The 114,845-nt window shown below is 53.1% G+C and overlaps 7 protein-coding genes across 18 annotated transcripts; 5 read left to right on the top strand and 2 right to left on the bottom strand.

Annotated features, from left to right (window-relative positions):
• Positions 1-11,155: 11,155 nt before the first annotated feature.
• On the bottom strand, positions 11,156-38,648 carry SLC44A2 (solute carrier family 44 member 2). Of its 3 annotated transcripts, none has more exons than XM_032884003.1 (22): positions 24,538-24,655; positions 23,977-24,025; positions 21,789-21,862; positions 21,587-21,671; positions 20,991-21,075; positions 20,686-20,796; positions 20,549-20,609; positions 20,318-20,441; positions 20,112-20,195; positions 19,894-20,006; positions 17,001-17,132; positions 16,807-16,906; positions 16,628-16,720; positions 16,355-16,439; positions 15,504-15,766; positions 15,325-15,419; positions 14,558-14,661; positions 14,377-14,450; positions 14,218-14,288; positions 13,947-14,035; positions 12,633-12,717; positions 11,156-11,789 (listed from the first exon to the last, which is right to left on the bottom strand). In XM_032884003.1, exons 1-22 carry the CDS (start codon positions 24,572-24,574, stop codon positions 11,683-11,685), a joined length of 2,121 nt encoding a protein of 706 aa, XP_032739894.1. In that variant the 5' UTR covers positions 24,575-24,655; the 3' UTR covers positions 11,156-11,682. The 3 variants fall into 3 exon arrangements, with proteins under 3 accessions (XP_032739894.1, XP_032739893.1, XP_032739892.1); XM_032884002.1 differs by lacking the exon at positions 24,538-24,655 and adding an exon at positions 38,519-38,648 and having other exon boundaries at positions 11,677-12,182; XM_032884001.1 differs by having other exon boundaries at positions 11,677-12,182; positions 24,538-24,656.
• A 7,844-nt stretch (positions 38,649-46,492) lies between these two features.
• On the top strand, positions 46,493-54,921 carry AP1M2 (adaptor related protein complex 1 subunit mu 2). 2 transcript variants are annotated; one of them, XM_032883999.1, is made up of 12 exons: positions 46,493-46,731; positions 47,870-48,026; positions 48,223-48,290; positions 49,385-49,515; positions 49,618-49,765; positions 49,844-49,970; positions 50,464-50,612; positions 50,693-50,764; positions 53,131-53,289; positions 53,845-53,970; positions 54,307-54,382; positions 54,767-54,921. In XM_032883999.1, exons 1-12 carry the CDS (start codon positions 46,690-46,692, stop codon positions 54,787-54,789), a joined length of 1,278 nt encoding a protein of 425 aa, XP_032739890.1. In that variant the 5' UTR covers positions 46,493-46,689; the 3' UTR covers positions 54,790-54,921. The 2 variants fall into 2 exon arrangements, with proteins under 2 accessions (XP_032739890.1, XP_032739891.1); XM_032884000.1 differs by having other exon boundaries at positions 46,494-46,731; positions 50,470-50,612.
• A 1,603-nt stretch (positions 54,922-56,524) lies between these two features.
• CDKN2D (cyclin dependent kinase inhibitor 2D) lies at positions 56,525-59,090 on the top strand. Of its 2 annotated transcripts, XM_032883997.1 has the most exons (3): positions 56,525-56,646; positions 56,928-57,083; positions 58,126-59,090. In XM_032883997.1, exons 2-3 carry the CDS (start codon positions 56,943-56,945, stop codon positions 58,483-58,485), a joined length of 501 nt encoding a protein of 166 aa, XP_032739888.1. In that variant the 5' UTR covers positions 56,525-56,646; positions 56,928-56,942; the 3' UTR covers positions 58,486-59,090. The 2 variants fall into 2 exon arrangements, with proteins under 2 accessions (XP_032739888.1, XP_032739887.1); XM_032883996.1 differs by lacking the exon at positions 56,525-56,646 and having other exon boundaries at positions 56,730-57,083.
• Positions 59,091-59,551: 461 nt separating this feature from the next.
• On the top strand, positions 59,552-67,766 carry KRI1 (KRI1 homolog). Of its 4 annotated transcripts, none has more exons than XM_032883994.1 (19): positions 59,552-59,681; positions 59,791-59,864; positions 60,638-60,743; positions 61,089-61,185; positions 61,432-61,486; positions 61,565-61,614; positions 61,908-62,004; positions 62,082-62,159; positions 62,424-62,551; positions 62,835-62,961; positions 63,069-63,164; positions 63,254-63,424; positions 64,385-64,460; positions 64,555-64,640; positions 64,726-64,852; positions 64,941-65,071; positions 65,940-66,004; positions 66,102-66,200; positions 66,818-67,766. In XM_032883994.1, the coding sequence occupies exons 1-19, from the start codon at positions 59,588-59,590 to the stop codon at positions 67,155-67,157; spliced, it is 2,097 nt and encodes a 698-aa protein (XP_032739885.1). In that variant the 5' UTR covers positions 59,552-59,587; the 3' UTR covers positions 67,158-67,766. The 4 variants fall into 4 exon arrangements, with proteins under 4 accessions (XP_032739885.1, XP_032739883.1, XP_032739884.1 ...); XM_032883992.1 differs by having other exon boundaries at positions 61,077-61,185; XM_032883993.1 differs by having other exon boundaries at positions 61,074-61,185; positions 61,568-61,614.
• On the bottom strand, positions 67,383-73,933 carry ATG4D (autophagy related 4D cysteine peptidase). The gene is made up of 10 exons (XM_032883995.1): positions 73,471-73,933; positions 72,835-72,918; positions 72,584-72,757; positions 72,017-72,293; positions 71,878-71,942; positions 69,807-69,937; positions 68,826-68,904; positions 68,677-68,753; positions 68,473-68,592; positions 67,383-67,940 (listed from the first exon to the last, which is right to left on the bottom strand). The coding sequence occupies exons 1-10, from the start codon at positions 73,700-73,702 to the stop codon at positions 67,758-67,760; spliced, it is 1,422 nt and encodes a 473-aa protein (XP_032739886.1). The 5' UTR covers positions 73,703-73,933; the 3' UTR covers positions 67,383-67,757.
• A 20,818-nt stretch (positions 73,934-94,751) lies between these two features.
• Positions 94,752-98,458, top strand: S1PR5 (sphingosine-1-phosphate receptor 5). 2 transcript variants are annotated; one of them, XM_032883990.1, is made up of 2 exons: positions 94,752-94,787; positions 96,514-98,458. In XM_032883990.1, exon 2 carries the CDS (start codon positions 96,532-96,534, stop codon positions 97,726-97,728), a length of 1,197 nt encoding a protein of 398 aa, XP_032739881.1. In that variant the 5' UTR covers positions 94,752-94,787; positions 96,514-96,531; the 3' UTR covers positions 97,729-98,458. The 2 variants fall into 2 exon arrangements, with proteins under 2 accessions (XP_032739881.1, XP_032739880.1); XM_032883989.1 differs by lacking the exon at positions 94,752-94,787 and adding an exon at positions 95,098-95,218.
• A 4,996-nt stretch (positions 98,459-103,454) lies between these two features.
• On the top strand, positions 103,455-111,106 carry KEAP1 (kelch like ECH associated protein 1). Of its 4 annotated transcripts, none has more exons than XM_032883987.1 (6): positions 103,455-103,657; positions 105,372-106,057; positions 107,801-108,486; positions 109,548-109,753; positions 110,032-110,208; positions 110,368-111,106. In XM_032883987.1, the coding sequence occupies exons 2-6, from the start codon at positions 105,419-105,421 to the stop codon at positions 110,532-110,534; spliced, it is 1,875 nt and encodes a 624-aa protein (XP_032739878.1). In that variant the 5' UTR covers positions 103,455-103,657; positions 105,372-105,418; the 3' UTR covers positions 110,535-111,106. The 4 variants fall into 4 exon arrangements, with proteins under 4 accessions (XP_032739878.1, XP_032739875.1, XP_032739877.1 ...); XM_032883984.1 differs by lacking the exon at positions 103,455-103,657 and adding an exon at positions 103,880-104,035; XM_032883986.1 differs by lacking the exon at positions 103,455-103,657 and adding an exon at positions 103,880-104,035 and having other exon boundaries at positions 105,350-106,057.
• The last annotated feature ends 3,739 nt before the right edge of the window (positions 111,107-114,845 follow it).

Below are 114,845 nucleotides of genomic sequence, written 5' to 3'. Positions count from 1 at the left end.
CTCCCCTGCTGCGAGTTAATGCGCCTGCGCGGCTGCCATCTTACGCCAGTCGCTCAGTGTACGTTGGCGGAAACTGCTTGTGGAGCCCGGCACGTGAGTATCCTCAAAGTGGCCGGATTTCGGTCGCGGAGGTTCGGCCTCTATCCGAGGTTACCTGGCGCAGCTTCTTACCCTCTCCCTGCGTCTCTTGTAGAGGCGGAGAAGACCCGACATGCGGTGTCAGCAACAGCCGGACAGATCTCGTTGCTGCTCCGGGACCGGCGCCGGTGAGCGCTACAGTTCCTTGGTCCTGCAAACCCCGCAGTGTAGCGTCTGGCCGCCCTGCCGGGCCCGGCGTCCAAAGGGCAGAGCCGAGCTGCTAGGGATCTTCTAGTCCTTTCACAGGTAGGGAAATTGAGGCCCCGCTGGAGAATTCACATCCCGCTCGTGGGAGAACGGGGTTTGCGGTCACACGCTCGGCCAACCACAGCTCAGGGTTGTTAAGTAAAGGCACCGGGGACCGAGCGCCTTCTCTTTTCAAGCCCGTTGTTGTTGCATCCTCCCGGCGTTTCGTGAGATTCCCGATGTGCATACAATCTGCCTAAAGTCAGCCCCGCTCCCCTCCGGTGTCAGAATCAAGCTGGCGCTTGACAGGCATCGTTACTAGGCACGTTGTCATGTTCGAGGCTGTTGTTCAGAAACTGCCGGGACTTGGAACAAGGACTTACTGAAAAGGTTTCCTTCTTGAAAGTGAGAAGCCATTCAAGAGTTATCGGCATAGTAATGGATTTTCCTAGCAAAAATGTAGGATGTAAGCGCCTTTGTTAAGGATGCAGACCCACTGCTCTGGGTTTGAGTCCCTCGGTGTCACCAAAAACAGCCCACTTCTCTTGACCCTGCGTTTCCTTATCTACAAAATGGTAACGATTTTTCTTTAAAGCACTTGGCACAATTCTGTGTGCAGAATAAATGCGTCAAAATGATAACTATTATTAAAGAGGTAAAATGTAAAAATGTTACAGAAATGGGTGCATACTGTATCTACTGCTTTATTTTTCTGTTTACATTTTATTTAGGGTTTTGAGCAGATAATCCGTTCACCTGATACAAAGTGTCAAATGTTCAAGAGTGTGAGGGGACTATATCTGCCTCCGCTTCTTAGCAGCCGGTGTTAAGCTTTGCGTGTATCTCTACAGCTGTGTTCTATTCACGGAGAGGCTTAGATACTTATTTTTGATGTTTTTCACACAAGTGGTAGACATTTTGCGTCTTGCTTTCCCCCCCCCCCCCAGTATTTGGAGCTCTTTCCTAAATAGAGCTTGAGACTGAAGAAAGTTCTGGTAAGATTAAGGGGCAATGCATTCAGGTAGAATTGGTTAAAGTAAATTCAGATTGTTTACAGTCCTCATGATGAGCAAGGTGTTAACTGGCTTTAACCTGTTAAGAGAGCGGCCGTTCCCCACACTTCAAGGCACGGCTTGGCTGGGTGTAACTTGACTAAGCTAACAGCGCTACCAAGTGGCAGAACAAGGAAGGTTTTCTAGTTTTCTGACTTCCCAAGTCCATAGATGGTTCTTGGGAGGGGCCAGAGATTAGATTTCTCAAGAACTTGCTTTTGAGGCTCTCAAGGCAGGCCCTGTCAGGACGGCCCCAAACTCAGAAAGGGGTAGATAGGATCGTGGTTATAACCAAAGGCTTTAGATCAACCTGCAGTCTTCACAGAGGGCCGAGGACAGCTTTGAAGAATTTTTCAGTCTTAAGGCTTTGCTAAGGATGCACGAAATGAGTGCCGGGGAAGCTGGTGTGGTTCTCATTGTTAACCTGTTGGACTGGTGGCTTGTCCAGCCTCGATTTTGTAGTAAGAGCTGCTGGACAGCAGTTGAAGTGTCAAGGAAACCAGACTCCCTTAGATAGTGCGTTCTGGGGGCGCCTGGGTGGTGCCGTCGGGTTTCTGACTCTTGGTTTCCACTCAGGCCATGACCTCATGGGTTTTGAGATCAGGCCTGGACTCAGGCTCCACACTCCATGAGGAGTCTGCTTGAAAATTCCCTCCCTCTGTGCCTCTCCCAACTCTCACATGCATGTGCATGCTCGTGCTCGCTCGCTCGCCTGCTCTCTCTCAAATAAGTAAAGTTTAAAAAAAAAAAGAAGTATGTTCTGCTGGAGCCACCCCAACCCCATCCACCAGGAGTGGCAGGATAAGTTTTCAGCCCCATCTTCTGACAAGCCACATCCATCGTGCTCCTTGTCTATATTCTCTCCTTGGTCACCATGCAAGATTGAAGTCCCAAAGTGCCACCTGTCCCCTCTTGTTCCTTCATCTCCATCCTGACCCAGTCTTCCACTACTGACTGCCCTTGAGCCTTTCCACCACTACATATTAACAACCCCTGTATGCACAACCATTCTCTGACTTCCCTGCCATGCCCTGTCATCTAGCTGTGTATCCCCTGTCCCTGCTACAGCCTCTCCATCAACAGCTGGAGAGTAAGGTCTGTCCCCTCCTCTTGCAGTCCCTCTGCCTAGCCAGGTTCTGTCTTCATCAGGGACTTTTTTTCTCGTGAACATGCTGTCCATTGCTTGCCTTCCTCCTCTTTCTTGCATTTCAGCACCCCCACTCCCAGTCACACTGAGGAACTTTTTTTTTTTTTAAGATTTTTTTTTTTTTAATTAATTTGACAGAGATCACAAGTAGGCAGAGAGGCAGGCAGAAAGAGAGGGGAGGGGTAAGCAGGCTCCCTGCTGAGCAGAGAGCCTTATGCGGGACTCCATCCGAGGACTCTGGGATCATGACCTGAGCTGAAGGCAGAGGCTGTAACCCACTGAGCCACTCAGGCACCCGACACTGAGGAACTTTTCTCTCTGAATCCTTTTTGACCCATGCCTGTTGCCTTCTTCCCCTTTCAGTGAAGTGGACATGGATGGATCACAGGGCTTTGGGGATCTTCCCTTCTTCGTTGCTCAATCTGGAGTTCAATTGACGAGTCCCTGATATCATACTCTGAAACTAGGCCCATGGCTTGGCCACAATGATTGGCTTAGGGGTGAGGGACTCAAATCAGTCAGAGCCACTGAGCCCTGGGCAAGGAACTCGGGCAAGAGAAGCTCTTGTTCTAATCTTAAAGCTAGGGAAATACCGGGGAGGGAAAGGGAGGGGAGGCAGGGAGTAGACCTTGATGAAAGAACTTGACAGAATGAAACTAACCAGGAAGAAGGCTCAGCTAAAGGTTGGAGCAAGAAGACAACTTGGTGGGGCGCCTGGGTGGCTCAGCGGGTTAAGCCTCTGCCTTCAGCTCAGGTCATGATCTCGGTCCTGGGATTGAGCCCCGCATCGGGCTCTCTGCTCGGCAGGGAGCCTGCTTCCCCTCTCTGTCTGCCTACTTGTGATCTCTCTCTCTCTCTCTCTCTCTCTGTCAAATAAATAAATAAAATCTTTAAAAAAAAAAAACACCAAAGGGGCGCCTGGGTGGCTCAGTGGGTTAAAGCCCCTGCCGTCGGCTCAGGTCGTGATCCCAGGGTCCTGGGATCGAGCCCCGCATTGGGCTCTCTGCTCAGCCGGAGGCCCGCTTCCCTTCCTCCCTCTCTGCCTACTTGTGATCTGTGTCTGTCAAATAAATAAATAAATATTTTAAAAAGAAAAACAACATGGTGTTTTCTCCCAAAATTAAACAACATATCCAGCAATTCCGCTTCTGAGACTATGCGCACCAGAAATGAAAGCAGGGACTCGCGATGGTTACACACCCCTGCTCATAGCAGCATGACTCACAGTAACCAAAAGGTGGAAACAGAACCCAAGTATCTGTCAGTGGAGGAACACACAAACAAGTTGCGATGTATGCAGACCATGGGATGTTAAATATTCAGCCCTAAAAGAGAAGGAAATTCTGACCTATGCTATGATGCGAATGAACCTAGAGGATGTCACGTTAAATGAAATTAGCCAGACACAAAAGGCTCAATACCGTATGATTCCACTCCCACAAGGTCTCTGGAAGAGTTAGAGTCACAGAGGCAGGAAGTAGAAGGGGGGTGCTTGCGGGTAGGGGAGTTTGTGATTAATGGGAACGGTTTTCATTTGGGAACAAGAAAATTCCTGGATGTGGAGTGTGGTGATGCTTGTACAAGGGTGAAGGTAAATGTCACTGAGCTGCACACTTAACAGTGGTTGGGGTGGTAATTTTTATGTGTATTTTACAGCAGTATGTATATATTTTAAAGATTTTTATTTGTGGGGCGCCAGGGTGGCTCAGTCAGATAAGTGTCTTCAGCTCAGGTCTTGATCTCAGGGTCCTGGGATTCCCTGCTCAGCAGGGCGTCTGCTTCTCTCCCTTTTCCCCTGCACCCCCTCCCTGTCCATGCTAGCATGCTCATTCACTCTGTTTCTGTCAAAATAAATATTTTATTTTATTTATTTGACACAGATCACAAGTAGGCAGAGAGGGAGAGAGAGAGGAGGAAGCAGGCTCCCTGCTGAGCAGCGTGCCTGATGCGGGGCTTGATCCCAGGACCCTGAGATCATGACCCAAGCCGAAGGCAGAGGCTTTAACCCACTGAGCCACCCAGGCACCCTAAAATAAATATAATTTTATAAGTAAATGTATTGAGGCGCCTGAGTGGCTCAGTCGTTAAGTGTCTGCTTTCACCTTAGGTCATAATCCCAAGTCCTAGGATCAAGCCCCACATTGGGCTCCCTGCTCAGCGGGAAGCCTGCTTCTCCCTCTCCCACTCCCCATTTGTGTTGTGTCTCTCTCTGTCAAATAAATAAAATCTTTAAAAAAAAAAAAAAAGTAAGTATTTATTTTGAGAAAGCTCACATGCTTGTGCACTTGTGAGCAGGGGAACGGGCAGAGGGAGAGGGAAAGAATCCCAAGCAGACTTCTTGCAAAGCGCAGAGCCCAATGCAGGGCTTGATCTCATGACTCTGAGATCATGATCTGAGCCAAAACGCAAGAGTCCGGGGCGCCTGGGTGGCTCAGTGGGTTAAGCCTTTGCCTTCGGTTCAGGTCATGATCTCAGGGCCCTGGGTTTGGGCCCGCATCGGACTCTCTACTTCCCCCTCTCTCTCTCTCTGCTTGCTGCTCTGCCTACTTGTGATCTCTCTCTCTGTGTCAAATAAATAAAATCTTTAACAAACAAAACCGGAGAGTCCACCACCACCAACTGAGCCACCCAGGCACCCCAGCAATATTTTACATTAAAAGAAGTAGATGGAGAACGTGGAGCCATATCATGGCCACGTTAATTTGAGTCCCAGGACGTTAAGACTTGGAGAGAAAAATTGGTATGGCCTCATGGCAATGCTGTCATATGGACCAAGTGTATGTAGGAGCCCAGCCACCTGGAGTTGATCATCTTCACCTGCCGGGGCCCTCTTGGCCATCCTCAGGTCCCTGCTGTTCTAGTTCTTGCTCTTGCTCTCATCCCACAGAGCAGCTGGCTACCTGTGGCTTTGGCCTGCTGGGTACCCATTCCCCCTTTGTTCTGAGAACCAAGGTTTTCCCTTGGGGAACCACCTCTCACCCACTGTGTTCCCACCACCCAGGCTCTGCCTTGGATCTGGCTGATCAAAACCCCGCTTCTTTCCTGGTCCCGTGATTGGTGGAGAGATGGTGTTTCCCCCAAACTGGCCAAAAACTAGGCTGCTTTGGGACTTGCCTCCAGTCATCAGAGAAAGAGATCTTTCTGCTCTGGCAGCTGGACTGGGAGGGTGCGAGCCTGGGATCTACAGTTTGATTTGTCCTTTCTCAACTTCCTCCATTCTTTTAAGCATCCTGTCACCTCAGGGCCTTTGCACTGGCCATACCCACTGCCTGAAACACTCTCTTCCCCCAGGTGTTCAGAGCTCTCTCCCTCACTTCTCTGAGCTCTGTGCTCCAGCTGCCTTCACCACCATTTCTCCAACAGCACTGTCAGATTATCCTGCTTTATTTTTCTTCAGAGTGTCTATCACCACTCATTACATATTTAGTTATTACCTGTCTCCCTTGCCAGAGAGTTAACTCAGACCAGGGAACATGGTTCTGGTTCACCCTGACTTGGAGCACTCGATACACTTTTTTTTTCAACGAAGGTATAATACAATCATTTAAGCGTACATCTTTTTTTTTTTAAGATTTTATTTATTTATTCGACAGACAGATCACAAGTAAGGAGAGAGAGAGAAGTGGAGGCAGGCAGAGAGAGAGAAGGGGAGGCAGGCTCCCCGCTGAGCAGAGAGCCTGATGCGGGGCTCGATCCCAGGACCCTGGGATCATGACCTGAGCTGAAGGCAGTGGCTTTAACCCACTGAGCCACCCAGGTGCCCCTTAAGCGTACATCTTGGTAAATGTTTACGCATACATCTGTGTAACCACCACCCGAATCAAGATAAGGAACGTTGGCACTCCCCCCCACCCCAACACCCAGGAATCTTCCTTCTGCTGTCCCAAGCCAATCCCTGTTACATCCCCAGGATTAGCTTTACCTGTTCCAGAATGTAACAGAACTGGAAGACCTCTTTGTGTCTGTTAGTTGCCTGAACCACTTTGTTTCCTAACTAGCCCACATGCCAGTGCCTGCTCGCCTCCTCTCCGCTAGGGCCTCGGGCTCCCTCCTCTAGGCTGGCAACACCCCTTCAAGTATTCTGGATTGGTATCTCTCCTAGCTGCAAATGGCAGAAGCCAGCAGAAAAAGAGCTTGCGTGTAGCCCGCCGGTGACACAGACCATCTGGGAAGGTGGGAGGAGCTGGCCTTGAGCTGTGCAACCCGGAGCTGCTGCTGGAGACACAGTTAACGGACCATCCCAGGGCCCTGCTGTGCTCGTGGAGCTGACCTAGCTGGGGAGGCAGGTGATGATAAAGCAGAGGCGAGTGTGGTGGGTGAAGATAAAGCAGCACAGCGGTGATGTGGGGCTGGGGCAGGTGCAATTTTGAGTCAGGCAGCAAAGTCCCAGAGGTTGGCAGTGCTTGTGGAAGGAACAGCAAAGAGGTCCGAGGGGCTGGAAAGGGGGCCAGGATGGGAGGCGGGAGGAGGGCCATCCAAGAAAGGGTGGATAGGTCCTTCAGGACCCTGGGAGACCCACATGGAGACCTTGGCTTTCACCCCAAGTGCTTTGAAAGCTGTGGGCAGGTTTTTGGACAGCAGAAAGCTAGCATGCCTCCCGCATCTCCCCCTGCACATACCCTCAAGCCCTTGTGTCTTTTTGTCAAGCCCGAACTTAATCCACCCTCTGCCTGCATCTCCCACCTTGTGAGTTTGGGGGAGGAAGAAAAAAAAAACAACCCACAGTCCTAACATTGCTCATTCATGCAGTGTTCTCCCTATTTTCACACCTTATTACAGCTTCCAACATCACACCCTCTGCCCTCCGCTGACGTCCTTTCTTCCTGCACTAGAAAATAGTCGCTCCATTCAGTTGCTCCCACACTAAAGCCAGGAGCGCTTGTGCCCACACTTCCTGCCTTCAGCTCCAGAGGCCACCGCTCTCTGCCTCTCCCCTAAGTCCCCTAAATTCTTTTTTTTTCCTTCTCCTCGGAGCTCAGACCTCACCTCTCCGGACACTTAACTCCCCAGGTGATCTCAGCCAGCCCCACGACCTCAAAGACCATCAAAACACTAACATTCCCGATTAAATGCCTCCAGCCTGGGATTCTCCTGTGAAGTCCCGACACATCCAGCCACCTACGTCACCGCTTCCCTTGGAGACTTTGTATAAAGGAGTTCCAAAATACATCGACCTGCCCGGATCCCTTCAGCTCTGCTAGATTGTGCCTTTGCCCAGGCTTTGCGGGCTTTTCCACAACTGCCTGCCCACCAGCTTTTCTTCAGAGAACTACCCTGGGCTCGGGAACACGACGCCAACACTGTCAAGAAGATCAGACTGGGGCACACGGACACTTTGCCTCCGTACCCACGAGAGTCAGACGTACCTGGGATTGTAGGCTCCTGGGCCACCTTTAGTCCAGTTCAGGACTGCTCTGAGAAGTCACTTATCCTCTCCAGCTCCCTGCAGGCTCAGGTAACAGGTGCCCTCCGCAGGACTCTGAGCTTGACCCCCTCAGTCCTGCTTCCTCCTCCTTCCTCTCTTGCATGTGCAGTCAAGCAAGTCGAGCTCCGTCTTCAAATGACGTGCAAAATCTGCACACTTTTCATCATCTTCACCAAGACCACCTGAGTTGTCCACCAGCAGCACGTGCCCAGATCAGTGCAGTAACCTTTTTTTAAATTTAAAATTTTTAAAGATTCCCGCATGCATGAACACACGTAAGCATGGGGGAGGGGCAGAGGGAGAAGCAAACTCCCCACTGAGCAGGGAGGCTACATGGGGCTCCATCCCAGGGCCCCAAGATCATAACCTGAGCCCAGAAGACAGATGCCCAACCAACAACTTTTTTAAAAAAATCTTTTCGGGTGGTGGGGGGGCATCTGGGTGGCTCAGTGGGTTAAGCTTCCACCTTTGGCTCAGGTCATGATCTCAGGGTCCTGGGATTGAGCTCCGCATCAGGCTCTCTGCTCAGGAGGAAGCCTGCTTCCCTCTCTCACACTCCTCCTGCTTCTGTTCCTTCTCTTGCTGTCTCTCTCCATCAAATAAAATATTTTAAAAACAAAAACAAGGGGCGCCTGGGTGGCTCAGTGGGCTGCAGCCTCTGCCTTCGGCTCAGGTCATCTTCCAGGGTGCTGGGATCGAGCCCCGAGTCGGGCTCTCTGCTTAGCAGGGAGGCTGCTTCCTCCTGTCTCTCTCCCTCTGCCTGCCTCTCTGCCTACTTGTGATCTCTGTCAAATAAATAAATAAGCAAGCTTTAAAAAAAACAAAACAAAACAAAAAAACCACCCTTTTTTAAAAAAGTAGGCTCCACACCCAACCCAGGAGCTCGAACTCATGACCCTGAAACCAAGAGTCGCAAGTTCTACTGACTCAGCCAGCCAGGCGCCCCTGTGGTCACCTCCTCATTGGTCTTCCTGCTTCTATTTTGTATGGTACAGTCTCTGCATGCGGCAGCCGAAGAGTTTTGAGAGTGCATGGAGACTGGGAACTTAAACGCTGGCATAGGCTAATACACCAGTAACAGTGGTTCGCACTGCGCTTCGCCCAGGCCAGGCACTGTGCTAAGCACTCTGCAGTCCTTCAGCTGTTCTGTGCCCGTACACGGAGGGCCTGCTGTGTACCACGCACTCTGTCCTGCTCTGGGATAAGGTGGTTAAAAAAAAAAAAGAAAAAAAAAAAAAAGGCGGCCAGATCTGGATCCCCTCTGAGCTGACATGCTGGGTGGGGAGGCTGACAACTATGAAGTGAAAACACAAATAAATACTTGAAGGTTGTGACAAGTGCCCTGAGAAAAATAAAGAGTGTGATGTGTGGTCGTCACCAAGAGGAGCCAGTCTTCGATGAGCCCAGAAGGCTTCCTGGAGGAGGTGATCCCTGAGCTGAAAGCCAAAGGCCAAGGAGCTAGCCAAAGAGCCAGGTGGGGAGCATTTCAGGCACAAGGGGGAGCCGAAGGGGCAGAAGGGGCAGGACCTCAAGGGCTGCAGTGAAGACTTGGGCTACTACGCTGAATAAGGTGGGAGCCATGGAGGGTTCTTGAACAGAAAAGTAGTGTGAACTCACTGGAATGTTCACAAGCCCCCTTTCACACCTGTGTCAGGAACTGTGGAGGAGGGGAGGGGATGGCGGGAGCCAGGGACCTGGGCAAGGGACTGTGCTGGTTCAGATGGGTGATAATGGGGGCTGGGAGCTGAAGATAGGGGAAGAAGTGGGTAGGTTTGGGAGGTATTTTGGAGGCGGAGCTAAGAGGAACTGGGGATAAGGAAAGGAACAAACTCATAATCGGAGGCGACACTCTCTGGGGTTGGTACAGGGTAGCGGGGAGGGCTTGGAGTCCAGGAGACCTGGGTTCAAATGCTTTCTAAGCCACTCTCCCACTGAGCGACCTTCAGGAATGTAACCCAACCTCCCAGCCTCAATTATTGAGGGGAGTAATAAAAGTGGTATATGTGGTATGTGTAGGGAGTACTCAAGAAATGGTGGCCATTTAAGAAATTCCTAGGGTGGGGGTGCAGAGAAAGGCAGTGAAACCCATGGTCACCCAGCAGTGACAATGACAGATAGCGACAGCAGGGGGCAGCACTAAGCCTCCAGGCAACGGGGCAGGGCCCAGCTTTGCAGGTTCAAAGAGGCTGGACTGGACTGTGGACGCCTCAGGTGCCTGGGCCTGGGGACAAAACAGGCCTGGAAGCATGTGTGGGGTGGGAGGTGGACAGGCTGTCGCTGCCTTCCGGAGTCTAGGAATCAGACCCTAATAAAGGGCATTTTGTTCAGGAGAAACCTGAGCAGCCTACATGGAGAGACTCAGGCAGAGATGGGGCCCCGCAGGCTGAGGGCTTCCTGCCTTGCTTCCTTCCCCTCCCCCCAGGAGACTCGCCCCGGCTCAGACACCCAATCCCGGGGCAGTCAGAGCTGGGGTTCCCCCCACCAGCCTCCTACTCCCTCCACAAACACTCCAGGCCCAGGCTCTGTACAATAGGCACTTTATTAGTGGTTGGAATGCATTTAACACGCAAGAGTGTGCAGACAGAACGGGGTGGGGGGGTGTTTGCTGAGGGCTGGCGGCAGGCACAGGAGACTGGGACCCCAGGCTGGGTTTCCTCCCTCTCTGGGATGCTGCCGTGGTGCCGATGAGCAAGGACATGAAGTCAGGGGCCCGGGGATATGGCGAAGGGGGAACCGGGAGACCAGGTCCCCAGAGTTCAACAAATTTGGCAAAAGGACCCTCAAGGTGAGGTGACAGGGTGGGGCCCAGTGTGTCCACAGCATCTGCCCCCAACCCCTCCCCTGATAGTGTCCCTTGGGGGGATTCAGCGGCTCATTCTCTTACAAAGAGAGCTGTGTCAGTAACTGGCAGAAGGAGGGGGGAAACTGGGCCCGGCTCTGCCGGCCGGCCAGCAGGTTTCCATTAAGCAGCTATTACTGGACCCCTCCCTCAGGCTCTGGTCTGTCCACACCGGTCCGCTCCCCGCAGCCCTCCCCCGACAGACTTACTACTCCCTCTCCTTCCACGACACCCCTGCTGTGGCCTCACCTGTGGCCTCCGTGCCAGGAGCCAGTCCCACCCCAGCCAGGCTCCGCAGGGAGGGGACCCTAGGCAGGAACGACAGAAGGCACGCCTCAGCTGGCCCCATCTCAGCCGTGGAGACAGAAAAAAAACTAACAGACCCTTTAATGCATGTCCAGGTTAAAAAATAATAATAATAATCAACGCGTGTGGCAGCCCATGAGACAGCTGTTTAGCCATGAAGGGGCTCGGTCCTGGCCAGAGCAGCCACGAGTCAACGGGGGACTCACTTGAGCCGGAGCTTACGTTGGCCATCACTCTTGCAGACACAAATACCGCCCCGTCCTAAGAGGTGAACAGGCCCCCAGAGGCCAGGGCCCCCCTGCATGCCAGACTTCAAGAGGCCTCACCGCCTGCTCCCCATCCTAAGGCCTGGAGTAACCTGTGCAGTCTCGGGGAACCACTGTGAAAACTCTTGGCACAGGGAGGAGGGGCCCCAATTCCTCGAAGTGCCTGAAATCCAGCTGTAACTGGACGGTTAGGCGGGGGTAGGGGGAGGTGGCAGTGATCGGACTTCCGGTGAGCCCAGGGGGCCAGAGGTTCGGACCCAGCTGCCGAGCACCCAGTGTGAGACTTCTGGAGAGATGGGGGAGGTGGGGGAGAGCGGGGGTCTTTAGGACTCCGCCAGCTTCTTGTTGGTCTTGTTCAAGAGCCTCTTGAGGTTGGGAGACATGAAGTAAGGCCTCTCGGCTGAGCCATCATTCCTCTCCAGGTCCTCCACTGCGGAGAGAGGCCCCAGAGACGGTGGCATGAGGGGAGCCCATGGGCAGGGGGCTTTGGGGACAGGGCAGGAGAACGGGGGCCACAGAGAAGCCTCAGAGGGTTAGGAAGCAAGACACACTGGGACCGGAGAGGGGCAGACTGTGGTGGGCTCGGGACCAGGACACACAAACGCTCCCCACACTCCCCAGGCAGGGTAGCCCCGCATGCACCCCCGGTCTACGGGGAGGAAACGAGGAGGCCTGCCTGGCCCCCACGCCTCCCACCCTCTCTACTCCTCGACTTCTGCCCGCTTCCCCTCCTCCGCACTCCCCTTCAACAGGATGTCTCTCAGCTCGGGCGACATGAAGTAGGGTCGCTCCTGAGAGCCGTCATTCCTTTCCAGGTCCTCACCTGGGCTCCCCCCAGGAACCGGCAGGGGGAAAATGGGGTGGTCAGGAAGGGAGGGAAAGAGAGAGGCAGGGAAGAACAGGGAAGCCAGCAGGCATGGAGTAGAGGAAGAGAAAAGAAAAGAAAAAACAAAAAAAAGACAGATGGAGAGACCAGAGTTAGTAGCGGCCACAGACCCCCACCCCAACAACGCCAGAAACTCCAAGCCGAGGGCCCAGGGGCACAGCATTCTAGCTGCAGCCTGGACCAGGGGACAACAGGACGGAGGAGCTCCGAGCGGAGGGAGAAGGCCGAGAAGGCATGCCAGGGCCCTCTGATGCGGAACAGCCAGTCCCCTGGGGAAGCTGGGGGCGCGTGGCCCTTGAACACATAGCCATAGCCCCATCAGATGTTATGCCCAGAGGGGAGAAGGCAGTCAGGGCTTGGCAAGGGCTGGGCTGAGGGGTCACTCACAGAAGCAGAGGAACAACGTGTCCACACACATGCCGTAGACACTGAAGAATCCATGGGCAATCAGGTAGGAGCCGATGATCACCGTCTAGGCAAGGGGAGCCAAGCTGTTTCCACCCCAGCTCCCAGATCCACTCCTATACCACACCCTCCCAGGCTCGATCCTGTTATTTCCCTGCTGATATGGCCACAGAATAACATCCTAAGTTCAGCCATTCACTATTTTAATAATATTTTAATATTAATATTAATATTAATATTATTAATATTTTTTAATTTTTTAATTATTTTCTTTAACCCCAGGGCCTTTGCATATGCTGCTGTCCTGACTTAATCTACTTTTTGTCTTCTTATCCTTCTGTTTTCAGTTCAAACACCCAAGTCCTCAGATACCACCTCCTCCAAAAAGCTGCTTATGACATCTGGACCCTGTTTTATGCTCTCCTAGCACCGCATGCCTGTCCCCTGAAACTTTGTCTGGTTGCAATTTTATGCATGTTTAGGGCATGACAGGCATAATGCCCTCATCCCCACTAGACTGTATCTGTCCCACTTACGGCCACACCCCCAACAATCTGGAGACTCACAGGCCCTTGGCAGGTATCTAATAAACATTTACAGACTGAAATGAGTGGACCAAGGAGAGATTAAATAACTTGCCCAAACTGACTCATCTTAGAGTGAGCAAATAGAGACTCAGATAAAAATCTAGGTCCCGGGGCTCCAAGGCCTGCAATGCTCTCAAGGTGATGACAAATGACCCTTCAGGGCCCCACCACCTCCCTGTCCTTATCCCCACCTCTGCACCCCTACACCAGTCTCCTCACTGTTCCTGGCATAGGTCCACCTCAGGGCTTCCGTATTTGTTGATCCCTGTGCCCAGAGGCTCCCCACATCTCCTTCAGATCTTAGATCTGACATCCAGATCCATGTGAAGACACCTGGCCTTCCACAGCTGTCCACATCCTCCACCACAAGCTCTAACAGCTCCATGTACCTCTCCCCTGCGGCACAGGCACAGATTGGCACGGATCAGTTCGTAATCACACACCCACCCAGGTCACTGTTCACGGAGGTCTATTTGCCTCTGAAAGGTAAGGTCCTCTTGAAAGAAGCCCTTCCTCTCCCCGGGGGCCTGGTACACAGAAGGTGCTTACTACATGTCTGTGGACTAAATAAGTCATCAATCCCCCACCTCTGACCTCCATCCATATCTGTCTAGTGAAAAGAGACCAGGAGACCCCATAGTGAAAAGAGACCAGGAGACCCCAGCACCTCCTTCTCCCTGGACCCCCACCCATCCCCAAAGACCCATACCAGTATAGGGACCCAGTAATAATTGAGGGGCGGTGCTGTGTCTTGCACAATCCTGATCCGGTGGGTGAAGAAAAAGAAAGCCAGGATCCCTAAAGAAGAGAGGAAACCAAGGTGGATGAGAGTTCTGGCTAAAGGAAGTCCCCCTCCCCCCTGCCACGAGACCTCAGAGAACATAGCATTCGTCACAAATGAAGACGTGTGGACCCAACAACACTTGGCAAGTCACCCTGATAGGCTCCCACAGCCCCACAGTCTGGCCAGCGGCACTCACCCACGCTACCCACGATCAGAAGTTTGCCCAACAGGAAAAGGAAGTCGGTAACTTTGTCCAGGACGGCCACTCTGCAGGGGACAGTGAGAAGCAGATATGAAGGCAGCCTCAGGGCCTGGAGGAGGAGGGAGGCAGCCCGAGGGCCGTGCTTTCCCTGACCTGATGATGTTTCTCATGAGCAGGAAGAAGGCATTCCTGGCCGAGGTGCAGAAGTTGGTGCCGTAGATGGCAATCTGGAGGGAGGGGGAGAGGGGGATCAGGCCCACTGGCTGGAAAAAAGGGTTCCCCGTTCCCAGAGGGAGCTGGCGGTGGGCTGGTTCTGGGTCCCAGGCCTCCTCACCATGATGTAGGCGTTCCTGTTGAGGAATCGGATGAACTTCTCCAGGCACCAGAAGCAGCACTTGAGACAGGTCATGAGGAACTTGGCAAACTTGTTCTCGGCAGCTAAGAGAGAAGGGAGGGAAGCAGAAGTGAGGAGAGAGGAGAGACCCCCGGTAAGGACACACACACACACACACACACACCCCACCCCCGCCCCGGCCTACTCAAAAGACGGAGAGGACACTTGATCCAGAACCCCCGGGGTCCTGCCCCCCACTCAAGCAGGAACCAACCAGGCCCAGGACTCTCAGCCCAGACCCCTGGAAGGGGCCTATCATGAAGCCTTTCAACCCCGCCTCCAGGGACAAACCAATCACGACCCACACTACCGTCCTGGCCCCGCCTCCCAAGCAGCAGCCAATCCTCGCCTCCTCCTTGGCCCCGCCCCAAAGAATAACCAATCCCAACCCCACGGCTGCCAAAAAGAAACACGCCTCAGCCCCGCCCTTCTCTGCACAGACAAAGCTTTGCCTCTTCAGGAACCAATGGGGGCTCGGGCCTCTCGGCCCCGCCCCGCCCCGAAGTAAGAACTCCACCCAATGGGCTCCCTCAGCCGTTCCTCCACCTTAGAAACGAACTGCTCAAACTCCCCACTCCACCCTTCACACCCCAAGCAGAAACCCATCACAGTCCCACCGCCTTAACCCGCCCTCCCTGTAAACCAATACCCCACCCGCCCTCAGCCCTGCGCCCCAGCAGCCGAAGCAAGCCACCGGTGGGCCGCACCTTTCAGGCGCTGATCCAAGTACTCCAGCATCACTCGGATAATCTGCACGATGGCCAGAATGAGGGCACCAAAGGCCAGGGAGCCTGTGTGATACCTGAAGGCCAAGGGGGCAGTCAGTGGCCACGCCAAGGCTCCCCCACCCCACCTCGCCCCACCCCTAGCCCAGCCGGAATCCCACCTGAGCGCCCGGCCGAAGGCAGAGAAGAGTGGGAAAGCAGGCAGGTCGTCGGGCTTGTGCAGGGCCCAGTAGTAGGAGGCGAAGGCCCCAGCTAACGTGACCTGGCCCAGGGCCAGCACGAAGTTGGCCAGCCAGAAGAACATGAAGGCATTGAAGATCTGCAGGCCCAGCAGGGCCCGATGGTAGCCCGACTCACCCCCATAGAAGGCAAACTGGCAGTGGGCACCAGGGCACAGGCGGGACTCATTGGAGGCGGCGAAGGTCTGTGGGAAGGATGCAAGGCTGGGTCACAACACTGGGGTCAGGGGTTCAGAGTGGCTTCTGGGAATCAGGTCTGGGTCCGAGAGACCGTGGGATGGGACAGGAGTCGTGGGAGTCACAGGTTAAGTCAAGGAATGGGGGTTTAGTACAGGGGCTTCTAAAAGCAAGACAGGATCATTGATTCCACAGGGGTCAGTGAGGCACGATAAGCTATCCTGGAGATCAGGACGGGGTCACGTGAGGACAGTGCCCACGTGGACAGGACAAGAGTGGCAGAGATCAGTATGAAGACCACAGGGGTCAGCAGAGGGGCTCGTGAGAGGCAAGGAAGGGGTTCTAGAGGCAAGACCTAGCCATCACTGGGTTAAAGGAGAGGTACGGCGCAGGAAATGAAGTCAAAGGGAGAAAGGCAGGTGGTTCAGGATTCAGGGTGGGCTGGGGGCTGCCAAATTGGATCTCTTCCCCTCCCTGCTTCCCACATCTAGCACCAGGCATACAGCAGGCACCAAATGTTTGCTGAATGGTCCCCAAGCGGGGAATAAGAGGTTGCAGATGGTCTGTGGGCTGCTGGGGAAAGAGGCGATCCCCACCTCAGGGTTGCAGGTTTTCCCAGCAAACTGGCAGGTGCCGTCATCAAAGATCTTATAGACAGCTTCATTGGAAGTGGATAGGAAGCTGGAGGTTCATTAAGGAACCTGAGGTTTGAGATTAGGGACCCCGGCGGCTTGTGAGAAAGGATCCATTCCCCCCACCGGGTTCTGGCCCTGTCCCCCCCTCCCCCGCCCCGAGCTGCAGGTTTCTTCTAGGCCAGTTCGGCCCTTAGCCGCCCCCAGGGTCAGGGATCCGGGTCTCAGGGTGGATACACAGCAGTGCTAGCCCAGTAGGCGATGCAAAGGCACAGCAGGAGGAAGGTGACCAGTGGGTACAGCAAGGAGCACATCACGTAGCCCACAGCCCTGGGGAGGAGATGAGACACAGGCATCAGGGCCTGAGCAGCCCCAGGACCAGCCAGCCCAGCCCCCGGGGGCACCCTGCCACCCACCTGCTGGCTTCCTTGATGAGCGCGATGGCGATGAGGATTCTTTTCCGCAGAAAGATGAGCAGCAAGATGATAACGACCTCAAGGATGCTCAGAATGACCACTGCGGGAGGCAGAGGGGGGCCGAGTCTGCCAGCCGCCTGTCCCCGCTCCCTCCCAGGCCTCTCTGGGGCAGGGTTGGGGGGGCTGGGACTCACTGAAGGCCATCCATGTCTGCCGCAAGTGCAGATACACGCGGAGGTCTGTCTGGAAGCCAAGGTCCACCAGGGAGATGTCGGAGCCAGCCTCACCCCGCAGTCTCATGTACTCCATGTAGCAGTGAAATATACCTGCACAAGGGACCGATCTTAGCCCACCGGATGCTCACCCCACACTGCAAAGCAGGTGGGAGCACCCCCATTTAGCAGAAGCTAGAACCAAAGCTGCTCCTACTGCTGAACCTTTGCAAGGATTCATTATTTGTGAGAAGGAGAGAGCAAGCGAGCCAGGGGGAGGGGGAGAGCGAGGGAGAGAGAGAATCCCAAACAGACTCCCCGCTGAGCATGGAGCCCAATTCGGGGCTCGATCCCAGGACCCCAAGATCATGACCTGAGCCAAAATCAAGAGTCAGATGCTTAAGCAAATGAGCCACCCAGGCGCCCCGCCTCCGAGCCTTTGTACTTGCTGTTCCCGCTGCTTAGTTCGGGATTTCTCACACCCTCCTGTCTCTACTCAAATGTCACATTCTTTTTTCTTCTTTTTAAAGATTTCATTTATTTACTTGTCAGAGAGAGAGAGACAGCACAAGCAGTGGGAGCGGCAGGCAGAGGGGGAGAGAGAAGCAGGCTTCCCACTGAACAAGGAGCCGAACATGGGGCTCGATCCCAGGACCCCAGGATCATGACCAGAGCTGCAGGGACATGCTTAAAGGACTGAGCCACCCAGGCGCCCCTCAAAGGTCACCTTCTAATGAGACCTATTCAAACAGCTTCTCCCATTTCAAACCACACTCTTTCATACTCAGCCTCTTAGCCCCTTCTCTCTGCTTGGACCTTCTAGAGGGTTTTCTGGTTTATTAATTTATTTTAAGATTTTACTTTTAGGTAATCTGTGCACCCAACGTGGGGCTCCAACTCATGACCCTGAGATCAAGAGTTGCAGACTCCCCTGAGCTGGCCAGCCACCCCCTGGTTTATTACTTCTTTCTTCTTTTTTAAGATTTTATTTATTTGTCAGAGGGGAGGAGAAGAGCACACAAGCAGGCAGAGAGGCAGAGAGAGAAGCAGGCTCCCTGCAGAGCAATGAGCCCGAGGCAAGACTCGATCCCAGGACACTGGGATCATGACCCGAACGGAAGGCAGCAGCCCAACCCACTGAACCACCCAGGCAGCCATCTTTTTTTTTTTAAGATTTATTTTATTTATTTGACAGAGAAAGAGCATGAGAGGGGAGAGGTCAGAGGGAGAAGCAGACTCCCTGCTGAGCAGGAAGTCCTATGTGGGACTCGATCCTGGGACTTCAGGATTGTGACCTGAGCCGAAGGCAGTCACTTGACCAACTGAGCCACTCAGGAGCCCTGGTTTATTATTTCTTGTCCATCTTGCCCACACCCCCAGGACCCAGAAAACGGCCTGGGACACAGGCACTCAATCCAGGCTTGATGCACACAGGCATACATGAGTGCGTGGCTAGAGGCCAGGATGCCCTGGGGCCTGAGGTCTTCCTTGCCACTCAGTTACGATTCATGAGTGCGGACTGAGGATGTGGGTATTAACATTCAGTGCGGTGGCATTAAGGATTTTCAATATTCCCTTTAGCTCTTTGTAGAGTGAATCTGTAAAATGCAGATTAAGTAAAAAAAACAAAAACAAACAGGGACGCCTCGCTGGCTCAGTTAGTAGAGTATGTGACTCTTGATCTGAGGGTCGTGAGTTCAAGCCCCACGCTGGGTAGAGAGAGAACTTAAAATAAAATCTGGGGCACCTGGGTGGCTTAGTGGGTTAAAGCCTCTGCCTTCGGCTCCAGTCATGATCCCAAGGTCCTGGGATCAAGCCCTGCATTGGGCTCTCTGCTTGGCAGGGAGCCTACCTCCCCTCCCCCGCCTCTGCCTACTTGTGATCACTGTCAAATAAATAAATAAAATACTTAAAAATAAATAAAAATAAAAATAAAATCTTAGGGGCACCTGGGTGGTTCAGTCTGTTAAGCATCTGCCTTCGGCTCAGGTCCCTGGGGTCCTGGGATGGAGCCCTGCGTCGAGCTCCCTGCTCAGCAGGGAGCCTGCTTCTCCCTCTACCTCTCCCTTCCTCTGCACCTCCCACCCCAGTTCATGTTCTCTCTTTCTCTCTCACTCACTCTCTCTCTCAAATAAATAAAATCTTACAAAAGCAAAGAAAATCTTAAAAACAAACAAAAACCATTTGCCTAAAATGCTAGCACCCAGTGAGAATCCACCATTAGCATGAATATTTTAGTATCTCTGTCCTCACAATGGGCTGCCTAGGAGACATCCTTCCCCCGGAACGTTTATCCGAACAATCAGAACGTGAAGCCCTGGGTTTTGTGCATTCCCTCTGGGATCCACAGACCTGGGATCTACAGGGCCTTCCTCCACATCTCACTTGTATACTTTTTCTCATTAAGCCGCCTAACTAGTAAGTACTCATTATCCCCAGTTTATAGAGGAAGAAATTGAGGCACGGGGAGGTTGAGTCACTTGCCCAAGGTCACAGAGGAAGGATTGGGCAGAGTTAGCATTTAAACTACCCACCCGGCCCCACCCCCCCCCAGGACCCATCCCCCCAATCTGGTGCCAGGCACACATCTTTAACCACTGTGCTAAGTGATCTGCTTGTGGATGAGACAAAATACAGCTCAGGCGCCCACCTGGAAGGCTATGATCTAACTCAGACCCCGTCGATACCCACAGAGGTTATTTCCAAGTGCCTACTCCCATAAACAACGCTGAGATGAACATCGTCACAAATATGCCCAATGAAATACAGATGGCTTAGGACAAGCTTATCGAAGGCCAGGGTCAGGTCAGAGGGCAGAGGCATCTTGCAGAGCGCAGGGCTGGCAGGGGGAGGGTGCAGGCAGGGGGAGACGCACCGTAGCCCAGCACCAGAATCACCATGATGATCATCACCCAGACCATAATGCCGGCCAGGAAGCGCAGCAGGACGATGAAGAGAAGACTCATCAGCATGGCGATGACCAGGCCACTGGGGAGAAAACGGGGGGACGGGGGGGCATGAGCAGCCGGCATCCTCTCACGGGCCCCAGACACCACAGACCCGGCGCGGGGGGTGCTTTCCCTCCCCACTTACATGACTATCCAGTACCAGGAGACTGTGTAATCTTCAAATATCCGCATGGCCAGCTGCCGCGCCTCGAGGACCCCGTTGGCCTTCCTGGGGACAGGCAGACAAGGCTTGTGCCAGGGCCCCTCCCTGATTGGGCCAGCCCCAGGGGACGCCCCGGCCCACCCGGGAGAGCAGGACCCCGAGGTGGTGGGCTGCGGTGCAGTCCTCACTTGGCACCCTCCACCAGCTCTGTGACGTTCTTTCGAGAGCCGTGCCCGTCTTCGTAGGTCGTCTCGTTGCCCACCATGAGGACCCCCTTGTGGGCGTGGATGGCTGGGAAGCATCGCCGGGCCACTGCGTGCAGCAGGGAATGAGACCAGTCAGGCTGAGCCCCTGAAACCTCCCCCCATCCCTGCTGACCACTCCCTCCTCCCCCCAAGTTTGCAGAACCCCAGACTCACAGGGTTTGCTGGGGATGAGCACGGCGGGGCAGTCGCCATCCCGAAGCACCTCAGCCACACCCTAGCAAGAAAGGGAGAGGGGTTCGTGCCCCAGGCCACCACCCTCCACCTCACCCACCCCCAGGCTCGCCTCACACCTTGTTGCTCTGGAAGCCAGGCACACAGAACTGCTTGTAGTACTCAAAGTCCTGGGATGTGTGAGCGTTCAGGTAGGTGAGGTAACGGTCGGGGCATTTCTCCACACAGATCTTGGGGGGACAGGAGGCAGGGGTTGGGTGGGATCAAGACAGACAACCGATCCCCACGCAGGACAGAGGCCCTGCTTCCCGTTCACCAGGGGAAAAGAAAATTTCTTCTCTGAGAGAGAAGTCACAGCGGGGAGAAAAGGACCCAGGGATGGAAACCAGGGGCGGCAAAGGTGGTAGGGGAGCGGTCAAATTACCTGGGGGGTGGGACACTGGAATTCCAGCAGGACCAAGGGGCTGGCACACTTCACAATGTTGAAATAGAACAGGAAGGGTTTGTTCCTGGGGTTGGGGAAGGGAGATGAAAACTCAGGATTTCGCAACCTCCCTACATATAATATCTAATGCAAGCAACCCGAAGCTCTGCGGGCTGGCTCATCGAACCATCCCAACAGCCTCACAAGGGTGGGACTGCGATGATCCCCATCTCAGAGACGAGGAAAATGAGGCCCATTCTAGCTCACACAGCCAGGGAGTGGCACAACCTGGACTGAACTGGCTTTTAGCTCACCTGCTTAGCTCACCCCACCTGACATCAGATCCGGGACGGTCAACTCTCTGTTCCTCCCCTACACTGTGAGCTCCCAGAGGACAAGACTCTTAATATCTCATTTAGTGCAATATCCTTGAGGCCTAGAACAGCGGCTGGAGACAGCGGGAGCTTTTTAAGTACTTGCTGACTGGACTAACAGGGATGGAGGGGGGGGAAGCCTAGAACCTTCTCCCCAGTGCTCATGAAGCCATCCTGCCCACACCTCTCCAGTCCCACCTCCCCCCAAAGAGACAGACTCACGCATTTTTTGTGCCCTTCTGCCCGCAGAACTCGCCTCGGCTGTCGGTGGGGTAGATCACCTTCCGAGGGTCCCCATGGGTCCAGGCTGTAGAGGGATCCAGGGACACTGAGGCACTGCCATTCCTCAGCACCATGTCTACCCTAGAGGCTGTGGTTTGTCCTCCTACCTTGGAACCCCAATCCTGTGCACGGCCCCACTCACCTATGATGCCTACCGCCACGTAGCCCACAATGGCCAGGAGAAGGAACACACAGCAAATGATGTCCGTGCAGCCCCTAGGGAATGGAGAACAGCATCAGGGTGGCAGACTTGGGGCCCTGGGGTCATGGACCCCAACCTGCCCGGCACACATGCCCATGTCTATGTGTTATTTGGACGCCTGTTCCTTAGTGCTATGCTGTACCGAAGAACCCGTACATTTTACTTCTTCTTTTTTTTTTTTTTAAATTTGTCAGAGACAGAGGGAGAGAGAGTGAGCGAGCACAGGCAGACAGAGAGGCAGGCAGAAGCAGAGGGAGAAGCAGGCTCCCTGCCGAGCAAGGAGCCTGATGTGGGACTCGATCCCAGGACACTGGGATCATGACCCGAGCCGAAGGCAGCCGCTTAACCAACTGAGCCACCCAGGCGTCCCTACTTCTTTATTTTTTAAAGCAAGCTCTACGCCCAACACCGGACTCGAACTCACAGCCCTGAGATCAGGAGCCCTGGTGTGCTCTACAGACCGAGTCAGGCAGGGGCTCCTTACATTTTGATACCTAATGCTACACTGTTCTTGAAGCAGCTGGCCACAATGTTCAGTTCTCTTTTGGTTGAGAGTGCCAGTTTCCCTCCCACCTTTAATAGCAACGGGGATTAATGTTTTTTAAAGTTTAAACTATTTTATTTTTATTTTTTGGTAAGAGTTTATTTATTTGAGAGAGAGTGAGTGAGAGAGTACAAGCTGGGGAAGCGGAAGAGGGAGAGAGAGAAGCAGGCTTCGCTCCGGTCATGATCCCAGGGTCCTGGGATTGAGCCCCAAGTTGGGCTCTCTGCTCAGTCAGGAGTCTGCTTCTCCCTCTGCCTCTGTCTACTGCTCTGCTTACTTGTGCTCTGTCAAATAAATAAATAAAATCTTTTAAAAAAATTCGTATTTTGAAGGGCGCCTGGGTGGACTCATTGAGTTAAGCCTCAGCTTTCTATTCAGGTCATGATCTCAGGGTCCTGGGATCAAGCCCCTCATCGGGCTCTCTATTCAGCAGGGATCCTGCTTCCCCCCGCCCTCTGCCTGCCTCTCTGTCTACTTGTGATCTCTCTCTCTCTGCCAAATAAATAAATAAATATTTTTTAAAAAATTCATATTTTGAGGCACCTCCGTGGCTCAGTCAGTTAAGTATCACACTCTTGGTTTCAGCTCAGGCCATAGTCTCAGGGTCACAGGACTGAGCCCCAGGTTGGCTCCCAACTCAGCACGGAGTCTGCTTGGAACAATCTCTCTCCCTCTCCCTCTGCCCCTCCCCCCACTCACATGCACCTGCGTGCATGCTTACCAGCATGTACTCTCTGCTCTCTCTCAAATAAATAGTTCTTTAAATTTTTCGTATTTCCAAATTCCCTCCAAAATATACTGAGCCACTTAGATTCAGAGCAGCATATATGCCAATTTTTTTAAAGATTTTATTTATTCATTTGACAGACAGAGATCACAAGTAGGCAGAGAGGCAGGCAGAGAGAGAGAGAGGAGGAAGCAGGCTCCCTGCTGAGCAAAGAGCCCAATGCGGGGCTCGATTCCACGACCCTGAGATCATGACCTGAGCTGAAGGCAAAGGCTTTAAACCACTGAGCCACCCAGGTGCCCCTAGGCCGATTTTTTTAATCTTTGCGGGTCTGTGATGGGGCCATTCTATTCCGTATTGTTTCAAATCCCATTTCTTGACGTTTCGGTGAATTTGCACACTTTCCCATTAACTTCACTGTCTACAGTATTTCTTCTTCTAGAAATTATCTCTTCTAATCTTTTGCCTGAGTTTAACATTCATTTGTAAAGACTCTTGGGGGGCCCCTGGGGGGTGGTGGGCGGCTCAGTTGGGTAAGTATCTGCCTTTGCTGTAAGTCATGATCTCGGGATCCTGGGCTCGGTCCCCAAGTCAGGGTCCTTGCTTGGTGGGGAGCCTGCTTCTCCCTCTCCCCTCCTGCTCTCTCACAGTCTCTATCTCAAATAAGTAAATAAATAAAAATCTCAAAAAAATTTAAAGACAGACTCTACATATGAAAGAAATTAGTTCTTTAATTGTCAAGTCACAAATACTGATCACCAGTCTGCTGGAGAGGAAAGAGAGAGACTAGGGGGTAAAGAAACAAGGGTGAAGAGCTAGCAGAGACCCCTCCCCTCCCAGGAACCCAGAGCCCTTACCTGTGGTAAATGGGTCCTTTGAACGTAGGGTCATACTTCTGTGGTGTTCCTGAAAGTCAGCAAGATGGAGCAGGGTGACCGAGAAGGGACTGCGAGACCACCCTCCCCAGAAGCTCCCAGGGGTGTCTCGCACCCTGGGGAAGAGTGAAATCCAGAGACCCAGCGGCATTTCCCACCTCACCCACCTCCAGCCCCCAGGGCAGGCAGGCCAAGGCAGGGGAAGCCATCGTGACTGTCGACTGTCGGAGAACAGCCCCGAGTTATCAGCTGACACTGGGGAGGGGGCAGGACTGGGGACAGAGCGCCGGGGAGGGAGGCGAGGGTCCAAGGTGGGATCTGGAGAAGGTTCCCGCAGGGGTACAGGGCGGGGACCTCCGAAGACGGGGCCCTTCAGTGGAGGGGGTCTGGAGGGAGCGCTGAGAGGCAGCTCCTGGAGAGGGCGAGGGCGAGGGGGCGACCCACAGGGATGGGCAATTCTGCTCCCCGCTCTTGCTCGCGGCGGGGTCGTCCCGCTGCCCCCTCCGAGAGGCCGAGCCTGGGTGCGGGAGGGGTGCTGCCTACCGTGCTTCCCGTAGTAATGCTGCCGCTCGCCCCCCATCCCCGCGGGCGTCCGGCCGCCGCGGCCGCCCGCCTGCTCCGAGCCCCCTCGGCGCGGGTCTGCAAGCGCGGGTGTCCCGTGGGAGGGACAGACCGAGATGGACCGACCGACCGGCGGCAGCTCCTCCCAGCCCGGAGCCAGGCGCGGCGGCCCAAACCGGTCTGACCGGCCCTAGCTGAGCGGCAGCCTCGGGACGGACTGGCCGATGGAGGGGAGGGAAGAGGGAGGCCGGGCGGGGCGGCAGCTGCTCCCGCCACTCACCGGCCACCCGATTTAGCCCTCTCCGCCCCCGCCCACCTCCTAGCTGCCCAGCCCCCACCGAGGAACCCTGGCTTCACCCCGCGGCCCGGGTACTCCCCTACGTCCGAACCAGGCGACGCCGCCTACGCCCCCTCTTAACCCAGGAAGGGCGCCTCTTGCTGCCCCATTCTCCAGGTATGGAAGCTGAGGCACGCGGGGAGATAACTCTAGATATAGGCGCCGCAAAACAGGCAGATGGCTGAACCCAAACTCCCAAATATAGAGTATTGGCGCTGAAAACTCAAGCCGGTGGACCCGTTTTATTTCGGTCTGCATTTAAAAAAAAAAAAATGAAATGCCAAATGAAACATCGGGAGAATCCATATAAACACCCACGTCGCGGGCCGCGGCTCAGTTGGTGAAAGGGTCTGCCTTCAGCTCGGGTCATTATCCCGGAGTCCTGGGATCAAGTCCCACATCGGGCTCCCTGTGCCTCTCTCTCTCATCGCTCATAAATAAATAAATAAAATCTTTAAAAAGGTATTTAAAAAAAAAAACACGACAAACTATAAAAGACTCAATCTCAAAAAACAGACTGAGGGTTGCTGGGGGGAGGGGGGACGGGAGAGGGTGGTGGGGATATGGACATTGGGGAGGGTATGTGCTATGATGAGTGCTGTGAAGTGTGTAAACCTGGCGATTCACAGACCTGTACCCCTGGGGATAAAAATACATTATATGTTTATTAAAAAATGTAAAAATTAAATTTTAAAAAAATCTTAAAAAAAAATAACCCACATGGCTAGTCTCTTGAAGACTGGCAAAATGAGACCGGCCACCCAGATGCCCCATCCCTGCCTGGCACTTTGCGGCCCCCAAAACTAGACACCTGAGTTCCCCATCCGTTCACATAGCCCGATTATAATCCTGAAGCCACGGTTTTGTAGAGCAAGTATTTATGGAGCACGTACTGGGTGCTGGCCCAGGGCTGGGCACTAAGCATGGTGGAAGACGGGAGACCCAATTTTGTGGGTCTGTTCCTGTAGAACTGACATCCTGACCAAACGGCCCTAGATTCCAACATTTCCTTCTGCCCTATCCAAGCCAGAGGACAATTCAGCCGGTGTCCTGCCTACCCTGAGCCCCCTCAAAAGTATCAAACCAAGACTGGTCACAGACCCATCACAGGATATCAGGAGGTATACAGGTGGCACAGCAATTTATAGTTGGCGCAGATACACTGTAGTCAGGGTCGGGGTGTTTAACTGCTGTGGGGGGTATAGGTACGCGGGGACCGCCAGTATGGGGCACAGCTGGTGTGGCGGCATACAGCCAACAAAGAGGTAGACAGTTGCCATGGGTGTGTTTAATCAGTGTGGGGTACCCAGCAGCGGTGGGGGTATACAGCTGGTGCAAGGTATACAGTTGGCAAAGAATTGTATAGCCAGTATGAGGGTATACAGTCAGCATGGGGGCACACAGCTGGCTATACCCCCCTTACTGTATTCTTACACACCAACCATCCACTCCCCAAGCCAACTGTATGCTCCCTCAATCACGGAGCCGTTGTCACTGCACCCCCAACAGCTTTGGAGGCCAGCGATATACTTCGTAGTGTGGTCGATGACCGTTGGTGCCATGACACAGTCACCAACAGGGTTTGATAGTGTGGTCATATACAGTTGGTGCTCAGTAACTGTGCTACCTCAAAGTCAAGCATCCCCTGGTGGGGCTCTCTGGTCACTAACTCAGCTTGTCCCTAGAGCGATGCGCCTCCCCCCCACCCCAAGGGCCTCCAGCTGTAGAAGCCCCGCCTGACCCCAGGCAGTCTTTAGCAAACAGGGGAGGTTAAAGGCGCCAAGTCATGCCCTTGGGTGACCAGGCCTCCCAAAGAAACCTTGTGGTTCCCATGGTCTCTGCCAGCCCCAAGGCTGGCTGGTCCTACCCACCCAGTCCAGGCAGTGGACCACAAAAATAAATAAATAAATAAAACAAGCCAGGCACAGGCTACAGCCTCTTCCCAGCTACACTAGGTCCCTTGGGGACACTCTTGCCGACTCAGGAATCCAGCCACCAGCTCCACCCTGACGATCCATCAACATTGGTCCCCTGGGCTGTGCACCCCTGTAACGCCTGTCTTCTGGAGGTCTTGCAGGTGTCTCACATTCACCACAGCCACATGCAAGCCCCTGGTGGTCCCCACCCTGCCCTGGCTCAGAAAAGGCAGCTTTGTCTTCCCAAGTGCTCAGACCAGAGACCTGGAGTCCCTGGGCTCTGCCTTCAGAATTTATCAAGAACCCAAGCCCTTGTCACACAGCTGTGGTTTCCTGCCTGGGCCAGTGCAGGCAGCTCCCTCCACCCTGGTCTCTTGGCTCCCACCCTCCCACTCCCCTCACTGTCTGTTCCCTCCATAGCAGCCAGAGAAGCCTGTTAACACTTCTGCCCAGAACCTTCCATGGCTTCCACCACCTCTTCATCATGCCCCATAAGGCCCCATATGCTCTGCCGGGTCCCCTCCCTCTCTCCCCTTCGCTTGTTTGCTTCAGCTTCACTGGCCTCATTAACCCAACCACAAACTCACCAGGCAAGGTCTCACCTCAGGACCTTTGCACCGGCTGTTCCCTCTACCTAGAAAACTCTTCCCAGAGATGTCCATGTGGCTCCAGTTCATTCAGGCCTCTGTTCAATCATCCCCTCCTCAGAGAGGTTTTCTCTGACCATCCTATCCAAAACAGCATCCCTTTCCCCTTGACCCCATCACCCCATTTACATATGGCTTGTTTATTGTCTGCCCCCTTGCCTATTCCCAGCACAAGGACAGGGATTTTTTTTTTAAAGACTTTATTTCCTTATTTGACAGAGATCACAAGTAGGCAGAGAGGCAGGCAGAGAGAGAGGAGGAAGCAGGTTCCCTGCTGAGCAGAGAGCCCGATGTGAGGCTCAATCCCAGGACCCTGAGACCATGACCTGAGCGGAAGGCAGAGGCTCCACTGAGCCACCCAGGCGCCCCACAAGGACAGGGATTTATGTCTGTTCTGTTAACAACTGTTCCCGGGGCCTAAAATACCAGCTGGCACTCAGTGTTTGTTGAGTACACAAACCATTTAAAGACAGCTAAGACTGGGGGCGCCTGGGTGGCTCAGTCAGTTAAGTGTCCAACACTTGATTTCAGCTCAGGCCATGATCTCAGAGTCCTACGGGGCTCTGCACAACTTGGAGTCTGCTTGGGATTCTCTCTCTCCCTCTGCTCCCCCTCCCTCCCTAGCCCGTGTTCCAGCTTGAGTGTGTATGCACACGCCCTCCTTCACATAAATAAATAGTATCTTTTTTAAAAATTTTATTTATTTATTTATTTATTTATTTGACAGAGAGAGAGATCACAAGTGGGCAGGGAGGCAGGCAGAGGGGTGGGGGAAGCAGGCTCCCCGCTAAGCAGAGAGCCCGATGTGGGGCTTGATCCCAGGACCCTGAGATCATGACCTGAGCCGAAGGCAGAGGCTTAACCCACTGAGCCACCCAGGCACCCCAATAAATAGTATCTTTAAAAAAAAAAAAAGAAAGAAAGAAAGCTAGCTAAGGCTGAGAGTAAAAACACTGCTTAGAGGTTTCCAGGTGCATGCATTTAAGAAACTAATCTGTGAATTTTATATATAAAGTATTTAATACATGATAAATGTGGAATGTTCAGTGGGCACGGAAAGGATAAATCAATTCGTCATAAGCCTTGATTGCAATAGGAAGGAAAAAAGTTAACTTCACCCCCAACACATAGCAAAATAAATTCCACATGCATTAATCACGCAAAATAGATAAAAACTCGGAACTATTACGAGTATGAAGAGAAAACACAGGAACGTATTTCCACCATCCGATAGGAGAGACCGGTAAGGGTGGAGAAGAGATAAGGGAGTACAGGAGGCTTCCTGTGTCCCTTGAAAGGCAGCCAGACTGGCAGAGGGGAAGAAATCATAAACAGCTGGGGCGCCTGGGGGGCTCAGCTGGTTGAGCGTCTGCCTTCTGCTCAGGTCATGATCCCAGGGTCCCGGGATCGAGCCCCCTGTCGGGCTCTGTGTTCAGCTGGGAGTCTGCTTCTCCCTCTCCCTCTGCTCCTCCCCTCACTCATGCTCGAGCTCTCTCTCACCGTCTCTCTCTCACTCTTGGATAAATAAAATCTTAAAGAAAAAAAAGTGGCTGGTCCTGGCTGAGGAGTGCCTATCAGACTCTAGCTCTGTCCTCATTATACTGGACGCCCTACCATCAACCCATTTTACAGTGGAGGAACCAAGGCTCGGCAAGGGGAAGTGGCTTGCCCAGCTACCTAGCAATAAGTGGAGGGCCCCTCCTCTAGGTTTGATGGGTGAGTGGGAGCCACTGAGAGTCTCTGAGCAGGAGCATGACCTGGCCAGGCTGGGGAGGGCAAGACACAGAGAGAGGTTTCAGCTCTGAGAGAAGTTGGTGGCTGTGGATGGGACAGTGGGGCCATGATCTTGCTGCTTGAAACTGAGTTGTCTCTCCGTGAGATGGAACTAAAGATACAGCACAGCACCTGCCATAGGCTTGGCGTTGCTACTGGCATCTCTCAAGAAATGCCAGAGGGAACAGTGGTAAAGCCATCTGATGGGTTCCAGGAGTTCTCGTTAACGTTAGCAAGGAGGGGGGGTAGGAGGGGGGGCAGGTTGAATACTCCTGGATTCTGATCATTGAGTCTGATCTAAACCCGCAGGATGAGAACTTGCTGAGTCTTTGCAACAACACTGCAAACTAGTAACAGGAGAGATGCCCTGATTCCTCGGTTTCACCGTCCCTTACCATGTGCCGGGCACTTTTCCAAAATGTCACAGCGACTTTGCTAGATGGATCCTGTCCTTACCTCCATTGGAGGGATGCAGACATGGGGGCCCCCAGCGAACTGTGTACCCGTGGTAAGCCACAGAGTGTGACTACCCACCCAGCTCGTGGGTTAGCTTTGGATGAGATGCCCAGGGCTGCTGTAACAAATGACCACCCAGGGGCACCTGGGTGGCTTGGTGGGTTAAGCCTCTGTCTTCGGCTCAGGTCATGATCTCAGGGTCCTGGGATCCAGCCTCGCATCAGGCTCTCTGCTTGGCAGGGAGCCTGCTTCCTCCTCCCTCTCTGCCTGCCTCTCTGCCTACTTGTAATCTCTCTCTCTGTCAAATAAATAAATAAATAAAATCTTTAAAAAAAAAAAAGAAACCATAGATGACCACCCACCTGGGGGCTGCAGGGAATCTGCTTGAGATTCTCTTCTCCGCTCCCTCCTCACTTGTGTTCCCTCTCTTGCCATGCCTCTCTGTCAAATAAATTCTTTAAACAACAACAAAAAAAGGTCCTACTTTTATTTATTTAAGATTTTATTTAATAATAAATCAGTCAGAGAGACAGAGAGAGAGCGAGTGAGCTGGGGGAGGGGCAGAGGGAGAAGAAGGCTCCCCACTGAGCAGAGAGCCTGATGCGGGACTCGATACCAGGACCCTGAGACCATGACCCGAGCCGAAGTTAGACACTCAACCAACTGAGCCACCCAGGCACCCCCATAAGATCCTACATTTAGGGGCACCTGGGTGGCTCAGTGGGTTAAAGCCTCTGCCTTTGGCTCGGGTCATGATCCCAGGGTCCTGGGATCGAGCCCCACATGGGGCTCTCTGCTCGGTGGGAAGCCTGCTTCCTCCTCCCTCTCTGCCTGCCTCTCTGCCTACTTGTGATCTCTGTCTGTCAAATAAATAAATAAAGTATTTAAAAAAAAAAAAGATCCTACATTTAATCTCATCTGCAAATTCCCTTTTGTCCTGTAAGGTGACATAGTCACAGGCTCCAGAAGTTAGATCGTGGACATCTTTGGGGTGTGGGGACTGTTACACTGCCTGCCGCACAGCATAACCAGGGGTTGACAAACTGTCATGGGATGGTGGTGGGGAGGAATCCACCCATGGCCTGTTTCCAGATGACCCAGAACTAAGAATGGTCTTTACATTTTTGAAGAGCTGAAAAACATCAAAAGAGGAAGACTATTTTGTCATGTGCAAATTATATGGAATTCAAATGTCGGCAGCCGTAAGTTAATTTTTCTTGGTACCCAGCCAAGCTGGTTCCTTCTCATGTTGTTTGTGGCTGTTTTCAGGCTTCAGCAGTAGAGCTAGGTAGTAGGGACAGATCCTACATGGCCTGCAGAGCTAAAAATGTTTACTCTCTGGCCCTTTGCAGAAACAGTTTGCCACCCCCTGGTCTCGAGGCCCTGAACCAAGTGTTGAACCCGATTCTGTGCCAGTGGATTTCATAAGCTTTCTTTGTTGTGTGTGTGTGTGTGTGTGTGTGTGTGTGTGTGTGTGTGTATTTTAAGATTTTATTTATTTGAAAGAGAGACAGAGTCAGCACAAGCAGGGACAGACAGCAGAAGGAGAAGGACAAGCAAACTCCCTGCTGAGTGGGGAGCCCAGCTTGGGGCTCGATCCCAGGACCCTGAGATCATGACCTGAGCTGAAGTCAGATGCTGAACCCACTGAGCCACCCGGGTGCCCCCGCATGCTCTCTCTGTAACAACCAGGAGTGGTTCTCATTGCCCACAGGCTAGGGGGATGCACATGCCCTTTCCCTCTCCAGGCTGCCATCTTCCGATCTGGAGAGTGGAATTAATACTGACATTTTGCTTCGTGGGTGTTGTCAGAATTCACTGCTCAAAAAGCACTTAGCACAGGTCTGAGGTTCAACAAACACTAACAAGGGGACGTGGTCCCATTTGACAAGGCAAAATGAGGCCACAGGCTCAGACCACATAGCCAGGGAGGGACGGAGCTGTGTAAATCGAACCAAGGCCCTTCTGGATCCAACCCAGGCCTTTTCCTTAGCAGATACTGAGGGAGGCAGAACTGAAGATGGAACAGTGAGGAGAGAAGGTGCGGGAAAGTTGGGCCAATACGCCAGGCTGGGTGGGGGAGGCAGCCCTTGGGTTCTGGCCTCGCTGGGCACAAAGGCCGTCCCAGCCGGTGCAGTGGCTGTAGAAGATAAGGAAACTGATCCAGGCTGCTCAGTTGTAATGCCGGGGCCAGGGCGTCAAGTGCCACCCAGCCCCCACAGCCTCCAGATTCCGGCAAAGTCTCCACGGCCTACAGCAGCCCAGGGCCTCACCCACGCAGCCGGGCCGGCTCACCCCTGCCTTCCCAGATGTCTGTGCCTAGGGAACAGGATCCCAGCCACCCACATGAGTCCCTTTGATAGAGTCTAGGGATAGCTTCCCGGTAGGAAAGCCAAGAGTGACATTCCTCGTCACATTGCTAAGAGTAAAAGACAGAGCCCCTACTATGTGCTGGGCCTGCATTGGCCACCAAAGCAGACATTTATTTCTAGAAGCTCCTGTCATCCTCACAAGGCTCTGAGCGTATAGGGCCCAATACAGAAACCAAGGCACAGGGATGCTTCATGACTTGCCCCAAATCACATGGCCAGGAGGAGCTGGGATTTGAACTCTGCTCCTGACAACCATGCCCTTGAACTCTATGCTCCATGGTGTACCCCCACACCCCGGGCATTTACCAGGGACCAAGCTCCTGGCTAAGTGTTACCTGCAACGGTTCACTGAACCCTGGAGGCGGCCTCAAGAGGGAGCCAATACCGTTGTTAACCCCATTTTATGGATGGAGAAACTGAGACTTGGTATATGAAAGGTTCAGGGACACAAAGGGTACAGGTGGTACAGGGCAAAGAAAAAGACAGAGGAGTAGAGGCGATGCTGGGTTCTAGAACCTGGTTGAGAGTCAGAACTCCATGGTAAGCTTTTCTGTAGACGTGCTTGTTTGCTTAGCACCTTGGTACCTAATGATCCATGTACCGGGAAAAGTGCAATCAACTTGGTCCTGGTCTCCTGATTTCTGCCACTGCACCTTATAGTGGCCAGAGGGCGCTTGTGAGCACCTGACTCAGGCCAGCTCCCTGCTCTGCGCAGAACTCTGAATGGCTCCCACGGCTCTCAGTACAGAAGCCCAAGTCCACAAGCCATTCTACATTCTACACAGTTCCCTCCCTCCTGCTTCTGGTCACCTTCGGGTGGTCTTAAAATTTTCAACTCTGCCTACAGGCCCTACAGATGACTCCTACCCCTCTTTCCTGCATTATGTTTCTCCTGAGTCCTTTTCTGCCATTCTAAGACCATCCCTCCTGTATCTTAATGCGAATACCTTGTCTGCTTCCCTCTCCAGAACGCCAGCTCCACGACTGCAACACCTGCTCTGTTTCCAGGCTCTAGAACACAACCTGGCTCACAATGCCCGCACAGTAACCGTTTGAAGGGGGTTACGAACAAACTCGCTTCTGTTAAGTAAATCCTACGCTTATGGGGTAGAAAACTTCAACCAGAACAAAACTAAAGACGAAGGAAAATCACTCTCCCTCTCGCCCTTGGCCCAGAGCCCAACTTCCTCTCCCTGGTTTCCCTTTCCTACTTCCAGACAGAGTCTAAGTACACATGCATAAGCAAATTTGTAGCTCTTTACCGCTCTCCCAACACATACCCTGCTTTGTTACACGCACTGTTCCTAACTTTGTTCTTCCACACGCTCACATAATCCTTCCTTGTTTCCCAACAGAGAGGTTGCTTAGACCTACTTCAACTTTTTTACAAAGCAACATAGTATCCCACTCTGGGAACAGTACCATTTGTCATTAAACCAGGCTGAGGAACTTTTAAAAATACACAGAAATGAACAGGCTAAGCTCCTGCAAGGGGCTTCGTGGTCGTGTCACCTCTGGGATGAGGACAGCTGGCCGAGTGGATGCAAAGGGTTCTTTTACTTGGAAGGCTAAAATATTCTGGGTGGTTGAGGGCTTATTTTTATTTTATTTATTTATTTAGATTTTATTTATTTATTTGACAGAGGTCACAAGTAGGCAGAGAGGCAGGCAGGGAGAGAGAGGAGGAAGCAGGCTCTCCACGGAGCACAGAGCCCCATGTGGGACTCGATCCCATGACCCTGGGATCATGACCTGAGCCAAAAGCAGAGGCTTTAACCCACTGAGCCACCCGGGTGACCCGAAGGATTATTTTTAATTTTCAGCACCCCTATGCCCCTATAGAGAGAATATATTAATTTTATTACATAAGAGATTAAAATGTTATGTAAAAACAAGTATCCTGAGGCGCCTGGAGATTGACTGGGGAGGAGCACAAGAAAACTTTCTGGGGGTAAGAGGAAGGTCCTTACTTAAGCTCTGCAGATTTTCTTCTGTTAAAGGCCACATATTTAAGATTTTAAGCTTTGTGGTTCACATATCATCTCGGTCACATATTCCTTTTAACTTTTTTTAACAACAATTTATAAACAATGGAGCCATTCTTAAGTCTATTGGCTTTACAAAAACAGGCCTCAGCGCGACAATGCAAATAAAGTTAACACTATTTTTTTTTTTTTTAAGTAGGCTCCACCCAGCATGGAGCCCAACACAGGGCTTGAACTCAGGTGACCCTGACATCATGACGGAAGCTGAAATCACTTAACTGACTGAGCCACCCAGGCGCCCCTATACTTAACACTATTGAAATGTACAACTTCAAAAATGATTAAGATGCTACATTTTCTAAAAGATTTTATTTATTTATTTGAGAGAGAGAGAGTGAGAAAGAGCCTGAGAGGGGAGGTCAGAGGGAGAAGCAGACTCCCCACTGAGCTGGATCCTAATACTCCAGGATCATGACCTGAGCCAAAGGCAGTCGCTTAACTAACTGAGCCACCCAGGCACCCTAAGCTACTACATTTTATGTGATGTTTCTTACCACAAAAAAAATTAAAACTAAAGTAATAATACTGATTGTCCCCTCCCTGGGCATGAGGGGCTTTTGGGGTGCTCATAATATTTTTGTTCCCCCTGATGTGGGTGCTGATTTCATGGATGTGTTCACCTTGTGAAAACTTCTGGAGCCTCATACAGTTAGGATCTGTTTCCTTTTACGTATGAATTGTCTGCTTCAATAAAAAGCTTAAAATATTCTCCTTGACTGGTTAACTATAAGATCGGTTCAATATAAGATGGTTTATCCATGGGCTCAGGGGGTTAAGCCTCTGCTTCTGGCTCAGGTCATGATCTCAGGGTTCTGGGATCGAGCCCCGCATCAGGCTCTTTGCCAGTGGGGAGCCTGCTTCCCCCTCTCTCTCTGCCTGTCTCTCTGTCTACTTGTGATCTCTCTCTGTGTCCAATAAATAAATAAAATCTTAAAAAAAAAAATAAGACAGTTCATCCACAAATGCACTATTTTTATGCAACTGTCAGAAGCACCAAAGAAGCTTTCCAGGCACTGACATGAGACATGTCTCCAAGACATATTAAACAAAGAAAGCAACAAAAAACGAAAAAAATCAACAAAGAAAGCAACATGTGAAACAAACATCTTTTCATGTGTAAGTGTCTGTTGAGTACATACTAGGTCCCAGGCACTGCCGACATACCTTCAGACACACAGACACACAATCCTGCCTCGTGGAATTAACACGCTAGAGATTTGCTGGTATTTTTGTAACAGGAAAAAAAAAAAACGCAGCCAGTAGATAAAGAATATGTATGTAATTGCATGAGAAGTTAAGACTAGTCTTGTACGCCTAGACTCCATTTGGAAGAAAGCACAAGATGCTGGAACAGCGATGTGTGCCAAGAAGAAGGGTGTGTCACGCTGGGAGAGGAAGCAAGAGGGAGACTTTTCATGATAAAGCTACGCCGTCTTTGTATCCTTTGTACTGTGAAGCATGTGAATCCTTTTGAAGTATCCAACTTTGGGGTGGGGGAACACCCATAAAACGAAAATAACAAAAAACAAAAATAACAACAAAAACCCAACTTTCAATGAATAAATAAATATCCCCTCCCAACATTTTTTTTTTTTTTTTAAATCAGATGACAGATTCCCACAGCCTAGGTTGGATTCTCTAGCAAATGCGGCCAGGGAATCTGCTTTTTAAACAAGCACTGTTGGGGCGCCTGGGTGGCTCAGTGGGTTAAGCCTCTGCCTTCGGCTCAGGTCATGAGCTCAGGGTCCTGGGATCGAGCCCTGCATCGGGATCTCTGCTCAGCGGGGAGCCTGCTTCCCCCTCTCTCTCTGCCTGCCTCTCTGCCTACTTGTGATCTCTGTCTGTCAAATAAATAAATAAATAAAATCTTTAAAAAAATAAAAAATAAAAAAAAATAAACAAGCCCTGTTACTTTGGTCTCACTTCCCGCCCACCCACCCCCAAGCCCTCGGAGAGAGTCTGTTGTTTTGGGTTCTAGAATCTTTTTCCATCATCATGCCCAGGGTGGGTGGGAAGGATGTAGCCATTGCTGCCATCCGTCAGGGCCAGGAGCCATTTCTCTAGATATGGTGTCTGCTGAGGAGGGAGCTTCCTGCCCTGCCCAGGCCAGCCAAGTCTATTTTTAGAGAGGGCTGCTTTTCCATCAGCTCAAGGAAAATCCATGTCCCCAGAGGCCTCCTGAGCAGGTAGATCCCACCAGCCACTGCGGAAAATGCTGCCCACCAGTGAGTGTGGTCTGCCCAGCCCCGCAGACAAGGACCCAGAGTCTCCGAGAGGTCTCCAACACGCCCATGGCCACACAGTCATAAATGTCAGAAGCAGGATTTGAACCTGGGTGTCACCACCCCTAAATTCATGGTAACACGATGGACCGGAAGGCATTAGGATACAAGGGATATGTGAGCACTGGGATTTCTCAGCAACTCTTGCAACATTATTCCCAAAGGAAAGCTCTTCATTTTCAGGCAGGGACTTCTTGTGGCAGCCTGGAGGCCCCAGGGTTTTGGTTGATAAGAACGTACAATTTACAAAACAAGTGAGACCTGCCCCTCCCCGCCCCCCACTTCAAGGAGTCAAGCCAGGTGGCTCCTCTAGAAGCTCAGATGATGGCCTCGCTTTAAGACCAGCTGAAGTCTCCACCTCAGGCATCCTTGTGCCCTAGAGCAAAACAATTATGTGGTTTGTTTGCTGTTCCTTCTGCCTAGAACACACTTCTCCCAAATCTTCCAGCGGCCCTTGGCTCCAACACCAGCCCTTGGTCACCTAAAATAATCCCAGAGGATTCTCCCACACACATGCTGTCCTGTTTTCTGCTCCACAACACTTACAACAACCTAAAATCATATATTTATTCAAGGGTTTTTCTGCTTTGTTCATTGTCTAGACCCTGCCTGTACCACACTCAGTAAATGCTTGTTGATGGAATGGGCTTCTGGCATCCAACGCAACCTCTGTTGGGCACAGAAGTCCCCTGTCTGCAGTGTGGGTCTGGCCAGGCCTGGGAGGGTTTGCTCAGGCCCACCCATGTCAGGCTGGCTCCCTTTGGCCAAATTCAAGGCTTGGTGAATCACATCCCTGTCCACTCTGCCATTCCTGGCCCCCCAGCCCTGCCTTACAGAGACCCAAGATCCCTCAGCTGCTGCCCACAGGAAGGCAGGCCCTGGCCAGGACTCTGGGTTGAGATTCCCAGACCAGAGACAGCCAGCCACACCCAAGGGATGCCCAGCACCGCCGACCGCAGGGTCTGAGGCTTGAACTAAAACCAAGAGCAAGAGGCCCCTGGAGGTTGGGCCAGCAGCTTCAGGCAGGGAGGGAAGTGGCTGGGTGGTGGCCAGGTCCCTGTGTTTCCCTCTAGGCTGGGCTGCGCAGGGAGGGTCCCAGTCTCCCCCACCTCTCTCTCTCTCTCTCTGCCCTGCTGAGGCCACTGTCCCTGGTGGCAGCAGCCCCGACGAGGCCCATCTCTTGTCAGCTTTGTTTTTCTTGATTATTTTTGAGCGGTTTCCTGCCCCCTCCCCAAAGCTTTCTGTCTCACAGTTTCCAGGAAGTTCTTGTCACACAAGGAGGGGCAGCGGCGCCCCTTTGCCCCAGGGGAGTGCTACGTGGGACCTGTGCCCAGCTCAGCCCTGGGACCCAAAATGGAGAAGAGAAAGGAGAAACTGAGGATGGCACTCCCCTCCGTGGGAACCCGGGGAAGGAAGGCACTGTAGGGCAGGGAGGGGCCTCATCTTGGCCCCAACTCCTGGGCCCGCAGCCGAAGGCCATCCGCAGAGGTTCGTGGGAGGGGAGTCCGCGTTGCAGAGACCTCGCTAAACGGTAGCGAACACCCCCAGTCCCTTGCACGCGGCCGGGAAAGTTTCTCAATGATTTCCTGCCTCTTTACTGCCCCCTCGGTGAGGGCGCCCTTCTTTCCGTCCTTCCAGGCCGCTTGCAAGAACCGACTGGTTTCCACCCCCGCAGCATTGAGTCTGCCCAGGCCTGCCTCAGTTTCCCCATCTCGCCAGAAGCCCGGGACGGCTACTTCTCGGGAGATGCGAGCAGGAGAAAGAAGTGAACCAAGGCAACCAGAAGAGGGGGATTTGGGGAAGTCGGGGCCCTATCCCTTTTCCGAGCCCCGGTCTCCAAGCCTCCCCTCCCCCGCCTGGCATCTGAGCCGCCAGATAACGGGACCTCCCCGGGCGGAGCATGCGCCGTGCATCCCGGCCCATCAGCCGGAGGGGGTGCGGGGGCGCCCGGGGAGCGGACGCGGGGAGACCCGGCGGGAGCAGGGGGGCGTGGGCTCGGCGCAGAGCGGAATGCTGGGCCGGGAAGCAGGAGAGGGCCCCCAGCTGCAGCGCGGGTGTTTATAATCCCGGAGGTACCCCTCCCCCAAGGCCCCCCAACTCAGCAGAGGCGACCCCGGGCCCGAGGCAGCTCCTACCGTAGGCTCCGTCCTTCCGCTCGTCCTCCATGGCCGCGTCGGGCGGGGAGGGGAGTCCGAACCCGAGCGACCCCAGCCCGCGCGGGCGGGAGGCTCCGCGGGCTGCAGCGCCCCGCCCCTGGCCCGGACCCGCCCCGCCCGCCTGGCCGGACCCGCACGCAGCCTCCAATGGGAGCCCGGAGCAGCCCGGGGCGGGGCATGGGGCGGGGCCGGGCCCGGGAGAGGGTGGGGCCCCAACCTTTGTTTCCCATCTGGGCTCAAGGGAGACTCTCCCGGGGCGTTCGGTGGGCCAGGAGCAGTTGTCACCCGTTCACTCATCTACCCACCCACTGACTCATTATATAGATATTGAGCGCTGACTGTGTGCCAGTGCACGGATCAGAAAACGCCAGTTTTCATTCATCAGATTGGCAAGAATTTGAGAGCCCGGTAACAACCAGTGGGGTGAGCACATGCTGTGGGTCAAAATGTTATCTGGCAGAAAAGATTAAATCCAGCCGTGTTTGCCTTGCGCGATTCATCTCTGCCTTTGACTCTGGAGAAGCCCTCATACGTGTCTGTGCCTGAGGACTATCTATCAAAGGTTGCTACCTGCAGCTTTGATAGTTATTGTGATAAATGGGGGGAGGCTTAGATGTCCACCAACAAAGGAGGGCAAGGATCACCACAAGCAGGAGGGAATACCATGCAGCGAATAAAAAGAATGAGGCCATCGAGGAAATGCAAATTAACAATGATATACCACTATACACCCACCAGAAGAGCTAAAACTAAATGGTACCAAGTATTAGGAGGGGATCTGGAGTAAATGGGACTATCCTGGACTGTTGGTGAGAATGTAAAATAAAACAACCACTTGGAAAAAGATCTCTTAGGGATGCCTGGGTGGCTCAGTGGGTTAAGCATCTGCCTTCGGCTCAGGACATGATCCCAGGGTCCTGAGATCAAGTCCTGAATCAGGCTCCTTATTCAGAGCCTACTTCTCCCTCTGCCTGCAGGCAGCTCCCCCTCCTTGTGCCCTCTCTCTGTGTGTCAAATAAATAAAATCTTTTAAAAAGAAGGAGGAGGAGAAGGAGAAGAAGAGAGTCAAAATCTTGTATACAAATGTTCATAGCAACTTTATCACAACTTTGGGGGTGTCTGGGTGGCTCAGTTGGTTAAGCGTCTGCCTTCCCCTGGGGTCATGATCCAGGGTCCCAGGACCCACCCCTGCATCAGGCTCCCTGCTCAGCGGGGAGTCTGCTTCTTCCTCTCTTCCATGCACACGCACTCTCTCTCTTTCAAATAAATAAACAAAATCTCTAAATAAAACAAACATTTTATCACACCTCTATTCATAGGGGCCCAAAATTGGAAGCAACCCAAATGTCCATAAATGGATGACTGGCTCAGCACACCGAGGTCCCTCCATACCATAAAATAGTCCTCAGCGAAAGGCACCAACTACTGATAAGTACAATATAACATGGATGAGTCTCAAAAATAAATAAATAAAAGGATTACGCTGAGTGACAGAGGAGGCCAGGCACTTTGGAATGAAGTTCTAGGGTAGACGTAGCTAATCAACCCATGGGAAATGGCAGATGTGGATCAGTGCTTGCCCTTGTGGGTGGTAGGGCCCCTGGGGCAGCTTCCGGGGGTGGGGGAAGAAGAGAGGCAGGAAACAAGACTGTGGTTACACAGGTGGGTTCAGTTTGTGGCAATCATTTCACTTCTGACCTTTCTTAAGGTGTTTCGTTTTAAGAATGGAAAAATTGTTAAGATCAGACATTAATTTAAAAAAATTTAAAAAAAAAGAATGGAAAAATTGTTGATAGGTTACAGGTTGTAAGGAGAGTGAATATTTATAGGGAGCTTACTCAACCTCAGAAGAGGGATTACGTGCCTTGTAGTCCATCTTTATGATCATTTCCCAGTTGGTGAAAGTGACACAGACAGGTTAAGCCATTTTTTAAGTGCTTCGTATTAAATCCTGGCAATGCTTTTCCAGGTGGAGAAAATGACACAGAGAGGTTAAGTAATTTCCCCACAGTCACCCAGGTAGTGAGTGTGGGGCTACACAAGGATTTGAACTCATGGAGCCTGTCTTTACAACCCACAGGCTCTCCATAACCCTGCCAGGATAGCTGGGCTAGATTTCTAGGTCCCCAGTGGTGAGTAAAATTAGCAAGTTGAGGGGTGCCTGGGTGGCTCAGTCTGTTAAGCAGCTGCCTCAAGTTCAGGTCATGGTCCCAGGGTCCTGGGATGGAGTCCCTCATTGGGCTCCCTGCTCAGCAGGGAGCCTGTTTCTCCCTCTGCCTCTGCCTGCCACTCTGCAGGCTTGTGCTTGCTCTTTCTCTCTCTCTCTCACAAAGAAATAAAATCTTTAAAAAAACAAAAAAGCTTTAAAAAATAGCAAGTTGAAAAATAGAAAGTTGCACTTAATTGGTTAGTTGTGTATGGTCTGGGGAAAAGAGAGAGATATGATATCACACACACACACACACACACACACACACACATCTGCGTGTAACTTAATAGAAAAAGATCTGAACATGCCAGTTGTTGTCAGAAAGACAAGGATGGAAGGGGTGGGGGACAGAAGGGACTGTTTCCTGATCTACAATGTTCTCTTTCCTTCCCTCTCTCTCTTTTTAATATTTTATTTATTTATTTTTTTAAGATTTTATTTAGGGCGCCTGGGTGGCTCAGTTGGTTAAGCAACTGCCTTCAGCTCGGGTCATGATCCTGGAGTCCTGGATTGAGCCCCACATCAGGCTCCTTGCTCAGCAGGGAGTCTGCTTTTCCCTCTGACCTTCTCCCCTCTCATGCTCTCTCTCTCACACAAATAAATTAAAATCTTTTAAAACAATAAAGGTTTCATTTATTTATTGGTCAGAGAGAGAGAGAGAGTGCACAAGCAGGGCGAGCAGCAGAAGAGGGAGAAGCAGGCTCCCCCCTGAGGAAGGAGCCCGATGCAGGACTCCATCCCAGGACCCCAGTATCATGACCTGACCTGAGAGCAGACGGTTAACCGACTGGGCCATACAGGTGTCCCTTTCTCTCTTTAATAGGAGAAAATATTCATGAGGGTAATCAAAATTCTATTAAAAAATAGATTTAGGGGTGCCTGGTCCAGGATCAAGCCCCACGTCAGGCTCCTTGCTCAGCAGGAAGCCTGCTTCTCCTTCTCCCTCTGCCTGCTTGTGTTCCCTCGCTCACTGTGTCTCTCTGTCAAATAAAGAAATAATCTTAAAAAATTGAAAAAATAAAATAAAATGCTTACAGCAGTTAAGATATGGAAGCAACCAAAGAACCCATTGACAGTTAACTAGATAAAGATGGCGGCATACATATTTGATGGAATGTTACTCAGCCATAAAAAGAATAAAATCTTGCCATTCTTGACAGCATACACAGACCTAGAGGGTATTATGCTAAGGGAAATCAGTCAGAGAAAGGCAAATACCATGTGATTTCACTTCCATGTGGCATCTCAACAAAGGCACAAACAAACAAAAAAATCGGAACAGGATGATAAATACAGAAAATGGGTAATGGCCAGAGAGGGAAGAGTGGGTACATGAGAGACATAAGGGAAGGGGGTTAGGGGGCACAAACTTCCAGTTATAGAACACCTATGTCACGAGGATTAAAAAGGACAGCCCAGGAAATACACAGTCAATAGGATCGTAATGACATTAGATGGTGACAGATGGCAATGCCACACTTACTGCATAAGATACAGAATTGCTGATTTGCTGTGTTGTGTGCTGGAAACCAATATAACATTGTCAACGACACTTCAATTAAAAAAATCGTAAAATTAAAATATATTTTAAAAATTGGCTTTATCAGGCTGGTCACCAAAGGATAAATGCTGTCTGATTCCACTGCTATGAACTCCCTAGGGGAATAAATTCAGGGAGACAGCAAGTAGATGGTGAGTGCCAGGGGCTGGGGAGGAGGAGGGGGAGGGAAACTTAGGGTTTTAATGGCCCAGAGTTTCAGTTTTTCGAGATGAAAAGAGTTCTGGAGAAGGATGGTGATTAAGGGTGGCACAATGCTGTGAATGTGTTCATGTCTCTGCATTGTACACTTGAAATGGATAAAACGGTCAAGTTTATGTTAGATAGCTAAAGTTTAAAAAAAATAGATTTTTAAAAAACGGTGCAACACAGCTGTGACAGGGGAGGATGGAACAGTGGAGAGAGCCCAGAGGAGGGACGTGACCTAGACACGGGCTGAGAGATCAGAGAAGGCTTCCCGAAGAGGAGACGTTATCTCGGCTTGAGAAAAAGCCTAAAAAAAGCAAAGAGGAGCAGGCAATTTTGTGCTGTGTGGTTAGGTGCCGGAGGAATGAGGGAAAGAGAGAGAGGAACTGAAATTTAGGAAGTCAGTGTGTCTGGGGCAGTGGGTTCAAGCAGCGGCAGCTCAGGAGAGAGGTCAGCCGGGGCTGTTTCTCACTGTACTGGCCTCAGCCGCTCAAAGGCGACGGGAGCCGTGGGAGATCATAGAGGGAGGGAGTGTCAAGTTTCAGACCACGCCCTTGAGTAAGGTGGAGAAGGGACTGAAGGGGGTGCAGAGAGGCGGAGTGGCAGAGTCCCAGAGGGGAGGCTGGGGCGGGCTCTAGGCCTCTAGGAGGAACTGGGGCAAGGCCACAGCCCCTGGGGACAGCGGAGGCGGGGCCCTGGAGCACACAGAGCTACTCTGTTCTCTGCCCCCACTGAAGCTTTCGGGTTCGTGCATTTTACAGCCAAACAGACCTTAAGTTTCAGATTCCAGGGCTTCTGGGCCCGGGCTTTTGGGTTCTATTTACTGCCTGAAAAACATCTCGGGGAGGGGCACCTGGGTGGCTCAGGAGGTTAAATAAAGCCTCTGCCTTCCGCTGGGGTCAGGATCCCAGGGTCCTGGGATCGAGCTCTTAGCTCAGCGGGGCGCCTGCTTCCCTTCCTCTCTCTGCCTGCCTCTCTGCCTACTTGTGATCTCTGTCTATCAAATAAATACATAAAATCTTAAAAAAAAAAAAAATCTCAGGGACCCAGGAGGTTCAGTGATCGTGGGCTGGGGCAAGGGCCTGGTAGCCTTCGCCATCCCCCTGAGTCACCTTCTGAGCAGGGCTCAGGTGGGAAGGAGAGTGGTGGCAATCCCCCTCTTTTGAGCAAAGACAACATAAAACCTTGGACTGTGCGGGGCTGGAAATCCCGTTCCACCACTGCTGACTGAGTGACTTTGTCACTGAGTGACTTTGTCCAAGTCGGTCCGTTGCTCTCCACCCCTTGGCAATGCTCTGTCAAACGGAGATAACAGGCCTTCCTCACTCAGGCATTGAGTATGTCTCCCACAGGGGAGACATTTCGGGCAGGACTTGGGTATGGTGAGCACCCCACGGGCGTGAGCTATTGTTAGTAATAGGAATACTGGTACCTGGCAATGCTGTTGGGAGTGGGTGGGGATTAAGCACTTGACCTTCTTCAGGACTCAAGTGCAAGTTCTGGCCCAACTGCCTCACAGCTGTGTAGCCCTGGGCAAGTGGCTTGACCTCTCTGGGCCTCTGCTTCTTCCAATGGAAGAAGACATAGAAGGTCTTCCCCCTCGGGTCCTGAATTATCAGGAAAAGCAAAGATGGGAAGATCAGAGTCAAAGAGCAAAATCAAACAAACAAACAAGTAAATAAAATAAATAAAAAGAAAATCGCAGAAGACAGATGTAGCAGGAGAGCCGTGCTCGTGATCAAGTGCGCACTTAGGCTGGGAAGCCATTGCTGTGATATCATCCGCGTTAGAGGCCCACTGGGAGAGGAGTGGGTAGTTCTGATAGCAGCATCTGCTGTCCTCGCCTCCCTCCCTCGAGTCCCCTCTGGGGACACCCACCACACCCCCAGAGGCTGATAAAGTTGTGGGGCCGGGTTTGCCGGAGGAAGGAAGGATGAGTGTCTGCCTGTGTCTTTTTTCTTTTCTTTTCTTTTTTAAAAAATTATTTATTTGAGGGGCGCCTGGGTGGCTCAGTGGGTTAAAGCCTCTGCCTTCGACTCAGGTCATGATCCCAGGGTCCTGGAGAGCCTCTCGTCAGACTCTCTGCTCATCAGGGAGCCTGCTTCCTCCTCTCTCTGCCTGCCTCTCTGCCTACTTGTATGTAATCTCTGCCTGTCAAATAAATAAATAAAATCTTTTTAAAATGTTATTTATTTGAGGGAGAGAGAGAGAGAGCAGGAGCAGGAAGAGGGGAGGAGGGAAAGGGAGAAGCAGACTCCCTGCTGAGCAGGGAGCATGATGTGGGACTGGAACCCAGGACCCCCGGGATCATGACAGAGCCAGAGGCAGACACTTAACAGACTGAGCCACCCAGGCATCCCGCTGCCATCTGTATTCTCAACTGCTTCACAGTAAATAATTATGGCAATGATAGCAAATAATACCGGCAACATTACTGAGTGTTGGCTACATCCCAGGTCTGTTCCAAGAGTCGTGCTGGGGGTAATGACCCAAGCATCTGCATGATAACCTAAGGAGGTAAGAGCAGTTGACCCTCTTTCAGAGATGTGCGGCAGGGCAGAGCAGGTGCCCGAGAGGTCACCCAGCTGGCTGGTGGCAGAGCCCGGACTTGAGCCCAAGCAGCTGGTTCCCAAGGCCTCGTGCTGCACTAGCACATATAAACAAGACAACAAAAACAATATTAGTACTCGCTTTGTGCAGGTTCTGCCTGAAGACTCTTTCCGCTGTCTTCTTCCTGCTCTTAAGGACATGGTGGGAAATTTCCAAATGTCAGTCCCTTCTCTGATCTCTCTGTTCTCATAGCGCCCCCTGCACCCTGCTACCAGCTCGCTTGCTTTCTTCTTCCCTTTTTTTTTTTTTAAAGATTATTTATTTATTTATTCGATAGAGAGAGAGAGCGCCCAAGTTGGCAGAGCAGCAGGCAGAGGGAGAAGGAGAAGCAGATGCCCCACTGAACAGGGACCTCCCCCCAACCAATATGGGGCTCGATCGATCCCAGGACCCCGGGATCATGACCGGAGCTGAAGGCAGACGCTTAATGGACTGAGCCACCCAGTGCCCTTCCCTTGCCTTCTTGATCAGAGATGATCACGATTGAGACAATCAAGATGATCTCTGGTCATGATCAGAGGTCATCTTGTCTTTTGGTTTTTATGTTGTATGCCTCTCACCCTCCCTTGCAGAGAGCAGTGGCGGGGCTTGGTCTGTTTGCCATCCATAGTGGTACAGGGCTGCTTAATAAATATTCGCTCACTGCATGCATGAATCAGTAGCAATAGCAGCATTACCAGCCTCCATGTGTTCGGTGCAGTACACAGAAGGTGCTCAATAAATGCTTGTTGAGTGAATAACTTTATAATATAGTCCCAATAATAATGACCATTGATCTTTTCAACAGTCTATCAACATCTTAGTGTCACATAACAGGAGTTTATAAATACTTTACTGGAACGACTAAGAGTACATTAGGAATAATAATAAAAGCGGTTACATATGTTCTGCTCCGAGTTCTACCCATAGTTCCTCAGTGAAAGAATATACTAGTCAGTAAATATCTGAGGGAAGAATAAATTAATTAGTAAATAGTTATTGTATGTATGAAGGAATGAATGCATGAACGATTTGCACAAATGCATTTTTTTTTTCTCCCCTCTCCACGGAGCTGGACAGATATGATCGAGTACCCAGTGTGGGGCACTGGGGACACAGACAAAAACAGGATAAAATCTCTCCTCCATTGGGCCAGGTGTGCATGTGGGAGAGACTGAAGAGAAACAAGATGAATGCTTGAATGGGTGGACGGATGGAGATGGATGAATGGGTGAGGGGATGAATGGGTCGGGGGTGGGGGGAGTGAGCGGGTGGCTGGGTGGACGAATGGATGGGAGGGTGGGTGGATGGGTGGGTGGGAAAAATGGGAGGGGGAATGAGAGGGTGGGTGGGTGGTCTGGAGACTCCTCCCATCAGCTCTCCAGGGTGCAAACGGAAAGTGAGGCGGGGCAGCTGTCCCCTCCGAGGCCCCGCCCTGCAGCCATCTCCGCGTCGGCCAACAGCGCCGCTCACCTGGAGGCCTCCCCTTTAAGACGCTCTCACCTGGGCGCTCACCTGCGCGGGGCCGCTTCCGCAGGAAGAAGGAAGCGGCGCCGCCGTCGCCTCCCGGCGCTCCCTCCCCGCCTCCCGGGTTCGCCGGTTGCCACCATGTCCGCCTCGGCTGTCTTCATCCTCGACGTCAAGGGCAAGGTGGGCCGGGCGCGGGGGATGCGGGTGGGGAAGGACAGGTGAGGCTGCGCTCCCCTGGATCCAGGGGCGGCCCCTCCTCGCGGGCAGGGAGGCTCCAGAAAGCTCTGGGAGCGTGGGAACACCCCTCCCCCAATCCTTGGAAGTCCCGGGTGGAATCCCGCCTCCACTGTTTCCCAGCCGCGTGCGGGCCGGGGGCTTTGCCTCCCTGGGCCTCAGTCTCCCTGTCCATAAAAATGGGAATAAAGAGGTCCCCACCCAATAAGAATGAATACAGCTGGATGAGTGTAAACTACTTAGCACAAGAACCCAGCTGCAAACAGGAGATGTTCAGTTCATTGAAATTCTTTCTATCACCGTCTCAATCATCCACACAATTCATATTTGGGGGAAGACAGGGGCAGGAGACCCTCATTCCCATTTGGGGCTGCCTTTTCCCTTTCCAAAGCCCCCTCTCATTCGCCTTGTCATTTCATATCCATAAAAACTGTGGTGGTGAAAGCTAAGGTGTTTGAGGACCAGCTCTGCCCCCTCAGGGTTCTCAAACTTGGACTAAACCAGCTCAGGAAGTAGGGACTGTTGGTATTGAGTGTTTACTGCCTGCCGAACAGCACCTATAAGGGTATTTCTCTCTTTCTTTCTAGAATCTTTCTCTTTTCTTTGCCTCCTTCCTTCCTTTCTCCCCACCCTTCCCTTCCCTTCTGTCGTCCCCACCTCACCAGTTTGGTGCCTGTGAAGCCTTGGGCAGGAGCTGGAATGCTGGACCCTTGTGTCTTGGTTCCATTCCTGGTTTCCCCACCTGTTAAGAGACCTGGTTCACACCTGGGGGTCTCCATCCTTCAGATGAAGACACATGAAGATGGTGATGCTGCCTGCCCCACAGACTGCAGTGAGATGCAAATCAGTCAGCAAACGTCCGGTCTGTAGTAGGACACGGCTGGTCCGCACTGAGGACTCTGGACACGTTTGCTGTTGTTATCATGCTCCCATTTTACAGAGGAGGAAACTGAGGCACAGAGCGGCAGTCTTGCCCCTGCCTGGCAGCCAGGAAGTAGAGTCAGAACCAGGCACTCTCTCTGATGCCCCTGGATGAAGGGGCCCAGACCCCCGTGGTGACCGGGACTTCTCTGCTCACCCTTAGCCCCTGATCAGCCGCAACTACAAGGGCGATGTGGCCATGAGTGAGATCGAGCACTTCATGCCTCTGCTCATGCAGCGGGAAGAGGAGGGTGCCCTGGCCCCACTGCTGAGCCATGGCCGGGTCCACTTCCTATGGATCAAACACAGCAACCTCTACTGTATCCGGCCCTTAGCAGGATTCCTGGAGGCCTGGGATGGTGGTGGCTCAGGCCCAGAGAGGGTGGACGGAGGACAGAAGTTGCACAGCACATCAGTGGTTCGGGTTGGGGAGGGATGGACAGGTGAGGTTTTAGGATCCGTGCTCCATTTGAGACGTCCAAAATGGCACCTTTTCCTTAACTTTGCTGCCCACAGTGGTGGCCACCACACTGAAGAACGCCAACGCCTCCCTCGTGTACTCCTTCCTCTACAAGACGGTGGAGGTAGGTTCTGCCTTCCCATTGGCCAGCTGGTCTGTCCATCCACTGATTTGCCCTTCTCTTTCAGGATTCATTTCTCCTAGGAAGCTTTCCCTGACGTCCGTTGAAGCCCCATCTCTGTGTTCTCATTAGCTGCTAGGGCATCATCTCTCTCCCTGTAGGGCAAGGACCAAGGAGGTTTCTAAGACAGTGCACTGCTCAGATCTGAGCCAGAAAAAACTGGGTTCCAATCCCAGGTGCCCCCCACCACCGCCCTCCCCGCTCCCTGGCCATGTGAACTTGAGCAAGTCATTTCTCTCACTGTCTCTAAACCGGGAGTTACAACAAGTCCTGCCTCGGGGTTGTTGGACACATTGGTCAAATTCATATTTATGGGTCCCTAAAACAGTGCCTAGTATACAATAAGTGCTCAATAACAGTTTGGTATTGTTAGCATTAGTACTGCTTATAGAGTCATATAATAATTGGAGTGCTTGTTAGATGCCATTCTCAATGACTGAGAAAGTGTCCAGGAAATAACTTTTCAACAAACAAGGAATGTGTATTGATCTGTCGCCTGCTAAGCAAAGAGGGGATACAGCTGTGCATAAGAGAGGCACAGTCCCTGCCTGTCCCAAGGAGTCAAAGGGCACGAAGGAGGTGCAGCGGGACATTATGAGAACTGGAGACTGGGGTGCTAGTCTCACCTTGACACTCAAGGTGGAGGCGGGGAGGGATGGTCGTGGTTTCACTGAGGAGATGACATTTGAGCTCAGTCCCAAATGACAAGAAGCCCACTGTGAGAAGAATGTCCTGGGCAGAGGGGAGAGCATATGCAAAGACTCCCAGGTGAGAACAGAGAGAAGGCCAGTGGGGCTGGGGCAAAATGAGGGATGGAGGGTTTTTTGAATGTCAGATGACTGGTAGGTTCCTGCTGTGGTTATGCCAGCCACTTCCCAGAGGCTCTGAACTTGGGGGTCCCAAACCCCTAAAGCTCGTGGAGTCCCTGAATTCTTAAGGTCCCAGTGCTGGCATACAGTAGGCACTTAATAGTTGCTGGCTGGATGAATGAGGCCCCAGCCACACCTCTGCTGGTGTCTGTTTCCCTGCACCCCCAGGTGTTCTCTGAGTACTTCAAGGAGCTGGAGGAGGAGAGCATCCGTGACAACTTTGTCATCGTCTATGAGCTGCTGGATGAACTCATGGACTTTGGCTTCCCACAGACCACAGACAGCAAGATTCTACAGGAGTGAGTGGGCAGCCACGGGGGAACCCACTCATGAAAGGAAGTCCGGGAGGGTCTGGGAAGCATTCCTGGGTCCAGCTAGTCATCGCCCCGACCTCCTGACAGGTACATCACACAGCAGGGCAACAAGCTGGAGACCGGGAAATCTCGGGTGCCACCCACTGTCACCAATGCTGTGTCCTGGCGCTCCGAGGGTATCAAGTACAAGAAGAATGAGGTCTTCATTGATGTCATTGAGTCTGTCAACCTGCTGGTGAGCCCCCCTCCTTCGCCGGCCTGGAGGCAGCAGTGGAGCCCCTGTGCTTGTTGACCCCTGTTTGTGCATCCTCAGGTCAATGCTAACGGCAGCGTCCTGCTGAGCGAGATCGTGGGCACCATCAAGCTCAAGGTGTTTCTGTCGGGAATGCCAGAGCTGCGGCTTGGCCTCAACGACCGAGTGCTCTTTGAGCTCACTGGCCGTAAGCTTCTGGAGGAGGGGAAACAGGAGGGAGACGACCCTATCCCATCCGGGGACCCAGAGAAATGCAGCCAGCTCTGAAATAAGCACTCGAGTGCCCTCTGCTGGTCATGGCCAGTGCTGCGCTGCTGGCTCATTGGCGTAAACAGTGCTTCATTATTGGGTGTCTGGCTCAAGTACAAGGCTGAAAAAAGACAAATCACTGTCCTTGTGGAGCTGACATTCCAGTGGGAGTAGGAGATCGGAATAGTATCCTATTTAAAAACCTGACAGCAAGAGCCAGATTCCATGGGTTCAGATTCTAGCTCTGCCCCCCTGCTTCTGGCCAGCTGGGTTACCTTCAGCAAGTTACTCACCCTCTCTGGGCCTCAGTTTCCTTACCTGTAAAATGGCAGGTAATGGCAAGTGGTAGGGAAGGAAACAGGGGTAGAGATCTGGGGTAGGGTCTCTGGGCCAGGCCTCCAGGGTCACCTGCCCGCCCGCTTGGCTCCGAGTTTCAGGCAGCAAGAACAAGTCCGTGGAGCTGGAGGACGTGAAATTCCACCAGTGCGTGCGGCTCTCTCGCTTTGACAATGATCGCACCATCTCCTTCATCCCACCTGATGGCGACTTTGAGCTCATGTCCTACCGCCTCAGCACCCAGGTGAAGCAGGGAAAAGCCCCATTATGGGGGTGAGAAATGGCCCTAGAACCTCCAAGAACTCCCTTTTCTGCTGTCTGTAGGTCAAGCCATTGATCTGGATTGAGTCCGTCATTGAGAAGTTCTCCCACAGCCGCGTGGAGATCATGGTCAAGGTAGGCCCAGGGGAACAATTCTTCAAAGTGCATGGTCTGCCCCCCCCAACCCTGAAATCACCAGCCTAACCCCATCTCTCCCATCTCCTGACTCCTCACTCCCCTCCAGCCACGCTGGTCTCCTGGCTGGTTCTCAAACATGTCAGGCACAGTTCCCTGTAGGGGCTTTGCATTGGCTCTTTCTTCTGCCTGGGCTGCTGTTCCAGCAGCCATGCCCACAGCTTTGGCCCTCACTCTCTCCCACCCACTCTGGTCTCTGCTCTGCTGCCCGTCACATCTACTTCTTCCTGGTGTGGATTTCTTTTCCCCAGGGTCAGACATGTAGTAGGTTCTCAATAATGTGTAAATGATGGACAGACTATTCGCTATTCATATTATTTATTTATTTATTTATTTATTTATTTATTTATTTGACAGACAGAGATCACAGATAGGCAGAGAGGCAGGCAGAGAGGAAGGGAAGCAGGCTCCCTGCTGAGCAGAGAGCTCACCTGGGGCTCGATCCCAGGACCCTGAGATCATGACCCGAGCTGAAGGCAGAGGCCTCAACCCACTGAGTCACCCAGGCGAGAGATAAAAATAGGGTGTCCTCAAGGAGCTTGCAGGCCAGATAGGGAGACAGACAAACCATCAGCAAATCCTGGGCAAAATAGGTCTCTAATCGGCCCCACTTAATACTCCCTCCACTGCATCTGCCCTGGTCTCCCAGCTCTTGTCTTGGCCCCCCACTGTCTGTTCCCTTAGAGGGCACCTGTGAGCACTTCAGTCTGACTGTATCTCTCTTCTGCCTACAACCTTTCATGGCTCCCACTTCACTGAGAGTAAAAGCCAAAGTCCTGGCATCCCACAAGGCCCTATGACAGTCTGCCCTTTCACCTCCCCAGCTTTACCTCCCTCCACTGTCTCCCTCCCTCCCTCCATTCCAGCTATATCGGCTTCCTCTTTATTCACACCAATCAAGGTCATACCTCAGGGCCTTTGTACTGGCTGTTCCCTTTGGATCGTACTCCTTCCCTGCCCTAGATATCCACATGGCTCCTTTCCTCATCTCCTTCAATTTTTTTGCTAAATGTCACCTCCTTAAAGGCCTTTCCTGATTTCCCTATTTAAAATTGCAACCCCCATGGGGCACCTGGGTGCTTCAGTCGGTTAAGTGTCTGCCTTTGGCTCAGGTCATGATCCCAGGGTCTTGGGATCAAGCCCCATGTCCGGCTCCATGCTCAGTGGGGAGCCTGCTTCCCTCCCCCGCCAGCTCATACTGTTTCTCAGTCACTGTCTCTCAAATAAATGAAATCTTTAAAAAGTAAAATAAAGTTGCCACCCTCTATCATTCCCCACCTCCCTCTTTGCTCTATTTTTCCCCTATGACTTAACACCAACTGACATGTTTCATTTACTTTCCTAGCGAATATATATATATAAAATACTTAGATGTTTTAAAGAAAGTCCTCAGCATATTCCCTTTATAATTTTGGCACCCACATTTTTTTAAAGATTTAGAAAATTTTTATTTTTATTTTAAGACTGATTTTTAAATGGTCTCCATACCCATTCTGGGGCTCAAACTCACAATCCGAAGATCAAGAGTTGCATGTTCCACCGACTAAGCCAGCCACACGCCCTACTGCCCACATTTTTAACCATAAATATTTTGTTCTGCCGGTTTCTGATCCTATCAGTGGACCGACTAGCTTTGTTTGCATAAGCTTGATTTGAACACGAGTCCCAGAAGCTGTAGTTTCGTGCCTCCCTTTCCACAGCTGTTGAGTATCCCACCATGGGGATCTTTTCTGTTCCTTCTCTTGCGTGGTGTAACTTATTCAATGACTTGTAAGTGAGACATGCAATTGTTGCCAACCCAAGCCCGATGCAAGTCCCTGCTGTGTCAGGTACCAGCTAATTGACTTGGACAGAGTGCCTCATTCTCCTCATCTGTAAAATGGACCTCAGGGATGGATCCTACTTTAGGGAATTAGCGAGAGGACCAAGTGGTTGGCTTGGGGCCCAGCATGTGCTAAGGGGCTTATTAAATGCCAGCTCTCAAGTGAAAACTCCTCTGTGATGGGCATCATTTGCATTTCGGACCAGTCAAAGGTATAGGACACTTTGCAAACACTAAGAACAGAGCCTCTGGAGTTTCCTGTGGGTGTGACTCCCCCAGCTTGCCACGTGTTGGCCGTGCATCTCCGAGCAAATACCTTAGCTTCTCCCTGTCTCCATTTTCTCATCTGTAAAATGGGCAAGCTGATTGTTCCCATTTCAGGACTGTGGAGGCTCTCCCCGAGGTCGTGCGGGGAAAGGGCTTGCTGAATATTTGCAGGATGCAGGAGTGAATTCTTCACACCCCACACCCTCTCCTCTGACAGGCCAAGGGGCAGTTTAAGAAGCAGTCGGTGGCCAACGGCGTGGAGATATCCGTGCCCGTGCCCAGTGACGCCGACTCCCCGAAGTTCAAGACCAGTGTAGGCAGTGCCAAGTACGTGCCGGAAAAGAATGTCGTTATTTGGAGTATTAAGTCTTTCCCGGTGAGTACTGGGATGGGTGTGGGATCTGAGGGACCTGCCCCTGCGGCTTGCAAGCAAGCCAGAGAACAAATAGCGACCCATGTGTGTATGCACATGGTTACCCTTTAGGGATCATAAAGCTGGAAACCAGGCCAGCGTGGTGGTTAAACTCCCCGCCTCCCAGGTCTTGAGGAAACCAGCCCTGGGTTCAAGTTCTCCCTTGCCTTCTCAGCTAGACAGTCTTAGGAAACCCACTTCCCTTCACGGAGGCTCTGTTTGCCCATCTATGAAACAGACAGGATCATGTTACCCTCATCCTTGGGCCACTGGAGGATTTGGTCTGTCCCTGCGAATGGGATGGGAGTGGGAGGATCCATTAGGGCCTGGAAAGTGGGGAGGTGGTCATCAGAAGCCCTCTGACCAGGCTTTATAGTTAGAAGCATCAGCTGTACCTTGGCCAGGAAGCTTCACTTTCTGAAATGGACAAAGAGCAGAGCCTACTCTGGGGGCCGCCGGGAGGATGGTCTGGGCAGAGGGAGGCCTCTTGGTGTGTCTGATGCCCCCATGTGCCCTCAGGGGGGCAAGGAGTACCTGATGCGTGCCCACTTTGGCCTCCCCAGCGTGGAGAAGGAGGAGGTAGAGGGTCGGCCCCCTATTGGAGTCAAGTTTGAGATCCCCTATTTCACCGTCTCTGGGATCCAGGTGAGTGTGAGCAGGTGTCTTCCCTCCTTGGCCTCAGTGGGTTCCCCATTCTCCTATGCCTTGGCTCAGGTCACATCTGTTCCCTGGCCTGGCCCACCTCTTCCCCCCAAAACCACCCTGCATCTATTCCTTTACACTGTGCCATCTCTTTCCCAGTGTCCTGGATTGCCTCCCTGCTCCCCTTCCCCCGCTGCCCATGCCACACCTTTGCCCCAGCCCATGTCACTACTCATAGACCATGGCACCACATTCTCCCCTAGCTGTGTTACATATAGTTCCCTCACCACAGCCAGGCTCCCTGCACAACCTGGGCCACCTTGTTTCATCCCCTTTCAGGTTCGGTACATGAAGATCATTGAGAAAAGCGGTTACCAGGCCCTGCCATGGGTTCGCTACATCACCCAAAGTGGCGGTAAGGCAGCCCGGCTCCCTGGGATGCTGGGTCAAGGAGATCCAAAGGGTGGTCTCGGGGCTTTGGCCACACTTGGGTCAGAGGGCACCACAATTCAACAGACCTGGCATCATTTTGCCCATCTTTAAAATGGGGGCAGTTGCCAGTTCTAGGGTACTGATAGGGTTTGGACAAAGGACTGAACACACAGCATCCCCATCTGTACCTGGAGACAAGCTTGTTGCTATGGTTACCTTCCCTGGGTTGAACCCCCTTCTTAGCCTTGTTACATACCCATGGGGTTGATCGTAAGCACTGGGGTGGGGAATAAAGGCAGGAGGGGTGCTTTCCCTCTGTTCCCTTTCCCCAGTTTGGAGATGGTCCCTGCTTATTGTTTCCCTGCAGATTATCAACTTCGGACCAGCTAGGAGAGAGAAGAGGTGGGGACTTGGACATGGGGCCCTCCCTCTCCCCAGGCTGGGACTGTAGACTTGAGAGGGAGGAAGATGGGGGATGTGTACGAGGGAAGGCCCCAGACTTAAAGTTTCTTGCTCCCAGCACCTGGCTTCCTCCCTGCCTTTCCCTCCACCCATAGGCTGGGAGGAACAGTCTCCCTACCTCCTTTTGCCTCCGGGCTCCTCCCTCCTCCAATTTTATATGAAGAAATAGAGGAGGGTCTTGAAACTCCCCTCATGAGTGCCTTCTTGCAGTGACCTGCCTTAGGGGTGTCGGGACCCCTCCTTCACAGCTGCTGAGCCCGGAGGCCATGCTGGCCCACCCAGAGTTTTAGGATGGTATTAAAAAAAAAAAAAAAAAAAGAATCTAGCTGCTGCGTATATTCTTGGCTGGGGACTGGGAATGCCAGGAACACCCGCTGAAGGGCTGGGATGGGAGTGGGCAACGCAGATCCGTTCCTCAGGCCCAGGCACGGAACATCTGGGGCAGTGTAGTTTTCCCCCAGCTCCTTGGGCCCGGGCTCCAGCCTTGTTCCGCCAGCATCAGTTTCCCTTGTAGCAGCCAGAGGGCGCCTCTTCTAAGCCAGATTGCGGCGTTCAGAACCCTCCCAGGGTTCCCTCCTGAAAAATAAAACGTAAGTGCTCAGTGCGGTCCACAAGCCTTATCTGCGCTCCCCGTCCTTCTGGTTAACCTGTCTTCACCCCCTCCCACTCTCCGCCTCTAGACCTCATGTTTCCTGTGCATGGCAGGTGTGCTCCCACCTCCGTCATTGCAACTGTAATGCCCTTCACCTGCCATGTACCTCCCCCACCCCCAGATATTCACAGGGCTCCTTCCCTCACCTTCAGATCACAAACATCACCTCCTCGGGGAGGCCCTCCCTGACCTGTTTCAACGGCCTTCCTTTCCCAAGAGACTATCACTTATCTTTTTATCACCTCCATTGCGTTTACCACCCTGCAAAGATCACATTACTGTCTCCTCCCGACCTAAATGGTGGGGGTCCTGCAGCGGGAACCACCTGGCCGGCTCGCTCTTCAGTTAGTGCGCCTAGTGCACAGAGGGTGCTCAGTAAAAGTCTGAATGCAGACGTCTGTAAGCGCCGCCTGCGACCTCGACTCTCGCCTCCTGGGCTCGTCCACGTGGCGGCTGCTGCTGGCAACGTGAAATTTTGTCTCTGCCATGGCATTTGCTGTGCCAGGTTTGGTCCAATCTGAGCCCGACCGTGATTCCTTCTCACCCACTCCATTTCCCTGTTTTATTTTCTTGACGGTGCCTAACGCTACCTAAAATTATGTAGTTGCCCGAACGTGCACTCCCCAGCGCGGGGCGGGTTCCAGCACACAGTGGGCGAGTGAGTGAAATAAAGCTCTCTGCACAGACTAAGGGCTAATAAGTGCTTATCGCGTGGCTGAATGGTGAAACTCCAGACTGGACTGACCGCGCTACCCTGCCCCTGACCTTTCTCCCGCGGGTCAGTTAAACCGGCTCCCTTTCCCGCCCGCCTGGCGAGTTTGAAAACCGAAAACCCCGCCATTGCCGGCGGCCCACCGGTCGCCGCGGCTCGGCCAATCAGGAGCGGCACCGCCCATGCCGGAGCGTAAAACTCCCCCGGCGACGCGCGGCCATTGGCTGCGCTGGCTGCGTGGGCGGGGCGTCGGCGGGTCGCGCGCCGGGCAACGCGGCTGGGCTACAGTGTAGCGAGTTCGTAAGAAAACAAATCCGCAGCGTTCGGGGCGGGGCCTCCGGCGTGCCGGCACCGCCCCCTGACGGCCAGCTTGGCAGCGGCTTCGACACCGCCTCAGAACAGACGTCGCGGAGGAGGGAGGGTGAGTTGGAGGGAGACCCGGCCCCCAAGGGGCGGGCGCCCGGCCGGGCGGTGCGGGCGGTGCGGGCGGCGGAGGGTTGGGCCGGGCTCTCAGCCCCCGGCGACCCGCTGGCCGAGGGGGGAGGAGCCCGCCGAGAGGGCGGGGGTCGCGCCGGAGAGCCGACGGGCGAGCAGAGCCGGGAGCCTCGCGCGGGCCAGGTGCGCCTCGGAGCGGATTTTCGGGCCGGCTTCCGTGGCTTTCCCCGCACTGACGGCGCCGGGGTGGGGCGGGGGCTTTAGCAGGCTGCCAGTGTCGACATGCTGCTGGAGGAGGTCCGCGCCGGCGACCGGCTAACCGGGGCTGCGGCCCGGGGCGACGTGCAGGAGGTGCGCCGCCTTCTGCACCGCGAGTTCGTGCATCCCGACGCCCTGAACCGCTTCGGCAAGACGGCGCTGCAGGTGAGGCCCGGCCGGCTCGGAGCGAGGGTGGGGCTGAGACCCCAGACCCTTTCCCTTACGTTTCCTGGTCGCGGTGGTGGCGGACTGGGTGTCCCGTCCTTTTTTCCTGGGCCGATGTTGCTCCCTAATGTCCTTTTTTCGTGGGTGGGTGGTGGATGGATGGGGTTAGGTTGGGGGGAGGGGAGGACTTTCCATCTTTTCTGGAGGATTTATTCTTCTCTGGATGCGGGGGATTCAGTTTCCCTGGGGAGATTCTTATTCCGTGGTATGAGTTCAGCTTCTTTGGATCCTGGTTTCATAGGGGTGGCTCTAGTTTCTTGGACCTTCCAATTAGGGGAAAGAAGGATTCGTGTTTCCAGGGGTTCCCCATTTAATGGAGGGTTCTCTGAGAGGAATTCAGTTACTTGGGGAGATCTCCATTCCCGGGTTTGTTGGTTCCCCAGATTTCTGGTATATTAAGGAAAGTCCTAATGGGGGCACAGTTACACATTGCTTGAGCGTCCTTATTCCCGGGGGGGGGCATTTTACAGGGGAACCACATTTCTTAAGGGGCCCAAGCACCCTCTGGAGCATCCTCACTATATGGGAAGAGCTGTTAATTAGAGAAGGGGTTTCAAATTCCCTGGGCACTTCCTTTCCCTTCAGTCCTGTCTGTCAAGTTCTTAGGGGGCAGTTTTCATTCTATGAGGTTGATTTCCTGGGGTGGGGGCCATATTTCTTAACGAGCTCCTCTGTGGGATGGGGCATGTCTCTGCTTCTTTGGGAAGGGTTTTAAGTTCCTTGAAAGTTTCCACAGAGGCTACTCCCTAGACGATTATCTTGTCCTTAGGGGATGACCAGTTTCTTGGGGAGGGGTCCCTCTTCCCAGGAGATGTCTTTCTCTGGGGTATCCAACAGCTGTCTGAGAGCTTGTGTTCTCTGGGGTTTCCCAATTCTTTGGGAGATCTCTAGTGTTCCCTATGTTTGAATGACCCCTCTCTTCAGTGACCCCCTTTTCCTGGAACCTCTCCCTTGAGACCCCTTATCCTTGGCCCCCACACAGGTCATGATGTTCGGCAGCCCCACCATTGCTTTGGAGCTCCTCAAGCAAGGTGCCAGCCCCAATGTCCAGGATGCCACCGGCACTACTCCAGCCCATGACGCGGCACGCACTGGATTCCTGGACACCCTGAAGGTCTTGGTAGAGCATGGTGCTGATGTCAACGCGCCTGATGGCACTGGGGCGCTCCCCATCCACCTGGCGGTGCGAGAGGGCCACACGGCTGTGGTCAGCTTCCTGGCTATGGAGTCTGATCTCCATCACAGGGACGCCAGGGGCCTCACACCCCTGGAGCTGGCGCAGGGGCTAGGGGCCCAGGATCTCATGGACATCCTGCAGGGGCATACGGTGGTGCTGCTGTGACCCAGGGCCACCAACTCCTGCAACAGGACCCAGCGGGGTTCTGTATCAAGAGAGGAGGAAAGAAACACTTTCTCCCCTCACTTCTGCCCACTGTCGAAAGGGGAGGGGCACCCGTTTGTGGCTTGTTGGTGTTGATTTGCGGGGTGTGTGTGTTTGAGGGACATTTCTCATTTGTTTTTCTCACCCCTTTTGACGTGCTGGGCAGAGAAGGGCTCTTGCCGACAACAGCCATCTAAACGGTTCCGTTTTCTCTGTGCCTCAGATTGCTGGGGCTGCAGATGCCCAAGAGCAGAGCATTTAAAGCCCCAGTCCCAGAGTGAGGTCATCGCTTCCAGGGCTCCTGGAACCTGGCGACCTTGGCTGGCTTGTACCCAGAGAGAGACCTCAAAGTGTGCACACTGCTTTCAGGCATGGGGTGGGAGGGGGGAGAGTTTCGAATGAAAGGGTAGTATGAGTTCGTTCATATTTTGTTGGAAGCTTGTTTTCCAGTCTCTTGTACAGCGTTTAAAAAAAAAAAAAGAGATTCTATTTATTAAGCTTTGTGGAAAAAAATTGTGTGATAACTTAATGTTTTTACCCATTAAATTAAGACTTGTGCATGATCACAGAGCTGGTGGCTTCTGATTTTTGAAGCGATGGAGAGCCGCGCGTCCAGTATGTTTGTAGGGGGTCGGAAGAAGGGTCCCAGGTCGCGGATGCTTTGGGGGAGGGGTGAGAGTGGTAATTCCCAGGGTGCGAGAGGTGAGTGAGCTGGGTGGGGCAGCGGTTTACGCTGTCGGAACGGAAGGGAGGCAGGAAACCGCGAGTGGAGAAAGGGCCCCCAGATGTCAGCTGGGTGCCGGGAGCCCCGGGCGGGCGGGGGTGGGGGAGGAGTGGGCGGTGGCTGGAGTCTGACTCGAAGAGGCGTGACCTACGGGCGGGGATTGTGGTCGCACCGCGTAAGGGATCCCGGAAAGCTTGCGGACAGGATTAGGCGCGGCCCGCGAGGCTCCGCCTCCTCTCAGGCTCCTGGGGGCCCGGAGTAGCCCCGCCTTCCGGGGGGTGGGGGTGGGGGTGGGGGAAAAACTCGCTGCACGCATGCGCAGTGGGCCGCAGACCCGCCATGCCGGAACCGCGAGGGTCGTCGCCTCTGCGGGTCAACGCGGCGTTTGCCGCGCGGTACGGCCGCTACCGGGAGCGCGAGGAGCTGCAGCGGCGTGAGTGCGGGGCGCATGCGCGCGGGGCGGCGGCGCGTGCCGGGTCGTCGGGAAGTGGGGGCTCATCTGGTCCACGCTGATCTGGGGGGTTCCCATCTGTGCCCCGCAGTTAAAGATCGCTACGGGGACCGTGACAGCGGCGGCGACTCCAGCTCCGAGTCTGACTCTAGCGACGAGCGCGTGGTGAGCTTTCTCACCCCGGTGCCGTACATTCGGGAAGCATCCAAGTCCCCCCCCCCCCACCCCGCTTCCCAACCCTGATACACAGCGGGCGGCTAACCCCCAACCCCATTTCACCCTTCGGGAGTTTCCATTCTCCTCTTCCTAATCCCATGAAGGACACACAGCGCTCTCTCCATCCCCAGGGGGTGGCCGCATGCCCTCCTACCTCCCCTCTCCAGCCACCAGCCACCTACCCATCCCGATGTGAGAGGTGTGACCTCTGTGTCCCCTCTTTCATTCCCAAGAGTTTAACCATTTGTCAGGGTCCGACTCAGCCCCTGAAGTGAGGCATCCTTCTGCCACATGGGGTACTCAGCTTCTCACATCAGGCCTGGTCTTTTGGGGGCCTCACTGTGCCGCCCAGCCCCTGCTTGCTGTCCCACCTATGTCCTCTCTGCTCACCTGCCCCCACCTCAATCCTTTGTCCCTAGGAAGTATCCTCCCCTTACCCATTACTCTAGCTCAGATCCTGTACCTCCGTGTGGCCCGTCCCAGTCCACCCTCACTGAGGGCCCCTCTTCCTCTGCCACCTGTTTCACATCTTCCCATTGCCCCCTTACTCTCCAGCCCCCAACCTGCCTCTGTCCAGCTGGATTACTTCTTACTCCTGGCTCCACCCTAATTTCCACACCCTCTCAGCCCACCTGCCCTTGTTACTTGGTGCCCCCAGCCTCCACAAGGGCCCTCATCCGTCTCCCTTCTGAAGTCTATCTCCGATCCTTCTCATGCCTTAGGAATTTGACCCCCAGCAAGAGCGTGACTTTTACACAACTCTCTCCTTGTTGAAGAAGAAGGACCCCCGCATTTATCAGAAGGATGCCACCTTCTATCAGAAAACAGGTCTGGGGCTCCTCCTCCCTAGGGCCCAGAGCTTCCTCGTTGCCTTACTTGTTTGTGTGACTATTTAATGAACCATCAAACTATGTATGTTCTACATTCTATGCTGTAAGTGCCTAGCGGAGTGTTTTACATTATTATGCGTTAATAATGACTGTGTGCTCAGCCCTGGTCAAAGCACGAGTTACTGAGTGAGCGCAGCCAGCTACTACCGAGTAGTTTTAAGTGTGACATTTGAAATCGTGGTCGGACCCAAGCCCCGCCCTGTGGGAATTCTCTGCCTGGGGAAGGAAGGGGGTTGTGGGTGATGGCAGGTGTCTTCTGGCAACCCAGCAGTATCGTCCTCAGAGAGCAAGGAGGCTGAGGAAGCTGAAAAGGAGCAAAAGAAGATGCGTCCTATGTACCTGAAGGACTACGAAAGGAAGGTTATCTTGGAGAAAGAAGGGTGAGGAGAGATCCTGACTTCCCGTCCTATCCCTCCCCCGAGCCTTCCCAGGGCAGGCTGATGCATGGGGGTCTTAGAAGAGGTGGGAAGAAGCTGATGGTGACTAACCAGGATTGAGGGGCTCCCAGAGAACTGGAGCGTCCGTGATCCATCTGCACCAATGGCTGCTTGTAAGAGCTCCCCACCCCAGGGGGACCGATGGGCCATGGGGAGTCTACTCTGAAGACCCTATTTGTCCTTGCCCAGCAAATATGTCGACGAGGAAAATTCAGACGCAGAGAGCTCTGACCAGAGATTCCCGGTAGGTGGGGTGGAGGGCCCGGCAGGGGGCTGAGGGGCCTGGGGCTGGGCCTGAGGCCCACTGTTGCTCTCTCTGCAGCAGATCTCGTCGCAGAGTTACGTAGAGGAACAGAAACAGCTCAAGGAAAGGTGAGCCTGGGCCTGCTCAATGGCCAGATGGATAGGACTTGAGGCTCTGGGATTGGACAGTCCCAGCCTGGGTTCAAATCCAGCCCTGTTACTTCATGGCTGTGTGCCCTTGGGCACATCGCTTAGTCTTTCTGTGCCTCAGTTTCCCCGTCTGTTAAATGGGGTTGACGATACCCTCTGGGTCACAGTGCTGCTCTGAGCTTGTTGAGGGGAGCCCAGGACTTAGTAAACAGGGTTCATCTCGGGACTGTGGGCAGGGCTGTCTCCTGAGGCGTTTTCTCTCACATGGGCAGCTTCCGGGCATTCGTGGAGGACAGCGACGATGAGGACAGCGCCGGGGAAGGTGGCTCCGGGTTGCTACAGAAACGTGCTCAAACCAAAGAGGAGAAGGTGGGAGCTGGGCCTGGCTGGCTGGGGCTTGGTGGCGGGCAGGGGTCCCCAGGCCCTCAGAGCTGGCGTCCCCTCAGGCCCAGGAGGATGCGGACTATGTGGAGTGGCTGAGGGGGCAGAAGGAGATCGACAGCCCTGACACCCTGAAGGAACTGGTGAGTTCTCCTGTCTGGTTGGTCCCCAGGCTTTTTCTGGAAACCAGTCCTTGAGGGAGTCACCAAGAGCCCATCATGTCCAGACTGAGGTGTGCCCCACTCTGGGAGCCAGTTTCTACTTCTGTAAGATGGCGATTGTCCCCGCTTCTTTACAGACAGGCTGTGAAGTTTTAGTTACTTAAGTGCATGTGGAGTCGAGCCCACCCTCCTTCCCTGCCCGCAGGTCCCTGACCTGGGTCCTGTCCCCTCCCCCCTCTCCCCCAGAGCCACCTCAAGGAATATTGGAGCAACCCAGAGCTGGATGAAGGAGAGCGGTTCCTGCGGGATTATATCCTCAACAAACGCTATGAGGAGGAGGAAGACGAGGAAGAGGAGGTAGAAGAGGAGGAAGGGTGAGCAGCCATGTCCCTCAGGAGCCTGGAGCTCTGCTAGCCTGAAGGCAAAGGGCACCAGGTGTTTACTTCTTCACACAGATGGTGGCAGAGTTACTGCGGCATGTGGGCTCTGGGGCTACGTGGCCCTGTCCCTGGACTCTGCGCCTCAGTTTCCTTATCTGTAAAACGGGGGTGCCCCAAAAGTAGGGCTCTTGTGCAGATTCCATGCGTTAATATGGGAGTATACAGGGGTATGGGGGCTTGGCTGTCCCCCCAGCCCCGCCCCATTTTTGTCCCTCAGGGGCTTCAGCCTCCCCGTCCAGTTAGCCGTGGACGATTCCTCAGACGAGGGGGAGCTGTTTCTGAAGAAGCAGGAGGACTTCGAGCACAAGTACAACTTCCGCTTTGAGGAGCCAGACTCGGCCTTGGTGCGGGACTAGGGCTGGGGCTGGGGAGGACCCGGGCTTTGGGGGCCCAGGCCGGGAGAGCCCAGAATCATCCCTATGGCCCTTCTGGGCTCCCCTGCTGCCCGTAGGTCAAGACCTACCCTCGAAGCATCGCGTCCTCCGTGCGCCGCAAGGATGAGCGCAGGAAGGAGAAGAGAGAGGAGACGCGGGAGCGGAAGAGGAGGGTGAGTGTGGGGGTGCCAGGCGGGGGAGGGTGGCCCACTGTGCAGGGGGAGCCCTCGGTCCCACTCTCCCCCTGGCCTGCCACCCGTAGGAGAAAGCGAAGAAGCAGGAAGAACTCAAGCAGCTGAAGAACCTGAAAAGGAAAGAGATTCTGGCCAAGCTGGAGAGGCTGCGGCAGGTCACAGGCAACGAAACCCTGGGGTTTGAGGAGCGGGACCTCGAGGACGACTTTGACCCCGCCCGCCATGACCAGCTCATGCAGGTGCGACCCCTGGACCCCACCCAGCCGTGCATGCAGTGCTGCCTGAGATAAGGCAGTGCAGTCCGTGCGTGTTTCCAGGCTGTGTGGCCTCAGAGAAGTGGCTTGATGTCTCTGTGTGTGTGTCCTTGTCTGTAAAGTGGGTTCATCCATACTGTCTGCCTCAGGATAGCTTGGGAGAAACATGCGTAAAAATTGGTAATGCTCAAGGGACAGGGAGTAGTTGTGTTTCCTTGAAACTTGGAGGGTTTGAAGGGACATAGCATCAGGCCATGGAAACAGGTGATAGGGCTGTATGGGGAGAGCAGTGGGGACCCTGGGAGCCCCAAAGAGATGCCTGACCAAGCCTGGAGGTGAGGGGAGGAGACCAAGGCTGCATAGGCTTTAGTTTCTCAGCGAAATGGGGGTCGTTTCTGTCTCTTGGGGTGCTTGTGAGAATGCAGTGAGTTGCAGCCCAGCATTGGGCATACAGTAGGTGCTTAATAAATGACACAGTCAGCCTCGTGGTCACCGAGCACTAGGTCACAGAGCAGCCCCTGCCCTCCCAGAGCTCCGGGTCTGATGGCAGGCCCTTAACTGTACAGTTACAACCCCCAGTGATCAGAGTGGTGACGGGGACTTTCAGGGGGAGGTGAGGTCTGAGAGGAGTCCCCAGTCGACTGTCGGGCGTGGTGATGAGCGGGTCAAGGCAGGCAGCTGAGGCCTGAGCTGCAGCTTGGCAGCCAAGGAGGGAGGGGTGCACCAGGCAGGGGGTATTTTGGGGGCAAAGGCCTGTGGGAGGGGAAGAACCATGGCTCTCTGGAGCAGCAGGGGAGGGTACTGGGGCACAGAGGGGCCTGGACACACCGGGCTCCTCTCATGTCAGCAGCGAGCTCTGGGGGATGCTGGGAGCCATGTAAGGTGTGAGAGTGAGGCGGTCTGGGGGAGTGGGCCTTGCTGAGCCTCCTGGCCCTGATCCTGCAGAGATGTTTTGGGGACGAGTACTATGGCACCGTGGAGCAGGAGAAGCCGCAGTTTGAGGAGGAGGAAGGGCTTGAAGGTGAGGTCACCGGGGGCACCAGCCTGGGGGAGCTGCTGTGGCTGAAGTCCAGAGTTCCGCCCTGACCCCCTACCTCTGTGTCCTCTGGGACCAGATGACTGGAACTGGGACACATGGGCTGGGACTGAGCAGGCTGGAGGTTGGGACCAGGAGCTGCACTGCGAGGACCCCGACTTCAATGTAGGTGCCATGGGCGGAGCAGGGGACCCTGAGGGGTGAGTCCCCCCCCCAAGTGAGGGCTGGCCTGACCTTTGCATCTCGGCAGATGGACGCTGACTACGACCCCAGCCAGCCGCGGAAGAAGCCGCGCGAGGCCCCCAAGACAGGCAAGAAGAAGCGGAAGTCCCCCTTTGCTGCAGCCGTGGGGCAGGAGAAGCCAGTGTTTGAGCCTGGTGAGGCCCGGGTCGGGGCAGGGGTGGGGGCAGGCAGGGGCTCGGTGGGCCCGGCACACCCCAGCAGCCTGGCTCCCTCCCTGCACAGGCGACAAGACGTTTGAGGAGTACCTGGACGAGTATTACCGGCTAGACTACGAGGACATCATTGACGACTTGCCCTGTCGCTTTAAGTACCGCACCGTGGTTCCCTGCGACTTTGGGCTGAGCACTGAGGAGGTGAGACCCCACAGTGGTGCTGTTGGGGGGTGGAGGTGCGCCTTGCGGGCAAGGGGGCGTGTGCAGCCAGCAGATACTGTGACCCCCGTTCCTTCTGTGGAACCCAATGGCCGGCCTCTCAGGCCCACAGGACATGCTATAAATACTACTTTTAAATCTCTTACCAAATATCAGCGGTTGGGTGGCCGTTAGGACTGGGTGGGCTCTGGAAACAGATGCCCAGGTTCAAATCCGGCTGTGGCCACTCACCAACTATGACCTAGAATGCTGTGCCTCCGTTTCCCTGACTGTAAAATGGGCTAATAACAGCCCCCCCAACCCTGGCTATGGAGCCGAGGTGTGTGTGTGGCTCTTGCAGTGCCGCTGGCCCCTTAGCCGTGGGGGCTGCGGGGGCCTCACCCGTCACGGCCAGCCAAGCCCACGTTTATGCAGCTCGGGCCTGCTGCGCTTGCTCAGTCTTCCCGGCATCATTGGTAGTTTCTGTGGGTGAGGCCTCACCTGTCATTGGCACACACGGCCATCGGTGCGGAGCGCCTGCCTGTCCTGAGGTTACTGGGACCGTGGTGCCCGAGTGAGGCGCAGGCACCCCGGGCCCAAACTGGAATCTGAAATCAGCCACTTCCCGATCACGTGACTTGGGCAATGATCTCCTGGCCAAGCCTCAGTTTCCCCATTTGATCCCCACTGCCAAAACCTTCCAGTGGCCTCCACAGCAATCAGTCCTCTCCTGATATGGTCCCTGCCGAGTGGGAGTAGCATGACCCGCCTTTGACTAGTGAGGCGGCCAAAGCTGAGAGCGAGTGAGCTGGGCCCCCCGACCCCCGACCCGGGGCTCACATGCGGGCCCCCACCCTCCCTTCCTGTGCAGATCCTCGCTGCCGATGACAAGGAGCTGAACCGGTGGTGCTCCCTGAAGAAAACCTGCATGTACAGGTGACAGGGCCGGGCCAGGTCGGCCAGGGGGAGGGCCTAGCAGGTGGGGGCACCTCCCAGAGCTCCCCACGACAGGCGTGTCTGCTGGACGCCGCAGGTCAGAGCAGGAGGAGCTGCAGGACAAGCGGGCGTACAGCCAGAAGGCCCAGAACTTATGGAAAAAGAGGCAGATCTTCAAGTCACTTTGCCCAGAGGAGTGAGTATCCCCTGCCTGCTGGGCCTGGGCTTGCCGTGCACTCTGTCAGCCATCTGTTGTGTGGCCCCGGGAATGGGGCTTCCTTTCTCCATCCCTGGGTTCAGATTCTGGCCAGCCACAGCTGTGTGGCCTTGGGCAAGACCTTTGCCCTTTCTGGGCCTATTTCCTTATTTAAAAAATGCAGGTAGGGAGTAAAGATGGCTCGTTTCTTGTTGGGTTTTTGAGGATTAAGTGAATTCATTCATGTAAAGTGCCTAGAACATAGGAAGTACCGTAAGGGTATTAGTAGTTATTATTATTGTGCCCATTATTTCCTGATCTATAAAGCAGGGCTGATAGAACCTCCCAGAGCTGATTTAAAGCTGCTTTCCATGAACAGCTTAGTATAGGCCCAGGCTCAAAATGCCACAGTGATCAGCAGTACCATTGAGTCTCGGAGTTCAAGAGAAAAGGCCTTGTTTTGGTGTCAGATTTGGGTTTGAACCCCAGACAGGCCCCTGATTTGGCGCCTTGCCTCTGTGAGCCTCTCCTTTCCTCATCTGTAAAATGGGGGAGGTGTACTCAGGAATTGGCCTAATCGTGACCAGCTTGGGTTGAGCCCCCACTTTTCTCCTCAGGATGGAGACACTTTCGGAAGCCACAGGAAAGCCACAGAGAGACAAAGACGGCCCGCAGGGACAGCTGCTGGCACCTGATGGGGCTAGCAGGAAGCAGGCCCAGCCCGGGAGCCCCCCAGCACAGGAAGAAGCAGGCCCCGTGTCACACACACAGAAGCCAGTGCCCCAGAGGCGGAGGAGGAGCAAGAAGGCGCGTCTCCTGGGCCCCACCGTGACACTTGGGGGGCGGGAGTTCAGCCGCCAGAGACTGCAGGCCTTTGGGCTCAACCCCAAACGGCTGCACTTCCGCCAGCTGGGCCGGCAACGGAGGAAGCCCCAGGGTCCCAAGAGCGGCCCTTGAGCTCCAGAAAGCAGCCAGAGGCTCTGGGGTCCCTCCCTTCCAGTCAGCTCCTGGATGCGTCTCCCTCATGGACTGTGTGGACCATGTGTCCGCCCGTGGGCAGAGAAGTCTTGCTGTCTCACAGATCTGGAAGCCGGGGCCTAACTAACAAGCTTCCCCCGCCGTCTCCCCTTGACACACACCTTGGACCCTGTCCCTCAAATGCTGGGCCAGCCACAGCCACAGTCAAGTTAAACGGCTTTATTAGCCCCCAGTGGCCACAGTTCCCCCCACTGCCCCTAGACCTCAGCAGGGTAGGGGCTTTGGGACCAGTGAGGGGCACGGGTGGTCCAGTGCAAACTACAGTACTAGAGTCAGGCCCTGAGTGGGTGTCTGGGAGCCCTCCCTCCCTGCCCTGGGTGGAGGGCCCAGCTGGCCAGAGGCAGGCGGACTGCCCCTGCCTGGGGGGCCCCCAGTTCCGAGGTTTCCTGAACTGGTCTCAGCTGCACTTGTCAAGGGGGTGAGAAGGGGAAGACCCATCACCTCCAGGTTTCAAGCTCCCACACCCAGCATGACATAAATAAAAAAATAAATAGTGCTCATCTCCCCCAACCCCACCCGTTATAAAAAGACGAAGTCCTCCGAGCTTGGGCGTTTGGCCTTGAGGAGCCGCCCTGTGCGAGGGAGCCGAAGTGTTGGCTGGGAGAGCTGGGAGCAGAGGTCATCCAGGCTGTGGTCCTGAGCATGGCCCTCAGCCAGGGTGAACATGGGGTAGCGCTCAGTGGCTGAGGAGGAGCTGAGGACCTGGCGGGAGGAGGGAGAGTGTGGTTTAGCCCCAAACCATATTTGTTCTATAGGTGTAATTATCCTAACGGGTGCATTTACCAGGTGCTTCCTGAGCTCAACTCTCTACCCTCCAGGACAGTGACCCAGGCCAGCCAATCAGTGCCTCCTGTTCCCAGACCACCACGATAGGCATGTGATCCAGAGTGACCAATGAGCAGCAGCCCTAGGATTTTTGCTGCAACTCTGGGAAAGTAGGGCTCCCTTTCCACTGAACAGGGGGTGGGTGCCCCTTGCCACTCTAAGGGTAAAGCCCTGATGGGACAGTTTCTACTGCTTGAGCTCATGGATGCAGCTGTCCTTCAAGCAATAATGTCCCCAACTTTTCATCTCCTGCCCTTGTTTTGGTCCAATCAGTCCTATCTGGTCTTTTGTAGCTTGTGGGTAGGATAACAATCTTGATTCCCCAGGTCTGTGGTACTCGAGGTCTCTCTGTTCCTCTTCTCCCCCATCACTGCCCCTTGCCCTCTGCCCTCCGCCACTCCTGGCTCACCCTGGTTAGCTCTGAGCAGAGCGTCTCAAACTCCTTCTGGTCTCCAGCATAGAACCCCACCGTACAGCTCGGGTCCATCTTGGCGAAGGCCATCTTTCGGGGTGAGGTGCAGTGGAAGGACTGGGGCATACAAATGAGGGAATCTCAGGGCCCCAGCCCCCTCCACCTTCCCCAGCCCCATCCTGGGGATCCCACCCGGCTCACCTCCAGGGGGAAGTCAGCCTGAGTGACATCCACGGTGGGCTGGCAGTAGTGGGGGTCCAGGTAGAGCAGGAAGTCATCTGCAGGGTTGGAGGCATGAGGGGGGCTGAGGAAGGGGGAGGTGGGGGGGGGTTGGAATGGGGTGGGCTTACCCTGGTAGCCGATGAAGTACAGTGAATGCCGTGGCTTGCCCCCCATGATGCCCAGGCACAGCTCGGAACGCAGGAGCTCCTGCAGGGAGAAAAGTGGGCAGAGGAGTACACTCTGGGCAGGTGCTGTCAGGCCCTAGAGAAGCACTTGGCAAACCCCCAATGTGTGCAAACCCAGGCCCCTCTTGAGGAGCTAATACTCCAGTGTAGGAGATGAACAAAGAATAAGACAAGTTTTGCCACGTGTCTGTAGGCAATAACACTGGGAGAAGAATAAAGAAGGGAAAAGGGCTTTGCAATTTTAAGTAGGGGAGTCAGAAAGGCCTCGTTGAGGTGACACTGCAGCAAAGATCTGAAGGAGGTGAGAGGGAGTTAGGAGTGCATCTGGGGAAAGAGCACTCCAAGCAGCTGGAATAGCGAGTGCAAAGGCCCTGAGGCCAGTGTATTCTGAGAAAGGTGAGGAGGTTCCTGTGGTGAGGGCAGAGAGAAGTGGGAAGGAGAGTGGGGGCAGAGGAGGTCAAGGCAGGGGCATTGCAGGCTGTAGGGAGAACTTTGGCCTTTATTCTGAGTGAAAACAACCCAGGGTTTTTCCAGCTTTGCCATTCCTTTTGCTTGGAGCGCCCTGGCTCCTCATCTGCCTGGGCTGAGAGGGGCTTTCCTAGGCTGCAGCCACCCCCTTCTGCCCCTCCCAGTGTTAGTTTTCATTCCTCTATTATCTAAGGCATAATGCCACAGCTGTCAGTTTGGTTTCAGACCCCCACTGTCTATCCGTCCTCCAGTAGAATGTCTAATCCCAGAGGGCACGAACGTTTGCCTCTTCCCCTCTGAAACCCAGCCGCTGGGACGGTGTTTGGCACGTACTAGGTGCTCCCTGACTACTGAACAAACAGATGGGACAGATGAAGGCAGCAGAAACACCTCACCCAAGCTACAGAAGCTGGCGCAGTTCCCAGGGGAGGCTTAGTGGAACTTGACAGCACCTACCTTCACACAGGGCACGTACACGGGGTTGAGAGTCTCGCCACCCAGCCGCACCGGCACCAAGATGACCACGGACTTCCATTCAGCCGTGGGGTCCGGCCTGGCCACCAGGCGTGCCACATCTGCCTTGTACACTGGGAAGATGATGCAGCAAGTCATGTTCCTACCCACCCTTCAGGTCTTGGAGAGTGGCCCTCCACATGCCTGTGCCGCCTCGTAGGGTGCCACTCCTGTCATCAGGGGAGAAGGAGGTCTTTCGGGTGCCCCACCCACCCAAACTCTCCCCTCCACGATTCCAGGGCCTCGGGGCAGGTGCAGACATCTCCATTTTACAGAGAGGACAACTGAGGCCCTACGATTTCGATGAAGAACATAAGACCAGGGGGAGGCAGAGAGCTTTCCCTGCAGCCCAGAGCACCTCCCCAGTTCCAGGGCCTGGTTAGTATTTACTTACTCAGCGTGTGACTTTGCCAATATGGAAATGGGTGCTCTGGGTACCTCTTCCCTCACTGCTAAGTAAGCCCCCTCCTGGCCTCCAGAAAAGGGGATTCAACCCCTTCTGGAAACAGAGCTGCTATGGTCTGAATGCTTGAGTCCCCCCAACACTCAGATGCTGAAATTTTAATCCTCAAAGTGATGGTATTAAGAGGTGGGGCCTTTGGGAGGGGACTGGGTCATGAAGATAGAATCCTCATGAGTGGAATTAGTGCCTGTATAAAAAGGACCCCAGAGAGCTCACCTGCCCCTTCCATCATGTGAGAAGGCGGCAAAATGAACTAGGAAGTGGGTCCCCACCAGACACCGAATCTGCTGGTGCCTTGATCTGGGACTTCCCAGCCTCCCAGAACAATGAGAAATAAGTTCCTATTATTTATAGGCTATCCTGTCTGTGGCATTTTTGGTACAGCAGCCCAAAGAGACTAAGATACTGGTCATCTGTGAAAATCAAATATTGTCTACATGTCTAAATGTCTATAATTTTATATAAAAATTTATAGGTTTTGTAGATTCTCTAACTCCATTAAGGTTCCTATTAATGAAGACCCTATCTAAACTGATTTGGAGGAGAGGTGCCTGGGTGGCTCAGTTGATTAAGCCTCTGCCTTTGGCTCAGGTCATGATCCCAAGAGTCCTGGGATTGAGTCCCAAGTTGGACTCCCTGCTCAGCAGGAAGTCTGCTTCTGCCTTTCCCTCTGCCTGCCACTCCCCCTGCTTGTACTCTCTCTCTTTCTCTATCAAATAAACAAAATCTTTTTTTTTTTTTAAGATTTTACTTATTTGACAGAGAAAGATCACAAGTAGGCAGAGAGAGAGGGGGAAGCAGACTCCCTCTTAGCAGAAAGCCCGATGCGGGGCTCGATCCCAGGACCCTGAGATCATGACCCGGGCCAAAGGCAGAGGCTTAACCCATTGAGCCACCCAGGTGCCCCAACAAATAAAATCTTTTTTTTTTTTAAGATTTTATTTATTTATTTGACAGAGAGAGATCACAAAGCAGGCAGAGAGGCAGGCAGGCAGAGAGGAGGAAGCAGGCTCCCTGCCGAGCAGAGAGCCCGACGCGGGGCTCGATCCCAGGACCCTGAGATCATGACCCGAGCCAAAGGCAGCGGCCCAACCCACTGAGCCACCCAGGCGCCCCCCAACAAATAAAATCTTAAAAAAAAAACCCAAAAAACTGATTTGGAGGAGAGTGGGGAACAATAATAATAATAATAATATTTAGCTAACACTCACTGTGTGACAAGCCCTGCTCTAAGAGTTTAACTTGTATTATTGACTCAATCCTCACTACAATCCCTTGCGGCAGAGAGCAGACTTTTGTACGTGTTACAATTATTTACAGAGTAAGAGTAAATTGGACCCGAGAGAGGGAAGCCCTTATATCTTCTCTTCTCCACCTGCCGAGAAGCCCCCAACGTTTCCTATCCTGGTTCCAGAGGCCGTGGGGGATCCTGAGCACCTCCTACTTCCCCTGTCGGTCTCAAATCCTTTCCCAGGCTTCCTCTGCCCCAGGAAGGTAGGTAGTGACTGGCTCAGGGTGACAACTCTGGGACCTTGGTTTCTAGTCTCTTACCTGTGCAGTCCTGAGAAACATACACCACCAGGCGGGTGACCTCCGAGCAGCTCTCCACAGCCTTCCTGGCGGGTGACAGGGAAGGCCTGAGTGCCTGTGGGAACCCAGTGGCTCCCGTGTCCCCTGCAACGGCCCTCACCTGAGTATGTGTGCCACCAGAGACGGCCCATACCAGTCCCCCGCCTTCTTGCCTGAGCTCTGCCCAAGCTCCACCAGCCGGTGCAGGCCAAAGGGGGCCCGGGGGTGGTCGGCGAACCAGGACACGATCTGCCGGTGCCGCCGCTCCTGCTCCAGCTCGGGGGTGCCCTGGGCCCAGCGCGGGGGCACCCAGCGTGCAGGCCCACGGTAACGGTTGGGAGAGGCCAGCCCTGATGGCTCAGAGGGTCCCGGGCCTGAGTCCTCAGCCCAGGTCCAGTCTGGTGGGGATGGAGTACAGAATCAAAGGGTGCTGGTGGGGTGGGCGTCGGGGGGCGGGCACCGTTCCCATTTACTCATGCTTTCTGTGCAATTCTAATGCTCCTGCCACCAGAGCTTTACCAGCAATTTTCACAATCCAGAACCTTATTGTATCAACTCTCGCTCCCCGCAGAAACCTACTCCGCACACCATCTCACAAATGTTTAAGCTTAGTCTACAAACAGTTCTGACCCTGCTGCCCTGTGTTCCTGGCCCGACACTGCTGGGCGCCCTCCCTTCCGGCGCTCACCTCTGGGCAGGAAATGCAGCAGCAGGCCCTGGGCCAACATCATCTGCCCACTGCGCAGCATGCAGCCCCAGCCGCAATCCGAGGTCAGGCAGCCTCCAGCAAGGGGCGGGAAGTCCCGGCGGTATGTGAGCCACAGGCGGGACACGAAGTCCCGCTGGAAACGCTGGATGTCACCTACAAGACGCAGGCTTGTCAGCGGCCACCTGGAGCACCAGGTCTCCCTCGAGCCTGGCCTGGGGTCCCCAGCTCACCCTCGCCCTCGAAGCGGTAGCGGCGGCCGCAGAGGTGGACGCTGGAGATCTTGCTAAAGCTGGTCCGGCTTTTGACTGCCCAACCTGGGGAGACATGGGGCAGCACCCAGCCAGATGAAGCACTGGCTTGACAGACATGTAACGTGACAGTTATGACAGCAGTCATGCTTCCATCCACCCCCCCCTCCCTTACCCCACCTCATGGTCTCCCAGGTCCCAGCTCAGGGCTGGCACAGGGCAAGCCATGCCATATTCCCCTCCGATGGAGGCAGGGACCCTAGTAACCACCACGTAAGTGTTTGCCATCAATTCAGGATGAATAAAGCAGTTCACTTCTTGCATCCGTTTTACAGAGGGGAAAAATGAAGGCACAGTAGAGGAAAAAACCTTGCCCAAGGTCACACGGGAATGGCATAGTCTTGAAAACATATTCCCTTTTGGACCTGCTGCAGGTCTGCCCGGGGCAGGGCGGGGGACCCACAGGTGACTCACAGGAGGAGAGTAAATGGTAGAATACCCGGCAGGGCCAGGGTCGACCACCCCTCGACTCCCACCGGCCTCTAAGCCCCCCGCCTGCGGGAACCCTCGGCCAGCTCCTATCTCAGAAACCAAGCCCCGGGCCCGCCCCCTCCTCACCGTACTTGACGTTGTTCCAGGCCGTCAGGAACTTCGCCTTAAACTTGTCCACTTCGTCCGGCTCCCCAGGGGCGGCCGCGGGCGAGCCAAGAGCGGGGCCGCTGGCTCCAGAGGGCCTCAGGCCGTTGGGGTCCGGAACCCGGGGGCCCCGCGGCCTGCGGCCCTCGGGGCGACGCGCGTCCTCCGGGCTCCCGCTCCGGTACTGCGCGGCGGCCGGCGACACGGAGTTCATGGGCTCACGGGGAGGGCGGACCGCGGGCCCGGGTGGGGGCCGCGAGCGAGCGCCCAGGGGGCCGGGCCGCGGCGCCCGGAAAGGCGCTAGTCGGCCCCCGACGCGGCGACCGGGCCCCCGGGCCCGGCGCGGGACGCTGTCACCGCCGCCGCCGCCGCCATTTTAGCGGCCCTGGCCCCGGGAGCCAGGCGGGCGCGACACGGCCGGACGCCCCGCCCCGCCTGGCCCGGCCCCAGCCTGGGTCGCCGGCGCCGGTTCCGGGTGGCCGAGCCTGCACCTTCGGCCGCGGCGCCTCCCCGCGGCGCCCTGCGAGCACGCCCCGCCGCCCTATCGCAGCGCCCAGGCGCGTCCGAGCCCCCCTGCAGGCCCTTATCGGAGGCCCCAGAGCCGCGAGGCCCCGCCCCGGCCCCGCCCCGGCCCCGCCCCCGACGGCGCGGGGGGAAAGGCCGGCCCCGGGGCGGCTAGGTACCTGTGCGCACCTGCCCGCGGCCCACCCGCCGGGGCGCCCCTCGGCGGCCTGCGCCCCCGGGACCCGCGTCGCTCTGGGGCCAAACCTGCGCGACACCTCCTCCTTCTCACACCCCCAAGCCACACCTCTCTGAGCCTCAGTTCCCTCAGGAGCAAAAAGGGCTCAAATACAACCACACAGGAATCTTCGTGATAATTCTGCGGAGGAAAAGCCAGATAAAAAGGACGAGTGTAGACTCTCTGGTCCCCTGTACCTAAAACTCCAGAAAATGCAGCCTCATCTCTAGGAACAGGAAGCAGATCAGTTTCGGGGTGTCTGGGGGTGGGGAGGGGAGAGGCTAGAGGGAGGGACAAAGGGGCTTAGAATATAACTTTTTGAGATCAAGATACGTTTACTATCTTGATCGTGATGCTGGGTTACAAGATGTGGAAACTCATCAGATCCTACAGTGAAACGTGTGTGATTTATTGTATGTCAGTTATAACTCAATAGAGCTGTAAATTTTTTCAATGCATGTGACTCAGGAATGTTAGTAGGACGAGCTGAGCTCATCCGTGTAAAGCGCCTTAGCATGGCATTTGAGGCAGTCAGAGGAAACCAAGCAAAACCTCAAAGGTGGATGACAGTGTTTTGACCCTCTGAATGGCAGAGAGGGTGGCCTCTAGTGGCCACCGTGAGGGCACTGTCCTCAGCCAGCTGAAGGACGAGGCTGTGGGAGGTACAGAGGCTGCAAAAAGACAGTCACTTCCCTGATTTTCCCTCTGCTCTCTCCTCACTGCGCCTCCCTTCAGCCACACCTGCCTCCTTTCTCAAACCCAACATGTGCAATCCCACCCCAGGACCTTTGCTCAGACAGTTCCCCTTGCCCGCCTAGCCCTCCCATCTTTGAGATCGCTGCATGGCTGCCTCCTCCTGGACCTCCATCAAGAAATTATTCAAATGTCATCCCCGCAGGCTGACAGTGCTCAAAATCCACCCCACTCCCACCTTTGGACTCCTTTCCTCTTCCCTGTCTTCCCCTCTGTCCCCCCCCCCCCCCCCCCCCCCCAACAGTTTCCCCAACCCCATTTAGTCAGCCCCAGGCGCCCGGTTAAAACCGCGCACTGGGTGGCTGAAACAATGAACATTTCTTTGTCATGATCCTGGAGGGCGGAAGCATAAGATCAGGGTGCCAGGATGGCCGAGATCTTCGTGAGGGCCCTGCTCCTGGTTATGTCCTCACATGCCCTTTCTCTGCTGTATGCTGACTGAGGGAGGCAGAGAGAGAGAGAGGGAGAGAGAAAGAGATCTCCTGTCTTCTTCCTCTTGGCATTAACCCCATCATGGATTCTCTACCCTCATGAGCCCATCTAATACCTGATCATCTCCCAGAAGCCCCATCTCCTCATACCCTCACATTGGGGGTTAGGGTTTCAATATATGCATTTTAGGGGGGGATACAAACATTGACCAGAGCACCAATTTTATATATATATATATATATATATATATATATATATATATATATATATATGTTATATTTATTACCTCTGTCCCTGCCACACCACGAGGCCCAGGGACTCTGTCCATCTTCGTAACTGCTGGCTTCTCAACACTCAGCCCGTGGCCTGTATATACACAGTAGGTGCTCAACAATGTAGTAAGTGCAACAAATAACATATGGAATGGAAAGAAGAACTTTTTGCAAGGAGCAGATGGTTTGTGGGGTCCATAGGTGACCTCCTTCTGTTCGATCTGGTGGCTGACCACCCCCTCCATGGTCAAGCTGGTTCCCCAGGAGATACGGTGGGAACCTGGATTCCTTGCCCTTTATTGCCCCTTCCCAATGAGTACCACTGGGGTCTCTGGCCCCAGCCCGGGGTCTAGCCTCCACCTGTGTCCCCCTTGGAATGTCCCCCAGGCTCCCCAGGTTCGGTGTGCCCCTACCTGATCCTGCTTTTCATCCCCACTGGCTTTTCCTCCCATACCCTTGCCCCTCCCCCACCCCTCAGCCTCCCTTGCTTCCTGTACCAGAGTCTGTCTGTCCCCAGCTGTCCTCACACTCTGAAGCAGCAAAATAGTCATCGTCACCGAGGCAGACGCGGCAGTCAGACCTCTTGGACAGGTGACCCTGCCTTCCTAGACCTCAGTTTCCTCATCTGCCAAATGGGCTTAATAATAGTGCCTAATTCCTAGGGTTTGGGAGAAGGATGAAAGGAATATGCAGAAGGCAAAGAACAGGGCCAGGCTCACACCAGCCACAACTTCAGCGTGAAGTGTTGCTCTTGACATGGCTTTTTGCTTTTGGTTTTTTTAGATTTTATTTTATGTATTTATTAGAGAGACCGAGAGAGCGTGTGCATGATTGGGGGAGAGGGGCAGAGGGAGAGGGAGACAAGCAGACCCACCATCAAGCAGGGAGCCCCACGTGGGGCTTGATCCCAGGACCCTGCTATCGTGACCAGAGCCGAAGACAGATGCTTAATGGGTTCCCCAAAGATTGACATTCTTATCACCACTCCCCTGCCAGTCTGGCCCCCATCACTAGCAGCTGGCTGCCTCCTCTGACGCCTCTAATCCATCCAACAGCTAAAATAATCTATTTATCAAGTTATTTATTTTTTATACTTTTAGAGAGGAACGGGGAGGGGCAGAGGGCGAGGGAGAGAGACAATCCCAAGCAGGCTCCACGTCCGGTCTGGAGCCTGAGGCGGTCCTCGATCTCATAACCCTGAGATCATGACTTGAGCGGAAATCAAGAGTCGGGTGCTTAACCAACTGAGCCACCCACATGCCCCTATCAAGTTATGCTTATGAACAGTTTCTACACACCGAACAACAAAAACAACAAAAACAAAAACCTAGAATGGTGGTGTTCAGTAGATACATAACGTGACTATAATATTTGAAATTGTAGTAGCCCTGTTAGAAAAATACAATCTAATTAAAAAACGGGCAGAGGATCTCAATAGACAGTTTTCCAAAGAAGACACACAACTAGCCAAGAGCTGCACAAAAGGGTGCGTAACATCAACAGTCACCAGGAAAAGGCAAATCAAAAGCACTAGGAGATGTCAACTCACACCCATCAGGATGGCTATTATGGAAAAGATGGTAAGTGTAGTAACATAGGAAAGGGATCCCCAGGGCACCATTAATAAGAGTGTATGCTGGTGCGGCCACTGTGGGAAACAGTACTGAGGATCCTCCAAAAATTAAAAAGAGAGCTACCATAGGATCCAGAAATCCCACGTCTGCGTATTTACCTGAAGGAAATGGAGACAGGATTTCCTAGAGATGCCTGCTTTCCCGTGTTCGTGCAGCATCGTTTACAACAGTCAGCCCCCGGAAACCCCCAGACTGTCTGTTAGTAGCTAGAGGAGGAACACGTTGTGTCTATCCACATAGTGGACTATTACTCAGCCTTTAAAAAGGAAGGAAATCCGGGATGCCTGGGTGACTCGGTCGTTAAGCGTCTGCCTTCAGCTCAGGTCATGTTCCCAGGGTCCTGGGATCGAGCCCTGAATCGGGCTCCCTACTCAGTGGGAAGCCTGCTTCTCCCTCTGCCTCTCCCACTACCTGCTACTCACTCTGCCTGTGCGCTCTCTCTCTCTGTCAAATAAATAAATAAATTTTTTTTTTAAAAGGAAGGAAATCCTACCATTCACAACAATGTGGGTAGACCTTGAGGGCATTATGCTGAGTGAATTAAGTCAGACAGAGAAACGCAAATACTGTGCAGGCTCTCACAGGTGGAATCTGAACAAGGCCAGACATGGGGCACCTGACTGGCTCAGCAGGCAGAGCTTGGGATTCCTGATCTCATGGTCATGAGTTCGAGCCCCACATTGGGTGTAGCGATAACTTAAATAAATAAAACTTTAAAATAAATAAAATAAAATAAAAAGATCTTAGGGGTGCCTGGCTCACTCAGTGGAAAGTGCAGCTCTTGATCTTACGGTTGTGAGTTTGAGACCTCAGTTGGGTGTAGAGTTTACTTTAAAAAAAAAATAGGGGGGCGCCTGGGTGGCTCAGTGGGTGAAGCCTCTGCCTTCGGCTCAGGTCATGATCTCAGGGTCCTGGGATCAAGTCCCGCATCAGGCTCTCTGCTCAGCAGGGAGCCTGCTTCCCTTCCTCTCTCTCTGCCTGCCTCTCTGCCTACTTGTGATCTCTGTCTGTCAAATAAATAAATAAAATCTTAAAAAAAAAAAGAAAAAAGAAAAAGACTCTGTTCCTTTGTGTGCAGTTAAAAAAAAAAAAATAGGGGCACCTGGGTGGCTCAGTGGGTTAAGCCTCTGCCTTCAGCTCAGGTCATGATCTCAGGGTCCTGGGATTGAGCCCCACATCAGGCTCTCTGCTCAGCAGGGAGCCTGCTTCCCCCCCCCTGCCTGCCTCTCTGCCTACTTGTGATTTCTGTCAAATAAATAAATAAAATATTTTTAAAAATTAAAAAAAATAAGTAAAATCTGGGGTGCTTGGGTGGCTCAGATGGTTAAGCATCTGCTTTCTGCTCAGGTCATGATCCCAGGGTTCTAGGATCGAGTCCCACATCTGGCTCCCTGCTCATCGGGGAACCTGCTTTTCCCTCTCCCTCTGCCTCTGCCTCTGGCCCTGCTCATGCTTTCTGGCTCGCGTTCTCTCAAATAAATAAATAAAATCTTATATATTAAAAAAAAGGTTCTCATAAGAAAATAGTTTGTAACTATGTGAGGTAAAGGATATTAAGTAAACTTAATGTGCCAATCATTTAGCAATATATACAAATATCAAATTATGTTGCACACTTGAAACTAATACAATGTTATATGTTGATTATATCTCAATAAAAAATAAATTTAGGGGTGCCTGGGTGGCTCAGTCAGTTAAACGTCTGCTTTCACCTTGGGTCATGATCCCAGGGTCCTGGGATCGAGCCCCACATTGGGCTCCCTGCTCAGCGGGGAGACTGCTTCTCCTTTTCCCTCTCCTCCTGCTCATGTGCTCTCTCTCTCTCAAATAAATGAATAAAATCTTTTTAAAAAAAGTTTAAAAAACAGATAAAATTAATTTTAATTTTATTTATTTTTAAAGATTTTATTTATTTATTTGACAGACAGAGATCACAAGTAGGCAGAGAAGCAGGCAGGGAGGGGGGGAAGCAGGTTCCCCATGGAGCAGAGGGCCCGATATGGGTCTCAATCCCAGGACCCTGAGATCATGACCAGAGCCAAAGACAGAGGCTTTAACCCACTGAGCCAACCAGGCGCCCCCTTTATTTTAAGTAACCTATACAACCAATGTGGGGCTCCAGCTCACAACCCGAGGTCGAGAGTTGCGTGCTCCACCCACTAAATCAGGTTTGTTTAGGTAAAATTAAGTGTTTGTTTATTTGTTTTTTAAAAGATTTTGTTTATTTATTTGATAGAGCGAGTGAGCACAAGCAGGGGGAGCAGCAGGCAGAGGGAGAAGCAGGCTTCCCTCTGAGCAAAGGCCTGACACAGGGCTCGATCCCAATCCCAGGATCACGACCAGAGCTGAAGGCAAATACTTAACCAACTGAGCCACCAAGGTGCCCCTAAAATTATATTTAACAATACTTTTTATTTAACTCCATATACGCAAAATATTATCATTTCAGCATGTACTAAGTATAAAAAATGATTATCTAGCTATTTTACCTTTTTTGGCACCGTCTGCAAAAGCTGCTTTGTGTGTTTCACACCCATAGCACTTTGGGTGTTTCACACCCATAGCACGTCTCAATTTGGACTGGCCGCCTTTCAGGTGCTCCCCAGCCTCGTATGGGCAGCGGCTCCTGGATTGGACAGTGCAGGAAATACAACCACAGCACACGTCCAGACACGTGACATCCCAGATGCGCTTGGTCCCCTGGGTCCCTCCCTCCCTGGACAACGTCTGCCTGAATCCCGGTTGGCCCCCGGGAGCTGTTCAGGGCCCGCTCTGTATCTCCATCTGGGCTAACCCTCCTCTTTCTACTCCTTCTTCCCTTCCTCTCCCCCTCCTCCCCCTCCTGCAGTGACCCATCCTCTTAAGCAAACCAGTGGCCAGCCACCCCCACCCCAAGGACACCCCCCACCTGGGTTGCCCCAGACTTGTCTGCTGCCAACTTCAGATCCCAAATCCCAGTATTGTCCCAGGACAGCCTGCCTTTGGGCTATATTATGTCTCCCAGAAAGATATGTTGAAGTCCTAACCCCAGGAACCTGAGGTCATATTGGATTAGGGTGGGCCCTGGCTCCAAGAAGGCTCGGGACCAGTGTCCCTGTAAGCAGAGAAGACAGACCGACAGACACAGACACCGGGAAGAAGGCCAAGGGACCATGCAGGCAGAGTCTGGGGTTAGTCAGCCATAAAACAAAGATGCCAGTTACGGCCAGATGCTAGGAAAGAGGCAGGAAAGCAGTCTCTCTTCTCCCCTGGCGCCTTCAGAGAGAGCGTGACCCTGCTGACATCTTGACTGTAGACTTCTAGCTCCCAGGACCGTGAGGGAATCCATTTCTGCTTCAAGCCACCCCTTTGTTGTATTTTATTACGGGAGCGTGGGAAACGAGTATCACCTGTTGATGCCTCCGCCCCTTCAGGCCTCAGCTTGCCCATCATCCGCCCTGAGGCCTGTCCTGACCTCCATGGGGCTAGGGCCCTTTATTTGTTTATTTTTTTATTTTATTTTTTATTTTATTTTATTTTTTTAAAGATTTTATTTATTTATTTGACAGAGAGAGATCACAAAGTAGGCAGAGAGGCAGGCAGAGAGAGAGGAAGAAGCAGGCTCCCTGCTGAGCAGAGAGCCCGATGCGGGGCTCGATCCCAGAACCCTGGGATCATGACCTGAGCTGAAGGCAGAGGCTTTAACCCACTGAGCCACCCAGGCGCCCCTATTTGTTTTATTTTTTTAAAAGATTTTATTTACTTACTTGAGAAGGAGGGAGAGGGAGAGAGAGAGAGTGAGCACAAGAGCTGGGAGGGGGAAGATGGGTGGGGAGGGACAGAGGGAAAGGAACAAGCAGACTTCCCGCTGAGCAGGGAGCCTGATGTGGGGCTCAATCCCAGGACCCTGAGACCATGACCTGAGCTGAAGGCACACTTAACTGACTGAGCCACCCAGGCGCCCCGGGCTAGGGCCCTTTATCTGTTCTTGGTCTCCCCCTGACCACAGCTGTAATAACTCCTGATGCACTGTGTCATCGCTCATGAATCCTGGGGCCCCTGCAAGAGTGAAAGCCCCACAGACAAGAGCTATGACTCTCCTGATTCCATTATTCTCTCAAGAACATCCATCATCCCTTGCAACACGCTGGCACCTAGAGCTAGTGACAACAGGAGAAACCAGACATCCCCATTCCCTTGTGCCTCTTGTGCTGGAACACAGCTAACACACAATGGCTGTTTGTTGAATGACTAAATGATTGTAGCACTTAAGCATCCTCAATGCCCGCTCCCAGCTGTTTCTGAGTCTCCAAAGCTGATTTCTCTAGGGCTCCAGATCAGTTCCCTACTGACTTTATCTGTCTTTTTAAATTTTTTTTTATTTATTTTAGAGAGAGAGAGAGAGCGCGTGAGCGAGCGAGAGGTAGGGGAGGGGCAGAGGGAGAGAGAGAGAGAATCTCAAGCCGACTTCCAGCTGAGCGTGGAGTCCACCTCGGGGCTCAATCTCATGACCCTGAGATCACGACCTGAGCAGAAATCAAGAGTCGGTTGCTTAAACGACTGAGCCACCCAGGTGCCCCTGACTTGACCTGTCTTAAGTACTTAACACTCAGCACTACCCTCCAAGGTAGGCACACTTATTTATCCCCCTTCAGATATAGAGGTCATACAGCAGGGGATCAAATATTATCTATTATCCCCAGGGTAAATCTTCAGAGTCACCAGACTCTTTTTTTTTAAATTTTACTTAATATTTTTAAAGATTTTATTTATTTATTTGACAGAAAGAGAGCGAGAGAGCACAAGCAGGGGGAGCAGCAGGCAGCGGGAGGGGGAGAAGCAGGCTCCCCGCCGGGCAGGGTAACAGACTGAGCCACCCAGGTGCCCCACCACGCACTGAAAACGTGGAAAGAGACCCAATAAAAACACTGACAAGTGCTTTGAACAGACTCTTCATAAAAGAAGATATGCAGACGCCAAAGAAGCAACACAAAAGATTGTCAATAAGCAGCAGCCACCTGGGAAATGCAAAACGACGGGACAACCAGCTCCCATTACAAACCCGCCCGAACGGCTGTATGAGGGAGGCTGCCCATCCCGAAGGCTGGAGAGGACGCGAGGAACTGGACACTGGAAGTAGGAGCGGTTTGTTGTATGTCGGTGATGGTCCAGCAAAGTCGAAGGAGCGAATCCATACGCTAACGTTAGGGCCCAGACGCCAACCTGCACTTGCACGGAGTCCCGTAAGGTGGGACTATCTTCTGGTGACTGCATCTCAGTCTTGGCGTCGCTGCATGAATTTCCTCCTGGGTCTCTGAGCAATTCCAAGCATGCCTCTGGGCCTCTCTCTTCCCTGTTCCCAGGCCCCTCAGTGAACTACATCATGCCCTGGACATCCCTCCCGGGCTGAGCAGTTGCTAGAATGCATTACGCGCTCTTGAAGAAAATGAAACACGCAGATGCTTTTTCACCGTCAATCACGCTCCTTGTCAAACTTCCTTGCTTCTTTGAGGCCATCCTGGACTGCCCCTCATGCTGCTATGACATCAAGAGTTGTGTGAGTGAGAGGGACACCTGGGTGGCTCAAAGATTAAGTGTGTGCCTGCAGCTCAGGTCATGATCCCAGGGTTCTGGGATCGAGACCCGCATCAGGCTCCTTGCTTGGCAGGGAGTTTGCTTCTCCCTCTCCCTCTCCCTGCTGCTCCCCCTGCTTGTGCTCTCTGTCTGTGTCCAATAAATAAATAAAATCTTCAAAAATTGGCTACAAATAAATTCGACAAATGGATCCTGAACATCTACTATGGGCCAGGCTCTGTTTGGGTTCAAAGCTCCAGCACTGGGTAAGTAAACCAAATACCACTCTCTCCTCCTGGGGTCTTGCGGTGGGGGGGAGGGGCGGATGCAGGAGATGGATGCTGAACTTGTTACACAAATAATTTCATGGTTTGATAGCAGTAAGGGTCACATCGGGAAATACATGCTGGCGATAGGGGGAAGTGATCTTAGTTTAGCCGCTGAGACCCAGGAGGACCTCTCTGAGGAAGCCACGTTCACACTGGACTCTATTAGCATAAGTCAAGTTTTGCTGCAGGAACAAACACGTCCAGGGAGACCGGAGAAGCATGTGTGGGCTTCAATGCCTCGGCTCAGAAGTGACTGATGTACAGAAGTGACTCCGCTTCCACCTGCATTTGATGGCCAGAATCAGTCAAGGCAATCATGGACTTGGCTGAGTTTTTCCATCTAGAGCTATTGGTTTACCCTCGAAATGGCCATTGTGGGATCAAAAGGATGAGGAAAGGAGTGCATTCCTGGTGGCACAAGCAGCAAATTCAAAGACACTGGAAATAAAGAGACAATGGATCTCTAGCCTCAAAATTCTGACAGAATAGGATTTCAAACCCAGACCCCTATTTCCAGCCAAAATAGTGACCAAGTGCAAGGAACAGGCAGAGACATTTCAAAATGCAGAAGGGCTCAAAAATGTAATCTCTCATGCTCTTATGTTCTTAGAAAGTTATTGCAGGATGCGCTCAACCAACACAAGGGAGCAAACACAAAAGAAGATGAAGAAGAAGAAGAAGAAGAAGAAGAAGAAGGAGGAGGAGGAGGAGGAGGAGGAGGAGGAGGAGGAGGAGGAGGAGGAGGAGAAGGAGAAGGAGAAGGAGAAGGAGGAGAAGGAGAAAGAAAGAGAGAAAAAAAGAAAAAAGGAAGACTCAAGATCGAGGAAACAGGTGTCCCAATATGGGAATTAAAGATGATTCCTGGGACAGTGGCAGGAGAAACTGCCCAGCAGAAAAAACCCAGGAAGAAAAGAGCACACTTCCTATCCATTCTCTGGACGGTGTGATCATTTGGAAAGCTGAATTGAGATGTGCTGCCAGAACTTTTAAGAAGGGGGGAAAAAAAGGCAATTATCTCCAGGGGGAGAAATTATACATCATAATAATTACACTTTCCAATTGTATCCTTCAAAGGGAGATGAAATTACCTTTCCATAAAAGCAATAGAAAGAATGCGAGCCACCAAGACACCGGGTGACTGCTGTCTCCTACCTAGCTGATGACTCAGGGGCACCGTGTGATGGCCTAGAGGCACCTCAAACTCAGCTATCCCCAACGGAACTCCACAAATGTAACTCCTGACCTTTCCGATGCCTCACGCCTTCCCATCTCAGATGCCTGAAACACAACCTACCGAGCGAGGCTTCAGGACTCATATTGGCTCAGATGGAGGTGTGCTGACAAATTTGGAATGACCTTCTCTCTGACCCAGCCAATCAGAGCAGTCCATCCCCTAGGCCCTGCGATTGGTTTGGTTGTGTCATGTGATCCCAGCTGGACCAATGATGATGCAGTACAAGGACTGCGGTTGAAACCTTGGGGCAGTTGGGTATCTCTTTCCAAGTAGCTGCTGAGTGGGAGTCACGGATCTATGGTGCCAGACACGATCTCTGCTGCCCCACGGGAATCTGATGAGATGAAAGCCCAGTAGAGCCAGGAGGCAGCAAGTTAGATTCCCAGTGACACTATATAGCATCTTGATCCAGCTGTGCCTGAAGTCAACACAACTCCTAGATGCCTAGATTTTCAGTTACAGGAGCCAATTCATTTCTTTTTCCTCACATGAGTTTGAGTCGTTTTTCAGTGTAACTTAATTTTGTTTCATTTTTTTCTGGAACTGCCAACTAAGCAAATCTTGATCGATACAACCCCTACTCAATGCTAGACATTGGACTAAAGAGTTGACATGAGGGATATCTGCTGGCTCAAGCAGTAGAGTGTGGGACTTTTTTTTTTTTTTTAAGATTTTATTTATTTATTTATTTATTTGAGAGAGGGAATGAGAGAGAGAGAGTGCATGAGAGGGGAGAGGGTCAGAGGGAGAAGCAGACTCCCCACTGAGCAGGGATCCCTACATGGGAGTTGATCCTCTGACTCCAGGATAATGAGCTGAGCTGAAGGCAGTTACTTAACCAACTGAGCCATTCAGGCACCCAAGTGTGGGACTCTTGATCTCAGAGTTGTGAGTTCAAGCTTGATGGGTGTAGAGATTACTTAAAAAAATAAAATCTTAAAAAGGAGTTGACATAAACTAAGTCATTGAACCCGATGAGAGAGGGAATAATCTGATTCCCATTTAACTGATGAGCAAACTGAGGCTCACAGAGGTGAATGCATCCACCCAAGATCATCAGAGCCAGGATTCCAGCCCCTTACCTGCCTGACCCCATAGGCTGCCTCTCTCTGACCTTGAGAAGCAGTTGCCAGATTTGGAGATTCAGAGGCGGGAACTAAGTTACGGGCTGAAGCAGGGGGAAGGAGAGGTGGCAGTGGGGAGAGCCAATGCCAATGGCCAGGACACTCTTCTTCAAAGGGCACCAAGGAGTAATGGAGTGTTGTGAGCAGAAGGACAGGAGGAAGGATGGACTACGGTGTGAGGAGTGGATCATTAAAAACAGTAGCAAAACAAAACAAAACAACAACAACAGTAGCAAAAAGAACTATCAAAACCACGACTGGATGTCACTTCGCCCTGATTCAGATGGCTGTCATAATAAAGGACAGACGGCACGCCTGGGTGGCTCAGTGGGTTAGGCTGCTGCCTTCGGCTCTGGTCATGATCCCAGGGTCCTGGGATCGAGTCCTGCATTGGGCTCGGTGCTCGACGGGGAGCCTGCCTCTCTTTCTGCCTCTGCCTGCCTCTCTGCCTGCTTCTGTGCTCTCTCTTTCTGACAAATAAATAAAATCTTAAAAAAATAATAATAATAAAGGATGGACAACAAGCATTAGCAAGGATGTGGGGAAGTCTGAACCTGTGTACGTGGCAGCTGGGAATGCAGAACGGCACAGTGGATCTGGAAAAGTCTGGCAGTTCCTCAAAATGTTAAAGAGTTACCATCTGACCCAGCAATTCCACTCTTAGGAATATACCCCATGGAGACAAAAATAGATATCTGCACAAAAAGCCTCCACGTGAAGGTTCATAGCAGCATTTTCCTAGCTAGCCAAAAAAGGAGAAGCAACCCAAATGCCCATGAGCTGATGAGTGGAAAAACAAAACGTGGCAAATCCATACCCTGACATCTTATCCAGCCATAAAAAGGAATGACGTTCGGATTCATGCTACGACATGGCTGGGTCTTGAAAACACTCAGTTGAGTGAAAGAAGCCAGCCAGATACAAAGTATTGCATGATTCCATTCGTAGGAAATGTCAAGAACAGACAAATCGCAGAAAGAGGAAAGCAGATTCGTGTTTTGCAGGGGATGGTAAGGAGGGGAGAAATGAGGGTGATGGCCAGGGGGTACGGAGTTCACTTTGGGAGTGATGCAGTGTTCTACAATTAGATGTGGGGACTGGGAACACGCTCTGCGAATCCACCAAGAACCATTGAAATCCAAAATCACACTTTAAGTGGGTGAATTGTATGGTAGGCGAATCGTGTCTCAGTAAAGCCGTTAAAACATGCTGACATTTATAGAGTGGTTTGCTGTCAGGAGAGGTGTCAACATGGCCCCAGTGACTGCATCCGTATTCACAAGATCACTGTGTGAAAGACCCCAGTTTACCAAGGGGCGTGACTGAGATCAGAGAGGTTTGGCCCGTCATCTAGGGAGGTGGTGGTCAGACGGCAGAGGCTTGGCATTTCAGGCCCCGCAGGACCTGACCATTACCCCCCACCCCCAAACCACCCCCATCCCTCTCTTCTTTCCTCTCCCCTAAACCAAGCTCCCACCAATTGACCTCATTTCCTTTTATTTGCACACCCATTCTTTGTGGTCTCCAGGCCTTTGCCTGTGCTGATCGACTGCTTCTGCCCAGCTGTTCTTTCTTGTTCCCTTCCACCTAGTCTGGGAAATGAATGTCTAAGTGTGAGGGGGCAAGAGAGGGGAGGTGCTGACTCCCAGTTTCTAAGCCTAGGGCTTGGGAAGTGAGAGAGTGTAGGGAGGAGGGTACCTCGAGGGGCAGCCTGGGGGAAAGAACAGGGCCTGATTCCTCCTGTCTCCCCGAGGACTTGACTCCCACCCACGTCAACAGATTTTGAAGTCTTGGCCTGAGTTTAACCCGAGCTGTAACTGGGGACATAGGTGAGAGAGGACGAGGTCAGCTTCTCCCCCTGGCCAGCAGGCCAGGCCTGGGGTGAGCAGGTGAGGAGAGAGAGTCCTCTGACTGCCCAAGTCCTGCCCAACATCTCGAGACAAGGTGATGTCCCAGCACCAGGCTGCCTTCTCCGCCCTTTCCCGGCCAACCGGAAGTCTCTTCTTAGGAGCCTTTTAGAACCTTTAAGAGGAAGTCCACAAATGCAATAAAATACTATTGTGCCATAAAAAGAAATAGACTCCTGGTGCCTTCAACAGCTGGAAGGACCCCAAAAACCAGGATGCCAAGTGAAAGAAGTCCGATAAAAAAGGCCACAGATCGCATGATTCCATTTACATGAAGCATCCCGGGAGGGGGCAATGAGGAATGGCTTCTTAATGGGTGTGGTTTCCTTCTGCGGTGATGAAACTTTTTTTTAGTGTGTTTAAACTAGACAGAGGTGGTGTTTGCATATCCTTGTGAATGTGCTCAAAGGCAGTGGACTGTTCCTTTAAAATGGTTCATTTTATGTTATGTGAATGTTGCCTCATTTTTAAAAAATAAAAGGAGTGGGTCACCTGGGTGGCTCAGAGGGCTAAGCCTCTGCCTTCAGCTCAGGTCATGATCGCAGGGTCCTGAGATCGAGCCCCATATCGGGCTCTCTGCTCAACAGGGAGCCTGCTTCCCTTCCTCTCTCTCTGCCTGCCTCTCTGCCTACTTGTGATCTCTGTCTGTCAAATAAATAAATAAATAATCTTTTTAAGAAATAAAAAATAAAAGGAGTATGCTAGGCCTTTGCTCATGATGATTCCTCTGCCAGGAACCCCCTTTCTGCTGACCTCAGCTCCCTTCACCTCCTCAAGGAGGGATGCCCAGCTCTCTGGATCTGAAATGGTCCCCAGTCATTCTCCTATGCCACCATGATATCTGATTGATTAATAGCACACATCACTATGTGGAATCCGCTTACTACCTTGTATATGGGTTTTTTTATCTCACCACCAGAAGGTGAGGCCCTAACGGGGCAGGGAGAAGGCAGTGTGTGTCCCTATTCTCAGGGGAGGAGATTGAAGTGCAGAGAGGTTCTGGAACCTGAAAATGGCCCTGCCATCGGTCTGCCCCCAAGTCCTTGTCCCTGGCATCTCAGCCAGGCATCCCAAACTCAAACATCTTCAGTCAGGCTGGCAATCCGTATGTCCAAAGTCACCAGATGGCATGGCCCTGGAGCATCTGTCCACTTGAAATGGCAAAGGTGTTTTGAAAACTTAATAAACTTATTTTTCAGAGCTCTGAAATTAAGTGCAAAGTCCTGAGTCCCCCCATATACACCCTGATGCCCCCACAACTTCCCCCACAGTGAACATGCCACATCACAGTCCCACGGCATGTAGAACTAGTGAACCTACCGTGACACGTCATTGTCACCCAGAGTCCACAGCTGACATTAGGCCTCACTCTTGGGCTGTTCCGTTCTCTGGGTCTGGACCAGAGTAAAATGACACGTACCCACCCTTACTGCTGTAAAAATCCAATGCACCCCACCTTGGCAACCTTCTCCACCCCGTAACCCCTGCCAACCCCTGCACCTTCTACTGTCTCCACCCTTTTGGCTCTTCCAGAATATTCTAGAGCTGCAGTCAAACAGCATGCAGCCTTTTCTTTTTCTTTTTTTAAAGATTTTATTTATTTATGTGAGAGAGAGAGAGAGAGAGAAGGGGGAGGAGCAGAGGGAGAGGGGGAGAAAGACAATCTCCAGCAGACTCCACGCTGAGCTCAGAGCCGGACTCGGGGCTCGATCCCATGACCCTGAGAGCATGACCTGAGCGGAAACTAAGAGCTGGGCGCTCAACTGACTGAGCTCCCCAGGCGCCCCACAGGTAGCTTTTCTGACTGGCTTCTTTCACTTAGTGATATGCATTTAAGTTTCCTCCTGCCTTTTCATGGTTTGATAGCTCGTTTCTTTTTAGCGCTGAATAATGTTCAGCGTGTGTGGATGTCCCCCAGTTTATCCACTCCCCTACTGAAGGACGCCTTGCTTGCTGCCAACTTTTAGCTGTTACGACTAAAGCTGGAGTCCATTCCCTCTCAAGGAGGGGTCAACTTAACTCCACTGCTATGGGAAGGAATATCAAGAATTTGTGGGGGGAAAAAAAAAAGAATTTGTGGATGGGGCACCTGGGTGGCTCAGTCATTAAGCATCTGCCTTCAGCTCAGGTCATGATCCGAGGGTGGTGGGATTGAGCCCCACATCAGGCTCCCTGCTCAGTGGGAAGCCTGCTTCTCCCTCTCCCACTCCCCTTGCTTGTGTTTCCTCTCTCAGTGGGCCTTTCTCTGTCAAATACAATACAATACAATACAATACAATACAATACAATAATTTGTGGACAAAGATTAAGGCCGTCAAGGTGATTTAAAAAAAAATTTTATTTTTACGTAAACACTAAACCCACTGTGGGGCTGGAGACCAAGAGTCGCATGCTCTACTGACTGAGCCAGCCAGGCACCTCACAAGACATCAAGGTGGTGGGGCGCCTGGGTGGCTCAGTGGCTTAAAGCCTCTGTCTTCGGCTCAGGTCATGATGCCAGGGTCCTGGGATCGAGCCTCCCATCGAGCTCCACATCGGGCTCTCTGCTCAGTGGGGAGCCTGCTTCCTCCTCTCTCTCTGCCTGCCTTTCTGCCTACTTGTGATCTCTGTCAAATAAATAAATACAATCTTTAAAAAAAAAGACATCAACGTGGTTAAGAGATATTTAGGGGTAGAAACTCTGAGGCTATGCAAATTTCCTTTTTCTCCTTAAAGTTTTGTCCATTAAATTTCTCATCCATCAGTGGCTTCTGCCTCCCGCAGTCATTTACTGTGGCATTCTAATGGCAATTTTCTACTTTCGTCGTTCATTCTACATTTATTTTTTTTAAAGATTTTATTTATTTATTTCAGAGAGAGAGAGTGTGGACTGAGTGGAGGAGGAGCAAAAGGGGAGGGAGAGGGAGAGAGACTCACCAGCAGACTCTGAGCTAAGCACGGAGCCCCAAGCGGGGTTTGATCATGACGCTGAGATCACGACCTGAGCCAAAACCGAGAGTCGGACACTTAATCGACTGGGCCACCCAGGAACCTCTCATTCTACATTTATTAACTGAAAGTCTCCTGTCAGGGACATTTGTCCCTTCTCCTCCATTTTTTTTTTAAAGATTTTATTTATTTATTTGACGGAGAGAGCACAAGTAGGCAGAGAGGCAGACAGAGAGAGAGGAGGAAGCAGGCTCCCCACCGAGCGGAGAGCCCGATTTGGGGCTCGATCCCAGGACCCTGGGATCATGACCTGAGCCGAAGGCAGAGGCTTTAGCCCACTGAGCCACCGAGGCGCCCTGGAAAATGGTATTTAGAGAGCAAGACCTGGGGGCTGGGGCGCCTGGGTGGCTCAATCGTTAGGCGTCTCCCTTGCACTCACTCGGGCCCTGATCCCAGAGTGCTAGGATAGAGCCCTGTATCCGGCTCCCTGCTCAGCGGGGAGTCTGCTTCTCCCTCTCCATCTGCTGCTCTCCTTGCTTGTTCTCTCTCTCTCTGTAAAATAAATAAAATCTTAAGAAAAAAAAAAACCTGGTAGCTGAGTGTATTCATTTTTTCCTGGGGTATCAATGCTTCCGAACCTTCAGCAGACAGTGCCAGGAAACATGTGTGTGTTTACTAACCCATGTATACACACACTTATATTTATTTTCATATCTATCTTTTTAAAAGATTTTATTTATTTGTCAGAGAGAGAGAGTATGAGAAGGGGAAGCATCAGACAGAGAGAGAGAAGCAGGCTCCCCGCTGAGCAAGGAGCCTGCTCTGGGGCTGGATCCCAAGAACCCGGGATCATGACCTGAGCCAAAGACAGACACTTAACGACTGAGCCACCCAGGCGCCCCTTGTGCCTATTAAAATAAATACATCAGGGCACCTGGGTGGCTCAGTCGTTAAGTGTCTGCCTTTGGCTCAGGTCATGATTCGGAGCTTCTGGATGAGTCCCACATCGGGCTCCCTGCTCGGCGGGAGGCCTGCTTCTCCCTCTCCCACTCCCGTGGCTTGTGTTCCTTCTCTCTCTGTTTGCTGCATCTCTCATCAAATAAGTAAACAAAATCTTTAAAAAAAATAAAATGAATACATCATACTGCTAACCACAGTCCAGCACCATTTTCCTTCCTTCCTTCCTTCCTTCCTTCCTTCCTTCCTTCCTTCCTTCCTTTCTTCTTTCTTTCTAGATTTTATTTTTAAGTAATGTCTACACCCAAGGTGCAGCTCAAACCGACAACCCTGAGATCAAGAGCAGGTACGCTCCACCGCCCGAGCCAGCCAGGCGTGCCCACCTTGCTCATTCGCAACTTCCTTCTGCACCAGCCGGAATCTGGCCGTCGGTATGGACCCTATGTACTTGCCAGTTCAACACTGGCATATAAATAGTCCCCGAGTTGTTAGCCTGCACCCCTGCAAGCAACAGATTTACCAGCTAAAGCACAGTGTTTCCGGGCAGGTCCGCCGGTTATTTGAATGGGAGGCCTCCGAGCTAAGCGAACAGGCCCGGGGTCCTTGGGCCTCCAGTTTGAGAGGCCCCCCCCAACCATGAGTTCTCTGGTCTCTGGCCAGGGCAGGGGGTGCCTGGGGAGAGTTGTCAGTTTGCTCCTCCCTGCCTACGGCATTCAGGGCTCAAGATCCATCCGTGCAAATGGGGTGGAGAGGGCGAAATGGAACCTCCCCCCCTACCCCCAGCTGCGGTCCTGCAACCCTTGAGGCGGGTGGGGGTTTGAGACCACAGCGCTGGGCATTTTGTCCTCTCGCTGGTGCTGACTCTGCTTTGAGAGTGGGTGCTGACCGGGCGGGGCAGCCCCCGTGGGAGGGCGCTGGGAGCAGAACCTGCTCGGTGGGTGCCCGCCCAGGCACGCATCAGGTGCTCGGGCTGTGCCATGAGCTGCCCTTCCCTAGGGAAGAGACCGGGCTTGACTGGGGCTGGGGCTGTGTGGGGGCGGGAAGGATGGGTGGGGGGTGCTTAAGGCCCATGAAGCCTGAGCTGAGGCCCCTCCTAATTCCTCCTCAGGGACACAATGTTGACCCAGAGTACCCAAAATTTATGGAGCTCTCACAGTATGTCCTGATTCTGCTTTTTGTTTTTGTTTTTTTTTTTTAATTCTGGTTCTGTTTTTTTTTTTTTAAAGATGTTATTTATTTATTTGACACAGAGAGAGATCACAAGTAGGCAGAGAGAGAGAGCGGAGGAAGCAGGCTCCGGGCCAGGCAGAGAGCCCGATGCAGGGCTCGATCCCAGGACCCTGGGATCATGACCTGAGCTGAAGGCAGAGGCTTTAACCCACTGAGCCATCCAGGCGCCCCATCTGGTTCTGTTCTAATCATACCTTTCATCCTCAGTATCCCTCAGAGAGGACACTGTTATTAAGTCCATTTTACAGATGAGGCCACTGAGGATTATTTGCCCATGGTCCTAGACTACAGAGTAGCTGAGCCTGGCACCAGACTCCGAACCCTTTCTATTTAGATGACATCGGGCCAGAGAGACAGACAGGGTTTCTTTCTGCCTTCCCGGATCTGGGGGTTAGGGCACTGTGAATAAACAAATAAGGTAGTTTCACACAGTGCCAAATACCATGTGAGACTGGGGAGGAGGGAGAGAGATCAAGGAAGTCCTCTCTGAGGAGGTGACCAGCTGGGAAGTGTTGGGGGAAAGGGTAACTTATCCCCAAGAACAAGGGTCCTGAATTGTGTGAGGAATCGGTCGGAGGAATCAGTCGGAGGCCACCGGGGCAGGAGGGCAAAGGGTGGCTGGAGGCAGGGACAGCAGTGAAGTAAGTAAGGAGACACAGAGCGGGACTATGTGGACGATGGTGAGCACTGTGGCAGTTACTTTGAGTCACCCGGAGCCATGGGAGAATTTAGAGCAGGAGAGGGACCTGATCTGGGTATTTTTGTCTTTTAAGATTTTATTTATTTATTTGACAGAGAGAGATCTCGAGTAGACAGAGAGGCAGGCAGAGAGAGAGAAGGGAAGCAGGCTCCCTGCCGAACAGAGAGCCGGATGCGGGACTCGATCCCAGGACCGTGAGATCATGACCCCAGCCGAAGGCAGCGGCCCAACCCACCGAGCCACCCAGGCGCCTGACATGATCTGGGTATTAAGAACTGTGGCCACAGGTGTGGAACGGTGGAGAGCGGTGGAGGCACAGAGCTAGAGAAGGCAGGGTCCTAGTACCCCTAGTACCCCTAACAGAAAAGGGGTACTAGGGGTGGACAGTGGCGGTGGGAGGGCCCAGGGAGGTGTGAAGAGGCCACCTTCCCACAAAGGGTGTGGCTTCCCTTTCACAGAAGGGGGTCATTTATCCAGCATCTGGGTGGTCGCACTGCATCTGGGGAATCTTCAGGGCTCATCCCTGATGGCTTGGAAGGCCAGGTTGTAGGGCACCCCCACCCAGGCATTCCCCATCCCCCCACCCTGGCCCCACTGGCTGCACTTGCCCTGTGTGTGTCTTTGGTTGGAGCAAGCAGGAACCTTTCTGTCTCCCCAAGGAACAGTGCGGGTAGAAGCCTCAGGGATCCCCAAGGGGCTACATGGGTCTATGACCAGGCCTGGGTGCCCCTCTCCATCCCTCACCGGGGGGCACCCCCTAATCCTCCCCTCATGGCTGAGTCAAAGGGCAGCCACCAATCCCAGTGCCCCCTTCCCAGCTAGAGCCTCTTGTCTGAGGGTGGGGGAGTCGGGCCTGGCCAGGAAACTCCTGGGAACTGGGAGTGGGGGTGTGGGGCCAGCTGGGACTGGCCCGTTGGAGAAGCGGAAGCCTGGGAGAGGCGTGGGAGAGCGACATAGACAAAGACAGCCAACGACTGAGAGAGACACGAGAGAGACCAGGAGAAAGAGAGACAGACCCCAGATCTGATGAATGAGATACACACACAGAAAGCAACTGTACACTCATTCATTCATTCACTCACTCAGCAGATAACTTACTGGGCCTGGGCTGTGCCCCTGCAGGGGTGGGGCCTGCCTCCATGGGGGCTGACCTTCTGGTGGGGACACAGCCCAGAAACATGTTAAATGAGTAAATCATATCGTTGGGAGCAGTAAGGGTAGCAGAGACCAGGTGTGGGGGAGCCAGAACTTCCTCATTTGGGGAGAAGGAGGTTCCCACCAGAATCCTGCCTTCTCCTGCTCCTCCCCAACTCCCTCTAAGCCAGGTGTGGGAGCGGGGGAGGAGGGGATGGAGAAGGCCCAGCGCCCGGAGCCACCCGAAGGTGACTGCTGGGGTCGGGGAACTGAGGCTATTGTCACCTTGCTGAAGATCTCTCCTAACCTGCGTGCCTGGGGTCCGTCGCCGACGGGGCGTTCTCGGGGTGCATCCCGGAGTCTCAGCTGCAAGGTAGGCGGGAAGTGGGCAGGGACCAGTGTCCAGGCCCCATAGCACAGACGGGACCCCTCTGCTGGGGGCCAGGAAGAGGCTCAGGCTACGGCCGCCCCTGCTGAGAACCTCCCCTTCCCGCTTCTCCCGGTCCTCCCACCGGGACGGAGCGGTCCCTGGGAGCAGTTCAGGCCCGGAGGGGGGAGCCAAGGGCTCGCCGGTGCCAGTCGCCGACGGGGCGCGCTCCGGTGCCGCGGCGGGTGGCACAGGCTGGCAGCCATGGGCTGGGTGCCCGGGCCCCAAGGGGAGGGGGCGACTGCTGGCGACCGCCAGAGGTCCGCGTCGTGGGCCCTCCCCCTCGCCTGCCAGCTCCGGTCCCGCCCCCGGAGCCGCGTCCGCTCACTCTGCTCCGGGCAGAGCAACTGCCGCGGGCGCACGACCAGGGCGCGGGGGTGAGTGTACTGCGCTCGGTCTCCAGGGGCGCGGGGCTCAGTCTGGCCCGCAGGGGATTGCTCTGACCGCTGCCCCGGACCCCTGTTTGTATCTCCCCGGAAGCCTCAGGGGAAGGGGGTTGCGGGGGTGGGAGGGAAGGCGGCGACTCCCGGGCTGGATGCGGGGGCCGGGGTTTGGAAAAGGGGCTCCTGGACTCCCGTGGCCTCGCCTTCTCCGTCTCCCGGCCACACTGCAAGTTTCGCTACTTCAGTCCTGTTTCCAGGGACTCCGAGTCGAGGCGGGAGATGCCGAGGCTGTGAGCTTCTGGCTCTGTGTCCGCATCAGAGCGTCACCCGTGTCTGCACGGATCTGATGCCTCCCTCCCCGCAGTGTGGCTGAGTCCTGACTCCCTGGGTCTGTATTCGCGCCAGGTTCCCCAAGGGCAACCGATGCCAGCCGGGGTGCATTTTTTCCTGCCCTGTGCCAGTAAGTCCGTTTCCCTTCCCAGCCTCGATTTTCTCATCCATTAAGTGGGACTTGCGCGACTGTCTGAGCATTTCTGAAGAGCTGTATTTGTGTTGAAACATGAAAACCTTCGTGTCCCCTTCTTATTCGAGGAACTTTTGAGTCAACGGTTTCCAGTCTGTAAACTGGGACTGAGAGCTGTGAGGGGATTAGAGGATGAAGTCTTGGGCAGGAAGTATTATTACACTGTAATAACACGTGCGCCCCTCTGCAAAAGCCATCTGGATCCTGTCTGCTGCCCTCAGGCTCTGCCTCTCTAAAATGGGAGGGCAGACAACTTTCTCACATAGACTGTGAGGTTCCGGGTTTCCGGGCTGGCTGAGGGTGGAGGCTGTGAAATTGTGGCCTGAACGAGTGGGTGAGACCATCTCTGTGGCTGAATTTGGGTCCCTGTGTGACTCTGGCTATGTTGCTCCGCTCCTGTGTGCATATATTTTCTTGTTTCCCCCATGGGGTGTGACTGTGAGTACAAGTCATTGTCAACGTGTCACTGTATTCGTGTGTGCGTCCTTGTCTGCTTATGATTGAATCTGCCCCTGGATATCCCTGATTATATGTGACTTACTAGTGTCCCTTTCCTGTGGGACTCTGTTCCTGTGTCCCCTCGTGATATTATTAGCGTGTCTTTGTGTCTGCTCCTCTCCATGGCCACCTCCTTTCCATCCCTAACCCCCTTTGAGCCCCGGGGTCAGTGTGGAGTGGTGGGCAGGGCCACCTTCCCCAGGGCTGCGAGCCCCTACCGTGCCCACCTACCTCCCCAGGCCTCACGCTGTCCCTTATCTCTCCGCAGCCTCGGGGCAAGCGGCCCATGGAGTCGGGGCTGCTGCGTCCGGCGCCGGTGAGCGAGGTCATCGTCTTGCATTACAACTACACGGGCAAGCTTCGTGGCGCGCGCTACCAGCCAGGCGCGGGGCTGCGTGCCGACGCCGTCGTGTGCCTGGCGGTGTGCGCCCTCATCGTGCTCGAGAACTTGGCGGTGCTGTTCGTGCTGGGGCGCCACCCGCGCTTCCACGCGCCCATGTTCCTGCTCCTGGGCAGCCTGACGCTGTCCGACCTAATGGCGGGCGCGGCTTATGCCGCCAACATCCTGCTGTCGGGGCCCCTCACGCTGCGCCTGTCGCCCGCGCTCTGGTTCGCCCGTGAAGGTGGCGTCTTCGTGGCGCTCGCCGCGTCCGTGCTGAGCCTCCTGGCCATCGCGCTCGAGCGCCGCCTCACCATGGCCCGCCGAGGACCCGCGCCCGCCGCGCGTCGGGGCCGCTCGCTGGCCATGGCGGCCGCCGCCTGGGGCGTGTCGCTGCTGCTCGGACTGCTGCCGGCGCTCGGCTGGAATTGTCTGGGCCGCCTGGACACCTGCTCCACCATCCTGCCGCTCTACGCCAAGGCCTACGTGCTCTTCTGCGTGCTCGCCTTCCTCGGCATCCTGGCCGCCATCTGCGCGCTCTACGCGCACATCTACTGCCAGGTGCGCGCCAACGCGCGGCGCCTTCGGGGACGCCCGGGGACCGCGAGGGGCGCCCCGGGCCGCGCACGCCGCACGCCGCGCTCGCTGGCGCTGTTGCGCACGCTCAGCGTGGTGCTCCTGGCCTTCGTGGCGTGCTGGGGCCCCCTCTTCCTGCTGCTCTTGCTCGACGTGGCGTGCCCCGCGCGCGCCTGCCCCGTGCTCTTGCAGGCCGACCCCTTCCTGGGCCTGGCCATGGCCAACTCGCTCCTGAACCCCATCATTTACACGCTCACCAACCGAGACCTGCGCTTCGCTCTCTTGCGCCTGGTCTGCTGCGGCCGCCGCCCCTGCCACAGAGGGCAGGACGCCTCCCAGGGCTCCGGGAGCCCCGCTGGGGCTTCGGAAGGCCTGAACCGCTGGCTGCCCCCTGGCTTGGATGGCAGCTCCAGCCGCTCCGAGCGCTCGTCCCCGCAGCGGGACGGGCTGGACACGAGCGTCTCCGCTGGCGGCCCTGGGGCGCCCATAACCTCCCGGACCCTGGTACCTGCACCGGCCGCCGACTGATGCCCTTTGGCCTGCCGTTACCCTCCCTCAGGGCCGTTTGGCAGACTTTTTCTTTTTAAATAAGGAATTGGTAGGAAAAGCAGCTGAAGATGGTGGCGGCAGAAGAGACAAAGGGAAACGTGTTTTATTTATGCTAAACCTCAGAGCAGTAAGTGAAACACAAAAATCAGCGGCCCTCGTGGCATTGACATCCTGATGGGGAACACAGGCAATAACAGAGTGAAGAAATCATGGAGGGAATTGCAGCTACAATACAGTGATGCCATCCATGGTGGTCAGGGGATGCTCCGCTGCAGAAGTGTGACATATACCGTAAGCTGAGCCGTCATTGCCCTGGGAACACTTGAAAGAAGAGCGTTGCAGGGTGAGGGAACAGCAGTGCAAAGGTCCTGAGGCCAGAACATGCCTGTGCCTTCTCAGAAAAGCAAAGATCTCCTCGTGGCTGGAGCAACAACGGAGGGGGGGTGGTGGGAGGAAACAAAGGCAGGAATATGATGGGGCAGAGTGGGCAGAGCCTTGTGGGCTCCGTGGAGGACTTTGCTTTTACTCTGAGTGAAGTGGGAGGCAGATGTTGGACTTGATTTGCTTGAGATGTTCACAGATCTCTGTAAGGGGGAAGGTCGAAGCTAGAACAAGGTGAAAGTGCCTGCACTGGCCCAGAGGAGCAACGATAGGGGCTCAGGCTATGTGGACAGAATTACTGAGGAATTGAGTGTAGGCATGAGATAAAAGAATCTCGTTTAGAGGAGGGAATGTTAAAGACACGGCACCCTAAACTAAAATTTGACTGTGGAAGACAGCCAGTTCCTATCTGAAACAAGATTTCTTTGAGTGTGGTGTCATATCATAAAAAAATTAAAAACCTAATAAAATAATAAGAACAATTACAGCTTACTGTGCAGGGCCAGTCATCCCCACAGTGGTAGGCCCAGGACACACCTTTTCCTCGCCCTTACTGCAACTTTGCAAGGTAGCTTTCCTCACCCGGATTTGACACATGAGCAGTGAGTACCTGGCCCAGTGTGGAAGCCAGTATACTAGTCCAGATCGCCAGACTCCCAGGCCCTAAGGGGGGCAGGCCTAGATTAGTGTCTGGCTTCTTCAGAGAGGCATGGCAAGGGCAGACGCTCCCTCCCTGAGTGGTCTGCATTCTTGTCTGGGGGCGATACCAGGGGCCTGTTTGTGCCCATAAAAGGCTCCAGGCATGCTGGCTCTGGGTACCAGCTGTCCCTAGACGCATTCCTGACCCCAGTGCCGCATTGCGGCCCGGGGGAGGGGCAGGGGGCTTTGGGCTCAAAGTACCGCGCGGCGCCACTTGCCGGGAGACCCGAGTAACTGCAGGCAGCCGCAAAGACCCTAGTGTGTTTTGGGGGCCACGGACTCACCCTGGGGGCCCGAGTGTCCATTGGCCACGCTCAGGTAGTCCCTGCGGGCCACATGCACGGGAAACCAACCTATTTCCTGGAACACAAACACACTGAAACTGGGACGCTCCCAGGACTAGACCTAATTTCCCACTGGGCCTGGTGCCCCTGACCCCAGGCTCCTTTATCGTCTAAGGGAACCTGAAGCTCACTCCATTGTTTGGTTGTTTGATAGGATGATAGTAAAGGGATTTAGTCTCTTGTTCACATTTTACACAATTTGAAAAGCACCAGTTCCCCTTGTAGGATGTGATCGCTGTGGGGAATCCTTGGAAATTTCCAGAGCTATTCTGTGGATTAACGAGCTGACAGGTAAACACTTCTCTCTTTTTTTTTATATACAATTTTAGCACTGCTTTGCATCTTGCTTTTTCACTTAGTAGTATATCTTGGAAACTGTTGCACACCCACAGATTTTGTACCGTCTTGCCCTCTTAATTGGCTCAGGCTGTCATAACAGACACCATTACCTGAGCAGTTGAAACAGCAGAGACTTACTTCTCACGGTTCTGGGGTTTGAAGTCCAAGACGAGCACACCAACCTTATTTAGTGCGAGTGAGGACTCTCTTCCTGGCTTGCACATGGCTACCTTCCTGCTGTGTCCTCTCTTGGCATAGAGAAATCAAGAAGCTCTCTGGTGTCTCTTCTTATAAGGGCTCAAATCCCATCATGGGGCCCCACCATGAATGGCCTCATCCTCCCCAAAGACCCATCTCCAAATACCATCCTGTTGGGTGTTAGGGATTCAACATATATTTCTTGTGGGGGAGGAAGGGGGCTGACAATTCGATCCATAGCACTAAATTTTTTTTTTTAACTTTTAAAAAATTTTTTAAATTTGTAAAAGATTTTATTTATTTATTTGCAAACAGAGAGAGAGATCACAAGTAGGCAGAGAGGAAGGCAGAGACAGAGAGGGAAGCAGGCTCCCTGCTGAGCAGAGAGCCTGACACAGGGCTCAGTCCCAGGAACATGAGATCATGACCTGAGCTGAAAGGAAGAGGCTTAACCCACTGAGGCACCCAGGCGCCCCCCAATTTTTTTTTAATCGAGATAACATCCATAAGACAAATGTCTTAATCCCTTTCACTGGCTGCATAATATTTCACAGTGGGGTTGTGCCCACAACAAATCACATCAGGATCCTATGGAGTGCCGTGGGGGTTGAGTTCAAGCCTTTGCCTTTATACACAGTACTGCGGTACATCCTCTTGCACGTGTGCAAGTGTACCTTGGATAAATCTCTGCAAGTGGCATCGCTGGGTCACAGGGTCTGTAGGTTTGATTTTGAGGCATGAAAGTGCTTCAAACACATTCTGGGAAGGTGCTGGTTGCCTTAGAGCTGGGGGCCGCTCTGCGTATTCGCTGACTGTGCTATGGCGCCCCTGCTGGAGAATCCTGGAACTGCAGCTTCACTCAACAGCACCCCCTTCCACCCTCTGGCTTGGATTTAATCCTAGACTGAGTAGAGATCTTGAATCTTTAAAATGCACTCCTAAGGCTGGCAGAATCTTTTCTTAGACCAACAGCTTTTTAGCCTGGCATTTCCTTCGATTATTCGCCTAGTTTTCATTTAGATGGACTCCTTTTTTTTCTTTTAAAGAAGATTTAATATAGAGCATCTTTAGGAAACAGATTTCCCAAGTGCAGTTGAAATTTGGGTCAGTTTATCATCTAGCTTTTCAGGAATGAATGTATATCACATATGGCAAGAATTATTCCTATGAGATACTTGTTTTTTAAGATTTTTGTGAAGCCATTTCATTAGAAAACTGTAAGTGTTGAATCCTTGATTATGTCTCTTCAAAGATATATAGTCTTTCTTTAAAAAAAAAATTAGGGGGCGCCTGGGTTACTCAGTGGGTTGGGCCTCTGCATGGTCTCTGGGGCCTGGGATGAAGGCCCACCGGGGCTCTCTGCTCCACGGGGAGCCCGCTTCCCCGTCTCTCTCTGCCTGCCTCTCTGCCCACTTGTGATTCCGCTGTCAAATAAATAAATAAATCTAAAAAAAAAAAATTAGGGGCTCCTGGGTGGCTCAATTAGTAAAGCCTCGGACTCTTGATTTCAGCTCAGGTCATGATCTCAGGGCCGTGAGATGGAGCCCCACATTGGCCTTCTCCGTGATCATGGAGCCTGCTTAAGATCCTCTCGGGGTGGCTCAGTCATTGAGTGTCTGCTTCCGCTCAGGTCACGATGCCAGTGTCCTCGGATTGAGCCTGGCATCAGGCTCCCTGCTCAGTGGGGAGCCTGCTTCTCCCTCTCTTGCATCCCCTGCTTGTGTTCCCTCTCTTGATGTTTCTCTGTCAAGTAAATAAATAAAATCTAAAAAAAAAAAAAAAATCTTTCCCTTTGACCCTTCCCCCACTCATGCTCCAAAAATTAAAAAAAAAAAATTATTTTGATTCCATTGTAGTTACCATACAGTGTTGTATTAGTTTCAGGTGTTCAATATAGTGATTCAATAATTCTATACATTACTCAGTGCTCATCATGGTAAATGTACTCTTAATTAACCCCTTTCACCTATTCCACTCATCCCCCACCCACTTGCTCTTTGGTAACCAGCACTTTGTTCTCTATAGTTAAGAGTCTGTTTGCAGATTGTCTCTCTCTTTTTTTTCTTCTTATTTTTTTTAAGATAGGGAGGAGGGAGGGGCAGAGGGAGAGGGAGGAAGAATCTTTTCTTCCTCCCATTCTCTCAAATATTTTATTTATTTATTTGACCGACAGAGATCACAAGTAGGCAGAGAGGCAGGCGGGGGGGGGGCAGGATCCCCGCTGAGAGGGATTCCAGATGTGGGGCTCAATCCCAGAACCCTGAGATCTTGACCTGAGCCAAAGACAAAGGCTTAACCCACTGAGCCACCCAGGTGCCCCAAGGGAGAAAGAACCTTAAGCAGGCTCCTCCTCCAGCATGGAGCCTATTCTGGGGCTCATCTGACAACCCTGAGATCTTGACCTAAACTGAAATCAACTGAGGCGCCCAGGTTTCTGTTTGTTTGTTTGTTTGTTTGTTTCTTAAGTTCCACACATGAGTGAAATCATATGGTATTCATCTTTCTCTGATTGGCTTATTTTGCTTGGCATTATACCCCCAGCTCCATCCATGTTGTTGCAAATGGCAATATTTTATTCGTTTTTATGGTTGAATAATATTATAAGTATATGCCAAATCTTTACCCATTCGTCTGTAGACGGACACTTAGGCTGCTTCCATAGTTTGGCGTAGATGGGCTCTTTTGTCTATTTATTTTTCTATTTTTTTAAAAGATTTTATTTATTTATTTGACAGAGATCACAAATAGGCAGAGAGGCAAGCAGAGAGAGAGGAAAGGAAGCAGGCTCCCTGCTGAGCAGAGAGAGTCGGATGCGATGCGGGGCTCTATCCCAGGACTCTGGGATCATGACCTGAGCAGAAGGAAGAGGCTTTAACGCACTGAGCCACCCAGTGGCGCTCCTAGATGAGCTCTTTTAAAAATAAGTACATTTAAAAATTAACTTTATAAAATCAGTATAAATGGCAAATCAATAGTATCTCTTGCAGTGAAAAATAACAATTGTTCCTATGTCCTCCGGATCCCCTAGCCGGTAGGTGCTAATATTATTACCACTTTACAGGGAGAAAACTGAAGCATAGACAGGTCGAGTTAGAGTCCTGTCCCTACAGGGCTAGAGAATGGGAGAGCCGGGCTTCAGACCCCGGTAGGCGAGGTTCATGCGCCTCTAGATTGGAGAGAACTAAAAAATTAAGACAAGGAAAAGCCAAGCAGGTATCCTGCGACCTTTGGACCGTGAGGCCTGAACTGTGTGGGGTTAAAGGGAGAAGAGCGGGAACGCCTGGGTGGCTGAGTCAGTTAAGCATCTGCGTTGGGCTCAGGTCATGATCTCAGGGTCCTGGGATGGAGTCTGGCATTGGGATCCTTGCTCAGCGGGGAGCCTGCTTCTCCCTCTGCCGGCCGCTCCCCCTGCTTCTGCTCTCTCTGACAGAGATAAATAAAATATTTTTTAAAAGGCGGGGGAGGGGGGAGGAAAGTGGGTCGGAGAGAGGAGTCATGCGCTGAGATGACGAAATCTAGCGGGTGGAAGGGACAGTGCGAAGTGGGGACAGACCGGACCGCCCCCCCACACCCCACTCCAACCCGCGGCCTTGCGCCCTCGCCCACTCTTTGCCCAGGGGTGCCGGGCACCTGCGGGAAGGGCGGGGAATCGCGCCTCCTTCCCCACCGCGCCTCTCCGCCCTCTCCCCGCCTCTTTCCCGGCCGGAGGCCGCCCCCCACCCCCCGACGTCCAAGACCCCGCAGGCCTCGCCGCCCCAGGGCCAAGGTTCCCCGACGGCTGACGCGCCATAGCGAAAGTTAAGCGGGAGCCGCTCCCGGCCGGGACGCGGACCCTCGGGTTTCCCGGAAGCTCTGCGCGCGGGTGGCACCACTGTGCCCGGAGCCGCCTTGGGGCCCCGGGCATCCCCACCCCGCGGCAAGAGCTAGAAGGCTACAAGGCGGCCGAGGTGAGCTCGCCGGCCGCTAGGGCTGTCCACCGATCTCCAGTGCAGGCAGGGGCGCACCGGGCCTCGAACCCGAGGGTCTGATTCCCAGCGGCTCGGACCACGCGGCTGGGTGTGCACCGCGCCGCAAAGACAGCCAGAGTGGTCGCCGCGCGGGGGCAGCGCAGCTTGGTGACTGGCGGCGGGGGCGGGGGGAGCAGCCCTTCTGCCCTCCCAGCCGCGGGAGGCCGGGGGCCGCGGGGACTTTTATTCTGACACGGCCGGCGCCCGGCTCTGCTTAGTCATGGTGACCTGCGCGCGCTCCACGCCTCCCCCCGGCGCAGCGATGGAGGCGCCCGGGACTGGGCGACGGAGGCGGAGCTCGCGCGCGGCCATGGCGGGGTGAGTGAGGCGGCCTGCGCCCGGGCTGTGCGAACGGCGGGCCGGGAGTGCCCCGGGGGTCGGGGAACGGGGCGCCACGGGTCCGGTGGCCATGGGGTTCCCGCGGCCTCGCGGAGGGCCAGGAGGGCGCGGCTCGAGTCCTCGGCTTTTGTTGGACGGCGCGACCCGAGGGGTGGCCCAGGAGCTACGCACGCCGGGCGAGAGGCCCAGGGAGTGCCCCTCGGACCGAGGGCCCGGGAGTCCGGCGCGCTGGGGAGTTGGTCTGCGCCCTGGGGTTGGCAGTGAAAAGGCCGCACGGCAGGGGTCACTTCCTCCCTTCTCCAGGCCTTGGTGGCGGCTCTGGCAGGACATGCGCAGTCTCCCACTGATCGCTTGGTGGGGGAGAAGTGCCCAGTGTCCTAGGGGTATCGTTGACCGACTGGGCAGAGACCAAGAGGCAGGACAGGGGCCTCGGCCGGGGAGAGGCGGCCAAGCGGCGCCCTGGGCCCGGTGGAGGAGGGTGCTGTGGCAGGCACAGTGAAGTGGGCAGCCAGCCAGCCGCTCGCTTACTGACCCCTGGGCAGTGCCAGGCCCCAGGCAGGACGTGGGGGAGGCACATGGGAGGGTGGGCACAGCCTTGACCTACACAGGGCTCCCTGCCTTCAGAAGCCCTGCCCCTGAGGGCCAGAGGCATGGGCCATCCCTCAACAAGCAAGCAGTGGAGGTCATTACGGTTTCTGACAAGTGCTGTGGTGGAAATGAAATACGGAGGGGATGACTCTGCTGTGAGTCCGGGAAAGATCAGTGGAGAACCTGGGGGGCCTCTTGCAAATCCCGGTCTTCTCAAAGGGGATCTTTCAAAACACAGCTACTGCCATGGCCCTCCAGACTCCACAGGTTTCATGGAAACCTGTGTATCTCTCATTACACTTCTCTCTGACTCTCCAGATAGGCTCTCTCGTTCTGCCTCTGAGCCTTTGAACTTGCCATTCCCTTTGCCTGGAAAACCCCTTTCACATGTACATCCTACTTGTCTCAGCTCTAACACAGCCCTGGACTACCCGATTTAATGTATATAGGGTAGGACACTGCAAGAGTTTCATTTTATTCTTCATGCCACAGGGAGTTGTGGGGGAGGATTCTGAGCCAGGGTTGGGGGGGGTGCAGATATCGTCCGACCTGTGTTTTAGGATGGACTCTTGGGCTCTGAGGCCATGTGGTAGTTAGTGAGCACAAATGGATATTGCTTCATCTGGGCTTGGGAAGGAAAACTGGTCTAGGAGTCGCTTTATCTGTAAAAAAAAAGGAGGCCTGACCCCCAGGCCCTTCCCCCAGCCCTGTGCTCTCCCTCCTCCAGGCCTCTGAGTGCCAGTGGTGGTGTTGTCCCTTGTCACCTGGAACCCCATGCAGCTGGAACCCAGGCCTAGCGGGGCTGGGGCCCGCACCCGATTCCTTCCCCTGAGGTCACAGCGCCCTGAGGGGGCAGGGGACACGGTGATGTACGCCTCCACCGAGTGCAAAGCCGAGGTGACGCCCTCCCAGCACGGCAACCGCACCTTCAGCTACACGCTGGAGGACCACACCAAGCAGGCCTTCGGCATTATGAACGAGCTGCGGCTCAGCCAGCAGCTGTGTGATGTCACACTGCAGGTGAAATACGAGGACGCGCCAGCTGCCCAGTTCATGGCTCACAAGGTGGTGCTGGCCTCATCTAGCCCCGTCTTCAAGGCCATGTTCACCAATGGGCTACGGGAGCAGGGCATGGAGGTGGTGTCCATTGAGGGCATCCACCCCAAGGTCATGGAGCGCCTCATTGAGTTTGCCTACACGGCCTCCATCTCCATGGGTGAGAAGTGCGTGCTCCACGTGATGAACGGTGCCGTCATGTACCAGATCGACAGCGTCGTCCGCGCCTGCAGCGACTTCCTCGTGCAGCAGCTGGACCCCAGCAACGCCATTGGCATTGCCAACTTCGCTGAGCAGATCGGCTGTGCCGAGCTGCACCAGCGCGCCCGCGAATACATCTATATGCACTTCGGAGAGGTGAGTCGCCGGAGGAGACTTGGGGCCTGGGCTTGGGGGTGGCATCAGAAGGACCAGGGACAGATGGATGGACATCCCTGCCTTCCCTTGAGATGTGAAGAGTCAGGTCAGGTTGCTGGAGAAAAATTGGGTTTTGAGGTCCTAGTCTATATGTCAGGGGTGACTCTGGGAAACAGCTGAGGAAAGTGAGAACTTTCTGGGTCTGTCTCTGGGCTCCCCGACTTCTCTGGGGCCAAGAGTAGGGACAGGGTGCAGTGAATGCTGACAACTGCTCAACCCTGGGGTGCGCTAAAGAGGGCCTGGTGTTTCAGGCGGTTTGCAGATACTGAACACCCATGACATGCTGCCTACCTCACATGTGACCCTTAGACATGTTTCCTCTGGTCCACGCAGTGTTGTCCTTACACTGTTGTTGGTTTCATTTTCGTTTTTAAGTGGAGGAAGTTGTGAGCAGAAAATAAACGATTCCTTGTAAAATCGCAATGATGAGCCCAGATTCGTGGGTGGCGGGCACTAGAGGTTGTGCCCTTGGGGATGACGATAATAATAAGTGTTTGTTGAGCACTTGCTGTGGGCCTACCCCTGTTCTAAGTGATTTCCATTCTTTAAATCATTGGATTTTCCCCACTATCCTATGAGGAAGCACCACCCTTAGCTGTGGCCCAACAAGGCTGTACCCCAGGCCCTGTGCCTTAGGGAGTCCCATGCTTTAGAGGGCCCTCCTGGAAATTTTCAAAGTCCTCCTCCAGTGGCTGGGATCAGCTGAGGTAGATACTGTCCTGGTTTCTGTTTCTCTCCTTAAGGGCTGATGTTCTCCTTCCCTCTACCCCATGTGTGGGGTTGACCAGATGCCCTGAGGAGGCTGGCAGTAGTCCTAGGGCCCCTGGCTTCCAGAAAGGTGGTCTGTGAGCTGGGCTTTTCCGCAGGCCTGTGCGGTGTTTCTTTAAAGGGATTGCGTGGGCTTGGGGTACCAGAGTGTTGGTGACCTGCTGATGAGGGGTGGCTGAAATTATTTATATAGACTGGTGCCTGACAAGAAATATTTGCCTGGGGCCCTATATGCCCTAGGAGTAGCCCAGCTGTGAGGTAGCTAATAGAGGAGGAAAACCAAGGCACGGAGCATTGCCCAAGATCACCTAGTTAGAAAGAGGGGGCCAAGTTGCAGCTCAGCCTTCTTTCTTTAGAGCCTACACTTTTTCTAGAATATTCTGTGGCTATTATTTTTTCCTTTTTAGTCAATCTGCCCTTTTGAAAAATTAATTTCGTTTAAAAAGTAACAATTGGGGCACCTGGGTGGCTCAGTGGGTTAAGCCTCTGCCTTCGGCTGGGGTCATGATCTCAGGGTTCTGGGATCCAGCGGGCTTTCTCCTCAGCAGGGGGCCTGCTTCTCCCCCACTCCTGCCTGCCTCTCTGCCTGTTTGTGATCTCTGTCTGTCAAATAAATAAAATCTTTTAAAAATTAAAAAAAAGAAAAGAGAAGGTAACAATCTTGTAGTTCAAGCACAAAATGATACAAAAAGGTACAAAGTACATTGTGTCTTTGCGCATTTGCCTGAGTACTTAGGTAGTATATGCCTGGCGTGGAGTATTAACTCTAATCTTCACAAGCTATGAGGTTCACACTATTTGAATCCCCGTTTTACAAAATAGGAAACTGAGATTGTGAGAGGCAGGTTGAGTGACTTGTCCGCAATCATACTGCCGTCAAGGGGAGTCAGCCTGTCACAGTAATGCCCTCCGCAGGTGGCCAAGCAAGAGGAGTTCTTCAACCTGTCCCATTGCCAGCTGGTGACACTCATCAGCCGAGACGATCTGAACGTGCGCTGCGAGTCCGAGGTCTTCCATGCCTGCATCAACTGGGTCAAGTATGACTGCGAGCAGCGGCGCTTCTACGTGCAGGCTCTGCTCCGTGCTGTGCGCTGCCACTCGCTCACACCCCACTTCCTGCAGATGCAGCTGCAGAAGTGTGAGATCTTGCAATCGGACTCCCGCTGCAAGGACTACCTGGTCAAGATCTTCCAGGAGCTCACCTTGCATAAGCCCACGCAGGTGATGCCCTGTCGGGCGCCCAAAGTCGGCCGGCTCATCTACACTGCTGGTGGCTACTTCCGCCAGTCACTCAGCTACCTGGAGGCCTACAACCCCAGTGATGGCACCTGGCTCCGACTGGCAGACCTGCAGGTGCCTCGTAGCGGCCTGGCCGGCTGCGTCGTGGGTGGGCTGCTGTATGCTGTGGGCGGCCGGAACAACTCGCCCGACGGCAACACCGACTCCAATGCCCTGGACTGCTATAACCCCATGACCAACCAGTGGTCGCCCTGTGCCCCCATGAGTGTACCGCGCAATCGGATCGGGGTTGGGGTCATCGATGGCCACATCTATGCTGTTGGTGGCTCCCATGGCTGCATCCACCACAACAGTGTGGAGAGGTGAGTGGCAGGGCCCAGAGGGGTGAGCTCTGAGGTTCCCATTGCTAACAGGTCCTAACCCACTGGGATTTGGGGATTCCCCCTATTGTTAGGTGCCTGTCTCTGCACTCTGCCTTCAGGGAGTGGAAGCCTCAGGTGAAGCTAAATCCATGGGAGATTTGTGGTCAGTGACGTTGGATGATGTGTCTGGGCCTGGGAATTGCTTACAGGGCTGTCACAAACCCATACAACTCCTGTAGATTTGGAAGGAGTTCTATCAGTTTGAGGTTGTTGTAAAATGCTAATTTTATTACAGCATGACACCTTACTGCCATCTGCCCCCAAACTGCTGTAATAAACGGATATATGAGGTCTTCTATGTGGAAGGTGACCCCTTGTGCAGTGCACAACCTGCACAACTGCACGGTGACCCTGTGTTAAGAGGCTGAGAAGTTTTGACTTTCAACTTTTGCACAGTCAGTCCTTCGCCTTCTCCTCTTCTAGAAGCATGATCCAGGATACAGTTCTCAGCTGGAGAGCTTGTTAAAACAAACTTCCTAGCCCACTGCTAGAGATCTGGCATTGGTGGATTTGGAGTGGGACTAGGGAATGGGAATTTTAAACAAACAGCACACTTTGACAGAAACCATCCTGGGTGGTAGCCTAGTTGTTAGAATTAGGATTCTGATGTCCTAGAAGCCTGGGTCAGACCCCCAGCCCTACCTCCATGGTGACCCGGGACATGCCATTTCATCCCTCTGTGCTTCTGTCTTGTCATCTGAAGGTGATGGGGAAGTGGGAGATGATAATGAGGACCACCTGTCCAACAGGCTAAGAGGGTTTTGGGGGAGCTAACAACACGCAGCATGGGGCCTGGCAGTGGTGTATGGTAGAACCACCCTCAGCGTCCAGCAGATGTGCAGGTAACCTTGAGCAGATGATGGCTGTGAACGTGTTTCCTCAGAGACACGCTATGAGGAGTAAAGAGTTCAAGTGTATAAAGAACAGGCGGCATGTCGGGGCATAGTGTTCCATACGGGTCAGCTATGATCTCCATTGTCATTGTTATTATGCCCTTGCAGGTATGAGCCAGAGCGGGACGAGTGGCACTTGGTGGCCCCAATGCTGACTCGAAGGATTGGGGTGGGGGTGGCTGTCCTCAACCGTTTGCTCTATGCCGTCGGGGGCTTCGATGGAACAAACCGCCTCAACTCAGCCGAGTGTTACTACCCAGAGAGAGATGAGTGGCGAATGATCACACCCATGAACACCATCCGAAGTGGGGCAGGTGGGTGGGGGCTGCCGGGAAGGGAGCGTGGAGGATCCCCCCACCCCACCCCGGGGAGTGAAACTCGGCAAGGCCTGGGGGAGGCTTCCTGTTTCAGTCTTAAACTCTGTGGCACACCCAGGAGAGCTAGATCCCGACCGTCTGAGCTCTTCTCTTCCAGCTGTGTTTCTGAAGGGTGCCCTGGAAGAGGGGAGAGGGGAGGGCGCCCCCAAGAAGGCGGTGCCTGGGGCTCCCAGCGCCAGGCCCTGGAGTCACTCTCTTTGCATGGTACGGTTTAGGAGTCTGTGTCTTGCACAACTGTATCTACGCTGCGGGGGGCTACGATGGTCAGGACCAGCTGAACAGCGTGGAGCGCTATGACGTCGAGACAGAAACGTGGACTTTTGTAGCTCCCATGAAGCATCGGCGAAGCGCCCTGGGGATTACTGTGCACCAGGGCAGGATCTACGTTCTCGGTGAGGCCCTGGGGGCGGGGACCTGGGTGGAGAAGCCCGATTAACCCCATCTTTGGGGTCAGGCTCAGATCCCTGTAGGAGAGCTTCTTGCAGTTCCTTCTCCCTCTTTCTTTCCTCTGCCCTCAGAGGGGGTGACTGTCTCCTCTGCTCTCCCTACAGGAGGCTACGATGGTCACACGTTCTTGGACAGTGTGGAGTGTTACGACCCAGACGCAGACACGTGGAGTGAGGTGACCCACATGACATCTGGCCGGAGCGGGGTGGGTGTTGCTGTCACCATGGAACCCTGCCGGAAGCAGATCGACCAGCAGAACTGTACCTGTTGAGCCACTTGTGTTTCTTGGGCAAAAAGATGGTCTGATCGAGAGTATTGTCGGTTTTGTACAAAAACAGGGACAAAAGAAAAGGCAGCAGTGCAAATGCTTATCCTCCAAGATGGGAGGCTGAGATGCCTCAGTGTTCAGATGACAACTAGAAAGAAAAGAAGGCCACAGCAGAAACCCATGAGCCTGTCAGAGTTGTCCCAGGAATGTCCAAGAGAGCCTTCCTGGGAGGGGGGTGCATGAAGGGCAGGCCTCCAGGAGAGAGGCCTCTGCACCCACTACCCTGAGAGTAGGCCTGGGTCCCAAATCAGTAGCCGCCATCTCCCTTTGGGGTGAAAACAGGTGCTGAGGTCAGGCAGGGTTTTTGTTCCTTGTGTCTTTGTGGTTGGTTCCTGGAGGCCTGGGAAGGAGCCAGCTGAGGCCTCTGGGGTGAGGCTCCTGTGGAGGTGTGGACCCCAGGGATGGGCCTGTACATAGACACCACTGGATATCTCTGCCCTGGACAGTCATTTTGTTGATAAGTAACCCTATAACTTTCCAATGAAAATAAAGAACAAACTAACTAGTGTCTTCCACCCGGGCTCTCAGCTGGAGATCTCAAACCTGGGGACAGAAAGGACTCTTCGGAAACGTACTCAAGTCTTTGATTTTGAGTTTGAATTTGAAACCAGTTCGTTATCTCTGCCCGTGGCATCTTGACATGTAGGGCATCTGTCTCCCCATAGGCAAGCCACACAGGGCTCACTTTGTCACATAGGGCTGCTTTGAAGACAATGACCTAACTCCTTGACACCTCTCTTTTAGGTCTCCCTGGAGTTCTATTTTCAGGCAAACCATCCCCAACATGCCTTTCAAATTGGTGAAAATCTATCCGGTCATTTTTATGTGCTTCAGTTGCACAGACTGAGCCTTTTATTTAGGTGCCTGGGTATTAAAAGGACAAAAGGGGCTCTTGGGGATTTTCTTAGGCAGAGGGCTCGCTAGAACCTGGTCTCCTCTTCGGAACAATCCCTGTAAAGGCGATATACGGCCTGGCTCTCTCCTTAAGGCAATGAGCTATTTGTACTGGGAGAGTGGAGCGAAGAGGAACGAGGTGTGGTCTCAGCTGTCAGGAATGTCCCAGGCTCTCCCAAGGGGCTTAGCGAGGAGACGTTTGATTCCTTCCTTTCCAGGGAAAACCTTCACCTCCCATCCCCGCAGCTTCATTCACTCAACTTACCTGAAGGTTGTCTTGGTCGCGCCGCTTCCTTGGTCCTCTTCTAAGGTTTTATGGGAACAAGAAAATAAATCTGCATTGGGTGCATTGAATGGGTGGGGAAGGACTAAGAATTGAAAACAGTATCTGGACAGCCTTTTAGCATTTGCGGTTTTTTGCACATTACTTGATCCTCAAGAGTGCTGTGAACTAGGAAGGCAAGCCTGCGTTCTTTACAGATCAGAGGTTCAGGGAAGCGACTTGCCCAAGGTCATGTGGCCACAAAGTGGTAGGGTTTAGATTCCACTCTAGTGGACACTAAGCAGCCACAGTGTGCGCTAACCCTGTGTGTGAGAAGGGACAGAAGGAGGTCCCGTGGGGTCAGTGTGTCTATCAGTGAAAGTTCCGGAAACAGCGATCTAATCTAGAGTCAAAAGGTATTTGCATGTAATCCGGTTGCCAGAAGCCACACAGCCTATCCCAGAGTGGTGTTTCCTTCTGTAAGGGTTAGAACCCTGGTCTTGAGGTCAGGTTTCAACTGATTGAGCAAAGCAAGGTGAACAGTTTCTTACCTGCAAAAATGGTACTTGGACACCGACTGGGCATGTAAACTTGCTGGACCAACAAAGGTGAGTATTGACACTCCCTTTCTAACTCTGCAAAGACAGCTGTTGCATTAGTATCGAAGGGGCTAGGGTCGTGAGCAGGCCCCAGATGATCCCTGCCCTCGTGGAAATTACAGCCTAGAAGAGGAGTAGGGTGACCAACTCGTCCTGGTTTTCCCCAGGACAGTCCCAGTTTGAACACTGAAAGGCTGGCATCCCAGAACCCCTCAGGCCCCCCACCCCCACCCCGGGTTCAACCTGGGGTACCTCCGCAGGTAAGTCAGATGCTGAAGCAGTATTATAACCGTGCTGAGTGACAGGCTGCTGCGGGTCATGGTTAAGTTCCCATTTGAAAGTCAATGGCTCTGGAAGCTATGTGGGCATAGGTGGCTGCTGACTGGAGTGTGTGGGTGAAGCAGCTATTGCATTAGGCAGGTGAGAGGACACCAGTTTGGATGAGGCTGTGGGAACGGAGAGGTCGAATACACAGAAGACTGATGAGATGAGGACAGAGATTTAGGAATGTTCCTGTGTGGCTTCAACCTTAATCAGCAGCCAGGAGTAGAGAAGCTTTGAGGAGGTTGCAGGTATAGAAGAGAAGTAACCATGTTTGGGGATGTGTCAGGTTTGAGGCCTCAAGGTAAAATTGTTTTAGGAGGGTGTAAAGTCATTTTTCTAGCCTCCAGGCTTTAATGCTTCCAACAAGTAGTTCTCAAATGGCTGTTTTATCAGACCTGAAGTGAGGTGTTCAGACACAGTGAGGAATTGGCATGACACTCAGAGAGCTGGAATTAATGATCACAAAATACACATGTAATTAGGTTCAAAGGCAAGCCCTCTGAAGGCCAGGAGCTTGACCTACATCAGAGGCTCTGAGAAACCATTGTTGAGATGGGGGTTTTCTCATAGAAATCCAAAGGAACTGATAGTGTAAACTTGATGTGGAAAGGAAGGGCAAGATTCTGGATGGAAGAAGCATCACATGCAAAGGTCCTGTGGCACTGGGAAGCAATCTAGATGAACTCTGAGAGGGAGGAGGAACATGGTGTCAGAAGAGGGCCTGTGGGCCATGCTCGTTTCTCTTTAATTGTTAAATACCTAAGTATTACCTTAAAAAAAATTGAACATTATAGATAAAGCTGAAATCTTACTATCTCTCCATTCCAGCCCCCTCTCAACTTAAAACAAACTGCAGAAATGTTCTATGTATTTCCTTACAAAAATGGTATAATGTTGCCTGTATTATTCTGCAATTTGCTTTCCCCCCTCAGACTTCTAGATCTTTTTGTCTGTGACGTCACATTCCTTTTGCCAGGTACCTATCTTCTGTTTTATCTTTTCCAGTACTTACAGTGTTAGGTCTTTTCATTTCTCAGAATTACAGATAAGGCTGAAATGCCTACTCTTAACCATATCTCCTTGGGCACAAATGTGTGTATTTCTCCAGGGGGATACTAAGAGGTGGAACTTACTAGATCTTAGGGTAAGCACAGCTTTCCTTATATCCTGCCAGATTCCTCTCCAAAGTGGTTGTAACCACATTCTTACTGCTTCTAGAAGCTCTTTATAGATTTCACACAGTTGAATTTATCACTCTTCCTTGATGTTTTGTCTCTTTTGTGTCATATTTAAGGACTTTTGCATTTTCCGTGGCTTCCTACCTATTTGTTCAGTTGTTGTCTCCTGCCCATACATTGTTTCTGCTTAAGGTAACCAGACTCGGTTTTTGTCGGTTCTGTTAAAACCAAGAATCCTGACTAATAGAGACACTATTTTGTGTTTTTCCTTCAGATATGATTGTTTTGTTTTTGTACGATTTTTAAATCCCAACAGGAATTTGTTGGTATATACAGTATCGAGTAGGAATTTAATTTTTTGCATGGATAGCTGTCGCTGCTCAACCATTTATTTTTCAAACCATTTCTTGACTAAGTAATTCTTTATCCGTAGTTCTTAAATGCTATCCCAATCATACACAGACTTCTCATGTATGTGTGGGACCTTTATTCTGTTATATCAGATTACTACTGTTTTACCTAAATATCCATTTTTTGCATCAATTTCATCATTTAAATTACTGAAGTTTTATAACGTCTTAATATCAGAAAAAGTCCCTCTCCTTTTTCTATTTTTTTAAACAAAAAAACCCTGAGCTGTTCTGTTATTGCATATTTATTCTTTGCTTCATGAATGAAATTCCATGAAAAATTTAATTGGGTTGCATTAAAATTATCAAGTTGGGGTGAAATAATATTTTTACAATATTAGGTATCTCTGTTCATGAACTTAGTGTACCTGTTAGTGAAGTCTTCTTTGCTGTCCTCAGGAAGGCTTTATAATTTCTCCACAAAGGACTTGCGAAGGGTTTATTCATGGGAGTTTGATGGGTCTGGTTGTTGTCAATGAGATCTTTACTCCTGGATCTTTTACAATTGGTATTTCTGGAAAAAATATAATAAAATTGGTATTTCTGGTATATGGGAAAGTTTTGATTTAGATATCTTGATCTTCCAC

The sequence above is a fragment of the Lontra canadensis genome, unplaced genomic scaffold (assembly GCF_010015895.1).
Source record: "Lontra canadensis isolate GAN:19392208 unplaced genomic scaffold, GSC_riverotter_1.0 scaffold88, whole genome shotgun sequence".
Taxonomy (NCBI): Eukaryota; Metazoa; Chordata; class Mammalia; order Carnivora; family Mustelidae; genus Lontra; species Lontra canadensis.
This window is presented reverse-complemented; position numbering and strand designations above follow the sequence as displayed.

Coding starts and splice junctions, on each gene's coding strand:
- AP1M2 (XM_032883999.1), top strand. CDS start 46,690: ATGTCCGCCTCGGCTGTCTTCATCCTCGACGTCAAGGGCAAG. Junction 50,765..53,130: donor GCGTGGAGATCATGGTCAAG/GTAGGCCCAGGG, acceptor CTCCTCTGACAG/GCCAAGGGGCAGTTTAAGAA. Junction 54,383..54,766: donor CTACATCACCCAAAGTGGCG/GTAAGGCAGCCC, acceptor GTTTCCCTGCAG/ATTATCAACTTCGGACCAGC.
- KRI1 (XM_032883991.1), top strand. CDS start 59,588: ATGCCGGAACCGCGAGGGTCGTCGCCTCTGCGGGTCAACGCGGCGTTT. Junction 59,865..60,637: donor ACTCTAGCGACGAGCGCGTG/GTGAGCTTTCTC, acceptor CTCATGCCTTAG/GAATTTGACCCCCAGCAAGA. Junction 62,962..63,068: donor AGGAGCCAGACTCGGCCTTG/GTGCGGGACTAG, acceptor TGCTGCCCGTAG/GTCAAGACCTACCCTCGAAG.
- SLC44A2 (XM_032884001.1), bottom strand. CDS start 24,574: ATGGGGGGCGAGCGGCAGCATTACTACGGGAAGCACG. Junction 24,026..24,537: donor GCATTACTACGGGAAGCACG/GTAGGCAGCACC, acceptor GCTGACTTTCAG/GAACACCACAGAAGTATGAC. Junction 15,420..15,503: donor GCCTTCGGCCGGGCGCTCAG/GTGGGATTCCGG, acceptor CTTGGCCTTCAG/GTATCACACAGGCTCCCTGG.
- ATG4D (XM_032883995.1), bottom strand. CDS start 73,702: ATGAACTCCGTGTCGCCGGCCGCCGCGCAGTACCGGAGCGGGAGCCCG. Junction 72,294..72,583: donor GCTGCATTTCCTGCCCAGAG/GTGAGCGCCGGA, acceptor CATCCCCACCAG/ACTGGACCTGGGCTGAGGAC. Junction 69,938..71,877: donor TGTTTCTCAGGACTGCACAG/GTAAGAGACTAG, acceptor TCATCTTCCCAG/TGTACAAGGCAGATGTGGCA.
- KEAP1 (XM_032883987.1), top strand. CDS start 105,419: ATGCAGCTGGAACCCAGGCCTAGCGGGGCTGGGGCCCGCACCCGATTC. Junction 106,058..107,800: donor TCTATATGCACTTCGGAGAG/GTGAGTCGCCGG, acceptor TGCCCTCCGCAG/GTGGCCAAGCAAGAGGAGTT. Junction 108,487..109,547: donor CACCACAACAGTGTGGAGAG/GTGAGTGGCAGG, acceptor ATGCCCTTGCAG/GTATGAGCCAGAGCGGGACG.
- CDKN2D (XM_032883997.1), top strand. CDS start 56,943: ATGCTGCTGGAGGAGGTCCGCGCCGGCGACCGGCTAACCGGGGCTGCG. Junction 57,084..58,125: donor TCGGCAAGACGGCGCTGCAG/GTGAGGCCCGGC, acceptor GCCCCCACACAG/GTCATGATGTTCGGCAGCCC.
- S1PR5 (XM_032883990.1), top strand. CDS start 96,532: ATGGAGTCGGGGCTGCTGCGTCCGGCGCCGGTGAGCGAGGTCATCGTC.